General features: G+C 44.3%; 1 protein-coding gene across 1 annotated transcript; it reads left to right on the top strand.

Annotated features, from left to right (window-relative positions):
- Positions 1-87,660: 87,660 nt before the first annotated feature.
- On the top strand, positions 87,661-143,682 carry RANBP3L (RAN binding protein 3 like). The gene is made up of 16 exons (XM_066618185.1): positions 87,661-88,203; positions 112,624-112,682; positions 113,623-113,659; positions 114,975-115,052; positions 116,402-116,476; positions 117,122-117,193; positions 119,198-119,334; positions 121,464-121,546; positions 122,671-122,755; positions 124,424-124,523; positions 125,538-125,671; positions 127,351-127,471; positions 131,177-131,319; positions 131,876-132,062; positions 143,150-143,237; positions 143,604-143,682. The coding sequence occupies exons 1-16, from the start codon at positions 87,957-87,959 to the stop codon at positions 143,680-143,682; spliced, it is 1,725 nt and encodes a 574-aa protein (XP_066474282.1). The 5' UTR covers positions 87,661-87,956.
- The last annotated feature ends 497 nt before the right edge of the window (positions 143,683-144,179 follow it).

Genomic DNA, 144,179 nt, shown 5'->3' with positions numbered 1-144,179 from the left:
ATACCAGCGGTCATTCTTCAAGTTTCAATTTCCTCTCTGTTTTCTCTACAACCTAAATCTCTGAGCAGGGAATGCATTTTGCTGCTTGTTTGCATGCATATAAATTAGTTCCGTGCAGTGGGCAATTTGCCGTTTCACACACACTGCAGCTGCAAAATATGGTCTGACCTGAACTGTTGACTACACAGCGACAATTATGTTTTTGTAATATGTCTATAACCAAACAGAGCTGGAGCCAGTAGTCGTTAGCACATCTCCTGGCAGTCTGCTGGACTTTGCTGCGAGCAGCTCGGAGGACCTGCAGGTTGCGCTCACTGGGACAGGCCTTGTATGCTGCTTGAGCTCTCCTCTTTTCCTCAATGACTGGTGTCAACTCCTCAGAGTGGGCTTCAAACCAGTCTGCCGTCTTGTTGGTCTTCTTGCCGAATATGGACAAGGCGGTGTTGTAAACGGTATTCTTGAAATGTTCCCATCTGTTGGATGCGTTTGCGTCGGCTGGGCCTGGAAGAGATTCCTCAAGTGCTCGTGCAAATTCCTCCACTTTTCTCTGATCCCGGGTCTTGCTCGTATCAATGCGAGGTCTTCCTTCCTTTTTCGTGTGGTACAGTTGCTTTGTTTGCAGTTTCACTCTGCTGCACACCAGCGAGTGGTTGGTGTCGCAGGCAGCACCCTGATAGCTGCGTGTGATCTTGATGCTGGGAAGGCTGGAGCGTCTGGTGAGAATCAGGTCAAGCTGGTGCCAGTGCTTTGATCGTGGGTGTCTCCAAGAGACTCTATGTTGGGGCTTCGTGTTGAAGAACGTGTTGCTGACACAGAGACCGTGATGACAGCAAAACTCTAGCAGGCGTTGGCCATTTTCGTTCATCTTCCCAGTGCCGAACTGACCTAAGCAAGTGGGCCATGAACTGTTATCAGCACCAACTCTAGCATTGAAGTTGCCGAGGATGAACAATGGCTCTTTTATGGGGATCGTCTTGATAGTGGTGGCCAGGTCATCATAAAATTTGTCTTTGGCTTCTGCTGGAGACGACAGAGTCGGTGCATAAGCACTGATGAGAGTGACAGGTCCTGCTGGTGATTGGAGCTGCAGGGACAAAATTCTTTCACTTCCCACAGTAGGTGGGATGATGGATTTCAGCAGGGTATTTCTGACCGCAAAGCCAACACCATGTTCCCTGGTTTCGTTTGGTGGTTTTCCCTGCCAGAAAAATGAGAAATTTCGCTCCTTGACAGATCTGGAATCTGGCAGCCTAGTCTCTTGAAGGGCGACAATGTCCATCTGCAGACTGCTCAGCTCCATGTCGATGACAGCTGTTTTGCGTGCATCGTCTATTGCTTGCAGGTCATCAGAGAAGCCAGGTGTCATTGTCCTTACGTTCCAGGTGCCCAGCTTTAGGGCAGGAGTTTTCTATTTTCTATTGCATGGATACAGATTTTCTATTTTTCTATTTTCTATTCTGTTTTCTATTGCGAGATACAGATAGCAGCTGACACGGGCAACATCAAGGGGATGTATGATGGTATCAAGGACCTAAGATACCCTAGGTCCAACACAGAAGAAAATTGCCCCTCTGAAGTCTGCTGCAGGCGAGGTCATCCAGGATCAGGCGCAGCAGATGGAACGCCGGGTGCAGCACTACTCTGAGCTATATTCCAGAGAAAATGTAGTCACCGAAGAAGTGCTGAACAACATTGAGTGCCTGCCTGTGCTGGAGGAGCTTGACAGTGAACCAACCCTAGAAGAACTTCACGTGGCCCTGGACTCCCTTGCCTTTGGCAAGGCACCTGGAAAAGACAGCATCCCTGCTGAGGTCCTAAAGTGCTGCAAAGAGATCATCGTCACTGAGCTGCATGAAATCCTTTGTCTCTGCTGGAGAGAAGGTGGAGTACCTCAGACATGAGGGATGCAAACATCATCACGCTGTACAAGAACAAAGGCGATAGGGGTGACTGCAACAACTACCGTGGCATCTCTCTCCTTAGCATTGTAGGAAAGTTGTTTGCCCGAGTTGCACTAAAGAGGCTCCAGGTACTTGCAGAGAGCGTTTATCCAGAATCACAGTGCGGATTCCGAGCCAACAGGTACACCACTGATATGGTATTCTCCCTTAGACAACTGCAGGAGAAATGCAGGGAACAACGACAGCCACTCTTTATAGCCTTCATAGATCTCACGAAGGCTTTCGACCTGGTCAGCAGGGATGGCCTCTTCAAGATTCTCCCCAAGATTGGATGTCCACCCAGGCTCCTCAGCATCATCAGATCCTTCCACAAGGACATGAAGGGCACTGTTGTTTTTGATGGCTCCACATCAGACCCCTTTGACATCCGAAGCGGCGTGAAGCAGGGCTGTGTTCTTGCACCAACCTTGTTTGGGATCTTCTTCGCTGTCCTGCTGAAGCAGGCCTTTGGAACTACAACAGAAGGCATCTATCTCCAGACCAGATCAGATGGAAAGCTCTTCAACCTCTCCAGATTGAGAGCAAAGTCCAAAGTCCAGCTGAAATGTCTGCGTGACTTCCTCTTTGCCGACGATGCAGCTATCACTACCCACACTGCCAAAGATCTCCAGCAGCTCATGGATTGTTTTAGCAAGGCCTGCCAAGATTTTGGACTGACAATCAGCCTGAAGAAAACACAGGTCATGGTTCAGGATGTGGACTCACCTCCCTGCATTACAATCTCTGCACATGAACTGGAGGTTGTTGATGACTTTGTGTACCTTGGCTCAACGATCTGTGACACTCTTTCTCTCGATACCGAGCTAAACAAACGCATCGGTAAAGCAGCTACCACATTTTCCAGACTCACAAAGAGAGTCTGGTCCAACAAGAAGCTGACGGAGCATACCAAGATCCAGGTCTACAGAGCTTGAGTCCTGAGTACACTTCTGTACTGCAGCGAGTCATGGACTCTTCACTCACAACAGGAGAGGAAACTGAATGCTTTCCACATGCGCTGCCTCCAATGTATTCTCGGCATCACCTGGCAGGACAAAGTTCCTAACAACACAGTCCTGGAACGTGCTGGAATCCCTAGCATGTATGCACTACTGAAACAGAGATGCCTGCGTTGGCTCGGTCATGTCGTGAGAATGGATGATGGCCGAATCCCAAAGGATCTCCTCTATGGAGAACTCGTGCAAGGAAAGCGCCTTACAGGTAGACCACAGCTGCGATACATCTGCAAGAGGGATCTGAAGGCCTTAGGAGTGGACCTCAACAAGTGGGAATCCCTGGCCTCTGAGCAGTCCGCTTGGAGGCAGGCTGTGCAACATGGCCTTTCCCAGTTTGAAGAGACACTTGGCCAACAGTCTGAGGCAAAGAGGCAAAGAAGGAAGGCCCATAGCCAGGGAGACAGACCAGGGACAGACTGCACTTGCTCCCAGTGTGGAAGGGATTGTCACTCCCGAATCGGCCTTTTCAGGCACACTAGACGCTGTTCCAGAACCACCTTTCAGAGCGCGATACCATAGTCTTTCGAGACTGAAGGTTGCCAACTACTATAACCAAAAGAACACCCTCACTGCTCAAATCAGTGCAGAGTAAATGAACACACCATACAACAAAAGGAGTAGAATTTTTAATAATGTATAATTGTGTTAGTGGGAAGCAGGCGCAGGCAGTGGTCCAAGGGATTAGAATAGGGGTGTTAAATAGGGGTGTTAAACAAGAGGGTCCTTATTTGTATTGGTAGAATGTTAAAGTGCATGATTTGCAGGGCACAATCCATGGGTAGTGCTCTTACCCAATCTTCATTACAGGATAAGTTCCCTTTCATCTTAGTGGGGTTTGCGCAAGTGGGCTTATCAATCAACAGTGATCCTTGGGTCAAATCTCTCTGAATCTTGTTCTGCAACTTTTAATGCTACCCCAGTTCCACTACGTGAGGCAGTGGCCTCCTGGTAGGACTACATCGTTTTACTCCCAGGTTCTGCAGAGGTGACCAGTGCTTGTTTCACACATTCAGATCTGTCATTATCCTTGTGCAGCAGTCTGCAATTACTCTTTTACTGTTTCTTTTTTTTTTTTTTAAAAGGACAGCTTACAATAATCACATATAAAGCCCCATTCCAAACAGTCTTTGAGTTTTGCTTCTTTCTGAACAGTTTTCCCAGCCAATGGCCACATTGCTGGGCCTTCCAAGTTGCTTTGGGACTATACTATTCAGTTTGTATCATAGTGCTCAAGATAAGCACCCCAGAGACGGGGACATTCACTCCCACAGTGGGATAGCGGTACATTATAATAACTCTCCCACAGCACTGCGGTTCTCAGAAATGTTTGCACCATACTGGCACCCTTAATGCAGCACAATGAAAATGGGGGTTTTCAGAATCCCCATGAGCTACTTCCCATGGACAGCCCTATGCTCAAGATGCACAGTGGTGTTCAACACAGCAAGAGAAATTCCATTATAATCTATTTTTTAATAGAATGCCTCAGTTCCTGTTCAGCAAAAGGACAGCTGTGTAAATAGTGCAGTGTTTGTAGGGCACTTTGTATTTATCTGGATTTTCTTTTATGCAGACTGGGTGTCTAATACATGGACACATCTAGACAGATTTAATAATAAACACATTCAACATGTTTGTATGTGTGTGTTTACACACACAGAGAGTATAGAACCAGTTTTACCAGTTGAGGACTTCTACTGATCCACATAACAAAAAAACAAAACAAAAACAACTTACATTTTGTTAGAACAGACCAGATGTCACATCAGTATAACTAAGGCCCCAATCCTATCCCCCACCATTAATGACAATGCAGCTTGGCTGATGGAATATGCGCTGCACGCAATGGTAGGGGGATGATTAGGAGGCCTGCCAGAAAGTAAAAATATTTTCAACTTGCCTGTGTGTAGTCCTCCCCTTGGACCTGCGCCAGCTTTATTAATATGTATGTGTATATGTATAGCTGTTGTAAGTCTGAGGAGAGAAAAGGGGTGGGGCAGGTCAAAAAGGAGAGATAGGATCTTGGTGCATGCTGGATCCTCATGCATGCTGATGCCTGGGATCCAGTGATGTCACTAGGATTCACATCACCCGGTGCGGGAGGCCTGTGCAATGCCCCAGGTGGTGGGCGTGGTTATGTACCATCACATCGCCCCCACTGGTTTTTGGGCTGTACCTTTTGTTAGAACACAGATATTTCAATGTGGTTTGTTTCATTGCATTCTGCATGAAATTATGCATTGATTGATATATAACATGATGGTATTATTCCAAATTCTGATTTTAGTGATTTTGAAAACTTGTAGCAGTTCTCAAACTTTTAGCACTGGGACCCATTTTTTAGAATGACAATCTGTCCAGGACCCATTGGAAGTGATGTCATGGCCAGAAGCGACATCATCAAACAAATTCAAATAATTATAAATAATTAAATTAAATTAAAAGAAATAATTAAATAAGGGGGAGCCAGTCCTATTCTACCAAGTGAATCTACTCTGAAGTAAGTCCCATAGTGGTTAATGGAGCTTACTTTGTAGTCTGTCTGCAATAACAACCCCCCCTCCCCAAAAGAATCTGTAAGATTTCCAGCCCTCCCCAGTGCCCAGTTTAAAGTTCTTCTATTTCAGGCATATCAATACAAAAAGCCACCTGGGTTTTCAAGCGCAAAATAGAAAACTTCCCCTTACCAGTTGAAGCCTCTTTTTGGTCCTTTTTAGGTGGGGGGGAGGTTGCCTTCTGGAGCAGCTCCATCAGATCTGGACCATTCTGGTATCCTCACATTCCTGTTTGCCTGGCCTGACCACCAGCCAAGGCCCATCTGCCTACTTGTGAGTAAATGCGACTGTGAGATTGCTTTGCTTTCAATAGAGCTCAATAGGGCAGTTGAGAGACAGGGGCCTCCTTCTCGGGTGTTTTTGGGGGCTGCATTCATTGGATCATGACCATTCCGGTGTTGTTGGAGTCCTCTCAGCCTGCCCTTTCCGACGGACTAAGACAAGTTAGCCTACTCGCAAGTAAATGCAGCCACGTGGCTTCGTTTCCAGCTCAATAGACTCGCAGCTGGGAGGTAGGCAGGGAACTCCTTCTTGTGTTTTTTGGGGTTGCATTCATTGGATCGGGACCATACAGGGGTCGTTGGATTCCTCTCAGCCTGCTATTTCCAACGGACTATGGCAAGTGTGCCTACTCATGACTAAACGCATGATACGGCTCACTTTCACTTTCCATAGGGATCCATTCATTTTTTCTTTCCGGGTTTTTGGCCACAACTTTTGAACGAAAGGAGCTATTTCAATTCTGTTTTTTGCATTGCACTCCGCTGGCCATTCCGCATCCAAATGGTTGCAAAGTTAGCGCATCTTCCCCCAGGGCGCGTCACCCCCCCTCGCGCATCACCCAGTGCGACCCGCACCCCCCCACACACGCCCCTAGCGACTCCACTGCTGGGATCTATGCCCTCCCAGCTTCAAAACTCCCTCTGCTCTCTCCCTCCGCACCCATGACATGCCCCTGCTGCCAACTTAACAAGAGTGACAGAACCTATGGAAGCTGCTGGTGCATGCGCAACACATCTGCCTATCTGTAGCAGTGGCTTGAAGCATGCAACAGCGGCCAGGCTTTCATGCTCTCAAAACTATGTCAGATCATCATTATCATCAACACTTAGTACTCATACCAAACCTATACACACCAGTATAGGATTAGACTGAACCATCCGTTTCAGATGTTTCTCATATGCTTCATTTTATACCTGTCATCTTGACATGCTGGAAATTCATGCTGAATAGCTGTAGCATCAAATAGAGTTGCTAGGTAGCATAACCAAAGTCACATTTTTGTAGTTGTTACCTAGGATTCAGGTGAAGCAGAAGGGAACAGATTTCAGTGGTGTGAAGATTTACAACAAGATTCAAAGTCCCACTTAAGTTTCAAAGGTTGAGCTGATTGGGTAGTGAGTCTTAGTTATCTATCCAACCAAGTCAGGTTGGCCAGATTGGGTAGTGACTGACAACCCACACCCATCAGAGAACCCACCAGGCCCAGCCAATCCCTGAACCCTCAGAGACATTGGCCACACACAACACACTATTGAATGGTGGGTGGGTGGGGGCATCATGTGAATTCAGTGCAGGGATTTGAAAAAGTGCCCCTAGTGACCTGGAACTGGTTCTGGTTCTGCTTTTGGCTATACATAAAATTAAATTACCTACATGTGCATTTTTAGAGCTTTCACTGCTTTTTATCTGTCATAGTGACTGGAAATTACTCCTGAGGAATACTCATTATTGCTTCTGAGACCTAGTCTGATTTCACATCCTCTGATTGGAAACATAGGGAGGAGTGACTACCCTCTTTAAATGACATCCGTCAGTGGATGCTTGATTTCCACAATACTACAATAACATTGTGATGTGGAAGTCTCCCCGACCACACACACGGAAGATGTTTTCTGTAGTCCTTCAGTAACACTAGAATGGGCAAGATCATTTGGGAGGGGCTGACAACATAATGGTTACTTCCCATGCCAGCATCTCTTCCCAGGTCTGGTGAAATACATGAATGAATTGGGAGACTGATTTGCACGGCAGATTGGATGTTTTGAAAGCAGTCAGAGTGGATAGTCTGCAAAAACATTAAAAAATACTGTTGTGGAGAAAAGGCTAACCACCAGAGTGGAGGGTCAGAAAGAAGGCAGTCACTAGTGGGCAAGCGCCCATTACTTGCTATGTTCAGGTATCTTCCAAGAAGAGTGTGTTTGTTTCAGATTGATCACAGACTTTGCTGCTGCAGGATAGTCTCCAGCCCAGTTCTTTGAGAGAAGGGATAATGACACATTTAGAAGAGCATCCAAACTCCTGCATTGTGGTATGTTCACCCTTCACTAATTTTTACAGAGAAGCAATTATGCTCGGCCACCCCATTGAAGCCAATCTTTCTTTGCACTCATATGACTGTCTTCTCTCTTTCTCTTTGTCTGCAGTCACGGTAGAGAGTCAAGCATCGCTGAAATGAATATTAAATGACTCTGGTAGTTTCAAATGCTTATTGCCCTGCTCTTTTTTGATTTTTGTCACAAAATCAGAACTTTTGAGGTGGAATTTGCCTTCCTTCTGGAGCTGGACTCGTTCTGGTGAAATGCAAGAATTAGTGATGCACAAGAAGTAAACTAGAGACTCCTAAAAGCTGTATAAATTTATAGCCAATCCCTTTCATAACACATAGTTGAAATAGTTCCCCAGTTCATTTCTCACCTCAAGCTTTAGCTCACTAGGTGGTCGTAGGCAAATGACTGATTTTCTCAGGGTGCAATCCTACCTGCACTGGAACAGGCAGGCCGACTGGTTGCACAGGTTTGGTGCAAGCTGGAGTGCAACTTGGAGTAAGGTGATTTCCTTCCTCGTACCCCAAGAAATGTCCCAGGCACCCCAGAACTACTCAGATCTGTGCCTGCAATTTCATGGGTGCAAATCTGAGTGGCCCACTCGGGTCAGGGACAGGTGTTGGGATCTGGCCTGCACTGCCATGGCCAGTGTCACCCCCCTCCGAGGCCTGAACTGCCCCCAGGACCACCCAGAAATGTCCCCTCCCCACCTCTATTCCGCCCTCCTGCTGCCCTCTTCCACCGTTTGTGCTGGTCTGCCCAGGCCGGCACAAACCTACTGCCCCCGGGCATGGGGCCAGCACCGCGAGGCCAGGGCTCTGATGTGCACTGGCCTATCCTAATCCCAAGTCATCACAAATGTGCTTTACAGCACATTCATGATGGCCGGGAGCTGGCATGAGGGACTTGTGCTGGTTTGGGGGAGGGGGTTGGATTGTGGTGTCAGCTTCACAGTCCACTACAAAATGGGAATAATATTGCACTGATGTGCCTTTCAGGGCTTGCAGCAGTATTTTCAAGTGAATGTATTAAAAAATCAGTTGTGCTTGTTGCATATGGATCCAGGAAGCTGGACTAGATGGGCCTATGGCCTGATCCAGTGGGGCTGTTCTTATGTTCTTATATTTAATACCAGTCTGTTCTGTTACCATATAAAGATAGCCTGCTGCTAGCAAGACCTTGTTCAACATAATCCGCAACTGACTTCAGGTCAGTAAAAAAACAGCTACCTGATAAGAATCTAGGAATCCTGAATGTAGGAATTTGGAATTGGAGTCACTGGGTCTGCTCCAACTTTTGTAAGGTCATTCCATGTAAGTGTAAACAGGTTTGTTATATGCTGTGTGACCTCTAGATCAAAAGACAACTGTTTTGCATTTGTGGTCCATGAAGCAAATTGCTTCATAATTTAAAAAATGGATGAATGCAATTTTGTTATATCAAGGGATGTGTATGTCTGTAAAACCTGGCTGTTCTTTCCTTTATTTCTGTTTGCTGAATGCAGTCCTCTGAATAAAGAATCACCTACTCCCATATGAACCAGTCCAATCACAAAGATCTTTGGAGGTTCTTCTGTAGGTCCCCCCACCGCACCCCACTTCAGAGGTTAAGAGGGGCAACAGGACAGAAGGTATTGTCTGTGGTGTAGCCTTGGTTGTGGTTGTTCACCTACAGCCTACTCTGTATATACATGTTTAGTTAACATTTCAACCCAAAGCCCAAGAAGAAATTCTTATGTATGAGAAATGTGTGAATATTAGCTCTATATTAGAATATTAGTTCTACAGCAACAAACAGAAATGAAATGAAATGCAAGGTGGTGTATTGGTGCAGAGGTCTAGCAGTTCCCAATACCATGAAGTAGTAACTATGCTCTTATATTGACTGCCAATGGATGAGTGAGTCACATGATATAATGGGATATAGAATAGGTGTGGGTCAATTGCTTCCATATGAACCTTCCATATGAACATTACCTTCTTGGGCCTTGCCTGGCTTCAGCAGGAAGTAAGTGGCACCTTTTCATGGTGGCTTCTCACTTGTGGAATGCTGCACCCCTTGAGAGCTGGTGGCTCCTTTCTAGCCTTTAGGAAGCTGGTGAAGACATTTTTTTGTTTTCAAAGAGTTTGGAAAAAATAAACAGGGTGGGAGGTGAGATAGAATTTATCATCCATCAGTGGACACTTCTCTCTGATGCAATTGGTAGCTACTGATGCCCCTGCTCTCATATCATGATCCTCATTTAGATTCCCTCCTCCCAGTTGTTATTTACTGATTAAAAACAAGCATGCAAGCCCCAATCACTTCCTTAATGCTACCTGTAGCAGCCCAATCCTAATCTGTGCTGGTGCAGCTGTGCTGATGCTGCACTGCCTACACTCTATCCAGTGCATACTTGAGGTCTCCTTGGGATAAGGCAGGGCTTTTCAAATTGGGGCATTGTGACAGCCCAGCCTGTGAGCCCAGGCCTCTTTCCCCTTAAGGGGCAGGAGTGCGGGGAAGGCAGTGATGTGATCCCCAGGATCGTGTCTCTAAGGGGGCTGCAGGGACTGGCATTTACTTACCAGTCCCTGCAGCAGCCTTCCTGGGGTGCAGGGAGACCGGTGCGAGCGTCTGCAGGGTTCTCCAGGTCTTGAAAAATGAAAGTGCAGCGATTGTGGTCCACTTCCAGTTTTTTGGAAGTGGAGCACGATCTCTGTGCTTTCACTTTTCAAGACACGGGGAGCCCTGCAGATACTTGTGCAGGGCTCCCCGCACCCCAGGAAGGCTGCTGCAGGGACTGGTGAGTGCATCCCAGTCCCTGCAGCCCCCTTAGAGACACGATCCTGGGGATCACATCACTGCCTTCCCCCAGCCCCCGCAAGAACTTACTGTGGTTCAAACTCTCCCTGAGAGATTGAAAACTGCTGGGATAAGGGGATAATTCACCATTACTCTGTAATACTTTAGCCTGCCCAATGGGCCCACTCGGATCTGTGCCATCTAAATTGCTGGTGCAAGTCTGGGCAGCCTCATGTAGGATGTTCAGGCCTGGGAGAGAGGATAGGATGTCTCCTTTGCCCATCCTGCCCCTTCACAGGCCTAACCCACCCCTGTTCTGCCCTCCACTGCCCTGAAACACCCCCTGCCTCTGTTCTACCCTCTCACCACCCTCGCCCTTCACTCTACCACTTGGTAGGGTTCTCATCTCCACTGGTGGCCTTTGGTTGGAATGCAGTGCCGGCAGGTCAGACCTTTATGCCGATGCTGCTGCTCTGTAGTGGTTGCAAATGTACTTTATGGCATGTTTGCAAGATGCGAGGCCAGCAAAGCAGCCACTGCACTGGCATAGCCACAGAAAAGGATTTCACTGTCGGTTTTATTCTAGAATGATCTACTACTTTTTAAGATTGAAAAATTAGATAGAGTGAGATTTTGGAGAAATGTGAATTTGTGGCAATCTTTGAAAAAGCTATTGTTAAAAACCTAAAAGTTATAGATGTGAAACACTGTAATTTCTCTGGGATGCTTCAAGAGCACTGATTGAAAAAAAAACAAAAACCTACAGTTGGGTAGGAAATGTATTTGCTGCTTCTCAAGAAGCAGGGGTAAAAATGGGAAACCATGGATGTTTTCAATGGTGTTCCATGCGGCTCCTGATGTTCCACCAGGCCATCTCCTCAGTCAGTGACATAGCTAGAGAGGGTACAAAGCACTAAGTTTTGCAGGGAACCTCACTGCAGCATGCAAGCGGCCCCACCCCCTCCCCTTCAGAGCCATTCTGGGTGGGCAGGAGCAAAACAGAAGCCTCCCCAAAGGAAGGGGCTGTTTGCAGGATGCAGTGAGGCTCCCTGCAAAACTTAGTGCTTTCTTTGCACACCTTCTAGCTATGCCACTGTCCCCAGTCCAATGCAGGTCTTAGATGGTGGCAGTAGCGTAGCTAAGGGGGTGCAGGGAGTAGCAAATGCACTGGGCTACAGCTCCTGAGAGGGCAACATCAGGGGGCTGGGGGACAATACCAGGGCACTGAGGTGAGGGAGCTTCCCCAGTGGGGCTGCCAACCGCCTCTGCCTTGCTCAGAGGTGCAGCAGTGGGAGGGAAGGAGGGGGAGGTGCAATCCTAGAGTACAATCTGCACTAAGAGCCAATCCTAGGCATGTCTACTCAGAAGTAAGTTCCATTGTGTCCAATGGGGCTTACTCCCAGGAAAGTATGGAGTGGATTGCAGCCTCAGTCAGGCACGACTTCCTCCCACCTGCTCACTCCAATTCCCCCCTCCACCAGCTGCTGCGAGCAAGGCTTCACTCAGAGCCAACCCTAGGCACCTCTACTCAGAAGTAAGTCCCATTATAGTCAATGGGACTTACTTCCAGGTAAGGGCAGATAGGATTGCTGCCTCAGTCAGGCACAGCTTCCTCCCGCCTGCCTGCCCTGAGTTCTCCTTCCCCCTCAGCCTCTGGGAGCGAGCAAGAAGGCTTCTCCACAGCCTCCTCTCCCCGCCCCCCATTGAGGCAGCTGTGGGACTGAGTCTGCCTGCCAAACAAAATGGCCACCTGGCAGGGGGGCATGCCCCGACCTCCCCCACATGGTTGCAGGGCTGGCCTCAATGTAGTCCATTGCCCCCTGTAGTCCAATGTGCCTGGCTGGTGGGGCGTGTGCCAAAGGTGACGGAGAAGTGGCAGCAGCTTGGGGGTGAGTAGGAGGGAGCTGGTGCTGGGGGGAGACAGCAAGCAGCTTGGGGGATGTGGCAGATTTTGTACTTTTCAGTTTTTTAAAAAAGTTAGCATGAAAGCAAAACCCGGGAGTGACGTCACTTCCGGGGCATCATTTTGAACTCTGCACCAGGCAGCAGGATCATTAGCTATGCCACTGGATGGTGGTATGGCTTCACCCATCTAACCTGGTCATTGGTTTTCCTTTAGGAAGGACTTTAAAACTTCCTAATCAATCTGGGACTTTGCCTGGGTCTTTCCTTGCTTTTAGCTTGTTCCTGATTTGACAATGGCCCCATTGATTGTCTTGATCCTATCTGGACCCGCTCAGTTTGAATGTGTGGTGGGATTTCTGTCTCCTGCCTCCCACTAGATGAGTGCCTGTGACTCACCTCTTACTCTGCTGCTCATATTTTACTATCAAAAAACAAGCAAACTGTAAACCGAAACAATTGCCCACAAAAGAAAAACAGGCAAGGGAATTGTAGCTTATGATGTTAATGAAAAGGCTTATACATCAGAAAATGTGATTTATAATAATAACTATGGAGACCTTTTTTTTCAGGCTAGATCAGTGTAGAATGTGAGGCAAGAAATATTTGCTACAGGGCCTGTATTACGTACTATACAGAGCCAGAACCAATGGTTCAAGGGAACCAAATTTATCTAGATGCTACCTGTTCTATTGGCCTTCATAACACCCACTGGTAGTGAACTGGGGGTGAAAAATCAATACTTTTTTCTATTTTGTTAGTGTTGTGATTTCAGTTGCTATTGTTGACTGCCTTGGGCATTTAGCAGAAATGCAAGATATATGAAGAGCCCTTTTGGATCAGGCCAAGACTCCTTCTAGTGCAGCTTCCTGTATCTCACAGTGGCCAACCAGAAAGCTCAGGGAGCACTCAAGAACAAACCTGTATCCTGTTGCCACTTGCATCTGACATTCAGAGATAGACTACCTCTAAAATCCAGAGATGATGATGATGATGATACAGTATTTCTATACTTCCTTTCTCTGTGTCAAATGCTTTCGGAGATTGCATATAGTCATCATGGCTTGTAATCTGTGATGTACTTCTCCTCCTTAAATCTGTCCAATGCCCCTTTAAAAGGCATCTAAGCCAGGTGCCACCTCCATTATCCTCTGGCAAAGAATTCACTGATTGGACAGAGTCAGATTCATGGAAGCCAAAAGGATCTCTCTAAACTGGGGGAATTGGCAGCAAAATGGCTGATGCACTTCAGTGTAAGTAAAGGAATGCACATTGGGACAGGAAATGAAATGTTCAGGTATATGCTAGGACAAGGAAGCCTGCTTATGTGAACTGCCTTGAGTCTGTAAGATTCTCACTCATTGTGACAGTCAGTGAGAAAGGTGTTGTAGAAATATTGTAGTAATAATAGTGGAGAACTTGTATGCAGTCTTGAGCTTCTTGGTGGACTAAAAATGTAATTAGTAATCATCAGTGCAGGTGTCACTTTTCAGAAATTTGGCAGGCAGACTTTTAGAATGCCCTCACTGTGGCGATCAGACATGGTCCCATGTTGTACTACTTTAGATGAAAATAATGCTTTTTAGGAAAGCTTTCAAAGCTGCTTGAGTGATTGGGGGGCCAATTCTATCCAATTTTCTAGCACCAGTGCAGCCACAATGTGGACTCCAGGTTAGGGAACAAATGTTCCCATATTTTTAGGAGGTCTTTGTGACTGCCTTCCCATCACAGGATACAGTGCACACCCCATTGACATGGCTGCACCAACACTGGGTATTGGATAAGATTGAACCCTGGGTGATCATTCATGTTTTGTTGTGATAATTTGTTGAATAATGGTGTTTTATGATTGTTCAAGTAGTGTTTTATTTATCCCAGCATTTATACCCTGCCTTTCTGCATTAGAAAATTGTGAACAAATAATTGTTTCCTTCCTTCTAAGTGTGTTTTACCCTACCTCAATATTACCATAGTTATCTAGGCTGTCTGCAGTTCAGTATCATGACATCAAGCTACTCATAAAGCAGATTCTTGTACAGCCCAAACCTATGCATTATTCAGAAGTCTCACAATAGTCAATGGAATTACTCCCAGGTAAGCATGTATAGCAGCAATTTTCAACAGCTGTGGCACATTGGTACGACATGAAAGATCCGCAGGTGTGCCATGAGAGTTTGGAGCATAGTGGTTGAAAATAGCTGAAAAACTCTTCTGGGTACTGCAATTCTGTTTCTAGGGCAACTTTCTGTAGTAATGAATTGGCTGTTCCTCCACGGGGCATTTCGTTACTACAAACATTTGTGCTAAAAGCACAGAACCTGCAAAAATCTCCCAGAAGTCAGAAGTGACATCACAAGAGGTGAAGACCATAGAGAAGACTATAGGGGTCAGTGTGCCATGAGTTGAAAATTGCTGGTTAGGATTGAGACCTTATTTACACTTGTTTGCTGTGAGAGAATAAGATCTTAGATGTTTCTAAAAACATCTACAACTTTTAAAAATAAATCTCGAGCAGCTGATTTTTTTAAGATGCCATTTTCATATGAAGCAGCAATATGATGAACCACCTTCCTGGTGTGTGGACCTGGAATTCTAAACTTTTCCGCTCCCTGAAAACTTTTTTGCTCACTACATGAAATTCACTACAATGTCAGTACTTTCAGATGCTTATTTCAGATTCTTATTTCACTAAGAATCTATTGATTTCCTTGAGTGTGTGGGGTGTGTGTGTGAGGCATGTGTGGGAGAGTGACTGTGTGTGCGACTATATTAGTTACCATGGTGCACGCTGTTGCCATAGCAACTGTAAACAAATTAGTTATGTGATTGAAGCTTCTGTTTGGCCAGTGAACTGCCCTATGGGCAATTCCTGTCATTAGTGAAGAGTGAAGGAAGTTTTGAGAAAGAAACTTGCTCTCCCATCCAAGAAAGACACATAAAAGGATGCTGAGCCTTTGAGAGGCCTTTTCAGGCAGTCAGGACTGCTGGAATTCAACCAAGTGCAATGGGAGGACCGACTTCTCATGACAATATTTGTTTAAAACAATTCTGACTGTTTAAAGGCACAGTTATTTTTCATTTTGTGTTTTTAAAGTAGTAATTATCCCTTTTTAAAAAAAACAAAACAAAAAGCCTTCATGTGAGAACTGGTTGAAAAGAGACACAAGTCTCAAAGTACCACTACTTTTTGGTCTGTACAACCTCCTGGGTGGGAGGTGATGCTGAAAAATGGGCCAGTCATCATAGCCTTTTTCACGTGTTCATTAACAGAAAGAAGGGTGTGGTGGTAGGGGAATTATACCCAATATCTCCATTCCCAATTTCTGCACTTTCACAGCAAAATGTGAAAAAGACCCTCTGCATGTACCAATATGTCTGCCTAGGCTCTCTGTGTGCAGTTAGACCACCTGCAAAAGGACAGGTCCATGACTGTGTACACAGAGCCAGAAATACACATTTGTAGATGCGTGTGTCCAGTTTAATTTGATGTTTAGGATGGCTAAACTAATCTTGTTGCAGTTTCTAAACAAACAAATAAATAGGATTTATTAAGCAATGCTTAAGTCCGTTCTATTGTGATTTTTAAAATGTTGTGATCTTTGTTGGGTTCACCCTTACCACATAATTGTTTTGATTGAACTCCCTGTTCCCCCTTTTCCCCCCTCATATGCTTCCCTTAAAGCAGGGGTGCTCAAACCCTGGCCCGGGGGCCACTTGCGCCCCTCAAGGCCTCTCTATGTGGCCGTCGGGGAGCTCCTAGCCTCCAATGAGCCTCTGGCCCTCCAGAGATTTGTTGGAGCCCACACTGGCCCGATGCAACTGTTTGGCCTCTCACGTGAGCTGTGGGATGAGGACTTCCTCCACTGCTTGTTGTTTCACGTCTGTGATGCAGTAGCAGCAGGAAAGGCCAGCCTTGCTTTGTGCAAGGCCTTTTATAGGTCTTGAACTACTGCAAGACCTTCATTCATTCATATAAGTTCATCTTTAATATTGTATTGGCAACCTTCAGTCTCGAAAGACTATGGTATCGCGCTCTGAAAGGTGGTTCTGGCACAGCGTCTAGTGTGGCTGAAAAGGCCAATCCGGGAGTGACAATCCCTTCCACACCGGGAGCAAGTGCAGTCTGTCCCTGGTCTGTCTCCCTGGCTATGGGCCTTCCTTCTTTGCCTCTTAGCCTCAGACTGTTGGCAAAGTGTCTCTTCAAACTGGGAAAGGCCATGCTGCACAGCCTGCCTCCAAGCGGGCCGCTCAGAGGCCAGGGTTTCCCACTTGTTGAGGTCCATCCCTAAGGCCTTCAGATCATTTATGTAAATTTATTCAAATTTGAAATGTAAATTAATTCAGCCCCCGACACAGTGTCAGAGAGATGATGTGGCCCTCCTGCCAAAAACTTTGGACACCCTTGCCTTAAAGGAATCTTTGGCATCAGGTTCAGTTGGAAGGAGGCTGCCCTGAGACACTTTGAAAGCAGAAGTACCATTGCAGAGAGACCATGCGGCCAGGCAGTTGGGTTGTTTTGTGCATTCCCTGTCTTTTTGGTCTAGTTTTACCAAGCACAATAGCAAGCCCATCTGATGAGATCAGAGAACAAGTAGGAATGCCCAGGAGGAAGTGGCATCTTTCCTGATTCACTCTATTGCTACCCTGTAGTTACTCTCCAGTGGCAGGACCTTCATGGTGGTACAGCGTATAAATAGCTACCCGACAAACCTTTGTATTTCAGGGTCTGAGCCCTGGCATGGAATGCCATAGGTTCTAACCCTCTGGGGCCTTCAGTTATGGTATAGGCCAGGGGTCTCCAAACCCCGGCCTGGGGGCCAGATGCAGCCCGCAGAGAGCCTTTATCCGGCCCACGGCCAGCCTCTGATTCCCTCAGAGCCTCTGGCCCAGTTGACCAAACACAACTGGAGTTGTGCTTGTGGGGTGGGGGAAAGGGGGTCCATTTAAGAGTGTGCTTTATTTCTTGGGCTGTGTTGGTGCTTGGAGGAATCCTGAACATTTAAACCCATTCATTTATTCATTATTTCATCTAAGATCTATTTAAATTTTATATTTAATTTTTTCCTGTCCCTTGACACTGTGCCAGATATTTGATGCAGCCCTTTGGCCGAAAAGTTTAGAGACCCGTGTTATAGGCAATAAATTAAGATAAACAATTGTAGAAGGTAAGCTTGACTGCAAATATGGTCAATTTCAACACTGAAAATGAAAAATATCAGGATTTTTCATGTTCAGTGTTGAAACTGACCATATTTCAAGTACCGTATTTTTCGCTCCATAAGACGCACTTCCCCCCCCAAAAGTGGGGGGAAAAGTGTGTGCGTCTTATGGAGCAAATACTGGGGGCAAGGTCCGCACCGGGGGCAAGGTCCTCATTTGCACAGGCGCCACAGGGGGAGGGCAGGTGGAGAACAAAGGGGGCAAGGTCTGCACCGGGGGCAAGGTCCTCATTTGCGCAGGTGCCACAGGGGGAGGGCAGGCTTACTTTTCCTCCTCTAAAAACTAGGTGCGTCTTATGGTCAGGTGCGTCTTATGGAGCAAAAAATACGGTAAATAATTGATGCCTTAAGTCTTTGTCAGTGCAATGAAATAAATGGAAGAATGCAACAATTTGGCTTGGTGGTATCTGCATGCACATGGGAAGCATGTACCAACGAGAAAGCAACACACTCTGAAACTTATTGGGAGAGACATACATATTTGAGTCTGCCTAAAAGACAAGATGAGGCATCACCAATGAGCTCATAGCACTAAATAACATGAAAGGTTCTTTCCAACTGTACTAGGGATAAAATAAATGGCATTCCAGAGAAACTATTCTCAGAAATCTATCCAATCTGACAGAGGATTAAAGCCACCATTTCTCCTCCCCTAGCTAATTAACAACAGTGGCCATAGGCTGTTAAGAGTTTCTCCAGTGCGTTTCATCTAATTGAATGGGGCTGGCTGTGCACATTTTCCATTTGCAGCCGTTTCAATGGGGCTTGTACAAGAGATGTTTCTAACAGATTCTACTAAAGGGTGGGGGGTTCCCAAGTCACATTTCTGTTTTAATGACTCAGTGAAACAACAATGAGGTTTGCAATTGGGTGTTTAACCTTTTCATTTAAATTGTATCAGAAAAAATATCTCAGACTGGTTGGTGTGCAAGCAGTAGTAACATAATTTCTGATTGCTTGGATGTTCATAACATGTAGAACAGAACCTGACAGAAGAGGTCCATTTGATGTGGTCAAATCATTATCACTTCAGGTGCTAATATGAGTACTCTGAAACAGTGGAGTAGCTAGAGGGGGTGCAAAGCACTAACTTCTGCAGGGAGCAGTGTGCACAGTGCAGTGTGCAAGCAGCTTCTGCCCCCTTTGGAGCCATTCTGGGCAAGGGGAGCAAAACAGAGGCCAATGGCTCCATTTTGCTCCTCAGTCTGGAATGGCTCTGAAGGGAAGGGGGAGGGGCCGCTTGCACACTGAAGTGAGGCTTCCTGCAGAACTTAGTGCTTTGTGCCCTCCTGTGCCACTGCTCTGAAATATCCATATAACAATTTTTTTTTTTTTTACTGCTCCACTTTTTCATTCATTTCTGTGGGGTCTCAATTCTACTGGCTGAAAGCCTACACTGGTTTCATATAAGGCATCTTGATCTGCCACAAGGGAGATTCATTGTAAATGTATTTCCTAACCACTTCACTGATATTTCTGCCCAGCAGTGGGTGACTGCCAACTAGGATGCAAATATCTAGCGGCTCTGGCGCTTGGGGAAATAAGACAAAACACCTGCAAATATTCATGAGCAAAAATGCATGACTGGAAGCCATGGGCTGCATGCATGTTGTGATCAGTGCTGCTGATTAGCTGTTTGGATGCAGGACAGAGCAGGAAGGAATTCCTCTCTCTGTGATGATTGGCAGTACTGAACACAAACTAACTAATATAGTTCCAGCTTCCAGACTGGGCAAATAAATGTCTTCACAGCCCAGGGCCAATACTTCCACATATCCATTTCAAGTAAATTTAGGCCATGTGGGCGTATTTGAAGGCATCTGTCGTTCCCACTTAGTTGTTCCATCACCTGCTCACATGCAGACTGGCTTCTGCTGATAAAGGTGGCAACACAGAGGAGGCATTCTAGTCCAGTTCTGTGGACATCACTCGCCTTTTGTGTCGCAACTTCCTCCTCCTTTCCCTGTCATCTCTAGTCCAAATCTATGGACTTCACTTCTCCCCCCCCCCACTTTCTCTCATTATACTGTTTTGTGCTGCTGCCGCTGCTAGACACTTTGCAGGCAGGTAAGGGGTAGGTGACAAGAAGGGAGGGGGCAGCATTTCGGTGGCAATACTAAAATGGGACAATGAATCACCCCCTTTCTTGGGTCTTGGGCTGCAATTCTATACAAACATGCATCCAAGTACTGTTGGCTTCCTCTCTCTTTCTCTCTCCTCCCCCCCCCCCATCCTAAGCAGATACATCAAACAATCAAGCTAAAGCTACTCTTTCTGTTGTCTCTCCTTCTTGGAGCAATGCCTGCCCTTTTAAAGCTAAAAACAAGGTGAGGAGAACCTTTGGCAAAGATGGGCTTTGCTGGCAGTCAATCTAGGATGCCATCTCACCTCCCAAAAACATGGATATTGAGATCCACATTTTTGCAACCAAACATTCAAAAACCCATGTGGAAGAATCTGAACTCATGGATTGGGAGGGTGGCAAGTGGCAAAGATACTATGTAGCGTGAAACCCATGGGACAAGGAAACCCAAAGGGAAAATGGAAAGTATTCCATGGAAAATGCCTGTTACCATGTGGATTTCTGCATGTGAGGTTTGCATCTGAGTTGTATAACCAGACTGTGTATTTGCAGCCAATCTGGTAAGTTTCTAGGATGCAAACTGACAAAAGAGACTGCTACTGACATCCTCACTATGAGGGTTTTCTCAGAAAGATTAAGCTATTGCACCATTCATTGATCATTTGATCCCATCCAGGTGAATTTTGATATCTTCGTTCCAGATATTCACATCAGTTTGTATTTACATACAATGCGGTTTCGGCACAGAAAGAAACTGTAGATTTGTGGTTTCTGATACAGTTGGTTTTCAGCCCTAGTTAGCAACAATAGAACTACTGTGTGCAGTTCAATGGCTATGCCAGGACCTTATCACATGACAGTGTCAAATTTCTAAAGGCTGATAACCAAGAAGCTGTGTGTTTGTTCCACAGTACCTGCACAGATCACAGAATGCTTCTCTAGTGTTTTGCCTTGGGTTCCGCAATGTGCATGCCTGCATGCATGTACGTTCTTGCACTTGTGTAGCTCAAAACAGATGGGTAAGCACTAGCTCTGGAGGTTTGAGAGACTGCTTTATTATAGCTGCTTCAGTACTTTATTCAAATCACAGCAAAAGGGACTGGAATTATGGTAAAAGTCAGAATACCATCAAATAAATCAAGTACATATTTTAAGAGATAGCATTGAATTGTGGGCTGGTTTAATTTAGAGGCTAAGAGACCAAACTATGAGTCAAGAGGTCCCCACTCTGAACCTCAGCTTTCTAAATGTAACCCACTAGGTGGTCTTAGGCAAGCCACTCTTTCTCAATCACCCTCCGTAATATGGGAATAATACTATTGATCTACCTTACAGGGCTGTTGTAAGGATTACGAGATAAAGAATGTGAAGTGCTTTGAAAGGTAGAAAGTATTATATAAATGCTTATTACTAGAGATAGGAGAAGACAGTGACAATTAAAAACACATAACACCACTTTGTGCACTTCTCATTTTTTGTAAAAACAAAAAACCCTGAAACGTGAAAAAATAAAGCAATTTTATTTTGTTTATATTATTTAATTGGGGTTGTGTGTGCATCGGTAATGACTGTGGCTACATCTTCTGGCACTATATCACCTACCTAGTACACTTTTAGAGCAGTTATAAATTATAATTAAAATGTAAATTTTGAATAAAAACACATAACACCACTTTCTGTACTTCTAACTTTGGAAAACACCAAAATGTTTTAAAAAATTCTCCCATTATTGTATTACTAACAATAATAAGACATTGGTGGAATCCTAAACATGCATACTTGGAAGTAAGTGCCATATAAATCAATAAAAAAATTATTTTTATTTAAAACATGGTGCATTTCTTTCATACGAAGTGGCTTACATAAGCATAATAAAACATGTTTAAAACTATAATTTTAACAATACAGCTCAGTAGATTTCCAAATAACATTGCTTATGATGAGACTTTGGTGTTGGGAAGGGAGGCTCTCATAATTTCCTAATAAGGAACCGTAGTATCACTGATAAATAGCAAAATGAAACCAAGCAACTAAATTATTTTTAAATAACTGTACTTTTGTACAGCAAAATATGTGTTTGGCATCCCAATTGCTTTCAGACTTTCTTCTAGCTGTTTAAAATACAATTAGCAATAAAATGCTCCATTCTTAAGGCCACCAATGAATTAAAGTTGGAAAACAATTGAGAATTGTGCTTAGTATGCAGATCAGATAAACTCAAACTTAAAAGAAGGGCATTAGGATTCTGGACACCTGGTCTTGCCTAGCTGTGAAAAGAGATCAGGGTTGAATGTTGAAGTCCAGTCGTTCAGTTCTGGTAGCTAATCCTCTTTGTAATGGTCGATTTACATGTTAGAAAAACCTAAAAGACAGGAAGTAGGCCTGGCTTTGAATTTTTGCCTGAAGAGTTTTCCCTTTTAATTTTTTTTTTTTAGAGACCAAGTCACAGTTATAAAAATGAACCTAAGTTATGCTGATTTATTTATGAACGTCAGAGAAAATGGACATGATCCAGCCAAAGTTAAACACATGGAAGTCACACTGATTTCAACAGGAAGTATAACCTTATGTGCTTAACAGCGCAATCCTGAGATGGATTTAGGCTGGCGCAAGTCCCTTGTACCAGCCCAGGAAGGTCGCAAACATGCCATAAGGCATGTTTGCACCTCCTTGTAAGTCAGCAAGGCTGCCGCACAGAGGTGCGCTAGCCTGCAGAGGCTGACACAAGCCTCTGCGCTGATGGAGGCACTGAGTTTTGCGTTGGCTGAGGCCAATGCAAGACTCTGGGGTGGGAGGGGAAGAGGCAGGAGGGAGGCGTTCTGGAGCAGGGGGAGGGTGGGCTGTAGGTGGCCCCAAGGACAGGCATGTGGGAGGCAAGGCTGGAGCCTGGCAGTTATGCTGGATCCCAACCCCTGTTTCCAATGAACTTGGAGCGACTTCAAGCTGCTCTGCTCTCATCTGACTTGTGCCTCCTCAGAAGGTAGTACAAGTCAGAGAAGACCTATAGGGGCCAGGGTGGCTTACCCAGAGGCTTACCAGAGGAAAGTTTCCCCTTACCTCTGGCTGAGCCACTTCAGGCCCCTATCCTGTGCTGGATACAGTGCAATCCTTTTGGCTTGCCTATTCCAGTGCAGGATATGATTGTGCCCTAAATTTCTGTCATTGAAACCAGTGAGATATAAACATCTCTAACCTTGGCTGGATTTGGGAACAATTAATGCAAATGATGTTTTCAGTAACATTAAGAACGTAAGAACAGCCCCACTGGATCATGCCATAGGCCAGTGATGGCTAACCTTTTAGAGATGGAGTGCCCAAACTGCAACCCAAAACCCACTTATTTATCACAAAGTGCCAACACGGCAATTTAACCTGAATATTGAAGTTTTAGTTTAGAAAAAAAACAACTCATACATTAACATCTTTTACCCACTATTACTTGTAACCCTTAATGAACTTTTCCTCTAGAAATTTGTCCAATCCCTTCTTAAAGGCATCTAGGCAAGTTGTCATCACTGCTTCCTGTGGCAAAGAGTTCCACAGACTAATTACATGCTGGGTAAAGAACTACTGTCAGGGAGGGGGTGGCTGCAAGACCTTGCCACTGCTCATTTTCTCAAACAAGAAAATATATTTTTTTAAAAAGCCCCACCCACAGAAGTGGGCTCTAAGGCTGCAATCCCAGCCACTGTAATGGGGCTTACTTCTGAGTAGACATGCATAAGAGCAGGCTCCAAGGTTGCAATCCCAGGCACCCTTTCCTGGGAGTAAGCCTCATCCACTGTAATGGGGTTTACTACTGAGTAGACAAGCACAGGAATAGCTCCAAGGCTGCAATCCCAGGCACTCTTTCCTGGGAGTAAGCCTCATCCACTGTAATGGGACTTACTTCTGAGTAGACACACAGGATGTCTCCTCTGCTGTGGAGGAAAAGCCTCTCCTGGCACTGAGTGGGGAGCTGCTCAGGGAAAGGCGGGCTGCAAAGGCTGGTAATGGCTGAGGAGGAGGGTGGCTCAGGATTGGCTGGTGGTCTGACAGTGAAGGGCCCTGAGCCATTTCAGCTGAAAAAGCCAGGAGCCTGCTGGATGCTGATTGGCTGAGCCTGCTGGAGCATTGGGGAAGGGAAAACAGGGACCTTAAGCTTGCAGAACCTGGCAAAATTGAAAAGGGAAACAAATGCGGGGCAGGTGGGGGTGAAGGGAGAGGAGGGCAGTGAGTTCAGGGGGCAGAGGGAAGAAGCCCGCCCTCCCAACAAACGGGGCTCAGAAAAAGCCTCCGTTTTCTTTAAAGTGACACGCAATTTCAGCGCCCCTCCCCAGGCTGCCTGGCTCAGTGCTGCGTGCCCACAGAGACGGTGCTGCGTGCCCTTTCTGGCACGTGTGCCATAGGTTCGCCACCACTGCCATAGGCCCATCTAGTCCAGCTTCCTGTATCTCACAGCAGCCCACCACATGCCCCAGGGAGCACACCAGATACCAAGAGACCTGCATCCTGGTGCCCTCCCTTGCATCTGACATAGCCCATTTCTAAAATCAGGAGGCTGCACATACACATCATGGCTTCTAACCCATATTGGATTTTTCCTCCAGAAACTTGTCCAATCCCCTTTTAAAGGCATCCAGGCCAGATGCCGTCACCACATCCTGTGGCAAGGAGTTCCACAGACCAACCACATGCTGAGTAAAGATGTATTTTCTTTTGTCTGTTCTAACTCTCCCAACACTTAATGTTAGTGAATGTCCCCTGGTTCTGGTGTTATGTGAGAGTGTAAAGATCATCTCTCTGTCCACTTTATCCTTCCCATGCACAATTTTGTATGTCTCAATCATGTCCCCCCTCAGGCGTCTCCTTTCTAGACTGAAGAGGCCCAAACACCGTAGCCTTTCCTCATAAGGAAGGTGCCCCAGCCCAGTAATCATCTTAGTTGCTCTCTTTTGCACCTTTTCCATTTCCACTATATCCTTTTTGAGATGTGGCGAGCAGAAATGGACAAAATACTCCAGGTGTGGCCTTACCATCGATTTATACAACAGCATTATAATATTAGCTGTTTTGTTCTCAATACCTTTTCTAATGATTCCAAGCATAGAATTGGTCTTCTTTCCTGCTGCTGCACATTGGGTCGACGCTTTCATCAACCTGTCCACCCATTAGCCTATATGCAAAGTTTTGATTTTTTGGCCCAATGTGCATGACTTTACATTTACTTACATTGAAACGCATCTGCCATTTTGCTGTCCATTCTACCAGTTTGGAGAGATCCTTCTGGAGCTCCTCACAATCACTTCTGGTCTTCACCACTCGGAAGAGTTTGGTGTCGTCTGCAAACTTAGCCACCTCACTGCTCACCCCTGTCTCCAGGTTATTTATGAAGAGGTTGAAAAGCACCGGTCCCAGGACAGATCCTTGGGGCACACCGCTTTTCACCTGTCACCACTGTGAACATTCAAGTGGTCCAGTCCTACTGGGTGCTTACAGTGGTGAATCTTCCAAAAGCTGCGTAAGTTTTGTTCTAGTGCAATGGTCCAGAGAAACTGCACACAGCAGTGCTTCCAAGAAGTGATATCAAGACAGAAAGTGATATCATCAAGCAGGAAAAATTTTCACAATCCTAGGCTGAAATCCTATGCACACTTACCCAGGAGTAAGTCCCATTTACTATTATTGTTAAAAGTTTATACATAGTAGCTTGTTAAAAGTACTGGTCTGTAACATTTCTCCAAATGCAGTCAGATACCATGGGAGCATCAAGTCTAATATATTAAAAATAAAATATTGAAATGATTGGGGACCCACCTGAAATTGGCTTGCGATCCACCTAGTGAGTCCCAACCCACAGTTTTAGAAACATTGTTGTAGATGCCTGCAGGAATGTGGTGTGTAAAATGTAATTGCTGATGAGACTTCTGAGATGGTGGGAAAGTAGCTGCTGTATCCTCTTCTATGCTCAAAGGTATATGTAAGTGGATTATTTGGTGGAGGGGCATGGCTTGATTAGGAAAGGTTTGGCATACTTTGCGCTCAGAGGATATGTTACCCTGCGGCCCATCAGATTTGAATGTTGAGAGTTCAGTCACATAACAGGAAGGAACACTGCAAAGCACAGACAAGCATTGCCTTGGGCACTGAAATCCATGATATGGAAGAGGGTACTTTTCTTATTCTAATCAGTGAGCTGCTGCTTTGTCTTTACCGTGGTAGTAGGAGCTAAAGCAGCAAAGATACTTCCTCAGTCAGTGGTTCTCACACTGGAACCTACTTTTTAGAATGAGAATCTTTCAGGACCCACTGGAAGTGGTCATGACCAGAAGTGACATCATCAAGCAGGAACATTTTTAGCAACCCTAGGCTGTAATCCTACCCACACTTACCCAGGAGTAAGTCCCATTGGCTATCATTGTTAAAAGCATATACATAGTAGCCTGTTAAAAGTACAGATGTGTAACATTTCCCCAAATGCAGTCACGTACCATGGTAACATCAAGTCTAGTATATTAAAAATAAAATATTGAAATGAATGGGGAACCACCTGAAATTGGCTCACGACCCACCTAGTGGGTCCCAAACCACAGTTTGATAAACACTGTCCTAAATCATTTGGAAACACTGGAAACCTGAAGTCACACAGGAGGAACCTGTCATGCTACCATTCCACCAGCGACGGAGGCACTGAGGTGCTCCAAGGTATCATTTATAGATAGGATGATCAACATTCATGGTGCTTGGTGCTTCTGGTTACTGACAGAAGACAGACAACAAGGGGGAGGAGGAAGAAAATTGAGTCAGGTTAAACAGGCAAAGCATATGTGATAGTTTATTTACATGTACGTCATTTGCAGCACAGTCCTATCTTGCGCTGGAACAGGCAAGGCAGGAGGCTTGCGTTGTATCCAGTGCAAGATTTGGCTGCAAAGTGGCTCAGCTGAAGGTAAGGGGAAACTCTTCCCCTTACCCCCAGGTAAGGAAACTCTTCCCCTTACCACCTCCTGAGGTGGCGCATGTCTGAGGAGAGTGGAGTGGCTTGAAGCCACTCTGCGCTGCTCAGGTACGGGGGTTAGAACAGCTGAATCCCAGCTCCGACTCCTGCTAGCCGCCCCCTGCCCCTGGCCCGCCCCCCTGCCCTGGAACACTTGCCTCCTCCCTGCCCTCCACAGAGTCTTGCATTGGCCAAAAGGCTCGCTCCCTCTTTCAGCGCAGAGGCTGAACTCTTGAGGAGGTGCAAATGTACTTTATGGGCGAGTCAGAATTATGCCCTTAGGCTGCAATCCTAACCACACTTTCCTGAGAGTAAGCCCCTTTGAACAAAATAGGTCTTACTTCTGAGTGGACCTGGTTAGGATTATGCCCTTAGTTACAGTAGGGAAGAGGATTAAGACACAGTGTCAAACCTTCACAGAAAAGGTGGGTTTTAAGAATAGATTATTTATTAAAAAACATTTTTACCTCACTTGACTCTTTGCAAACAAGGCCTAAAGTGGCTAACAACAAAGTAAAAATACTAAAAGTATACAGTCAATGCAAATATTAACAATTAAGCAATTAAAATGCAGCAAATATTACACCATAAAACATAACAGCAAAAATGCAGTGTGGAGCATTTTGAGCCTCCCCTGAAAGGTCAACAAAGAGATTCAGTTCTTAACTGAGCAGGGAAGGAGTCCCATAACTATGGGGCCACTACTGAGAAGTCCCTACCATTCAGCCACCAACTGAGTCTTGGATGCAGGCAGCACATGTAAGAGGGCCCCAATAATAACATTAGGGTAGGGATCTCTAAACTTTTTGGCCGAAGGGCCTCATCAAATATCTGGCACAGTGTCGAGGGCCGGAAAAAAAATTAAATATAAAATTTAAATAAATGCATTAGAGATGGAACTTAGATGAATGAATAAATGAATGGACTCAAATGTCCCGGACTTCTCCAAGCATGACCACAGCCCAAGAAATAAACACACTTAAATGGACACCCATTCCCTCACCCCACAAGTGCAACTCTGGTTGTGTTTGGTCAACTGGGCCAGAGGCGTTCAGGGGATCAGAGGCTGGCTGCTGGCTGGATACAGTGGGCTGCAGCTGGCCCCCAGGCCGGGGTTTGGAGACCCCTGCATTAGGGGGTGGGCTACCTCATACGGGAGGTAAAGATACCTCAGCACCATCTATGAAAGGCTTTAGAGTTCAAAACTAGAACCCTGAACTGTGCCTGGAAAACAAATCAGCTGCCATCATAGTTGAAGGAGCAGTAGCCTGATGGAGACAAACTGCTCCGCCCCCATGACTACACAGGCCACCACATTCGACACTAATTGCAATTTCTGAACAGAGGTAGTTCTCTTGATGGGGTATTGTTATTGCTATCATATTGCAGAAAGGCAGGGGAGGAAAAGACTAAAAGATGGGAACTTGCTTAAGGCCACCTAGTGAGTGTGTGGTTGAGGTCACACTTGAACCTGTGACCTCCTAGAGTTCAGTTCATTCTTTAAGCCATGACAGCTCTTACAGAACCCCAGAATCATATATATATAATTAAGTCTAAACAATTGCACCCTTCCATGTTGCACACAATGTTTTCCTCATGCTCCATATCCCTTTTTCATTTGGTCCACTCTCTAAAGTTTGGCAAGAGACGAGTGCTTGCTTCCATTGCCATAGTAACCACAGGAATATGTGGTAGCGCATGTGTGCAGCATCTTTTTCAAAGGTACACAGTGCCATGGGAACTGAGTTGTTCACTCCTGCAGAGGTTGCAAATGGTAACAGCGGAATTAAATCCAAATGACCCACTTGAGCAAATGAGAAAAGTTTCACAAAAGCAATGTAAGTTTTGGATTTCTGCATGACTGTGAGATCTTGTGCAGAGACTAGTTCCTTAATAGTGGATTGTTTTAAACTTTAGATATACAAACACTGCGTCCTATAGCCCTGTTTTAACATAGTTCATCCTTGGTGTAATTTTAACAGTATTATAAAACAACAAAAAAAGATTAAACTCCATAAAACCATTTAAACGGACAATGTGGAAAAATGCAGTCGTCTAACTATACTTTCAGCCAATGGAAGCTACATATTCTGGTACCAATGTGCACAGTGTGTCCTGCCTTCTATGGAGACAATCAGCACTTCCCTACACCCATTTTAGACACTTTCCAACATCATGCATGCCACCTGGCTCATCCTCCCAAGATTAGCTCCTCTTCCAACACTGCCAACAGCAGCAGTGGTCAGTTATATAGCAGGCCTTGACATAATGCGCTGGTGAGTACTTACTAAGTAGAACAATTATGAAATTGTGATGCTGTGAACCCACTTCTGATGGATACTGAATTGGCAGATACAGAATCATTAAGCCTATGTGAAAAATGAGTTTAGGTTCCAGGGGACCCTGTTCACCATAGCCTCTATGAATTTTGTGAACCTTTGGGGCTGGGTGACAGCAAGGACTCATCAACGTCTCCAATATCTGATGTTTTTTTCCTCTATGCTGGATATCCCACGAGGCACTGAAGGTTGCCAGAATGGAGAAATGGCAATATCTCCATGCTGGCTATCCCTCGACTCATTGAAGGTTGCTGGCCCAACAACAAGGCTTCAGAAATCAGTAGTAGGGAGGAGGTTACTTCACCCTTTCTCCTCCTCCACGTGTGTCAACAACTTCCCTGGGACATCACCTCTGTTTTGCTCTAGAGGCAGGAATGGCTCCAAAGGGGAGGGGGAGGTGCCGCTTGCATGCCTCAGTGAGGCACCATGTACAACAGTGCTCAGCACCCCCTCTAGCTACACTATTGGTCCGACAGTCTGTGACACCAGGAGTCTCTTACATAAAATCAGCCTCTTTCTTCTTTTACCTCTCGGCTTTGCATAGCACCTCACAGAACAGTGAGAAGCTTTCATACATTATGGACCCCACATGGCTCTGCCACCATGAGGAATTGTTTCCAGCAGCCACCACATGATGGCCATAGCAATTGAATTATTCCTTAATAGGCACCCTTAAGAACTGTGCATTACTACCATGATAAGGCTTGAAATATACAGGTCAGAGATCACTTTGAAAGCTACATACCTAAACTCTGGCCTTAGAAAGGACTATTTACTTAAATGGTTCTGTACTCAACTTCAGAAGTACAGAGTCTTTCTTAGAAGGCTTCTCTCTCCCTCCTACCACCATCCTTTCTTAGATGGGTGTCTTAAATTGCATCATGTTAACTTCTCTCTTAGTGGCTGGTGTCTGGCAAGACCTTTTGAACTATGCAATAGAGAAATGTAAAACTGCAGCATCCCACTCAGCCTGTAAATAAATCTTGCATCTTTTATTTAATCTTGCCAGGTTCCAGTAGATTAGGGAGGGTCCATCCCCGTGGGGCAGCTTGCACTGACACAGAGATGGGCGATTGAAACTATGCAGGGTCATGCTGAGGACAAAAAACAATACCAGCACACTGGGCCTGTGATTCTCATGGATTAAACTTCAAATGAGCCATTCCCTTCAATTATTGTTGAGTGGGAAACGGCTACAGCTTGTTCTTACATCTGAGAACAAGATCACATTTTCTGGGAGGCCAGATCAGTGCCATATATTGTCTCAAGATTATTTTTTTCTTCGCTTACTTAAATAGACAAATAGGAATCATTAGGAAAGAAATGTGTTAAACATGCTTGTCATTCTCTGGGATCTGATTGATGACCTTAACCCTACTCCTTGTCAAAATAAGGAAACAACAAAAAACTAGAAAAGAAAGAACTTGATTTTTTTTTTCTTTTTAGATTCATTCAGTAACTACTTTTGAAGACATTTTCCAGTTAATCACATTAATGAGGAGGGATGGTGGTAAATGAGGTCAGAGACAGGCATAAATTATAAATGGTTATAAGTTATAAATGGAGCTGCAAGAGGTATAACTGAACCCTGGTACCTGCGGTGGTTCTGTTCCAGAATACCCCGTGGATACCAAAATCTGCGGATACCATCATCCCAGTTTAAATGTCCTTTTGAAGATCAAAAAAGCATGCAAAAATAGGGTTTCATACCTTCATGCAGCAACACCATACCATTTCCAAGACTCTCAGGCTAAAAATAGCTCTAAAGACTTTTTCTTCTGGACCTCCCAATGTTGTCCCAGAATGCATCAGTATAGAGCTATAACACATTAAGCCACTAGATGGGCCTGAATGTAATGGTAATCTAATGAAATGCAGTTAGTCCATTACATTACTTTCAGCCCCATCTAAAGGTTGAATGTGGTATAGCTGTATACTGATATATTGTGGGGCAAAATGGGGAGATCCAGAAGAAGGTCTTTAGACCTATTTTTAGCATGAGAGGCTTAGAAATGTAATAGTTTTGCCAAGTAAAGTCACAAAACCTGATTTTTGTGCACTTTTTTTTTTGTATTTTAAGGACATTTAAACTTGTATTCCAGTATTCATGGTGAGACAAATCTGTGGATGTTGGATCCGCGGATGCTGGGGTAGGACCTATATATCAGAGGCATCTTTACCCATTGTTTACCTTGGTCCCAAGTGCTGCCTCTGGACAAAGAAATTTTGCAAACTTCTGAAGCCCTACAAAAACCTGCAAATGTGTTTAACAGAGGCAGCAGGGGGAATGAGCACACATACTCATGTGCCATGCTGGCGGATTGGGGCTGTACTTGCTGGCAGTGCACCTGCTTTGCACGTAGCAGGCCGCAATTTCAGTTCCTGGCGTCTCCAAGAAGGACTGACTCGTCTTGGAAACCTTGGAGAGCTGCTGTCAATCATTGGAGAGAACACCATTCTAGAGGGACTGTGGTCTGACTGGCTGTTTTTATACAGTATATGATGCCTCTCTTTTTTTTTTAACTATTGTTTTCCTCAATCTTGCAAGAAGAAAGAAATAAGAAGTTTCTGAAATGAAAGAACTCTCCAAAGACCAAAACAAAACAAACAAACAAACTCTGCAGGACAGCAACTCTGCTGTCTCAGGAGCTCCAGCTAGAACTACTCCCTTGCTCAAATGTGAAAATGCTGTTGTGGAAATCTTTGATTCCATTTACACTCTCTAATGCTGCTGGATAGGAACAGAAATCACAAAATGTAAAGTGATTAGTGGAAAGGATTAACGGGGATTACACTTTTATGATTATTAACATATGTAATGAGCTTAAAGATTTTAAAAAAGACAGATTAAAGTAAGCAGTAACCTTATTAATAGTTACCTGATAAGCAAGGGGCATGCAATGGACTACATTTTTCTCTGCAATCATGAAGTTTGACCTGCTTTTATTTTTAAAGCAACGCCTGTGATGCTCAATTTAAATGAGACTCAGGACCGAGCTGTGCAGGAGAAGAGAAGGTTTTTAACCTGGAAGATGGTTCCAAGGAGAGTTGTTGTTGTCCTCTTCCCTCACTTGTTGTTTGTCCTGGGAGGGAAGCTTCCATTTAAGTCAATGGGAGCTTCTGTCCTGGAACAAACTGGGGTCTAACCACCAGTTAGAACTGCTGCAAACGATTAAGGATTAAGAACCGCTGTAAAGGTCAAAGGATTAAGGCTGCAATCCTATCCACACTTTCCTGGGAGGAAGCCCCATTAAACTCAATGGAACTTGCTTCTGAGTAGACATGCATACAATTGGGCTGTGAGGCTGCATTTCTATTCATACTTTCACTTATGCCTAATAAAGGTTTTGTTGACTGTTGTTGACTGTATTCATACTTTCCTAGGAGTAAGCCCCACTGAACAAAATGAGATTTACTTTTGAGTAGGTATGCATAGGATTGTGCTGTAAATCCCCCCTTTCTTAAACACCATGGTGCAGAGTCTGATTGCCTCTGTGACTATTTTAAGAAATACACACACACAGAGGTAAACTACATGTTTGGCCCTAAGTCAATGATACCTAGGGATTATTTACATTCTTTTCTACATTCTTCTTCTATGCCTTGGAGAAGGGGATGTAAATAATCCTTACTAAGTACCATGGAAATCAGCAAAAAAGAGGGGGCAGACTTAAGTAGGAGGGCTGGGGGGAACGGACACTGCAGAATGATGTGTTTTTCAAGTGCCTCAATAATGAGGTACTCTTTTTTGCCAAGAAGAGAGCTTTTTGTCTGTAATTTTTTTCCCCAAATTATGATTTAAAAAAACTACAGTGCTTTACTGTATACAGTACATTTCTATTTTGTAGAGAGAGTTTATTCTTGGAAAGCTGAAATGTTAACTTTTTTGTGTGGGAAATACTTTTTTGGGGGGGGATATGGTCTACGAGTATTGTATATACAAAGTAGCAGGAAGGCAGACCCCCAGAGAAGAATTTTTTCGGGGGGGGGGGAGGGTAGAGTCAACACTCAGTGAAGTAGCAGGGAACCTTGGAGGGCTCCCGGGGGGGGGGGGAACTGCTAATAGATGTGTTTTTCAAGTGCCTCAACAATGAGGTACTCTTCGTTGCCAAGAAGGAATGAAGGCTGAGAGCTTGAACGGGGGAGTCTCTTGAAACGGCAATTTCAGATATTTTTTTCCCGTCTGCTCTGTGCTGAATCACATTGTATCCCGGACGCCATCTTCGGAGACGATTTGGACAGCTCAGGACTCCCCCCCCATGGCCTAGATACAACAACGTGACAGCGGAAAAAGCTTTAAATTGTGAGTAACCAGCTCATGAAAAGGCTATAAAAAGAACTGCAATCAAGAGGTTGGAAGGAGGAAAAGATAACTTTAAGATTATTTACATTGGCTGGTAGCCACCCAGAGGGGAAATGAGCGAATCTGGATTTAAAGAAACCCTTGCTGGAGTATTTTTCTCTGTTTTGTAATAAGAGTGACTGCAAGAAAAGGACAGAGATAAGAAGATAAAGATCACCCTGCTGAAATGGTATGCATGGAAAAGAAATAAAAAACTAATTTTCAACAGCTGAAATAACTTTTACTTTCGCTTTCCTAGCAAGAAGGCTCGATTCAGGCCTGGTCATTTAAAGGCATTCCAACTTAATTTGACAGTGTTATTGACCTGGATTACTGATCCACCCCTTTTGGAAGAAGGGATGCAAGATAATAAGATTTGGATGACTCTTTAATTGTTTGACTGATTTGACATTGTTATTGACTGGAAGTGGAATACTGACTTACACTTTTTGGATATAAAAATTGGAAATTAGCCCTACAAGAAGGTGAAACAAGATAATGAGAGTTGGTTTTTTTTAAATTGTTGGACCATTTTATCTCTGTTTTTTACACCCAGAGGTATATTGGCTTGATTTGATATTGATAAGAATGGCATTTAAAAATTTAAAGGATGTTAGTAAAAGCCAGTCCTTATTAATGGATTTGTTGTGGGATTTCAGAAGTGAAATGAAGGAACAGGTCAGAAAATTATCTGAACAAATGAAGCAAGTAAACTCCTCCCTGACAAGCATGCAGGAACAGATTACAAATAACAGACAAGAAAAAAGAATGGATCAAATGTCGGATGAAACTAAAGATGTGGAGATTTTTGAAATGAGACAGGAGATGGAAAAAGCAACCGTCATTATCAGAATTAAGAATTTTAAGAAAGAAAAAAGAGGGAACTTTCAGAAAGCACATTGTTTCAAGAAGAGGAAGAATTTTGGGATTAAATCCAAAAAGAACAGAGAGAAGAAAAAGAAAGAAGAGAGGGGTTAAGAAAATTAAGAGAGTTAAGAAGAAAAAGAAATGGAAGGAGCAGTGGGAGGAGCAAGAAGGAAAACACCAATAAGACCAAGAACAATGGAAGTACTAAGACAGAAAGTGAAAATGGCTGAAGAACAAGTAGAATTTTTTTCCTTTTGTAGATATTAATGGACCGAATTCGTTTTAGAAATGAAGAGTATTCCATTAATTATATTAAATCAAAGTAGATGTAAATGAAAACTTGGAACACAAATATTGTGAAAATTAAAGTGGTATTAAGATAACTAAAAGGGTTATTCTTTAAAAGAGAAATTATATAAAATAATTTAGAGATGGTATTTAATTCCAGAGAAAATAGTAAAAATGTACCCTGCGTCATCAAACAAATGTTGGATAAGTAAAGAATGGAGGGAACTTTTTATTATATGTGGTGGATATACGAAAAAGCAAAGAAATATTGGAAAATGATATATAAACTGTTACAAGAGATATTGAAGTGTGTATTACCATTTAAACTGGAAACTTTCCTTTTGAATGCGACATCAGAAACTAAGAATCAGAAAAGAAATATTTTATTTTAAGTATTAGTTTAGTGGCAAGAAGAGTGTATAAGTAAAAATTTGAAGCCTTTTTATGATTGGATAGATAATTTTAGATAAAAAATATTGATTGTTTAGTTAAATTATTAATCAGTAGATTAACAAATATGATAATTTTTGTATTGATGAATAATTTCATTTTCAGACATTATCATTTTTTTTTTTTTTGGACTAATGTATGTTGTAATCGATGGCCAATACCCTCATGTGTAACCTGTGTAGTCCCAGCCCTAAGTCTAACCAATTTTCCTTACCTGTATCTGTAATAAATAAATAAACTCCGTTAAAAAAAAAAAAAGGAAATCAACATGAAAATGTGGTCCTGATTGGCTCAAATCCCATTACAAATCTAAATGGAATTCAGGCATAATTGGAATGCATAATTGTCCACCATATTTCTAGTACCATTTCAAAATATATTTCCCATTGGTTTGCAACTCCCACAAATGTATATCAAGGACTCCAATGGCCCAATCCTAACGAAAGGAAGGGCTGATGGAATGCATGTTCTGCCTGCACTGGCTGCCACAAAAGCACCGTAAAAGAAGCTGGTATGCTGGCTGGAATGGTCCAAATGAAGCCAGTGGACATAATTTCTGCTGTTTGGTGCAACTTAACTGTAGTGATTGATTACATTGATTTATATTATGTCTGTTTTAACCAGAGTTTCTGCAGATTGGATATTATCATGCTATGCGTTACATATTTTTAATTTGCTGCTGTGTCGTTTCACTGATGCAGTTGTTAAACAAGTCCTGAATCTTGTGTATTTAATTTTGATCAATGGGGACCTAACCTAATATTCTTTAAAAAAGAAGATTCTCAGGGATTTCAGTGTTATGTGATATGGTCCTAAAATTCTAGGAAGTGAACTTATGAGCACCAAGTGTTTGCCATGCAGAATGACTAATCTACTGAGAGATGGAAGGACTCTGGGCAGTAAATTCTGCTGAGTGGTAATGAGACAATCTTTGTGTCTACTTGCTAATGATGAGAGCCATTCACAATAAACCTCCCCTCCAGCCCCATTCCAATCTCTCTGTCTGTCTGTCTGTCTGTCTGTCTCTCTCTCTCTCTCTCTCTCTCTCTCAGAGAGAGAGAGAGAGAGAGAGAGAGAGAGAGAGAGAGAGCCCACATTTCCCATTGTTAAGGAATGCAAGTACTTGAATGAGTTTGTTGTTGTTGTTGTGTACCAAACTTGCTACATAGCAAATAATCGTCATTCAAGTCCTTGCATTCCTTACCAGCAGAAAATGTAGGCCAGTGTAGCCATCAGTGCCCTGATAGCCATCAGTGACTTAGACTACCCGTACTTAAGAATACAGGTTGTCCCTCGTTATTCCCTCAGTGACTTAGAGTGCCCGTACTTAAGAGTATAGGTCTTAAGTATCCTTGTACTTAAGTATCCTTGTACTCAAGTACTTAAGAGTACAGGTCTTAAGTATCCTTGTACAAGGTATCCTTGTTCCGGAACCCCAGTGGATAAAAACATACGTGGATAAAAAAACAGTGGAAAAATTGATTTAAATACCCACTGCTCCAAATGGAATAATGGTGTGCCTCAACATTTGCAGGGGGTTGATTCTGGGACTCCCTGTTGATACCATAAAATGTATTACATAAAAGCAGTTTAAAAACATTAAAAAGTGCATCCCTTTACAATTGTGGTTTATAACAGCTTTTCTTACTGTCATAGAGAGGCAGTCAGCAATTAGAACCCCCGCTTTTGCCTGGCTAAGCTGAAGAATTGCATGATCACTTGCTTGACTGTCTCTCTACAACAGTTTTTTAAACTGTGATTTTAAAGGGATGCATTTTTCCCCTTCTCCAGGGTTCAGTACATTCCTCCTAATTTGCAATGGCCATTCATGCTCAGTCAAATCCATGTATAAAAAAATCCATGCATACCAAGATTGAACCGTATATGCTGCTTACATGATCTGCAGTTATTTAAGACCACCTCAGACACCATCAGTTGGGTACATTGGGCAGCTTCTCTTATTTAGCGCACCCATCCCTCCTTTTGAATGGATATGTACTTCTGTTTTCTTGAATACAAGCATGCAAAATAAAGTACTCTCTGAGATGCCCAGGAAAACCACATCAGTCCCCTGCACAAGGCAGCAACCCCCACTCTCCTGAAAACTCTCCACTTTGATTCAATAGTGTTCGAATCTTCTCATCCCTAAGACATTTCAGGAAGCCCTTTGAATACTAGAGAGAAAAAGGCACATGAGTACATAAGATAAGCCCTGCTGGTTCCAGCCAAAGGCCCAACTAGCCCAAGCCCACAAGCAGGAGCAAAAGGCATGCCTCTCCTGCTGTTGTTCCCCTGCAACTGGTAACTCAGAGTCATATTGCTGCTGAAACTGGAGGTAGTGCATAGCCATCATGACCAGTAGCCATGAATAAAATCACCTTACATGAATTTGTCCAATTCCCCCTTTAAAGCCATTCAAACTACTGGTCATCTCTGCATCTTCCAGCAACAAATTCCACAAACTAAATATGTGCTCTGTGAAGAGCACTGTACCTGCTTTTGTCCTAAATCTCCCATAAGTCAGTTTCAACGAATGACCCTTGGTTCTGGTATTGTGTGTGAGAGAAAATCATCTCTCATTCCACACTCTTAAGTGGCAGTAGCTCTCTAAGGTCTGAGGCAGAGCAAAGTCTTTCCCAGTCCTGATTTTAAGATCCTTTCAACTGGAGAGACCAGGAACCAAGTCTTGGACTTTTTGCCTACAATATATGTGATTCACCACTCAGCTTCGGTCTCTGCTAGTGATATTTGCTTCCACTGGGCATCCTTCCACCCTTCTGCTGCAACATCTAGAAAGGGGTATCACATGGTAGGAAGAGTTTCTTTGCCAGGGGTGAATATTTATGGGGGCCTCCATCACAGGCGTGGAAACTTCCTATTCCATTGAGAAGGTTCACATGTAAGCTGGGGTAGACAATATAGCATGGGAGTGGTAAGTCACTGAAAGGAAGCAGCTTCTATATGTATAACGCAAGTGCTGAATATGAAAGCTGCTACAAAATTGCATTGGACTCGCTGAACCTTGCTTGGCTTTCCTTAAAAATCTCTCAGATGTTTTGCCTGAGGAGGAACGTTCACGTTTACCTCAGTTGTTATGTTTAGAGAAATCCATTGGAAAAAACCACAAATGTGCATGTTTGGAACAGCTCTGCACATGGTGCTCTGGCAGATTCACTGGAGGATTCACTGTTCTTGTGTGTGTGGTTGGTCTATGGAACTCCTTGCCACAGAATGTGGTGATGGCACTGGGCCTAGATGCCTTTAAAAGGGGATTGGACCAATTTCTGGAGGAAGAATCCATTACGGGTTACAAGCCATGATATGTATGTGCAACCTCCTGATTTTAGAAATGGGTTATGTCAGAATGCCAGGTGCAAGGGAGGGCACCGGGATGCAGGTCTCTTGTTATCTGGTGTGCTCCTGGGGCATCTGGTGGGCTGCTGTGAGATACAGGAAGCTGGACTAGATGGGCCTATGGCCTGATCCAGTGGGGCTGTTCTTATGAGGGTGAACCAAAAGTCAGTGCAGTGGTGGTAGAGCAACCTCAACTACTGCTGCTTTTCAATTCACAGACCCAGGCAGAATGTGTCCTGGGGCAGAGGCAGCCAGTAGCATAGCCAGAGGGGCAGCAGAGCAGTAAGTACTGCAGGAACTGCAAAGCACTATGCAAGTGCCGGATTGGAGACATTCTGGGAAGCGACAGTAATGCACTGGTGGCCAAATGAGTGCCTGCGTGTTGCTGTCATTGCATGGAATGGCTCCAATGGCAAATGGGAGGGGCCGCTTACACATTGCATTGCAGTGCTTGCAGAACTTACTGTCTGCCCCCCTCTGGCTATGCTACTAAAGGCAGCTTCTCAACCTGAAAGACTAAGCACAACAGTGTAACAGGAACCTTTCTTGGTAGCATTCTAAACTCAGCCACGGATTTTTTTGATTTGGTAGGGACCAGATAATCCTGAAGAGCCAATCCTAAGCCCCTGGGCTCCCACATTTTCTTCCCTACTTCAGCTTGACCAAGTTCTTGCTGAGGGAAGCTATCCTTCAGTGCCTGAATGACACCAATCAACCATCCCTTGTTTCCCCACCCCATCTGCCGCAGATACAAGCTGTCTCTCCAATTGTCAGTGGCATAGCAAGAGGGGGTGAAAAATACTAAGGGCACAAGCCTAACCAGGTCTACTCAGAAGTAATTCCTATTTTGTTCAATGGGGCTAACTCTCAGGACAGTGTGGTTAGGATTGCAGCCTAAGTTTTGCAGGGAGCCTCAGTACAGAGTGCAAGGGGCCCCTTCCCCTTCCCCTTCAGAGCCATTCTGGGAAGGGGGAGCAAAATAGAGGCATATGCCCCTTGCATGCTGAGGCCCCTTGCACTCTGCAGTGAGGCTCCCTGTAAAATGTAGTGCTTTGACCCCCTCTTGCTATGCCACGGCCAGCTGTAGAACCTGGACCTTGCCAACACTCAGGTGCCAGTGCCTGACAGCCTCCCATGTTCTCTAGTCAGTCCTTCAATTTTGCCCTGTTCATGTCTCACCTGAAATAGCAAACTCAAACTTGCAGTGATTGGCATCAGCTCCTCGACACCAGCTTTGTGTGTTTGGCAAAACTGTCCTGAAGAATACATACTAGACAACACAGCTGAGATAATGACCCTAATCCATCATAGGAAAAGGAATTAGAGTCATTCTTTTGCTATTGACTTTGCAGAAACAAATCCAATATCTTCAGAGCCCTGTGCCAATGTTGGCTAACTGGGGAGTTGTTTTTAGCATGCTTTTTTTTTATAAACATGATAACTGCTTTTTTATCTGAATTTTCCAGGGTCAATTAACAGAGTTGTAAATTAGGATAGGCACTTCCTGACTTGGGTATGGGCATCCATAGTTCTGCCATTTGATCTGCATTTGCCCTCATCTTCTGTGCACAGGGATGCTAGTTTGTGTGCATGGATGTTGTACAAGGAGTACTGTTTTGTCAATATCAGAATGTGTATTTTGCCTCTGATCTGCAGGCAGAGTAAAAGCCCAAACTTCCTAACTCCCTACATGGCAATACAGTGGCAATCGCAACCTCCACTGTATCCCGCAGGGGATTTTTGGCTGCTGGAGGTCTCATTTGTCCTCTTGCCCTAGGATAAGCTACAACAGCTGCTATGGGTCACTTCAGATATAACCCAGCTCTAGTTTTGCTGTCCCCAGTTTTGCAAGAATCTGTGAACATGACCAAAAAATTTCACAGAAGAAAAATACACTTCACTTCCTTTATTAGGTGAGCACAAGGACTGTCAGAGGAGCCAGAATTATAAATACAATGTGGTAATTTTTGTGTTGCCTCTCAATCTGGAAATAATTTTTTTCATTCAGTGCAATGGCAAACTATCAGGGCAAACTGTTTTACAGCCCATAAGCGCCACCTTCAGGTAAAACATCATCCTTAACAAATAAAAGTTTAAATAGTGATATGCAATGGATAGAGTGAAAAGAAGAGACCCAGGTTTAAGTGCCTACTCATTTCTAAAGCTGACATCAGGAAGGTCATTTTCTACCACACCCAGGAAAAACTCATGCAGTTTCCCTGCCATAGGACTGTGCACTTTTAAACATTAGAATAGTTCTGTGGGATGAACTGATGGATAAATTGACATCCTTCAGTCTCGCAAGACTATGGTATTGCGCTCTGAAAAGTGGTTCTGGAACAGCTTCTAGTGTGGCTGAAAAGCCCAATTCGGGAGTAACAATCCCTTCCACACTGGGAGCAAATGTAGTCTGTCCCTGGTGTGTCTAGCTGGCTACAGGCCTTCCTTCTTTGCCTCTTTGAGTCTGTTGGCCAAGTGTCTCTTCAAACTGGAAGAGGCCATGCTGCACAGCCTGGCTCCAAGCTAGACGCTCAGAGGCCAGGGTTTCCCATCTGTTGAGGTCCATTCCCAAGGCCTTCAGATCCCTTTTGCAGATATCCTTGTATCGCAGCTGTGGTCTACCTGTAGGGCGCTTTCCTTGGACGAGTTCTCCATAGAGGAGATCCTTTGGGATCTGGCCATCGCCCATTCTCATGACATGACCAAGCCAACGCAGGCATCTTTGTTTCACCAGTGCAAACATGCTATGGATTCCAGCTCATTCCAGGACTTTGTTGTTTGGAACTTTGTCCTGTCAGGTGACACCAAGGATGCGTTGGAGGCAGCGCATGTGGAAAGCGTTCAGTTTCCTCTCCTGTTGTGAGTGAAGAGTCCATGACTCGCTGCAGTACAGAAGTGTACTCAAGATGCAAGCTCTGTAGACCTAGATCTTGGTATGTTCCGTCAGCTTCTTGTTGGACCAGACTCTCTTTGTGAGTCTGGAAAACGTGGTAGCTGCTTTACTGATGCATTTATTTAGCTCAGTATCGAGAGAAAGTGTGTCGGAGATCGTTGAGCCAAGGTACACAAAGTCATGGACAACCTCCAGTTCATGCACAGAGATTGTAATGTAGGGAGGTGAGTCCACATCCTGAACCATGACCTGTGTTTTCTTCAGGCTGATTGTCAGTCCAAAGTCTTGGCAGGCCTTGCTAAAACGATCCATGAGCTGCTGGAGATCTTTGGCAGAGTGGGCGGTGACAGCTGCATTGTCGGCAAAGAGGCAGTCACACAGACATTTCAGCTGGACTTTGCTCTTAGTCTGGAGAGGTTAAAGAGCTTTCCGTCTGATCTGGTCTGGAGATAGATGCCTTCTGTTGCAGTTCCAAAGGCCTGCTTCAGCAAGACAGCGAAGAAAATCCCAAACAAGGTTGGTGCAAGAACACAGCCCTGCTTCACTCCGCTTTGGATGTCAAAGGGGTCTGATGTGGAGCCATCAAAGACAACAGTGCCCTTCATGTCCTTGTGGAAAGACCTGATGATGCTGAGGAGACATCCAATCTTGGGGAGAATCTTGAAGAGGCCGTCCCTGCTGACCAGGTTGAAAGCCTTCGTGAGATGTATGAAGGCTATAAAGAGTGGCTGTTGTTCCCTGCATTTCTCCTGCAGCTGTCTAAGAGAGAATACCATATCAGTGGTGGACCTGTTGGCTTGGAATCCGCACTGCGATTCTGGATAGACACTCTCTGCAAGTACCTGGAGCCTCTTTAGTGCAACTCTTTAGTGAAAACAGCTTTCCTACAATGCTAAGGAGAGAGATGCCGCGGTAGTTATTGCAGCTGCCCCTGTCGCCTTTGTTCTTGTACAGCATGACGATGTTTGCATCCCTCATGTCCTGAGGTACTCCACCTTCTCTCCAGCAGAGACAGAGGATTTCATGCAGCTCAGTGACGATGATCTCTTTGCAGCACTTTAGGACCTCAGCAGGGATGCTGTCTTTTCCAGGTGCCTTGCCAAAGGCAAGGGAGTCCAGGGCCACGTGAAGTTCTTCTAGGGATGGTTCACTGTCAAGCTCCTCCAACACAGGCAGGCACTCATTTTTGTTCAGTGCTTCTTCGGTAACTACATTTTCTCTGGAATATAGCTCAGAGTAGTGTTGCACCCAGCGTTCCATCTGCTGCGCCTGGTCCTGGATGACCTCGCCTGCGGCAGACTTCAGAGGGGCAATTTTCTTCTTTGTTGGACCTAGGGCCTGCTTGATACCGTCATACATCTCCTTGATGTTGCCCGTGTCAGCTGCTATCTATCTGGGAGCAGAGTTGGAGCCAGTAGTCATTAGCACATCTCCTGGCAGTTTGCTGAACTTTGCTGCGAGCAGCTCGGAGGACCTGCAGGTTGCGCTCACTGGGACAAGCTTTGTATGCTGCTAGAGCTCTCCTCTTTTCCTCAATGACTGGTGTTAACCAGTCTGCTGTCTTGTTGGTCTTCTTGCCGAATATGGACAAGGCGGTGTTGTAAACAGCATTCTTGTAATGTTCCCATCTGTTGGATGCATTTGCATTGGCCAGGCCTGGAAGAGATTCCTTAAGTGCTTGTGCAAATTTCTCCACTTTTCCCTGATCCCGGGTCTTGCTGTTGTCAATGCAAGGTCTGCCTTCCTTTTTCGTGTGATACATTAGCTTTGCTCGCAGTTTCACTCTGCTGCATACCAGGGAGTGGTCAGTGTTGCAGGCAGCAACCTGATAACTACGTGTGATCTTGATGCTGGGAAGGCTGGAGCGTCTGGTGAGAATCAGGTCAAGCTGGTGCCAGTGCTTTGATCGTGGGTGTCTCCAAGAGACTCTATGTTGGGGCTTTGTGTTGAAAAATATGTTCCTGACACAGAGACCGTGATGACAGCAAAACTCTAGCAGGCTTTGGCCATTTTCGTTCACCTTCCCAGTGCCGAACTGACCTAAGCAAGTGGACCATGAACTGTGATCAACGCCAACTCTAGCATTGAAGTTGCCGAGGATGAACAATGGCTCTTTCTTGGAGACTTTCTTGATAGTGGTGGCCAGGTCATTGTAGAATTTGTCTTTGGCTTCTGCTGGAGACAACAGAGTCGGTGCATATGCACTGATGAGAGTGACAAGTCCCGCTGATGATTGGAGCTGCAGGGACAGAATTCTTTCACTTCCTGCAGTAGGTCGGATGATGGATTTCAGCAGGGTATTTCTGATCGCAAAGCCAACGCCATGTTCCCTGGTCTCGTTTGGTGGTTTTCCCTGCTAGAAAAATGAGAAATTTCTCTGCTTGACAAATCCTGAATCCGGCAGCCTCGTCTCTTGAAGGGCGATGATGTCCATGTAGTCTGCTCAGTTCTATGTTGATGATAGCTGTTTTGCGTGCTTTGTCTATTTCTTGCAGGTCATCAGAAAAGCCAGGTGTCATTGTCCTTATGTTCCAGGTGCCCAGCTGTAGGGCAGGAGTTTTCTGTTTTCTGTTGACTGGTGCAGAGTTGTCAATCCACTTGTTGGTTTTCACCCTAAACCCCATGCACCCTATGAGGTTAACGGACCGTGGTGAGGCAGCACCTTACTGACTGGGGACTGCCCAGCTTAAGGTGAGCGGTTGCTGCCCAATGAGATGCAGTGATCTCTCCCACCATCGGAAGCAGCCCCTGGCGTCATGCTCTATGCCAATCGAGCGAAGACTTATAACCGGTAAACTGCTGCTTCCCGTGTTGTTCCGATGCCGTATGGCGAAGTTGGAGTGTCCTCTCCAGTGCGCAAAGCCTGGTAAAGAAGGTCTGGAGGACAGGCTGTTACCCATGCAGCAAATCCCCCCCTCCACATCGCTGGAATGGTCCAATGGAAAGGCAGATGCCAATACGGTTGGTTCCAGCAGCGTCGCAGGAGTTGCCAGAACGTGACTGTGTTCAGCCATGAACTGCCTCAGGGACTCCGGCTCCTGATTTTGCCTCAAGGTTGACTCCTGAAGCCTTTCCCATAACTGGATGTAGCCACAAGGCAGTGGAGGTTTGGGATCAGAGTTTTCCTTCTCTCAGATGAGCTGCCTTCCCAGGCTGACAAGTCCCATCTACCCAGCGGCCGTTTAGTCGCCTCTTACGACAAGTACAGCCAAACCGAGGGCCTGTTCTTATCCCCAGCCCCCAGGGGACAACTGATGGATAAGTGACTCCTCATCAGTGGCATAGCTAGAGGGGGTGCACAGCAATAAGTTTTGCAGGGAGCCTCAGCACAGCATGCAAGCATCCCCTCCCCCTCCTCTTCAGAGCCATTTTGAGTGGTGGAAGCAAAACAGAGGTGCATGCAGGGAGGCAGATACCTATGTTTTGCTCCCACTGCCTGGAATGGCTTTGAAGTGGGGAGGGGCCACTTGCATGTCACGCTGAGGCTCCCTGCAAAACTTAGTGCTTTGCACCCCCTATAGCTACATCATTGCTCCTGTTGACACTGCTCTAGTGCATAAAGGGCACTTGCAAGTGTGCCATAGAACACAGGTCTTGAACAGGTGACTCAGGACAAAAGTTGGTTGCAATCCCATCACAGGTAGGCTTTGGCAATGCTGCTGCCGCCGTTTTGTTCTGAAGCTCAGTTTACACAGAAGCCAAGGCTAGGGTTCCTAGAACAGGCAAAGCCTGCAACACACTATGGTTTTGGAGGGGTTGCTTTGCCAAGCCCCGTGATCACCGGTCTTCTAAGCCTCCCACCCACCTGCTTGCTCTACCATGCTATGATACTCCCTCTGCTCTCTGCCTAGCCTCACCTCCTCTTCCTCTACCTTTCAAAACTGAGTTCATGCTGTTGCTGTGCCACACCCTGTCTCTCCTGTCTTCCCAATTAGCCTGGAAAGAAAGAAGAAGCAGAAAAACATAGCAGTGTTACACACTGATTGACCACCCCCTGGCAGGGAGAGGAGGAGGAGGAAGACTGTGGCCATGTGGACACTCACTTGGCCTCTAGGCTCTTGAAGGTGGATCCCATGTTGCAGGTCCAGGTTCAAGGTGGGTACTCAACTCAGTTGAAGACCACTGACTCCCCTAGAACATTTCCTGGAAATGCAAAGGGGACAATGGCAGATGCACACAGATGTTCTGTGACGGGCATACTGATCTGGCAAAGGGTCCTTGAAGGACAAAAGTTGGAAAAAAAAACAACTGCCTTTGGAGATGCTTGTATCAAATAACTAAAGCTGCAGTAATTTTGTGACCCTGGTGCCTGGCTCTGAAGGTTTAGAAAACAGAGGGGGCCAGGAGCACCCTGCTATTCCATGTGCTCAGCGAGGCTGTCCTTGTTTTATGGTTTTCTGATTTCATTTCTACACACTTGGGTGGAATTGCTGGCTTGTTTTCTTGAGAGAAAAGGGGATATTCTCATGTAGGATTGCTACTTTATACTTGTATACTGCATGAGTTTTACTCAGGTATAATTACAAATAGGGGCACCAGAGTAGAGTTTGTCTGTTTTTCCCTATATTGACATACACTGTAAACTGTATTCCTTAATAGTTGCATAGTTTTCCTCTTTCTGTTTTCTCACCCCTTCTACTTTCTTAGACTGTTTGCCCCAAAGACTTGTGCAGACTGTGTTTCTGTAAGAGGAAATTTGGAGGTAATGTCCTAAATGGTGACCTGCAGAGACCCTACGTCATTTGTACCGATACCAAGGCAAGACCAAGGCAAGAGGACTGATTCAAGCGCTGAGGTGTTAAATTCAAGTACTGTACAGCTGCATTTGATACTGCTGTTTATGAATGTTTGACGGAGATGGTGTAATCTAAAAAGTGTCTGAAATTACCGATATAATCTGCACTTGGATCACTGGTAAAACTCTTGCCTCTGACTCTGCATTGCCAGTATTACAGTGTAATCCTAAATTCAGCTTGAGCCAGTGCAACTGTCCTCATGCTGGCTCAGAGTGTTGCAATCATGCCATAAAGCCCATTTATGGCTACTCAAGACCTAGCAGTGCTGGCCCAATGGCCTGTGCCAGCCTATCTGTACCACATCTTGGAGCAGTGCCAGCCACGAAGCACTGGGCAGTGCAAGAGCTGGGAGAAGGTATGGGAAGGCGTTCTGGAGATGGGGAGTGTCTTGGGTGGAGGAGGGTGGAATAGGGGCGGATTGGCCCCAGGAGAAGGCAAGGCCAGCAGAGCAGGCCTCCACCACATCCTAACCCCCCCCCCCCAACCCTAATGCCACTTTGGTGGCAGCCTGTGCTGGTGGAACACACTTTCCACTGGTACAGACCTTGAATGGAATTGGGTCAAAAGTCATTCACCTTGGGGATGGGACCAGGGCTCAGTGGTACTGCCTATGCTCTATATGCAGAAGGTCCTCTCAGATTCAATCTCCAGCATCTCCAGGAAGGGCTGGAAAATACCCTACTGAAACACTGGAAAACTACTGCAAGTCAGCGTAGACAAGTAGATGGACCAGTGGGCTTACTTAGCAGAAAGCAGCTTCCTGTGGTCACAAAGAATGATCAGCTCTGCTAAGCAGGGATCCTGTCTTTCATTAGCATGTTTTCTGTGAAGTGTCTAAAATGGTTTGGGGGACTATGAAATAATAAGGAGTTATTATTACTTCTAAAATGCTGCATCCCACAGGGGAACATTTTTGAACTGTGAACAAGCAGAATGGACTTGGCAGTACAATAGAGGCTTTAAATATTTGAGCAAAGAGCTACACAACAGGGAGTAGTTTTTCAAAGGCACGGGCTATTAAAGAAACAGGGATTCTGCTTCTAGATTGGACCAACAGAGAACATTATTTTTATGAGAAAGGTTTCGCTTAACCATTTGTGCTTGCAAGGAGCAGATGTCTTAAATTAGCAGGGCACTGCTTGTGCAGTAATTGTTTTTGCAGGTGCCAGTAAAGCAGCAAGGAGTCAGGGCTGAACCGAGAAAAAGGGAAGATCTTCCCTTCTTTGTCATCATGTACAACAAACGATCGGTTCCAATTTAAGTTTAAATTAGTGCCATGGAACTCAGGGCCGAAGTAGACAGGAAGTAAATTATGTTACTTATTTTACTTAATATGTCGTTTCTGTTTTTGTATTTTTTTAAAAATGTAGTTCTGGGAAGGGGAGCAATGCAGACTGGGACCATGGCACAGCAAAGGGTGGGTTAACCCAGCAGTTCCCAAACTGATTGGGGTCACAGCCTTTTTCTTTTGTGGTAACCTCTTCTTCCCAGCTCTCCCAAGCTCCACTATCTTAGATCGCGTGAGATCTTGTACAATCCAAGATGGCAGCACATGGGAGAGCTGGGAAGAAGAGGCCCCCCAGGGACATCTGCTACACTTAATTCCAGATGCAAGGAAGGGCACTAGGATGCAGGTCTCTTGTTGTCTTGTGTGCTCCCTGAGACATTTGGTGGGCCACTGTGAGATACAGGAAGCTGGACTTGATGGGCCTATGGCTTGATTCAGTGGGGCTGTTCTTATGTTCTTACACCCCTGTGTGAGTTTGCTGTGGCACCCTCAGATGGCATGGTGCATAGTTTGGGAACCATAGTTTACCCCTTTTCTTCATGGCATTTTTCTGATGAAAATCTCCCCTTTGCCCGAAACTGCTATTTGCTTCAAGAGAGAAACTACTGTTTTTGTCTATATATTTTGTCTTTCAGGACAAATAGTAGCTGAGCAATGGGGAGGCATTTTTATTGGTTCTAGTGAGTTACAGTGAGTATCCTGGATAGCACATTAGGGTTGGAGGGATGCCTACAGTGAAGTTGAAGACCTTCTGCTTCCTGTACCATACAAAGCTGTTTCAGGAGGAAGAAAAGAGGGGGTGGAAAAGAGGTTTTTAAAAGTGTGCTTTTTACCTTCTCCTCTCCTGAAACTATATGCACCAGGCAGGTGCTTTTTACTAACAGAGTATATACTGCAAGATCTTGTTACAGTTTCAGTTTGTCATCCCCTCCAAAAGAGTGCTTGAGTGATGAGTGCCTATCAGTCAGGAAGCAGAAAACAGCCATTTAAAAATAAGATAGTGGGTTCAACATAGTAGGACGGCTCCCTAGGTACACAGAAATATATAAGTTTGAAAATTAAAAGAAAAATAATTATTTGTTTAGACTCCAGAACACAGCCTCCTGGACTTCCAAGACTTTTGGAATGTTGAAGCCATAGAGATAAGAAATACTAGAGAATTGTCTTGAAAAGGAACTTCTGAGTTCACAGTGAATATTAAAGACAGGAACTAAATTTGAACACCTGAAGTCCTGCTCCGCTGCAACTTTTTTTCTCCACTGGTAGTGGGGATGGGCGGGGGAGGCATGCCAGTGGTCTATCACAGCTATGCTAAAATTCTGCATTTCTCTATTGTATTTATGGGAAATTATCATTTCCACCCTGGGGAAGACAAAAAGGGGTCTCTGAGAACTGGCAGTTGGACACTTTGAGCCTGCTTGAGGGCTGCTGATCTGTGCAAAGTTTAGAGTGTTATTTTGGGGGGAAAAAACAAAGAAAAATAGAATGGGAGAGAGGAAATGGGCCTGCTCGAGACTTTAACAGCTTATAGCAGTGTTTCTCAAACTGTGGGTTGGGACCCACTAGGTGGGTCGTGAGCCAATTTCAGGTGAGTCCCCATTCATTTCAATGTGTTCTATTTTTAATATATTAGACTTGATGCTGTCATGGCATGTGACTGTACTGGGGAAATGATGCAGATCTGTATTTTTAACAGGCTACTATGCACTGTATAGGCTTTTAACAATGATAGTCAATGGGGCTTACTCCTGGGTAAGTGTGAATAGGATTGCAGTCATTTGGATGTTTGGGAACTTGATTTTGTTGTATGGGGAGTTAAATTTCTTCCTGTTTGATGATGTCCGGCCATAACATCCTTGCAAGTAAATGACATCACTTCTGGTGGGTTCCAACAGATTGTCAGTCTAAAACATGGATCCTGGTGCTAAAGGTTTGCGAACCATTGGCTTATAGTATCCTGCAGGTGAGAATTATTGGAGGTGTCATGAGGTTAAAAAATGTCCTCAACATATTATACTGCCCACCCCTCAATTAGCAATGAGGTTCTTAGGTTCAAGGCTAGCAGCCTGCCCTCGTTGTGAGTATTGTATTACTATAGGCACAGTCCTAACCCCTTATGTCAGTGCTTTCCAGCACTGACATAAGGGCAACGAAGCTCCAAGGTAAGGGAACAAACATTCCCTTACTTTGAGGAGGCCTCCGTGAGTGACACCAAACTTCAGGATGCAGTATATGCCCCATTGGTACAGCTATGCCAGTGCTGGAAAGCACTGACATAAGGGGTTAGGATTGCACCCTGAATAACACAATGGGAGAAAGTTAGCATCTGGGGATTCACTATGAAATTTTTCTGCAAGTCATCATGTGTATTTATGTACGTTCTAAGAACTAAGTACATACACATTAATTTTATACACGTTAATTTCATAATCCCTACATCACTTCAGGGGCAGGCCACTAATCTCAGAATATAGCTGTTGTTTTAATTTTAGCCCTTTTCAGTACTATAATTAACACATTGTGGATTAACAATTAACACAGTGTGGATTCCGAGCCAACAGGTCCACCACTGATATGGTATTCTCCCTTAGACAACTGCAGGAGAAATGCAGGGAACAACGACAGCCACTCTTTATAGCCTTCATAGATCTCACGAAGGCTTTCGACCTGGTCAGCAGGGATGGCCTCTTCAAGATTCTCCCCAAGATTGGATGTCCACCCAGGCTCCTCAGCATCATCAGATCCTTCCACAAGGACATGAAGGGCACTGTTGTCTTTGATGGCTCCACATCTCACCCCTTTGACATCCGAAGCGGCGTGAAGCAGGGCTGTGTTCTTGCACCAACCTTGTTTGGGATCTTCTTCGCTGTCCTGCTGAAGCAGGCCTTTGGAACTACAACAGAAGGCATCTATCTCCGGACCAGATCAGACGGAAAGCTCTTTAACCTCTCCAGACTGAGAGCAAAGTCCAAAGTCCAGCTGAAATGTCTGCGTGACTTCCTCTTTGCCGACGATGCAGCTATCACTACCCACTCTGCCAAAGATCTCCAGCAGCTCATGGATCGTTTTAGCAAGGCCTGCCAAGATTTTGGACTGACAATCAGCCTGAAGAAAACACAGGTCATGGTTCAGGATGTGGACTTACCTCCCTGCATTACAATCTCTGCGCATGAACTGGAGGTTGTCCATGACTTTGTGTACCTTGGCTCAACGATCTCCGACACTCTTTCTCTCGATACCGAGCTAAACAAACGCATCGGTAAAGCAGCTACCACGTTTTCCAGACTCACAAAGAGAGTCTGGTCCAACAAGAAGCTGACGGAACATACCAAGATCCAGGTCTACAGAGCTTGCGTCCTGAGTACACTTCTGTACTGCAGTGAGTCATGGACTCTTCACTCACAACAGGAGAGGAAACTGAATGCTTTCCACATGCGCTGCCTCCGACGTATTCTCGGCATCACCTGGCAGGACAAAGTTTCAAGCAACACAGTCCTGGAACGTGCTGGAATCCCTAGCATGTATGCACTACTGAAACAGAGACGCCTGCGTTGGCTCGGTCATGTCGTGAGAATGGATGATGGCCGGATCCCAAAGGATCTCCTCTATGGAGAACTTGTGCAAGGAAAGCGCCCTACAGGTAGACCACAGCTGCGATACAAGGACATCTGCAAGAGGGATCTGAAGGCCTTAGGAGTGGACCTCAACAAGTGGGAAACCCTGGCCTCTGAGCGGTCCGCTTGGAGGCAGGCTGTGCAACATGGCCTTTCCCAGTTTGAAGAGACACTTGGCCAACAGTCTGAGGCTAAGAGGCAAAGAAGGAAGGCCCATAGCCAGGGAGACAGGCCAGGGACAGACTGCACTTGCTCCCGGTGTGGAAGGGATTGTCACTCCCGAATTGGCCTTTTCAGCCACACTAGACGCTGTTCCAGAACCACCTTTCAGAGCGCAATACCATAGTCTTTCGAGACTGAAGGTTGCCAACTACTACAACTACTAATTAACACATTCTACTCTGACCTTCTAACTTCTTCTATTACCTGTTTGCATGGATACATTTTCCAATATATCCTGGAGTGATGGGGGTAAAGTGTACTAGACTTTCTATAAGAAGATGCAGATTTCAGTCACTGAAATGAGTCACGTGCTTTTCCTAATCAAAGCTATCTTTTCCCATGGTAGCAATGATTTGGTACAAAATCTTGACTCGAGTCACACAATAGCCAGAAGGTGTCAGCCTTTCCTTTCTAAGCATATCAATGAATGCACTTTTTCAAAGTGCCTTAGAACCAATTCATCCAAGAAGTTGTCAACACAGTTGTGGGCTCAGTCATGCAATTTAAATGAAAGTAAAAGTACTACCAGCTAAAACACATGGTCCATGATCCAGGAAATCTCTAGCACGTTCACAAAACATTGTATGCATGCATAAAGATTTCTTGCCATCCTTCCATTTCTGCAGCCAAACTACATGCTATTATCAATGCTTCTGGAAATTTGCAGTACATTTCAGTGTCCCTGGAATCAGGGGCATAGAAAGTGAGTAGGGCTTCCAACTTTTGAAATACAATGTTTTGGTACTGGGGCACAACCTGAAATCCAGAGCATGTCTATGGCTGGAGCCGAGGTTTAGTAGGTTCTGGGGTGTGGAACACTGAAGCTAGTGGTTTTTGGCAGGTTTCCAGCTCAGTTTTCTGAAACACGTGACCTAGTGTGTCATGTGTAGCCAATCAGCACTCTGTATAGCAATTTCTGCTTCAAACCAGTAGAACTTGTTCCCTTTGAGCCTAACGCTTGAGGCAGGATGGTATGTGTGATGTCAACATGGTGAGTGTGCTTTCAGGAAAGCAGTAGCTTCTGTTTTGATGTATGTCTAGACCAGGGGTGTCCAAAGTTTTTGGCAGGAGGGCCACATCGTCTCTCTCACACTGTGTCGGGGGCCAGGTAAAAAAAAGAATTAATTTACATTTAAAATTTGAATAAATTTACATAAGTTTACATAAATGAATATATTAAAGATGAACTTATATGAATGAGTGAAGGTCTTGCAGTAGCTCAAGGCCCATAAAAGGCCTTGCAAAAAGCAAGGCTGGCCTTTCCTTTGCTGCCACTGCTGCCTCACAGATTTGAAACAGCAAGCAGTGGAGGGAGCCCTCATCCCACAGCTCACGCGAGAGGTCAAACAGTCACTCTCATGCTGAGAGCAGATGCATCGGGCCAGTGCAGGCTCCAACAAATCTCCAGAGGGCTAGAGGCTCTTTGGAGACTGGGGGCTCCCTGAGGGCCGCATTGAGATGCCTTGTGGGCCGCAAGTGGCCCCAGGACCGGGGTTTGGGCACCCCTGGTCTAGACTCTCTGTTATCTTTGCCATAGGTGGAACTGATTATTTGATCATCCCTACTAACCACTTAGATTATTAAAAGTTCACAGGTGTTGATATATAGACTGATGGGCACACACTTTCTACCTGGTTGCATGGCATTGCATTTGAATGTTATATACCTGGTATGTCAGTGCTTAACTGTGAATTTGGCTTTCTAAAGAGATGGAATAATCATCAGCACCTTATATGCTTATTTTGTGCAGCATTTGGGAATTCAAGAGGCAATTTTATCTTCCATTTTTCATGCTCCATGTACATCAGGAGCTTCCTGTTAATGTTCTTGGAGTCATTAGATGCAATGTTCTTGCACCCTCTAGAGTGCAAGCTTCCGGCCTGCCAGTCTGTCTGTAAGCTTCATGCTTGTAAGCAAACTGTAAAAGCAAGACATGTTCATCCTTGGCACTACCATTAGGAGTAAAAATAAAATTAATGGGTGCGAGGGTGCAGGGGCCCCCTAGATCAGCAGATAAGTGAAACCACAAATACTGGATCCACAGATACGAGGGGGGGGCACTTGTACCAGTTTTCAACAATAAATATTCATTAGAGTAATTAATCTATAAGCAAGGATAAAACAAAACCAATGGTGGACAAGTAGTGACTCACTAACCATAACTAATAGTAACCTTGGGGAAGGCCATATAAACTTTTCATTAAAACTGAAGATCTAATTATAAACTAAAAGGAATAGATGTGTCTTGAGACCCCACAAGAATACCATCAAAGAGGAGCAATTTGCAAGACCTTGGGAAGGGAATTCCAAAAACTGTGTGCCACCACCAAGAAAGCCTTTCCTCAAGACCACCCTCAACTCTGAGGGGTGTGGCACCCACAAGAGAGCTCTCTCTGATGACCTAAGGAGGCAGGTTAAATTGTGTGGAAGAAGCTGATCTTTGGGTTAGCTTGGTCCTAAGTCATAAACAGCTTTAAAGGTAAGTACCAGCACTTGAACTGGGCCTGGAAATGAATTAGTAGTCAGTGCAACTCTCAGAGCAATGGTCTGACAGAGTTGAACCGCTGAGCTTCGGTGACCAAGCAAGCCACAGCATTCTGCATTAACTACAGTTTCCAAACCATCTTCAAGGGTAGCCCCACACAGAGTGTGTTGCAGTAATCCAACCGTGAAGTCACTTGGTCCAACTCAGGTTGTTCTAGTGCTCAAAGGTGCATATTTGTAAAATAAAGCAAATATTACCATAAGCCCCAGTGATTTCTCCTTTAAAAGAAGCCCAAACCCAGGTTGTGTTTCAGCTCCTGGAATGTCTCACTGCTGAGAGAAGTAGGGCACAAGCACATAAGCAGAACTCTCTGACCCAATGAAAACCCAGGAAAGCAGAAAACAAGAAGTAATCAGAAGCAAGTGAGTGAAAAATAATGGGACACAGCATTCCAGGGTGCTTTTGAAGAGACCACACACACACATGCATATGTACCTTGTCTGACTGGAGTTTGTTTCATTACCAAGAAAGCACAGGGTGGAAATTTCCACTGCAAGTCAAAGCCCATCCCCAGCCTTTAACCCTAAATATTCTGAGCTTTTGCAACTCTTTATCAAGTGGTTGAAAAGCACAAGCTTCACTTTAATAAAGATAATGATTCACAATCTGTTTGTTAATCTAATTTTCACAGTTTACTAATAACCTCTCTCTCTCTCTCTCTCTCTCTCTCACTTTTCAAAAAAAGAATTGTTGAAGCGTACCACTTATCCGTAATGATCTGGAACAATTTAATTACTTTCACAACTCCATTGTTTTCCATGAAATATTACTTTATACTTTTCAAATACTTTTCAAATACTGATCTTATGCATAAGTTGGTGGTGATGTCTGTAGCAAAGTATACTAGAAAAGATTTATTATGCACACTTGCAATTATATGATTAGAGCATCATTATGTTATTACTGTTACAACACTCAGTACAGGTTGTTACATGTAGGCTGTAAGATCCAATGAGAAGCTATAGACTAATGAAATTATGCCCTTCATTATGATGGGAAGTGTATGTATAGAGGTAGGGCAGCCATTTTCAACCACTGTGCCTTGGCACACTGGTACGCCATGAATGGGCCCCAGGTGTGCCATGGGGATTTGGGAGAAGTAGGGCTGTCAGTTATTAGTAGGGCTATTGGGGGATGTGAGCCCCCCATTGACAGCACAGTGTGCCTTGTCAATTGTCAAAAAACTGATGGTGTGCCTTGACCATTTTAGTGCCTTGCCAGTGTGCCATGAGACGAAAAAGGTTGAAAATCACTGATGTACATATACTGTATATAGTTCACAATGCAAAAATCACTGTGGAGAAATATCTGGATATAAGGCTGAATATAAACATTATGTGGCTAGTTGAAGCTACATCTCGCTTCCCTGATAGGGTCGCAGCTGGGAAATCAGATGAAACTAGTCACTACATCCAGGATCAGTGTTTGATCCAAGATCACCCTAAAGCTGCATACTTCCAGCTTCATGAAGACCGCAGTCCCTTTGAGCAGTGGTTGTAGACTTCCATCCATAGAATTTCCAACTAACAGCACCTCTGTGGATTAAGGTGTCAGCTTCTTTGCTCTCATATAGGTCAGAACTGCATAACTGTTTAGGCCGGCTTATACCACGTCCCTGGGATTAGCAGATGGAAATAAGAAGCAGAAGTGGGTGCCATCAGCATATTGATGTCACGGAAACCCAAACCTCTAGATCAGGGGTGTCAAACATAAGGCCTGGGGACCGGATGCAGTCCGTTGAAATTTTTTATCCAGCCCTCAGGCTCTCAGCTGCTGAGCAGTGCTGAGGTGCTACTGCTGAAAGGGCCACATAAAATTGGACTCTCCCATAACCTGAAATATAATCAAGATTTGTGTATTTATCTTCTGTCATTTGCAGCTAATGAGTTCCTAAGTGAGAAAAAGTGTTTATTTTTGGTTATGGTTATTTTGGTTATGACATCACTTCCTGCCTAATGACAACTTCCGGCCCTCAGCAGGCATCATGAATGCTATTTGGCCCTCTATTTGAAATGAGTTTGACACCCCTACTCTAGATAAACTTTCCCAGTGCTATTATGCAAATACTAACAGGGTGTGCTGCTTCTGACTTTGCAGTTCAGGGATCCTGGCAGGCACGATAAGACCACCAGCTATACCTCTGGATCTGCACAAGCACTGGCGTCACTAGGGGGTGTGGGGGATGCGGGCCACACCGGGTGATGCACCCTGGGGGTGACGCACCCTGGGGGGGTGACACGCTAACATCACGGCATTAGGAGCTACTGTGTCATGCCATAACCGTTGGATGTGGAATGGCCGGAGGAACGTAATGCAAAAAACAGAATTGAAATAGCTCCTTTCCTTCAAAAGTTATGGCCAAAAAACCAGAAGGAAAAAATGCATGGAGCCTGATGGAAAATGAAAGTGAGCCATATCGCACGTAGGCATACGTGCCATAGCCCGTTGGAAAGGGCAGGCTGAGAGGAATCCAACGACACCAGAATGGTCCCGATCCAATGAATGCAGCCAATAAAAAACACCCGAGAAGTTCCCCCCTCCCAGCTGCCAGACTGAGCCCGAAACAAAGCCACGTGGCTGCGTTTACTCGTGAGTAGGTGAACTTGCCTTAGTTGAGGCAGGCTGAGAGGCAGGCTGAGAGGACACCAAAGAGGTCAGAATAGTCCTGATCCAATGAATGCAGCCCCCAAAAACATGGAGAAGGAGGTCCCCCCTCCCAGCTGCAAGTCTATGGAGCTCTATGGAAAGTGAAGCAGCCTCATGTCGTGTTTACTCACGAGTAGGCAGGTGAGCTTTGGCTGGTGGTCAGGCCAGGCAAAGGGGAATGTGAGGACACCAGAATGGTCCCGATCTGATGGAGCTGCTCCCGAAGGCAGCCTCCTCCCCCCACTAAAAGGACAAAAAAAGAGGCTAGAATGGTAAGGGGAAGTTTTCTATTTTGCACTTGCAAAGCCAGGTGGGTCTTTATACGGATATGCCTGAAATAGAAGAACTTTAAACTGGGCACTGGGGGGGCTGAAGAGCTCACTGATTCTTTTTGGGGGGTTGTTACTGTAGGCAGACTACAGAGTAAGCGCCATTGAGCACTAAGGGACTTACTTCAGAGTAGACATGCATAGGCTTGGGCTCACAGGCTGCAATCCTACCCACACTTTCCTGAGAGTAAGCCCCATTGACCACTATGGAACTTACTTCAGAGTAGACATGCATATTATTGGGCTCACAAGCTGCAATCCTACCCACACTTTCCTGAGAGTAAGCCCCATTGACCACAATAGGACTTACTTCAGATTCACTTGGTGGAACAGGACTGGTTCCCCCTTATTTAATTATTTCTTTTATTTCTTCAACCTCTCCAGGTTGAGAGCAAAATCCAAAGTCCAGCTGAAATGTCTGCGTGACTTCCTCTTTGCCGACGATGCAGCTGTCACTACCCACTCTGCCAAAGATCTCCAGCAGCTCATGGATCGTTTTAGCAAAGCCTGCCAAGATTTTGGACTGACAATCAGCCTGAAGAAAACACAGGTCATGGTTCAGGATGTGGACTCACCTCCCTGCATTACAATCTCTGAGCATGAACTGGAGGTTGTCCATGACTTTGTGTACCTTGGCTCAACGATCTCCGACACTCTTTCTCTCGATACCGAGCTAAACAAGCGCATTGGTAAAGCAGCTACCACGTTTTCCAGACTCACAAAGAGAGTCTGGTCCAACAAGAAGCTGACGGAACATACCAAGATCCAGGTCTACAGAGCTTGCGTCCTGAGTACACTTCTGTACTGCAGCAAGTCATGGACTCTTCGCTCACAACAGGAGAGGAAACTGAGCGCTTTCCACATGCGCTGCCTCCGACGCATTCTCGGCATCACCTGGCAGGACAAAGTTCCAAACAACACAGTCCTGGAACGTGCTGGAATCCCTAGCATGTATTCACTGCTGAAACAGAGACGCCTGCGTTGGCTTGGTCATGTCGTGAGAATGGATGATAGCCGGATCCCAAAGGATCTCCTCTATGGAGAACTCGTGCAAGGAAAGCGCCCTACAGGTAGACCACAGCTGCGATACAAGGACATCTGCAAGAGGGATCTGAAGGCCTTAGGGATGGACCTCAACAAGTGGGAAACCCTGGCCTCTGAGCGGCCCGCTTGGAGGCAGGCTGTGCAGCATGGCCTTTCCCAGTTTGAAGAGACACTTTGCCAACAGTCTGAGGCAAAGAGGCAAAGAAGGAAGGCCCATAGCCAGGGAGACAGACCAGGGACAGACTGCACTTGCTCCCGGTGTGGAAGGGATTGTCACTCCCGGATTGGCCTTTTCAGCCACACTAGACGCTGTGTCAGAACCACCTTTCAGAGCGCGATACCATAGTCTTTCGAGACTGAAGGTTGCCAATACAATAATTATTTATTTTAGTTTGCTTGATGATGTCACTTCTGGCCATGACATCACTTCCAATGGGTCCTGGACAGATTGTCATTCTAAAAAGTGGGTCCCAGTGCTAAAAGTTTGAGAACTGCTGCAATAAGGTGTTAGTAAGTTGACAGGGTGTGTGTGTGTGTGTGACTCTACAAGTTTTCAAAATCACTAAAATCAGAGTTTGGAGGAATAATACCATCATGTTATATATCAATCAATGAGTAATTTCATGCAGAATGCAATGAAACAAACCACATTGAAATATCTGTGTTCTAACAAAAGGTACAGCCAAAAAACCGGTGGGAGCGAGGCGATGGTACATCACCACGCCCACCTGGGGCGTTGCCCCGCCCACAACATGGAGTGACGCACAGGCCTCCTGCACCGGGTGACGTGATTCCTAGTGACACCACTGTGCTCTTCTAAACATACTAAGAGTTCAATCCCTACGCTTGTTGTACTGGCTCAGGCCTCCTGTGCCTACCTAGGAGTGTCACAAATGTGCCGTAAAGAACATTCTTGCCTCCCTAACAGGAGCCTGGACTGGTGCAGAGGTCCTTGCTGGCTTACTGACACTGGATCCTCACCTGAACAGAGTAAATTCATGCCAGCCAAGGCCAGCTGGCGCAGGGGCTGGGAGAGGGTGGCGGGAGGGGAGAAGGTATTTTGGGTGAAGAAAGTGTGGTCCAGGAGGTGGATTGGGCTTGGGAGAGGATTAGATCAGCAGCAGTAGTGCAGGCCAAATCTTAACCCCTGACCCTGGTCCAATTAGTCTTAGGCTGCAATCCTAACCACACTTTCCTGAGAGTAAGCCCCACTGAACAAAATAGGACTTACTTCTGAGTAGATCTGGTTAGGATTGTGGCCTTACAGTGGTTGCTTGGATTTATGCTAGCAAAATTGCTGATGCAGATCTGCGTAGCCCCATAGGGCTGGCTGGAATGCTGGTCTGGGTAAGGAGGAAAATATCCCCTTACCCCAAGTTGTCCTCCAGCCGGCACCTACCATGCGCTGCATACAGTGCAGGCCACTCAACCTGGCTGTTCCAGCACAAATTAGGATTGGGCTTTAAGCTTCTATATTCAGGGAGTTCCCTACATGGGAGAGCTTCAAGGGGAGGAGAGGAGATAGATGAAAGAACTGAAAGAGAAATGGGCAGGAGAAGCCATGGCTATGTTGCTTCCCACATTAGCAGACAGTGAGTCTCTAGGTTACAACCTGATAGTTCTATTAAGATGCAAAGAAGACACCACCAGTTAACAGCGGCCTCCAAACTGGAAACCGCTGAGTCCCAAAAAGCCCTCCCTGTCCCGAGTGGCGCTTATCATTCTGCTGCGGTGCTGCATTTCTTTCAAGCTGATCTGGGTACAAGGATGCAGAACGGTAAGTGCCGCTCATGGGGTGCGAAGGACTTTCCCAACCCTGGATCCAGCCCACGGACTGAGGTTTGGAGAGCCCAGGCATAGAAGAAGCAAGGAAGTTCAGCTTCCCTCACTCTACTTGCATTTCAAGTTGAACCTGCTGAAATTTGTATATCTACCCTACTATTATAGTATATTTATTTAGTATATCCTTATTCTCCCTTCAAGCTCATGGCGGTGTACATAGATCTTCCCTGCCATTCGACTTTCGCCAAAACACTGTTGTTAAGTCACTCTGAGTATATTATATGAATAGGGCTCTCTCTCTCTCTCTCTCTCTCTCTCTCTCTCTCTCTCTCTCTCTCTCTCTCATTCCTTACTGTTTGAATAACATTCAAGGGATTAAAAAAAACTTAAGCAAAGCTTTATACAAACCACTTTTTTCAAACGATAATATTTCAGCAACAGGCTAAGTTAGGATGATTTAATCCAACCAGTCATTTCTACAATCTAATTTCAAAAGAGGTCTTATAAGGACACCACTAAATAAAGCTTTCAGCCCATGCCTGGCTGTCATTTCACGTTCATATCTAAGCATTGTATTTGATGATGACTAATAGGGGCCTGACCCTGAAAACACTCTGGCCACCATCCAGCAGTGTTAGATATGCTTAAACCCAGTTGATCTCTTTGAGTTTAGGCTGATGAGATGTTTGAGAAAAGTACAGTTTAAAAAAAATGTACAAAAAAAGCTCCAGATGTATATTCAAAAATGTATGAAACTTCTATTGCTAAAAGTAGGGTTGTGGTGCTTATTTATAGACCCTATCAGGTTACATTTTGGCAGATTGCTCTAGATGTAAAAAAATAAAACCGTTCTCATTGCTTCTGTATTTGACTGAGCAATTGCTTGTCCGATTATTCAGAACACGTCTGGAAAAACCTTCTATATGTTGAAATCGAGCCAAAATATGTGTTCAGAGAGAAGCAAATGGCCAGTTGTAACTTTTTTTGCCAGCAGCATCCTTAGTCAAGCAAATCAAGCGCCACCATTATCAACTGTAGAATCAGATACCTTGAGATTCTGCTGCCCTTTGAAAAATTTCCCTGAGCTATGACACTGTAGTGGAAAATCCCCAACTCTTAGGCGGTTCGAGAGGAGAAGTAATAATTTACCTGTTGTTGCTGCATAAGCGTGTGTGCGCACTTGCGCATGTGTGTATGTGTGTGGAAGAAATACTGGCTTTCTAGGTGTACAAACCTCTTGTACAAGAATATGGGAGAGTCAGGAAAGTTTACAGAAAGTTCAGAATACCTCTCTCACATACTCTTTTAGCTGGTTTCTCCTATAGTAGCTGTTTGCCATGGAAAAAGCTGGGGCTGTGTCACCCATGGGCCCTTGTGAGGCATATGCACATTGGAGCACATGCAGGGACTGACCTGCCCCTGCTTTTGCCCCCACATGAGTTGCAGCAGCCTTGAATGGTCTCTTACAAAAAATGTAGAGTCGTCCGGTTAATTTTTATTTTCCTGTATGCAACTTGCATGTAGTTGCAACAACTACATTCATTGTGCAATGCTATGTTCTGATAACAGGCCGTTCTAGATTTCTGCAGCTTGCTTCTCGGATCTCTGTTATGTCAAGGGTCTATGAAAACAAGCCTAGCTGTCTGATAGGGTGGGAGGAATTTCCCATGCAAAACTACCTACATCAAAGAGAGAAAGTGGCAACTACATTTTTGTCACATTTCTGCCTTGTCATTTTTGCTCCTGATAGTGTTGCCATGCTGATGTGGAACAGTCTTCTGACTTTCTCAGCTTTCTCCTAAAATTTCATGTTTGTGATGACAAGCAAACTAAGGGCCCAATCCTATCCAGTTTTCCAGTGCCGGTGCAGCTGTGTCAATGGGGCATGCATTGCATCTTGTGGTGGGGAGGCAATCATAGAGGCCTCCTTAAGGTATGGAAACTTTTGTTCCCTTACCTTGGGGGCTGCATTGCGGCTGCACTGGTGCTAGAAGATTGGATAGGACTGGGCCCTAAATTGCCAATCTGTGGGCAAATGTAAGGCAAGAGGTGGCGGTCTGGGGCACAAGTAAATGTACTGACGAGTAAAGTATAAAATCAGTTTGCTGTTTTAAAAACTATGTTGATGTACCTTTTCAGAAATACAAGCCTGCTGCACCATGGCCTCCTCTATTGCAGCTCATTGTATATGATTGTGTTATGATGTGTCCTTATAGTGTTTTGTGGATAGGTGTTCCGGTATATCAATTTAAGTGACTAGTTTAAAGGGGAGGAGGTTTATTATTATGTTGGGCTAATTAGTGCAATAGAAACATTAGTACACCTCAAATGTCTTTTCTGGGACAGCAACACCAGTGGAGATGGCCTGGAGTCTGGACTATAGCTGTTATTCCCAGGACGTTCTGGAATCCACCTCAGGATAACCAACTGATTCAGATCTTACTGGTTCCAGAGATGGAGAAACATAGAGTACCTCTTAATGATGCAAACAGACTTTAAAGACTGCATGCTGGAAGCCACGGAATTATACAGAGCTGTTTTTCAAGAGTTGGTACTGAGTCAAAAATCTCCCTGTAGAGATTGCATATCTATATTGATGTTTTCTCCTACACAAACATGATGTTCTTCAAAATGAAGGAAGGGAGTGGAAGTTACGGTAGATAGTAGCCTTTATCCAATTGATCCCAGCACCTGGACCAGTGAACTGGAACACTTTTTTAATGTAATGTCTTCCCCATTCACTGTAATGCCAAGCATTCACACACACACATCCTGTTGTACACACAAAGCTTTTATGTGAATGCAAAGCTTCCTCTTGTGTGAGAGTTCCATGTGCGCCCTGTAGTTCCCATGAACTCTGCTACAAATGGCTAGACTTTGTTTAAATGATTCAAGTTACAAAGAGCTTCCAGAGGTAATGCAGCCAATGAAAAAGTTGTCTATTCTTCCTTTATGGCTATAACAGTCAGACTTTGTGCATATGTATGTCATGCTCATACCATTCAGAATGGTAGACTCATGCCATCTCTGTTCTTGTTCTACATTTCTTTATTATGAAGCAGTGATCATAGAGGGGAAGATGTTGACAAACAATTTGGGCCTCAATCCTATCCCCCATCAGCAGCAAAAGGCACATGCTGCCTCTAGTGGTGGAAGAGCAACCTGAGGGCAAGCAGGAGGTAAGTACAAAACATTTATACTTACCTCTGTGTAAGTCCTATGCCTCTTTAGACATGTCTCTTTAGACCTACGCCACCTCTTTTGGTGGCATATGTGCAAGGGGAGAAAAGTTGTGGGGAGGTTCAAAATGGAGGATCTGGCGTGCGCCTCAGCTACTGGATCTACCTCCTCCCCACCCAGTTACACCCCCATCCCCACCCAGTTACACTCCCAGTCTCTTCCACTGTTGTAGACTCCTTCTGACCTCCTTCTGAGTGATTTATGAGGCCCACCAGTACTCTATAGCATGTCAGGAAAATCAGTTATCTTAGATCCAAACCAATTATGCAGAACTCCACTTGGTAATGAGCATTTTCCATGGAAGAAAAGCACACGAGGAAGTATGCTTCCCATGGAATATCCAATGATCTCTTTGCCACTCATTATCCTCCCAATCCATGAGTTCAGATTTTTCCACGTGGGTTTTCAGACGTGTGTTTATAGAATCCATGAGGATCTTGATATCCTTGGGTTTAGTAGGTGAGGCTGCACCCTGGACCATCTTCCTGGGAAGAGCATCTTCTCCACAGCCCCTACTCTTAGTGGTCCTAGTTTTAAAAAGCAACCACCTCTGCCCCTTGCAAGAGAAAGGCAGGAAAGTGTACCTCATTTGAATTGCCAATCTGAGGACTTTGACCTTTGCCATTGATCACCTTCTACTTAGATGGAGATGAAGTGATATTTCCATGGCTGAAGCTAGGGGAGCTGCTCCTTTCAGCAGCAGTATACTTCCTCACCTTCCTCACTTTCCAAGGACCATGGACTGAGGAGGAGATGAGGATCAAGATTTGGCAGGAGGACATGATCAGGTAAACAGATGTTCACAAGCTGAAGAATCTTGGAAAACGAGAGGTGGTTTTCAGCTCTGTTAAACATGTTTACAGAAAGTGTGAATAGTTTCAGTTCATCCCTAGAAGGAGAATAAACATTAAAAGCACATGGAGATTGCATCTCTTTCGCTATCTCTACACACACTTGGAAACTACAACTGTCTGCAGCTTCCCATTGACAGTACAGTACTATGTTGCCCTGTGCAAGTGTTAAGAACATAAGAACAGCCCTGCTGGATCAGGTCATAGGCCCATCAAGTCCAGCTTCCTGTATCTCACAGTGGCCCACCAAATGCCTCAGTGAGCACACAAGACATGTTCATCTCCATGGAGAGATGAATGCATGTGGGCTTCACAGGAACATACCACATTACAGTGGTGGGCCTGGAGGGGGGCAGGGGGGCAAATGCCCCGAGCACTGCATCTGCACGGCACTCCAGACCACCTGGAAAGCCTTCTGAGGCTTCTAATGCTATCTTAAGCAGTACTTCTGGTTTCCTGGAAGTACTGTTTAAGACTGTGGAGAAGCCTCAGAACACTTCACCAGTTGGTCCCATGGTGAGGCTCCGTGGTGATGGGTATGTGGGGGGGGGGGGTTGGCAGTGTGGGGTAGGGGAACTGCATCACAGACTTTGACTGGGGTTGCGTAGTGGGGCAGTTCCATTACTGCTACATTAGACCAAGTCCCGCACTCTCAAAATTCAATGCTCTCCTTGTGATCAGCATTTCTCACTGCAGGCAAACATTAATCATGCCTCACAAGCACTGGGAGCAAGGGTGGAGCTAGTGTAGCACATTCTTGTGAAGTCCACATGCATTCATTTCCCCAAGGAGACAAATGCAGAAACAGGGCTATTGTACATATGTCTACCACAACCAAATATAAGTTGTACTCCTCCTTAACTGTCATGGTTTCTCCCTGAGAATCATCGCTATTGTTTGCTTAACTTGCAGATATGGATCACCCCAAACTCCAGTTTCGAAGATTTCTTGGAAAGAGGAAATGACTGTTAAACCAGTTTCTGTAGTATAGATGCACTGATATACACACAGTGGAGTAGTTGTGTTTCCAGTTCTCACACACGATAATCTGAGCACAATTTCCACAGGTTTTGCAACATTTTATTTTATTTATCATATTTTTACCTTTTCCTTTGTTCAAAGGGCTTGTGTAATGGAAGATCAGAAGATCATCAGGTGGATGATGTGGTGTTGACAGTGATTCCATGTTTTGACAGCTGTTTGACAGCTCTGAGAAGGGCAGGGCTGGCTCCACAGCTGTAATCAATCAAGGCCAACGGAGATCTGGTTGGACACGTGAGCTTCATTTGACCTTGATGGGACTTTGAATGGACATGGACTGAAGAGATGGCTCAGCTGAGCCTAATTTGGACTTAATGGGACATACAAGGATAAAAGACAGCTTCAGAAGGAGCAAAGCTACCTGACCCAGAGGGAACCTGACCCAGACCTATGGGAGAAGGGGACTGCCAGGACTCTGCTGGAGAGGAGAGACTCTGCTGCAGAAGACTGAATTGGGAAGACTGGACTGTGCTTTGGAGATTAGACTGGATTGGACTTGGACTGGAGGTTTCAGACCTTTACCCACTGAGTTAAGTGGAGTTTTGGGGAGGGAAAGCCTCTGGACAAGAGGACTTACAGGGAGTGAATGTGTTCGTAGCAATAAATTCTTGTTAATTGCTCAACTGATAAGGAGTTCTGTTCATTTCTTTGCACACCACAGCTGTTGTTCTTGGAAAAGGAGAATGTTAATTAGCCAAAAAGTGGGCATTAGAAGGGAGTTGGAATATTTGGATGGGACAAATTGGCATAGTTGGCAGGATAGGGAACATTGAGATAGGACAGCTTGTTGTTTTCATCCCCAATTTTATCCTCACAATGCTGTGAGGTAGTTATTCTGAGTAATAGTGAACAGGTCCAAGGTCACCTAGTGAGGCTTCATGGCCGAGAGGGAATTTGAATTTGGGTCTGCATGGTCCTACGCAGCTCTCTGGAGCACTGTTTCTCAAACTGGGGGCTGGGACCCACTAGTTGGCTCATGAGCCATTTTCAGGTGGGTCCCCATTCATTTCAGTATTTTATTTTTAATATATTTGACTTGATGCTACCCTGGTATGTGACTGCATTTGGGGAAATGTTACACATCTGTACTTTTAACAGGCTACTATGTATATGCTTTTAACAATGATAGTAAATGGGACTTATTCCTAGGTAAGTGTGGGTAGGATTGCAGCCTAGGATTGTTTAAAAATTTTCCTGTGTGATGATGTTCCTTCTGGTCATGACATCACTTCTGGTGGGTCCTGACAGATTCTCATTCTAAAAAGTGGGTCCCAGTTATAAAAGTTTGAGAACCACTGCTCTGGAGTGTTCACTTCATCACATGGAAATGCTTTCTGCGTAGGATATTAATAAGAGTTGAAGTGACTCTTAGGAAAGAGGTCAGAGTTTAATGTAAATGAAGCCACTTCTCTGTCTTCACAGTGATATTTAGACCCTTCGCAAGATGGGAAAGGAATTCAGACTATGTTGAGTGTTCATTCACGCCCTAGGAAGTTTGCTCTGAGTTTCAGGCTTATTTGAAACACACTATTTTTCTTTTAAAAAGCTAAAACAAAAGGAGAAGACTCAGTAAATAAGCACATCTCCATGCAGGATACAAATGATGCAACATAGGGGAACATCAAAAGAAATGGTTCTGTTTACCGAGCAGTGGGGATGGAGTCAGTTCCTAGACTTGTGTAAACATTTGCAGTGATGCAAGGTAAGAAAACGATAGGGGTCATGAAAAGAAGACCTGAGCAAAAATAAAATGGACTGATTCAGCAAGCAAACAGGCATGTTCTTCCTGTGCACAGCATAGCAATATTGCGGCACTATGTCTGCCGCAGCTTCATACTGTCATACAAATGACTCTGAGTGCCAAACTAGACAGGCTGTGTACATTCTGTGACTGGATCTCCCAATGTTTTTTTCCTTTCCAAAAAGTAGTCATGGGGAAACTGAATTGGACTGGGGTCATCATGTGTGTGTGTGTGTTTTTTTTTTTTGGGGGGGGGGGGAATCTGGCTTTTGCCCCTGTGCCCATTCCCTGATTTAAATCATGCCCCAAAGCTGGTATTAGCCACAGAAGGGAAACTGTATGGATATAATTGTTCCCTCTGTGGCTAAATGCAGCTTGAGGGATGCAATTTAGATTGGGGCTGTGGCCTGGGGCACAGTCTATTCACAAGACTCCTTGAGATGGTTGCCTCAGGCCTGTGATCGGTGGGGGGGATCACCTATGTCCCCCCTATCCACCCACCCACCTCCACTACTTTTCCTTTTCCTCCCACTTCTGTTTCACCCCCTCTCTTTCATGCAATTCAGGAAGTGGGAGAAGCAATGCTTGATAAAATGATGATGATCAGATAAAATGATGCATCAGATAAAATGATGATGATCAACAGATCAGATTGGCATGGTGCTTCAGGTTCCAGGAGGTCTTGGGCTGGCCCTGCATAGGTCAAGAGCTTAGCTTCCCACTTGCACCATGGGACAAATCTAAATCTCCCCACAGCTGCTTTTTTGGGAAGAAAAGATAGTAGACTCATCCAATTTGGCCCTGTTTCTTTTTTTGACGATTTTGACATTTCCAGCTTAATCACAAACAAATGGATAACTACTCTGGTCACTGTTATGATTATTAATTACACAACCATTGAGGGAAACAATCCAGTAATGACTAGCTTCATGGATATACAAACCAAAGAAAGAAAAGAGAAAACAAGACAAAAGGACTGATTTCCATAGCTCCATTCCTTCTCGCAAACTTTACATTCCTGGGTATTTGGAAGCATACAGTCCTGTGCAAAATTTCATTAATGCGGCTAGGTAGCCCTCAAGATAAAGCAGGGAGGAGAAGAGAGAAAACCTGTGCTGTTATGATTAAGCTCACTTGTTCTTGCTTTATGAAAACTTTGGATACTTTCTCAAAAGCCCAGCAAAGGCTTTTGTACTTCCAGAGGAGGCACATGGGGGGGAGGGGGAGGGAAAGTCCATCTATTAGGACATCCTTCATAGATTTGTTCCTCAAGTCAGCAAGCAACAGGATCTGGATACTTATGGAAATTTCCATCACAGAATCTATATACTGTAATGATCTGTAAATGGAAAATTCCAGTTGGTCCGCTGCATGGTTCTCAGGGAGGGTCTTTTCCTTTTGACTGAGAGAACTTCTCAGCAACCCTGGTAATTTTGTTGCAAACAAACTGCCCAGAACACAGGGCAGTATTTCTCTCCTTGGCTTCACTCTCTTCTTGATTTATTTCCATTTTATGTTCTTGTAGGTAGATGACTGCATGGGAGATAGAAATGCAGCTTGAGGAATTTTTTTTTTTTTAAAGGTAAGGAAGAGCGCAAATTGATTTAGCACAACTGCAGCCTGAACTTATATGCATTTTTACTTGGAAGTAAGTTCCACTGAGTCCCATGGACTTGACTCACTTAGGGTGCAATCCTAACCCCTTATGTCAGTGCTTTCCAGCACTGGCATAGTGGGGCCAATGGCGCATGTGCTGCATCCTGCAGTTGGGTGTCACTCACAGAGGCCTCCTCAAAGTAAGGGAATATTTGTTCTCTTACCTTGGAGCTGCATTGCCCTTATGTCAGTGCCAGAAATCATTGACGTAAGGGGTTAGGCTTACACCCTTAGGTATGCACAGGAATGCTATATGATGCAGTCCTATACATGTTTACTTAGAAGTACCACTATTTTCAATGGGGTTTTCTCCTCACAAGTAAGTATAGTACTGCAGCTTTAGGGCGCAATCCTAACCAACTTTCCAGCACTGAATTAGCCACAATGCAGCCCCCAAGGTAAGGTAACAAACATGCCCTTAGCTTGAGTTGGCCCCCTTGACCATGTTGGGGCCCCTCCCAGATGCCCTGACCCCCAACTTACCCTGGAGCAGGCACCCCATGCCCAGGGTGGGGAGGCTTCCCTGCCCTTGAGGGGGGTAAAGAAGATTGGCTCACCCCAACCAGACAGAGGGGGCTGGCAGGGGAAACAAGGCAGTAACAGGAAAGGCCTTTTCTGCCCCACCTGGAGGAAGGGGAGGGGCCAAAAGGGGGCTTGCTTGCTCCATAAAACAGGGAAGCCAGGGATGAGAAGCAGGCAGTGTGAAGCAGAGAGCTGTGAGGTGACGGGTCCTGTTCCCAAGCCAGGTGTGGCAGCTCTGCTGAGGAGGAGGAGAAGAAGAAGGGTGCTGGAACCCCTCCCCACTCCAGCCAATCTGAGGCCTCCCTGGGGGTAGAACAAGCCTGCTCCAGGCCCCTCCAGGGGTGGGCCCCTACCTCCCCACTGCAGGATGCAGTGCACGCTACATTGGCACAGCTATGTCAGTGCTGGAATGTTGGTTAGGATTGCGCCCTTAATGCCTTATGGCCCAGTCCTGTGGACCTGCTGTGCCACTGGAACTCATGTTTCTGCAGCGCAGCGTACTTTATGAAAGTCACAAAATGTAACCTGCTATTCTGTGCAGCTGGGGCACCACTGCAAGTGGTAAGTGGCTGCAGCAACATGCTGGTGGCCTCCGGAAGATCCTTGCACCAGTAAGTCAGCATGGGGGTTGGGCAGAGCAGGGTGGGAATGGGAAGGAATGGGCTATGAGAGGGAAGAGGAGTGGTGTATCTTAAGTCTAGAAAGGGGGCAGTATCAGTGGCAGCAGCATTGTTCATATCCTATCCCTCTTTCCAGCCTTCTTGGGTCCACTTGGACTTGCACCAGCAGAACTACTGACAGAGGTCCAAGTAGACACATCATGTCAGCAGAGGCTTTCCCCCTGGCAAGGGAACAAATATTCCCTTACCTAGAGGAGGCTTATGGGACTGGAATGGAACTCCCATAGTAGTTCCATTTTCTGGAGGAAAAATCCATTATGGGGTACAAGCCATGATGTGTATGCGCAACCTCCTGATTTTAGGAATGGGTTAAGTCAGAATGCCAGATGTAGGGGAGAGCACCAGGATGACGTCTCTTGTTATCTGGTGTGCTCCCTGGGGCATTTGGTGGGCCGCTGTGAGATACAGGAAGCTGGACTAGATGGGCCTATGGCCTGATCCAGTGGGGCTGTTCTTATGTTCTTATGTTCTTATGTTCCATGGTAGCACTGGTGGGGGCAATGCAGTAGTGGGGGCAAAGATAGGTTTGGGCTGTTAATCTCAGGCCTGGCTCAGGATATTTTGCAATTCCAAGTGGCTGCATTGCAAAAATTAAGCATTGTGACTCAGAATGGCAGTGCCACAGAACATGCTGGGCTGCTGTTCTCAGATCATGCATTGTTTCACGGGCACCCCTAAAAATGTTTGTACCCAAAATACTAATATTGGTTTGCTTAGACTGTTTGGTTGGCTTTGATTATTACAGCCAGATTAATCCTATCTGAGAGTTGTCTGTTGTGCACAGCCATTTATGACAGCTGAGCAGAGTTCCACTGTTGTAAGATGGCTGCCAACGGAGCACGCAGTGCTCCACCAGTGGCCATTTTGGGAGCGCTGCTGCAAGAGGTAGCATCACTTCCTGGATGGCAGATCTTCCCTGACCATCTTAAGACAGTGGTAGAAGCGGGGAGGGGGCAAAACAGGGTGGAGAGGGGGTGAAATGGGGTGGGAGGAATGGCGGTAAGGAGGCGGTAGGGAGGCTGTACACACCGGATCCTATTCATTTTGCAGCCTACCCCACCCCCTTTTTCTCTTACGGCTTGCACCAACTAGCAGGGGTGTCAAACTTGTTTCATCCAGCAGACCAAATAGCATTCTTGACTCCTGCTGAAGGCTGGAGATGATGTCATTAAACAGGTCATAACCAGAAATAAGCACTTTTTTCTCACTTAGTAACTCATTAGCTGCTAATGACAGAAGAGAAAAATATGCAAATCTTAATCATATTTCAAAATATGGGCGAGACCAGGGCCACCCTTTTAGCAGTGCCACCTCAGCACTACTCAGCAGCTGAGAGCTCAAGAGCCAGATGAAAAGCTTCCCCCAGGCCTTATGTCTGACACACCTGATTTAAAGAACTGGAATGGGTCTGACATTTTGTGGAGCAGGTGGCTTACAGAGGGGTAAGAGGGCCTGCCCCCAACCTACTGGACACACCACGCTTCTTTTTGGTGTGACTGCATCCAGGGGAGGGGGATAGGGTTTGGCCATAAGTGCTTAAGAACAAGAATCGCTGGATCAGACAGAAGGTATTTTAATACTTTTTTCCTCTCACACAACACCAGAACCAGGGGACATCTGCTAAAATTGAGTGTTGGGCGATTTAGGACACAAAAAAATATTTCTTTACTCAGTGTGTAGTTTGTGGAACTCATTGCCACAGGATGTGGTAATGGCATCTGGCTTAGATGCCTTTAAAAAGAGATTGGACAAATTTCTGGAGGATTTTAGAAGTGGGCTACCTCAGAATGCCAGGTGCAAGGGAAAGTACCAAGATGCAGGTCTTTTGTTTCATGTGCTCCCTGAGGCATTTGGTTGGCCACTGTGAGACACAGGAAGCTAAACTAGATGGGCCTATGGCCTGATCCAGTGGGGCTTATGTTCTTAATCCAACTGGTTTCAACTATAGCCAGCCAGGTACCTCAAGCAAAGCTTGAAGGAAATAGCCTTCCCTTGCTCTATATATTCCCTCCTTCCAACAGGTATTTAGCTATCATGATTAGTATCTATTGATAGACAAATTCATGGAGGATGGTTCTATCTCTTTTTAACTAACTCGTATATGGAGTTTTAACACCCTTTTAAAAGTAAGTGTGGTGGTCAGTTATCAGAATCTCCCTTGTTTGTTGGTTTTTACTTTAAAGAAGCCATGTGGGGCTGCTAGTTTAGGAAATGGTGCTGAGGAGGAGAGCATTTAATTTTTTCCTCCCATATTTTCTCCCAATCTAAATGTATCCTCCCCATTCTGTACAAGAGCAAAAAAAAAAAAAAAGGTAGATAAATATTTGTACAAATTAGGGGACAATCCTAACCAGGTCCACTCAGAAGTAAGTCCTATTTTGTTAAATGGGGCTTACTCTCAGGAAAGTGTGGTTAGGATTGCATCCTTAGTAACACTTGGGTTACAGCTTTGAAGTAAAAACCAACGAACGGTTTTTGTTTTGTAGGTTTTTACCAAAAAAGGTAGAAAATATTGCTCATAGATATTCTGCATCATGTCTGCTTGGGTTCCTCTAAGCCAGTGAACCTCATAACCTACTGTGACATTTGAGCTTGTCATAGATTCAAGGCATGCTAAGAGTTAAAAACCTGCTGTAGCAGCCTCCTCTGGTATATTTCCATTGTTTGGTTGAAGCTTCAGAAAAGCCCTGTTTATACTATTCTAAATCCTTAATTGGGCGCATCTTCTAAGCATTGCTAGTGTTACCAGGCAAGGTTCCCAGACAAGACCGGGCACCTGGAAATGACCACATACTTTTGAGTTCTCAAAGTTCAGTCTTCTTCATGCTTATCTCATCTTAGAAGGCACTGGGCATTGTTTCAAGATCCAAGACCTGCGGTTGAGGGGCCCAGTTTCTTTGATGGCTACTTATCTAACATGTTTTTTCTCTCTTACTAATCAATGGAGGTATAAATATATTAAGTGAGCATCAGTGCTGACAGTCCTGAGGGTTCTAAACACCTACTGTGGCCATCAAGAGTCACTTGTTAAATATGGTGCTCCTGGTAGCTGGACTTCCCACTATCAGACAGCATGGGCGTAGACTTCTTGGAGACACGCTGTGCACACTGCCCATTAGAGTTTGTCCACTGTTCTCTTGGTACTGTCGATGGCGAAAGTGGAGTACGCCATCCATAGTATTCTGCTTGCTTAGAAATCTTCCTTGCATCTTAATTAGACCTAATTAGAAATCCTGTTTTCTCCATCACGCCATCCATTGATGTGTTGCTTACCTCCATATCAAAAAAGAACCATTGCTTCTGGCAATACGCTCTACTTGCTTGAAAGTGTCTTTGGTCATTTACCTGGCAGAATTGACTAACAGAGACATAATAGCAGAATTTGGTGGCAAAATTTATCATTTACCAGTTTTGTTGAAGGTCAAACAATACCTCAGTGGGAGATAGTATACCTTTCCCTTCAGCACCTTTTCCAGCTACTGTATTTGCAATAGTACTGCAGTTCAGAGAAAAGGCACTGTGGGTGCAATCTAGACTTGCCCTTGGGCCGGTGCAAGTCCCTCCACAAGAGTCGGCTAGGCCAGCACACACCGGCGCGCTGCCCACGGAGGCTGAATTCAGCCTCCGCACCGACATAAGGAGTGAGCCTTGCGTCGGCCAAGCTTGGCTGATGCAAGGCTCTGGGGAGAGCAGAGAAGAGGCGGGAGTGTCAAGCTCAGGTTGCTACCCCCCAAAGCCTGTTGCCTTGTGCAATTGCTACCCACTGCACCCCCTTAGCTATGCCACTGGGTGGCAGCCATTATTTTCCCCCAAAAGAATCATCATGTGGTGTCCTTCGAAGGGACTTCTATGGTAAAATGATAACCACCAGCCACCCAGAGAAGCAATGCTGCTTTTGTTTTGGGAGTTCTACAGCTACACAAAACTGGCAGCAGGAGCAAAAGAAATGAACTAGGCAGTAGTTTTGGTGTAACTCTCAGCTCTTCCTTCACATCCTCCTCCTCACATTTTAGGTGGAAAATTTTCCTGGGAGAACTTTTGGTTCAGGCTTAGTTAGCACTCTATGTGTTTGCTATAAGGCACAGAAGTAAAATTTTATGAACAGAGGGTTCTTTTCTCCATGTGCTCAGGAACCTTTCTTTGGTCTGATGAGGTCTAGTGTCTTGAGGAATCTATGGCTGCCAACGGCTGTTTCCCACTCATTTCTTCTGTACCAGTCAACAGGTAAATACATTTTAAAGAAAGGACTATTAAATTATGAATCCTTTCTTTTGAAAGGAAGTGAACCTGGGAAGAATCCCTGGGACCTAGAAAGGTAGACCTACAGGTTCAGTTTCTAACTATTAGGGATGGGGCTGCGACTTAGATGACTTGAACTTGAGCTGGGAAAACACGCATTTTTTGTGACTTCTACGGACTCGAGTTACACATGTTATTTGAACCTGGAACAGACCTGTGACTCATGGTTTTTCTCAAAAACAAGTCTGGACGTGTTGACTCCAGTTTTGGAACCTGTGTCTATTGGCCTGCCAGCCAAGTCCACTGTGCTTCTCTGTGTGTTTGCATACTTTTTCGCCACTTCCGCAGTGATCAGAAAGACCTTCTGGGCGATCTGGAAGCCACAGTCAAAGTAATGTGAGCAACTGACTTGGTGAGAGGAGTTTAGGTTGGCTCCAGGAGGTTGGGGGAGAGTTAGAGGAGGAAGGCTGCACGAGGCCTGGAAGGCTGGGGAACCTGGACACACAGCTTGACTTGTTTTTCAAAAAGTCTCTGACTCAAGTCAAAATGAGACACAAGAAGGCTCTGAACGAGTTGCCACGTCCATCTGTTATGACTCGAGCATGAGCCAAGTAAAGGGAGACAGGGACTCAACTCAAGACTCAGCACTGTGGCTCCAGCACATCCCTGCTAATTGTGTTTTTATCAAATGTGGCAATGATAAGTGAAACAAGGACTTGTTTCATGCACATTGTTTGAGTTTGACCCAGGCTCTTACGAAATAGATGAATTGTACCATCTAGTGCAGGTCTACATAAGCCCCACCGAGTTCAATGTGACTTACTCCTACAGAACTATGTGCAGGATTGATGCCGAAAGCAGCTACTTCTCCACCAAACATTGCCTCAGCTTTCTGACCCTGGTGTGCTGTGGACAATCCCCACTGATTTCAGCAGATATCCTTAAGGTCCCCCCAAGAACCTTCAGTGTGACCTCCAGTGTGACCGAGGGTGCGCCCTCCAATCCCTGCAGCAGCAGTCCCTGGCTGCGGGGAACCGGGCACGAGCGCCTGCAGGGATCCTCGGGTCAGGGAAAGTGAGAGTGGGGCGCTCTCACTTTCCCTGACCCGGGGAGCCCTGCAGGCGCTCGCGCCCGGCTCCCTGCAGCCAGGGACGGCTGCTGCAGGGACTGAAGGGTACACCCCAGTCCTTGCAGCCCGGTCAGAAGGGGAAGTGGGGTGATTGCACACCGCTTCCGGTTTAGTGGAGTGGGGCGCGATCGCTCTTCTGTCACCTCCCCTGACCAGGGGAGCCCTGCCAAAGGTCGCGCAGGGCTCCCTGCACCCCTGGAGGGGGGCTGCAGGGGGCTTGGGCAAGTGCACCAAGCCCCCTCCCTGCCTCCTGGCTGCCCCCACCCCTTAAGGGGAAAGGGACCAGGACCCTCAGGCTGGGGCGTCACAATGCCCCAGTTTGAATACCACCAGTGGTGCCACTAGGGTTCGCGTCACCTGGTGCAGGATGCCAGTGCGTCAGCCCCATGCTGTGGGCGGGGCCCCAGATGGTGGGCGTGGTGATGTACCATCATTCCGCCACCACTGGTTTTTTGGATGTACCTTTTGATAGAACACATTCTGCATGAAATTATGCATTGATTGATATATATATAACATGCTGGTATTATTCCTCCAAACTGTGATTTTAGTGATTTTGGTCACTAGTGTGTCACCACCCCCAGGGTGTCAACTTACTAATACCTTATTGCAGCAGTTCTCAAACTTTTAGCACTGGGACCCACTTTTTAGAATGACAATCTGTCCAAGACCCACCAGAAGTGATGTCATGGTGGAAGTGACATCAGGCAAATTAAAATAAATATAAATAAATAAGGTAAAACAAATAATTAAATAAGCAGAAGCCAGCCCTAGTCCACCAAAAGAATTTCCTCTATAGCCTGCCTGCAATAACACCTTCCCCTACAAAATCAGTAAGGTTTTCAGCCCTACCCAGTGCCCAGTTCAATTTAAGAACTTCTGTTTAAACCAGATCACTGTCAGGATCCACCTGGCTTTGCAAGTCTCAAAAAGGTTCACCTTATCAGCTGAAGCCTCTGTTTTGATCCTTTTTAGTGTGTGTGGGGGTGGGGGGGAGGCTGCCTTCAGGCATTTGTTGAGCTCCAGTTCCATCAGATCAGGACCATTCTGGTGGCTTCACATTCCCCTTTGCCTGGCCTGACCACAAGCCACGGCATGTTTGCTTACACATGAGTAAATGTGACTGTGAAGCTTAGTTTCTCTTTCCATAGGGCTCAATACATTCATCTGCTTGGAGGGAGGTACTTCCTTCTCAGGTGTTTTTGGGGGCTGCAGTCATTGGATCAGGACCATTCTGGTATCGTTGGATTCCTCTCAGCCTGCCCTTTCTGATGGACTAAGGCAAGTTCAGCTACTTGCAAGTAAACACGTGATACGGCTCACTTTCACTTTCCATAGGGCTTCATGCATTTTTTGTTCTCCAGTGTTTTGGACATAACTTTTGATAGAAAGGAGATGTTTCACTCAGGTTTTTTGCAATGCATTCTGCTCGAAATTCTGCATTCAACGGTATATAATATGATGGGGTTACTCCTAACCACCGCAATTTTAGCATGTCACTCCCCCCAGTGCACGTCACCCATCCTGTGTGCGTCACCCGGTGCAGCCTGCAACCCCCGCACCCCCCTAGCGACACCACTGAATACCACTGCCATAATGGATTTTTCCTCCAGAAATTTGTCCAATCCCCTTTTAAAGGCATCTAGGCCAGATGCCATCACCACATGCTGTGGCAAGGAGTTCCACAGACAAACCACACGCTGAGTAAAGAAATATTTTCTTTTGTCTGTCCTAACTCTCCCAACACTCAATTTTAGTGGATGTCCCCTGGTTCTGGTGTTATGTGAGAGTGTAAAGAGCATCCATCCATCTCCCTATCCACTCTGTCCATCCCCTGCATAATTTTGTATGTCTCAATCATGTCCCCCCTCAGGCGTGTCTTTTCTAGGCTGAAGAGGCCCAAACGCTGTAGCCTTTCCTCATAAGGAAGGTGCCCCAGCTCCCTAATCATCTTAGTCGCTCTCTTTTGCACCTTTTCCATTTCCACTATGTCTTTTTTGAGATGCGGTGACCAGAACTGAACACAATACTCCAGGTGTGGCCTTACTATCGATTTGTACAACGGCATTATAATATTAGCCGTTTTGTTCTCAATACCTTTCCTAATGACCCCAAGCATAGAATTGGCCTTCTTCACTACTGCCGCCCATTGGGTCAACACTTTCATCGACCTGTCCACCACCACCCCAAGATCCCTCTCCTGATCTGTCACAGACAGCTCAGAACCTGTCAGTAGACCTGTCAGGCTGGTATGGGCTTATCCTGGGGAAAGGAAATAAATGTTCCCATAGGTCCAGGAGGCCTTGGGAGGCCACAGGATACAACACGTACCATGTTGGTTCTACTGCATTGCAGCACAGGGAATTAGTTAAGATTGGGCTGTTAGTGATGGTGCAATGGGAAAAATAGTATCAATAGTGTGTGGGTAGAAAGGAGGCTTTTACTCTGTCCTCTTTCCCCCTACCTGCAGCATGCTCTAGCATTTCAGGAGAAGAGCAGCAGTCATGGTCAGACAAATCTACCAATTTTTTATTGCATTGCAAGCTAGCAAAAATGTTCAATAGCAACTTCACAAAATAAATATTGAACTGAGTTTTAATGTCTCTTATGTTGATTCATTGTTAACATGTCTCTTATGTCTCTAATGTCTCTTATGTTAACATTACATAAGAAAAAAACAACTGCCTTTCTATAAAATCATCAACATAATTTTTATTGTTTCAATAAAATGTCAATTATATCAAACAATACTATCCTATTCTAGATAAGCTACAGAAAATTGTTTCCATGCATCAGCATGGATACCATGTGTGTGTAATGGATTTGAATTATTCATCCCATATTACCAAATAAGAATTATAGATTTTACAATCTGGCAGATGTACAACACCACTGGTGTAAAACATTAAAGGCTTTTTCTTTCTAATTAATGGTAGACATGGGGGACTGTTTTGATCTAGTTTAATTGCATTTGCAATAATTCCTGAGTTACTTTATGGAGTTAACTGGGGTCTACAAGTTTTCATAATCATAAAACATTGATAATGTTGTAGCTCAGAGCTATAACATAATCAATGTTATATGATTATGGAAGTGTTCAGGCTAAGAGTTGATCTGCACTGATGCAGGAACAGCATGTTCCACAGCATAAAAGATGACCTCATATGTTTTAGAATCTGTGCATGACCTCAAAATCCTTGCATAGCCTCTGTGCACTGCAGAATCCTATTATGAAAAGGGAGAGATATGGAAATTAGCCAGCTCTGCCAAGGCCCATGCTCAACTCAAATAAAACATTCTGAAAAGCCATTATATCTTCAAGCATTTAATTGGAGGCATCAATCTTCAGCTTTATTTTCATTGCAAAGGACACACACTTTCCTTTGCAAGCCAGGGATGAACTGTACTTTACATTGATCCATGCATGCTTGTTTTTCTAAAGGAAGTAACATTCACATGAGGTCAGCCCAAGATCAGGTGTGGTGTGAGCAGAGGGGGCTTTAACCCTGTCCTGCTGCAGTCATGAACAGGATCTTCCCTTTCTATCTCTGGGAGAAAAACTTCGATCGTCACCAAAGTGCTACAGAATGCCTATCATCATCATCATCATCAAACTGGATTGTGGGATGGGCTCACAGTATGTGATACTGGCATATTAGAGAATTTCACCAGTAGAATGAGAAATTGATCTACATGGATTTAACTTAAGCTCTTCCAGTCAACTGCCTCTCCACTATCAAAACACAGAATTTGAAAATTTGCAAACTGAGAATTTGAAAGATTGGGGGGAGGGACTGGGACAGGCAGGGGTGTGTGTCGAGTCTGGTAAAAGGGCAGTAATGGTAGCAGCTCCGCCAATATCCTATCCCCCTTTCCAGCCTCAGACCCCCGACCTGGGTCCACTTGGACTTGTGCCAAAGTAGCTGGTACAGATCCAAATAGACCCATTGGTGCAGCATAGGCTTGCTCCAGGGCAAGGGAACAAATGTTCCTTTACCTTGAGGAGGCCTCTGGGACCCAAAACTCCCCTGTGAATTCAGCACATGCCCCATTGGTGTTGCTGCATTGGTGCTGGGGGAGTTAGGTAAGACTGGGCTGTTAGTCGAACTGTACCCAGTCAATCTGGGTATTTTGATATGAAATTTGACACCTTTTAAGTCTTTTTGTTGTTTGTTTTGTGTTGGGTAATAAAGAAATATTGATCTCCTTGAGTGAAAAACTGGGCAACTATTCGCTCAGGATTTTCTCTTAGAAACTTGCTTCTGCCTGTTGGTTAAAATGAACTTTTGTCACAGAGAATGACATGTATGTTTTGATAGTGAAGAGGCAGTTGACTGGAAGAACTCAAGTTAAATCCATGTAGACAGGGCCTATGAGAGGAATTTTAGCAGGGGGTATAAAGTTTCTTCTGGGCCCCTTCCCAAAGAGGAAGGGGGCAATGGGGGCAGGCAGAACGGGGAAGCAAAATAGTGCAGGAGAGTGCTGACAGCCACAGTAGTCTTTGGAGCTCAGGTCTACTAGGCTTCTTGATGCAGAGCCCAGGTCTACTCAACCACGTGGCATTGGCAGCTAGATAAAGTAATATGGAAAATTAAACACACTCCGGGGGCAGAGTTAACACTCAGTGACGTAGCAGAGAACCTTGGAGGGCTCTGGGGGGAACTGCTAATTAGATGTGTTTTCCAAGGACCTCAACAATGAGGTAACTCTTCATTGCCAAGAAGAAGGAACGAAGGCTGAGAGCTTGAACGGGGCAGTCTCTTGAGACGGCGGTTTCAGAGATATTTTCCCCAATTGCTCTGTGCTGAATCACATCGTATCCCGGACACCATCTTCGGAGACGATTCGGACAGCTGAGGACTCCCCCCCCCCCCGGCCTAGATAAAACATGAAAGCGAACAAAGCCTTTAACTGTAAGTAACCAGTTCATTAAAAGGCTATAAAAAGAATTGCAATCAACAGGTTGGAAGGAGGGAAAGACAACTTAAGATTATTTACATTGGCTTGCAGCCACCCTGAGGGGAAAAAGAGCGAATGTGGATTTAAAGAAGCCCCTGCTGGAGCAGTTTTTTCTTTTTCTTTTTTGTAACAAGGATGATTGGAAGAAAAGTAAATAAAGGAAGATAAAGGATCACCCTGTTGGAATAGTATGCATGGAAAAGAAATTAACAACTAATCTTTAAATGATGGAATAACTTTCACTTTCGTTTTTGCTGCAAAAGGCTTGACTCAGGCCTGAACAACTAAAGGTATATTAACTTAATTTGACAGTGTTATTAACTTGAATTGGATTACTGACCCACCCCTTTTGGATATAAAAACTTAAAGATTATCTTTGACAAGAAGGGATGCAAGATACTAAGAACTGAATGACTCTTTTTAACTGTGGGAATGTTTGGACACTGATATTGATTTGAAGTGGTTTATTGACTTATTCTTTTTAGATATAAAATTTGGGAATTAACCTTACAAGAAGGTGAAGCAAGATAATGAGACTTGGTTGATTCTTTAATTGTTGGACCATTTCGTTTTTCTTTTTTATAGCCAGAGTTATATTGGCTTGATTTGATATTGATAAGAATGACATCAAAAAATTTAAAGGATGTTAATGAAAGCCAGACCTCATTAATGGATATGTTTAAAGAATTCAGAAGTGAAATGAAGCAAGAGGTTGGAAAATTATCTGAACAAATGAGGCAAATAAACTCCTCCCTGACAAACAGACAAACAAAGAAAAGTATGGAGGAGATGGAAAAAAGAATGGACCAAATGTTAGATGAAACTAAAGAATTGGAGATTTTTGTAATGAGACAGGAGATGGAAAAAGCAGCATTTATTATTAGAATTTTCAGGAAGAAAAAAGAGGGAACTCTCAGAGAAAGAGAGCACGTCCTTTCAAGAAGAAGAATCTTTGGCTTAAATTCAAAAAGAATATAATGGAGAAAAAGAAAGAAGAAAAGAGGGATCAAGAAATATAAGAGAGTTAAGAGGAAGAAGGAGTGGAAGGAGCAAGAAGGAAAATATCAACAAGACAGAGAACAAGGAAAATACTAAGACAGGAAGTGAAAATGGCTGAATAACAAGTGGAAACTTTTTTGTAGATATTAATGGATTGAATTCTCCTCAGAAATGAGGAGTATTCCATTAATTATGTCAAATCAAAGCAGATGTAAATGAAAACAAATTTGGAACACAAATATTAAGATAATTAAAGTGGTATTAAGATAATTAAAGCAGTATCTTCTAAAGAGAATTTATATAAATTGTTTTATAGATGATATTTAATTCCAGAGGAAGTACTAAAAATGTACCCTGGGTCATCAAATAACTGTTAGATATGCAAAGAGATTGAGGGAATTCTTTATTATATGTGGTGGATATGTAGAAAGTAAAGAAATATTTGAAAATGATTTATATTATTACAGGAGATATTGAATTGTGTAGTACCATTCAAACCAGAAATATTCCTCTTAAATGTGATATCAGAAATTGAAGACCAATATAAGAAACATTTTATTGTACATATCAGTATTATTGTTGGCAACCTTCAGTCTCGAAAGACTATGGTATCACACTCTGAAAGGTGGTTCTGGAATGTAAATGAAAAGCAGATGTAAATGAAAACAAATTTGGAACACAAATATTAAGATAATTAAAGTGGTATTAAGATAATTAAAGCAGTATCTTCTAAAGAGAATTTATATAAATTGTTTTATAGATGATATTTAATTCCAGAGGAAGTACTAAAAATGTACCCTGGGTCATCAAATAACTGTTAGATATGCAAAGAGATTGAGGGAATTCTTTATTATATGTGGTGGATATGTAGAAAGTAAAGAAATATTTGAAAATGATTTATATTATTACAGGAGATATTGAATTGTGTAGTACCATTCAAACCAGAAATATTCCTCTTAAATGTGATATCAGAAATTGAAGACCAATATAAGAAACATTTTATTGTACATATCAGTATTATTGTTGGCAACCTTCAGTCTCGAAAGACTATGGTATCACACTCTGAAAGGTGGTTCTGGAACAGCGTCTAGTGTGGCTGAAAAGGCCAATTCGGGAGTGACAATCCCTTCCACACTGGGAGCAAGTGCAGTCTGTCCCTGGTCTGTCTCCCTGGCTATGGGCCTTCCTTCTTTGCCTCTTAGCCTCAGACTGTTGGCCAAGTGTCTCTTCAAACTGGGAAAGGCCATGCTGCACAGCCTGCCACCAACTGGGCCGCTCAGAGGCCAGGGTTTCCCACTTGTTGAGGTCCACTCCTAAAGCCTTCAGATCCCTCTTGCAGATGTCCTTGTATCGCAGCTGTGGTCTACCTGTAGGGCGCTTTCCTTGCACGAGTTCTCCATAGAGGAGATCCTTTGGGATCCGGCCATCATCCATTCTCACGACATGACCGAGCCAACGCAGGCGTCTCTGTTTCAGCAGTGCATACATGCTAGGGATTCCAGCACATTCCAGGACTGTGTTGTTTGGAACTTTGTCCTGCCAGGTGATGCCGAGAATGCATCAGAGGCAGTGCACGTGGAAAGCATTCAGTTTCCTCTCCTGTTGTGAGCGAAGAGTCCATGACTTGCTGAAGTACTCAGGATGCAAGCTCTGTAGACCTGGATCTTGGTATGTTCCGTCAGCTTCTTGTTGGACCAGACTCTCTTTGTGAGTCTGGAAAACGTGGTAGCTGCTTTACCGATGCGTTTGTTTAGCTCGGTATCGAGAGAAAGAGTGTCGGAGATCGTTGAGCCAAGGTACACAAAGTCATGGACAACCTCCAGTTCATGTGCAGAGATTGTAATGCAGGGAGGTGAGTCCACATCCTGAACCATGGCCTGTGTTTTCTTAAGGCTGATTGTCAGTCCAAAATCTTGGCAGGCCTTGCTAAAACAATCCATGAGCTGCTGGAGATCTTTGGCAGAGTGGGTAGTGACAGCTGCATCGTCAGCAAAGAGCAAGTCACGCAGACATTTCAGCTGGACTTTGGACTTTGCTCTCAGTCTGAAGAGCTTTCTGTCTGAACTGGTCCGGAGATAGATGCCTTCTGTTGCAGTTCCAAAGTCATGCTTCAGCAGGACAGTGAAGAAAATCCCAAACAAGGTTGGCGCAAGAACACAGCCCTGCTTTACTCTGCTTCGGATGTCAAAGGGGTCTGATGTGGAGCCATCAAAGACAACAGTGCCCTTCATGTCCTCGTGGAAAGACCTGATGATGCTGAGGAGCCTGGGTGGACATCCAATCTTGGGGAGAATCTTGAAGAGGCCATCCCTGCTGACCAGGTCGAAAGCCTTCGTGAGATCTATGAAGGCTATAAACAGTCCAGTTTATAGCCTTATTTATGAAGGCTATAAACAAAGACAGTCCAGTGGCTGTCGTTGTTCCCTGCATTTCTCCTGCAGTTGTCTAAGGGAGAATACCATATCAGTGGTGGACCTGTTGGCTCGGAATCCGCACTGCGATTCTGGATAGACGCTCTCTGCAAGTACCTGGAGCCTCTTTAGTGCAACTCGGGCAAACAGCTTTCCTACAAGGCTAAGGAAAGAGATGCCACGGTAGTTGTTGCAGTCACCCCTGTCGCCTTTGTTCTTGTACAGCGTGATGATGTTTGCATCCCTCATGTCTTGAGGTACTCCACCTTCTCTCCAGCAGAGACAGAGGATTTCATGCAGCTCAGTGACGATGATCTCTTTGCAGCACTTTAGGACTTCAGCAGGGATGCTGTCTTTTCCAGGTGCCTTGCCAAAGGCAAGGAGTCCAGGGCCATGTGAAGTTCTTCTAGGGTTGGTTCACTGTCAAGCTCCTCCAGCACAGGCAGGCACTCAATGTTGTTCAGCACTTCTTCGGTGACTACATTTTCTCTGGAATATAGCTCAGAGTAGTGCTGCACCCAGTGTTCCATCTGCTGCGCCCGATCCTGGATGACCTCGCCTGTGGCAGACTTCAGAGGGGCAATTTTCTTCTGCGTTGGACCTAGGGCCTGCTTGATACCATCATACATCCCCTTGATGTTGCCCGTGTCAGCTGCTATCTGTATCTGGGAGCAGAGCTGGAGCCAGTAGTCATTACAGTAGTCCAGTCGAGCTGGAGTAGTAGTAGCTCTTCAACCTCTCCAGACTGGTAGTCCAGTCGAGTTGGAGTAGTAGTAGCTCTTCAACCTCTCCAGACTGAGAGCAAAGTCCAAAGTCCAGCTGAAATGTGTGCGTGACTTCCTCTTTGCCGACGATGCAGCTGTCACTACCCACTCTGCCAAAGATCTCCAGCAGCTCATGGATTGTTTTAGCAAGGCCTGCCAAGATTTTGGACTGACAATCAACCTTGAGAAAACACAGGTCATGGTTCAGGATGTGGACTCACCTCCCTGCATTACAATCTCTGCACATGAACTGGAGGTTGTCCATGACTTTGTGTACCTTAGCTCAATGATCTCTGACACTCTTTCTCTCGATACTGAGCTAAACAAATGCATCGGTACAGCAGCTACCACGTTTTCCAGACTCACAAAGAGAGTCTGGTCCAACAAGAAGCTGACAGAACATACCAAGATCCAGGTCTACAGAGCTTGAGTCCTGAGTACACTTCTGTACTGCAGCGAGTCATGGACTCTTCACTCACAACAGGAGAGGAAACTGAACACTTTCCACATGTGCTGCCTCTGACGCATCCTCGGCATCACCTGGCAGGACAAAGTTCCAAACAAAACAGTCCTGGAACGAGCTGGAATCCCTAGCATGTTTGCACTGCTGAAACAAAGACACCTGCGTTGGCTCAGTCATGTCGTGAGAATGGATGATGGCCGGATCCCAAAGGATCTCCTCGATGGGGAACTCGTGCAGGGAAAGAGCCCTACAGGTAGACCACAGCTGCGATACATCTGCAAGAGGGATCTGAAGGCCTTAGGACTGGACCTCAACAGGTGGGAAACCCTGGCCTCTGAGCGGCCCACTTTGAGGCAGGCTGTGCAGCATGGCCTCTTCCAGTTTGAAGAGACACTTGGCCAACAGACTGAGGCTAAGAGGCAAAGAAGGAAGGCCCATAGCCAGGGAGACAGACCAGGGACAGACTGCACTTGCTCCCAGTGTGGAAGGGATTGTCACTACTGAATTGGCTTTTTCAGCCATACTAGGTGCTGTTCCAGAACCACCATTCAGAATGCGATACCATAGTCTTTCAAGACTGAAGGTTGCCAACTAAAAAAAAATATAATTTAGTCTGTGGAATTTGTGGCCATGAGATGTAGTGATGGCCACTTGCTTGGATGGTTTTAAAGGAGGATTATACAGATTTATGGAGGACAGGTCCATCAATGTCTGCTAGTAATGATAGATATGCAAGACCTCTAGATGCTGCAGCAGCATGCCTCTCAATTACCATTGCAAGGGAGCAATCATGGGAGAGAAGGATGCCTTCCTCTCCTGCCTGTGGGTCTTCCAGAGGCAGCTGGTGGGGCACTGTGGGAAACTAAATGGGCCTTTGGCTTGATCCAGGAGGGCTCTTCTTATGTGGTTAAAATGAAGATTTACATTTTAACAAAAGGACAGAAGCCGCAGCCTACAAATTATATTTTTATGAGTCTTGATATAGAGCTCTGCACTGCTTCCATAATGACTAGTAATAGTAACTGTGACACTTTCACCATAAAGACCCAACGTATCAGTTGCTTGGTTGTCTTTGAACCTAGAGATTTGTGTTATTTTGCAACCACTCTTGAGTAATCTCAGTAACAAGAGTACTCCGTATTCATATGCAAGTAAATATCACTGGAACAGATTTAGAGGCAATGAATAAGGTGTTGAAGATCAGATGCTCTTTCATTTGGCTGGCACCTTACCCGGCCATTTAGAAGCATGTAAGGCAGTTGCACCCTGAGTAACATACGTTTCATTTGCTCCTAGGAATATAAGTTCAAACTGGTCATGATCAACTCTCACTTCTACATTCTGACTCCTTCCTATTAGTTGTTTTGATCTTTTCAGCTTCCTATCAGCTTATTGTAGCCATATCCTTAAGGCCTTCTACTGCAGTGGGAAGTCCCCCTGGAATGAGTAGGATTTGGGGTGGAGTGCTATAATAACCAGACCTGATCACATGTGTAGGGAACTCAGATGGATTAGAGTGCCTAACAGCCCTATCCTACTTAACGTCCCACATGGCAATGCAGCAGCATGAACATGGCACCAACTGAATCCTGTAGAGAGGTTTTGGCATCTGGAGGTCTCCTTGGAGTTACCTCCTTCTCCAGTGCGAGTGCTGAGGATCACGGCAACAGCACTGGAAAAGGTTGCCGCCACTGAGATTGTTTCCTCAAGTATTCTCCTTCCAGGAAATACTTGGAGAAAGGGTCCCACCTCGACTGGTCTGCTGCTGCTGGTTCTAACCTGGTGAACTGGCAGGGAGGTTGCTGAGGATAAAGAATTTCTCTTCCTACCCCCCACTGATTTAGAACCAGTGATGGCGGCAATGAGGAGAAGTGCTTGTGTGGGACGCATGTGAGCTAAATGGCCAGCTGGCTGAAAAGAAGTTGGCAGGCAGAATTGTGGAAGTGTGTGTGTGGGGGGGGGGGGGGTCTGATGTGGAGCCATCGAAGACAACAGTGCCCTTCATGTCCTTGTTGAAAGATCTGATGATGCTGAGGAGCCTGGGTGGACATCTGATCTTGGGGAGAATCTTGAAGAGGCGGAACTCGTGCAAGGAAAGCGCCCTACAGGTAGACCACAGCTGTGATACGAGGACATCTGCAAGAGGGATCTGAAGGCTTTAGGAATGGACCTCAACAGGTGGGAAACCCTGGCCTCTGAGCGGCCCGCTTGGAGGCAGGCTGTGCAGCATGGCCTCTTCCAGTTTGAAGAGACACTTGGCCAATAGTCTGAGGCAAAGAAGGAAGGCCCATAGCCAGGGAGACAGGCCAGGGACAGACTGCACTTGCTCCCAGTGTGGAAGGGATTGTCACTCCCGAATTGGCCTTTTCAGCCACACTAGACGCTGTGCCAGAACCACCTTTCAGAGTGCAATACCAGAGTCTTTCGGGACTGAAGGTTGCCAACAACAACAGTGGGGGGGGGGGGGGCAGCGGCTGGACTGCCATGTGAAGTTTAAGATTCTAATACATTTTAGATGCTGCTTGTAATCCTGTTTTCATTCTTGCTATGTTGGTTTATTCTGTATTTTAATTCTTTACACACACACATTCCTTGTAAACCATCCTGGGAGCACAGTGGAAATGTAGTATATTAGCCCCCCCCCCCGAGTGAGTGTGTGTGTGTGTGTGTGTGTGTGTGTGTGAGAGAGAGAGAGAGAGAGAGAGAGAGAGAATTCTGGGAAAGCAGGGGTTAAACCATTCTCATATCATTTTCCAATGAAAAATTGCCTCTCCTAAGTTTCTATTTGTCCTGCTAGGGAAAACTTTTATGTACCAGTAGGCTTTCCCTGATGGAGCAAATATCAGCATTGGATGTTCTATTAGAAAAGTGACTCAGGAGAAAGGAGGAAAAACCTTTTTTCAGCACTGTGATCCTGATATCCCCACCCCCCCCACACACACACACACTCCTGGCACAGCTGCTTTATCCAAAAATGTACAGAGACAGGAGAGCTGATCTTGGATCTCCATCATCTCATCCCGTCTGGTTCTCGCACACGTCCTCCGCAGACTTAAGAGCCTTGGAACAGCATTTTTTTTTAACTTACTTTATTATCTTTGTTTAACTTCTGTGTTTTCAACTTTTCAGTTTTAACATGGTAAAAAATAACATTTCTCTGCAGCTGAGAGAACAGGAAAACTAACCTCTCACAGCTTCCACTTTCCTATTGTAAGTAATACTATGCAAAGAAAATCCTACATCTTGCATTGGCCCACGCTCTTTATGTTAATCTTGGTGACTTTACATATCCCCTCCCAAAGCTCTGCCCCTCTTAAGTACACCAGCCTGAGCTGTCAGAAACAGTAAGTAGTGTTTGCTGGGCAAATGTCTTGCTCTCCTTCCAGCTGCAATGCTTTTTCCTTCCCTTGGTCCTTGAAAGTGGTTTGTTTTTAAACCTAGGAATTGTGTGTGTAGCTGGAAAGCTGCTTTTGACATCTGAAGAAAGCTACAGCAGGACTAAATACCAAGAAGAATAAAGCAGCAATTGAGCAGCTGTTTGGGAAGCGCTAAAGGCCACCACAGCATATTTAAAGTATCTGCAGGACAGAAAACACAACTCAATCGACAGCATTCTATATACTGTATGTACGCATTTTAAAATTTTGATTGTGGACTTAGATTATGAGGACCCAGCAAATTCCTCCTAGTACAGTAAATACCTTATGTTCAGGGATCACAGCTTCATGTGCAGGCAGTGGCTGTCATCTGACCATCAGGTCTGAGCATCAGATGAAGAACAGACCTCATTTCACTAAAAGACAAGAGTCCAGAGACACGTGGGCCATGAACCCAGCAGCCAACACCAGAGCGAATGTGTATTTGTTCCACAGCTCAGGTAACAACAAATACAAGGATGGATTCTGTGCAGGTAGGTGTCTCTCTGTGTGTCTGTGTCTATGTGTGAGTGAGAAAGTACATTATGTGCATTATAATTGATGTACGATGATTTCTCTGCAGTCCAAACTTTGTGTGCTTTCACAGCTTTGGAAAGTTTCCGATAAAATCATATTTAAAAACAAACTAACTTCACTACCATTGGTCAAATCCAGCAAGAAAATAAGTCTATCAATGATATAATGGGTGTTATTCATATTTCACTGTAGCTAATGGTAAAACTCTCATTGGTTTGCATAGATTAAGCTAGCACAGAACGGGAGAAACTGATACTAAATGTTCAACACATTTACAGCATAAGGCTATGCATGTCACTCTGCTAACTGGGCAAAGAGGGCACTTTTCCACGTGATGCACCTCTTATATTTAGCAGGGTGAGAACAACTGCCCCTATTCACCCCAGCACAATGTCTCTTCTAGTAGCTGTTTATTGGTTTTGCTTCTGCATCTTATAAGATTATGAGCCCTTTTGGGTCAGGGAGCCATTTGGTTATTTGATTTTCTCTGTAAACTACTTTTTGAACTTTTTTTTGTTTAAAATTGGCATATAAATATTCGTAATAATAATACTATACTCAGAAATAAGCTCAACTGAGTTCAATGGGGCTTACCCCTAAGTAAGTGTCCATAGGATTACCACCTAAGTGTAAGCACACTTATCTGAACACAGTGAGGTTTACTTCCAAATAAACATGGTTTGCATTGCCTCTCCTGTTTTGGTTTCTGAAAGGAGTCTCAAGCTTGTTTTATTAATACGTTATTCTTATCCTGTAATCTGATTAGTTTGAATAACATTTTGTTTCTAATGCATCCACATATTCAAGAGCATACTGAGATGATACAGGATTCTGCGGGGTTTGTCCTTAAGTGCTCTATCACTTACACACACACACACACACACACACACATTTCCCCAGAGAAAATGGGTGGGAGAATAGGCAGATTCCAGATTTTGTTAGAAGATAACTCAGATTCTAATGAGTACAGGATTTCAGCTTTCTTTCTGCCCACTCTACATTATGAATTATCTAGATTAAATATATTAACAAACACAATTCTTATTAATTTACTCTTGTCTGCATACCAAGAGCATGATCCAGTCAAAGTTAAGCAACTTCAAGCTCCATATATTTTAAAAGGAAAGATTTAAGAGCATGTTTAAGGCTGCAGTGGTATACACACATACTGGAGAGTAGTTCCCATTGAACTCAGTGGAACTTCCTTCTGAGTAGACATGCAGAGGCTTGGGCTGTTACTCTTCCACTGAAATCAGTGAGATTAAAAATTCTTAACTCAGGCTGGATCAGGCAGTATATACTTTATAATTCTTAACTCATCCAACAGAACCGCCCTTTCTTTGAGTCAAGTTTCTTTGAGTTAGGTTCAGAATTTGTTTATTTTTTTGTTTTTAAGGTGTTAATTTTCCTTCTACCAGAAGGGAAACCAGAGGTGCATATTAAGTTAAAATGAAAAACTATGGATTATATCCTAAGGAAGTTAGGATCCCTAAATGGCACTGAAATTAAAGGGGTTAAAATTAATCACAACTAACTTCTCTCACACATTTTAATGGTACTTTAATGGTCTTGACTAACTTACTTAAGATACCATCCTAGATAATAAAAGAGAACAGTTTTTCAAAATTCCTATTAGAACAGTGGCTGTTTAAAAATGCAGAAGGCAACAACAAATAGCTATGTATCAGTCAGTTTATAATAGGTGCTAGAAAAGGGTTTCACTCCTCACTTACTACTTTCCCAGAATTCACCTGTTCTGGCCTTGATTCCTTCCAGCACGTTCCAGGACTGTGTTGTTTGGAACTTTGTCCTGCCAGGTGATGCCGAGAATGCATCGGAGGCAGCGCATGTGGAAAGCGTTCAGTTTCCTCTCCTGTTGTGAGCAAAGAGTCCATGACTCGCTGCAGTACAGAAGTGTACTCAGGACGCAAGCTCTGTAGACCTGGATCTTGGTATGTTCCGTCAGCTTCTTGTTGGACCAGACTTGTTGGCCGGATCCCAAAGGATCTCCTCTATGGAGAACTCGTGCAAGGAAAGCGCCCTACAGGTAGACCACAGCTGCGATACAAGGACATCTGCAAGAGGGATCTGAAGGCCTTAGGAGTGGACCTCAACAAGTGGGAAACACTGGCCTCTGAGCGGCTCGCTTGGAGGCAGGCTGTGCAGCATGGCCTTTCCCAGTTTGAAGAGACACTTGGCCAACAGTCTGAGGCTAAGAGGCAAAGAAGGAAGGCCCATAGCCAGGGAGACAGACCAGGGACAGACTGCACTTGCTCTCAGTGTGGAAGGGATTGTCACTCCCGAATTGGCCTTTTCAGCCACACTAGACGCTGTTCCAGAACCACCTTTCAGAGCGCAATACCATAGTCTTTCGAGACTGAAGGTTGCCAACAACTTTGGCCTTGATTGTGATCTAGCTCACAATATGCAGAGCTCTATGTGTATAGCAGTTTCCACATTCACTTCCTTTGCTGGCAACAGCTCAGGACACTTGGTCTGACATGTATGTGGAGATGTCCCTGGCACTGATGAAAATTTGTTATGCCTTTGCACTTCTAGGGCCCAACGTCTATTCATTTACTAATCAAATTGCAACCCTGCTTTCCATTCTACATTCAAGGCGACTGACAATAAACAGAAAATAATATAAAGGTTAACATACATAAAAGCACAATGAAATAATAAACAAGTAAAAAGAAATAGAGGAAATAATATACCCAGGCAAAAAAAAAAAAAAATCAAAGGGCAGGCTTGACAAGCACCTTACCTTTGGCAGCAGAAAATGAAGAGACAGGACAAGGACATGGGTCTCAGGGAGAGGGAGGTTCATATTCTGAGTGCCGACACAGTGAAGAAGGCCCTTTACCACTCATGTCTCAGCAGATAGTGGAGCATGCAGAAGGGCCTCTCTGGTTGATTGTAGTTGACTGACAGGATCATATTGTGGAGATAATCCGTAATATATCCTGGTCCTAAATTGTTTAAAGGTTTAAGGGTGATTAAATTGAATTTTAAAGCTTATTATCTTTATCGCCTTTAAATTTATTGGCTATAAATTTTTTAAAATCACTTTTAAATTTAAATGTAAAATGTTTACCTTTTTATCACCTTTAAATTTAAAGGTGATAACCAGCACCTTATATTACACCTGTTCTTTACACTCTCACATAACACCAGAACCAGGGGACATCCACTAAAATTGAGTGTTGGGAGAGTTAGAACAGACAAAAGAAAATATTTCTTTACTCAGCGTGTGGTTGGTCTGTGGAACTCCTTGCCACAGGATGTGGTGCTGGCATCTAGCCTGGACGCCTTTAAAAGGGGATTGGACAAGTTTCTGGAGGAAAAATCCATTACAGGGTACAAGCCATGATGTGTATGCGCAACCTCCTGATTTTAGAAATGGGCTATGTCAGAATGCCAGATGCAAGGGAGGGCACCAGGATGAGGTCTCTTGTTATCTGGTGTGCTCCCTGGGGCATTTGGTGGGCCTCTGTGAGATACGGGAAGCTGGACTAGATGGGCCTATGGCCTGATCCAGTGGGGCTGTTCTTATGTTAATGATACAATCTGGGAGCCAGTGAAGACGGAACAGAGTGATATCCTTTCTAAAGCTGGCTCCAGGTTACAGCGTACTGCACCACAGTTTTCAAACATCGTGTAAGAGCAATCCCACAAAGAGGGTTACAGTTGTCCAGACTTGAAGTAACATAAGGAAATGCATCACCAGCATAGATACATCAGCTTTGGATGGAAGAACTTGACTTTAGAAGTGTCTGGTTTTCCTTGCCCTTCTTTCTTCTCCTATTTGTGTAATCTGCCAACTCTGGTTGCAAATAATGTTCAGCTATAACCAATAGAGGTTTTTTTTTGTTTCCAAGAGGTTTATGAAAGGATGCGTAAAACTTGCAGGAAGAGTTTTGTTTTTCAGTTTTGCTTTACCTAGTGGATAGGGATTTGTGACAGGTAGAAATGGTTGCTCACTTGGCCAACAAAAATGGTTCCAGCATACAAATCAGACAAAGATAGATTTTTAACACTCAGTGCATATTGGGTTTGCACAGAAAATTGGTCTGCTACTCTTTGCCAGTTCCATTCATGTTGCCATTCCTACAGAATTGTCAGGTGTTCTTTTCAGTTAATGGTCTGCAATATTTTGAACCCATGTGCTTGTTTGTGTTTGCACTGCACAATGAGTTTTGTAGTCCTAAGGATCCAGAAACAGGTTTTTTCCCCAACTCATGTGTGTTTCATTTGTAAGAATGAAGATGGTTTAGAGCGGTGTTTCTCACTAGGTGGGTCACAAGCTGATTTCAGGTGGGTCCCCATTTCAATATTTTATTTTTAAAACATTAGACTTGATACTACCCTGGTATGTGACTGCATTTGGGGAAATGTTACACACCTGTACTTGTAACAAGCCACTATGTGTGTTCTTTTAACAATGATAGTAAATGGGACTTATTCCTGGGTAAGTGTGGGTAGGATTTCAGCTTAGGATTGTTAAAAATTTTCCTGCTTGATTATACCCCTTCCGGTCATGACATCACTTCCAGTGGGTCCTGACAGATTCTCATTCTAAAAAGTGGGTCCCGGTGCTAAACGTTTGAGAACCACTGCCCTAGAATTATTATCATTCTTAATTCACCTAAATTCTGGAAAGGGGGAGGGGCTAACAGTGGCTGTGGCAGCTGTGAGTTTGTCCCTGACCCATTCCATTTTTGTATGTGCCTTGATCAGATGAAGTGGAAGAGAACCAGTCTACTCATCCCTTTGCTAATTCCTAAGCAATGCAAAATGGGCGAGAACAGGCTACTCGCCTTCTCAACCTTTTGTGTTGTTTGATGATGCTTGGAGTCTTTTCATTTATTCATTTGCAGTGTTTATATCCTGCTTTTCTTATCCCTAAGGAATGACTCAAACTGACTATGGCACCTCATCATGGGAAATATGCCTATGATAAGCAAAGCAAAGTTAAATATAAAGGCTGAGTTGTCCTCTGGGTTTCAGACAAACATTCCATGCTTCATGCTTGGCATGATCTCAATGGTCTAGTAGCGGTGGTTTCTACTTGCAGAGTGCCTTTGATTAAATTATTGAATTCTGATGCTGCATTTAAAAATAATTCTGATTTTAACTTTTTGAATGGAAGGCAATGCTTCCTCCACTCCCCCCCCCCAAAGCTTACAGTCTGAACTTTAGTAAACTATGTTAACTCCCAGAGACTTACAGTGCTTTTCATTAAAAGTTACAATGTAAAAACAGTATTAGTTCTCAGCCAAGTGTGAACACATTGTGGATTACATCAGGTAATTTAAAATAACTTTAATAAGGGACTTCGTGACTTCAGCTTTTAGCATCAAATCAAAACAGAAGGTTATGCTTACAAAGTAACATCTTCCAAGCATCATAATTTCTATAGACTAGCATTACCAACTTGCAGAAATTGTACTTCCTTCTAGAACAAAACCAGTGTCGTGTAGTGGTTAGAGCAACCATTTTTAACCAGTGTGCCATGGCACATTGATGTGCTGTGAATGATCCACAGGTGTTTGGGGGAGGGTCATATATTAGTAGGGCCAATGGGGGCAAGTGGCCTCCTTGGGACAAAGTGCCAAGGTAAGACAGAATGAGTTAAGCATCTGTGCAAGTTTAGCATGAGGCCAAGGAAGCCAGGGCCCCAACTACTGCTCTTCTCTTCCCTTGAGAAGAGGGGCAGCAAACCAGTGTAAGCCTTCTTAGCAATCCCAAGACAAAAACACAAAACTATGCAGTCAGCATGCAGCCAGCAGTAGGGTGGGGGCTATTCAGTGTTTTGCAATGACTGTCACATGTATGACTACATACCTTTGGGGCATAAGTCATGGGTGTGTCCTTGGTGCAAGGTCTGCTCCCTTGAAGCCTTGGTTGCCAACCTGGAGAAGCAGAGGCAGGCAGAGAGGACCATGTTGAGACTTCCAGGGACATACAGGCTTCGTCCCACCCTCAGACGGCAGCTCCCCATCTTCCGGGGTAGGAAATCTCAGCGTTGGAGGATGTCATTCTGGAGAAGAGGAAAACAATCCCCTGGGGGGACCATTTCTTCAGGGGATGGGCTCGTATCCAGTTGCAACGTATCCTTGGTGGGAGGGGGGTCATGACCTTCTTGTAGTGAGTGATTCAATTATCATGAACACAGAGAGGAAGAACATAGGAACATAGGATTATCAGGAACATAGAGAGTCTGTGACGTGTGAGGACCACATGGTGACTTGCCTTCCTGGTGCAAAGGCTGCGGACATCACATTTAGAAAGGCTGGTAGAGAGTACTGGGGAGGAGGTAACGGTTGTGGTGCATGTCAGCACCAGTGACATAGGGAAATGTAACCAGAAGGTCCTAGAGGCCAAATTTAGGTTGCTAGGTAGGAAGTTCAAAGCCAGGACCCCAAAGGTAGAGTACTTGGGAGTGCTACCTATTCCATGCGCAGGGACAGTTAGGCAGGAGGAGCTTAGGGTTTCAATGCAGTGGATGAGATGGTGGTGTCAGGAGACTTGTTAGACACAGGGGAATGTTTTGGGACAAGCCGGGCCTGTACAAGAGGGACAGACTTCGCTTGAACCTAAACCAGACTGCTGACACATAACACAAAAAAGTAGGCAGAGCAGTTTTTAAACTGACCTCTGGGGGAAAGCCAACAGCATCATTGAAACTGTTTCTTTTGTTTGCAGACTGCCTATACAGGTGGGACACTGATTTGATTCATCACTGATAGGGAGGTCCACCTTTAAATGCCTTGTAACAAGGAAAAAAGCACCAAAATCTAATTTCCTACCTCCGCACTGTTAAATATAATTTCATTCCATTAGACTCCATCATTTACCACATCTAGTAGCTGAATGTAGTTTAGTGTCAATACCAGAGATTTTCAATCTTTTTCATCTCACAGCACACTGACAAGGCACTAAAGTTGTCAAAGCACACTATCAGTTTTTTGACAATTGACAAGGTACACCCACTGACAGCAGGGATTGCATACTAACAAATGACCATCCCCCCAAAACTCTCATGGCACACTTGCAGACCATCTGTGGAACACCAGTGTGCCAGGGCACAGTGGTTGATAATGGTTGGTCTATACCAGGAGTGCTCAATAGGTGGATCGCGATCTACCGGTAGATCACGAGGCAAAATGAGTAGATCGTGGAGTGCCGACCCCCCCCTTCGGGTGCCTCTGGGAGGAAATGCCAGGAGTAAGGCCCATTGTACTCAATGGGGCTTACTCCCAGGTAAGTGTGGCTAGGATTGCAGCCTCACAGCCTAATCCTAGGCATGTCTACTCAGGAGTAAGTCCTGTTATACTCAGTGGGGCTCAAGGTACACCAACATACATTGTACACATAAATGTTATATGTTATGATGGCGCGAACATTGTAAAAAAAACTCTGGTAGATCTCCTGGCCTTGCTGGGTTTCAAAGTAGCTCTTGAGCCAAAAAAGTGTGAGCACCCCTGGTCTATACCAATGCATTCTTGCACAACAATAGAGGAACATTTTAATCCACTGGGGGTTCCAGAACAGAACACCAGTGTATAATGAGGCATGACTTGTACTGTACTTGAATTTGCACAACTAAAATGTGTGTAAGAAGCAGGCCAACTGTATTTAAGAATTGATATAATAGGTAACCTGATACAGTATTTTTGCAACAGAAGAACATATAGCAGTATTGTTATACTGTAAGTATAGGACTTGGGAAGTAAGTAAGTAGGACTTGGGAAAATAAATCAAAGCACTACTCTAAGCCTAAAGCTGTAACCCTAAACACACTTTCATGTTTGCCCCATTGAAATCAATGGAACTTACTTTTGAGTAAGCAAGTATAGGATTGTGCTATTAAGCTGTGATTAAGTACATATACTCAAGATAGGCTGTATTGAAATCAGTGTAATTTACTTCCAAGTAAATGTATTTATGGGTAAAAACAGACACAGCATTTTTTACAGCAGTGAATTTGCGGGGTGGAAGCACCTTCACTCATTAAAAACAGTTTTCCTCTCCAAGGTCAAGTGAAAACACCAGCTCTGCATGTTTACAGTACATTCAGCCATAGATGGTCTTCACTGGCTAGTGCCTGTACCCAGCGGTGAGTCCAGCTTTCAGAGGGCCTTGGGGCAAAAAATCCTGCTTGACTGCTTGCCAATGGTGTGCTCCCCCCATGCTTTGGAAAGCACATAGCAGCTACCCCCTCATGGTGCCCAGGAAGTGAACAATGGAGGAGTGACAATTCTGCTGCCACTGGTATAGTTATGGGTCACAGTGTAAAGGAGAAATCATTGGGCCCTGGCAATGGCAGCACAACCCAGAATGCTTCCCAATGTCATCTTGGGTCATGATGCCCAAGATGCCTCTGAACAATTAAAAAAAAAGAGGAAAAAGCATCCACTTGCCATGTTCCTTACATCGTTTCTTCAACTACAGTAGTGCAAGATTTCTGGTGATTTAAAGGGACTGCATGAATGAAGGACCTCCTTTCACTTGTATGGACCCTGAAAATCAAACTGGAAGACCTGCACTTCTCTGTTTGAAGAAACTGTGAAAGATAAGGAACATGCTGCTCACTTCTAGCAGGTAGAAAGTGGATCAGTGCAGGTTGCATCCCTAGTGGGCTAGAGGGAGGAAGGGGTTTCCACAAGCAAGAGGTGAACGGTATTCCAAATATGCGACCATTTTGTGCCCCCCCCCCCACACACAATCTGCCCCTGGACTCTAGGCCCCTGTCTGGCTTACCAGATGATGGAGGAGATCAGAGTTAGCAAGATTTCAAAAATGGTACTTGGGGAAGAAGATGGACCACTGCTGCCACTGCACCCCACTGCTGGTCTGTGGACGTCACTGCCTGGGCAAGGTTAAGAGCCCTTGATTGGGGTGGGATCCTGGTACATGCCTCACTAGGTCCTACTGGTGGTATCTTTCCCTCCCAGCCCTGAAGAAATTGTATAATGGTTCTAAAATTATTTTAAAATATTTGTGTTTTTTTTTTAATTAAAAATGAGCAACCAATGAAAATTACAAGTACGTAACATGGTTGTTTGTTTTTTGTTAAAAAAAAAGGCAGGCAGCCTGCATGAAGCTTGAACGAGGGTAAAGACTGATGGCCAAATCAGTGTGTGTTTTGTCATGACCCACATCTGGCATTGTAAAGCTGGTTAGGAAGCCAAGCTCATCAGACCCCAGGCTTCAGTTCCAAATATGCTGGTCTCTGGGCATGACTGGGGTCCGTGGCGTAGCTAATGAATGCGTAGGCTGGTGCAGACGTCAAAATGATGTTGCAGAAGTGATGTCACAACCGGAAGTGATATCACACCTGCACCCCCTTAGCTACACCACTGACTGGGGTGGGGGTAAGGCAAGGACTGCAAAGCGAGAGCAAAATTTGGTTGGTTAGGGAAATGACTTGGGGAAATTTGGTTGGTCAAAGGCAAAACCAGGATGGAACCTGATAGGTTGGTGAGGAGCCAGAATAGAATCTAGAATTTACTGGCTTTCAGACCTGCTCTGGTTACCTCACAAAAAAGCAATTTTGCTGAACTGGACAGTAAAACACTGACTGACTGTTGGCAGTCCTGTTGGGCTGCTGGCAATGGGAATCGGGGAGTGTTCAGGACGAATTGAGGACAAACAGAGAGGTTAGTGAAGTACTTCATGCCTACTGGTCAGAGCTACCTTAGGAATGTTGGTTCCTCAGACCAAATATTAAACCAGGGTTTCCTTTGCCTCTGCCCCCAAACTTAGGATTCCTAGGCCTTATTGCTTTTTACTCATTCTTTCTGGGAGTCAATTGAGCCCTCTATTACATTGCTTGCATTATGGGTGAAGGAAGATAGAGGGCCCTTAATTAAATCCACTAGCTGCCTGCAGTTTTGGCCAAATGTGACAACCTCCTCCTCCCAGGGAGGCAGCTGAATGTCCAAGGGGTTGGTGTAGAGTAGACCATTTGCCTTTTTGCAGCAAGAGTTGGGGAGAACTGGAGACTGTCAATTCCATGTATTAAGGTCCAACATCAAAGAGGGAAGGGGTCTTATATGGAACACTGGGTCCCCTGGGTCTCTAGTTTGCATCACCCATATGGAAACCCCAGGATTCAGGTCCTGCCCAGAAGTTACATCACTCCCAGGAGGCCTGTTCCCCTCCATGCTAGGCTGATGCCTACTGTCCTATCCCAGGAAGTAGGTGGCAGGGGTAGCTGATAGTTCAGCATACATCATGGCTTCCTAGGATCCCAGAATCTGTGAGGGGAGGGGGGAGGGTCCTCCCAGTAAGGAGAATGGAGCCAACCTTGGATGTGACCCTGAGGCAATTGGTATGTTGGACATTGAGCTGCCTCCCTGGGGTGGGTAGGGATGTATGTTGCTCATCAGGGTACTTGATTAGACCCAGTGATGTCAGCATCTCTGACACAGGCTTGGAATTTGCTTTGGAAAAACTGAGTTATTTTTCTGAGTAGGGGGTGCAGTTTGTCTTTTTTTCCAATACCAATTCCAAGACCAAGTGGACAAAAATTGCCCATTGTTAACTGCAATCCTTCACACCCCTGCTTGATGTACAATATTGTATCTGGTAGTGTTTGATGGTGGCAACTTGAGGACTCACAATGCAATAGCAGAGGTACATGAATTATGGTAAGTAGATTGATACAAGATAGACAAGAATCAATTGTACAAGGAGGCAATTTTCACCAGAATCATCTGAGAGGGTGAAAGTGAGGAGGGTGCGGAGTACCAACCCATAGCACCATCTTCTATATCAGGGGTCTCCAAACCCCGGCCCAGGGGCCAGATGTGGCCCGCAGCAAGCTTCTGTCTGGCCTGCGGCCAGCCTCTTGTCCCCTGAAAGCCTCCGTCCCACTCAACTGAACATGACCAGAGCTGTGCTCTGATTGCATCTGGAAGGTGTTCTGAAGGCCAGAGAGGCTGAGTGAATGAGCTCACTCATTCATTTATTCATTCATCTAAGTTCCATCTCTAATTTATTTATTTAAATTTTATATTTAAATTTTCTTCCGACCCTCAGCACTGCACCAGATATTTCATGCAGCCCTCTGGCCAAAAAATTTGGAGACCCCTGTTCAATATGATGCCCAACATTGAAAAAATACTGCTGCACTGCCCCCTTAAAAAGTACAGTATTGTAACCAGCTATTAAAACAGTAAGGCAGGTTGCTTGACAGGCTCTTGGGGCAGGGGGTTCCACAGTGATGCTGCTAGGTGAAGGGAGAAGGTTGGCAGTGCACTCCAGTACAGTCAAAGCAGCACAGATGCATGATCATGTCCAAAAAAATGTGTTTGCTCCAAAGCCACCAAAGCTTTTGCTATTGGGAGAAAGGGACAGGCAATGTAGAGCCCTGCTCTGCAGTCATGATTTATGAAGTTGGCAGGCAGTTTCATGGCCTAGTCTTCTCTTGGCAATAAGAGGTGGATTATTCCAATCCTGGCATCCAGAGGCAGCCCACTTGGCAGGCTTCTGCATTGACTTTTCCGGCAATCCCCTGTACTCAGAGTGGCTGAGCTGCTCCAGGCTGGAGCAACCCGGTCTTATCCAGTTACTGCTAATCAGGCCTGTCAGAGCATGTGTCCCACTGCTTGCTGCTCAGGAGGAGGAGGAGGAGGGGCTGCTGTACCCTACTCCACCCCTGCCTCTTCCACGGTGTGCCCTCAGAGGCTGTAAGGAGGAAGCTTAATAAGGAATGTCCTTTGAGAAAGTGTGTGTGTTTTGTGAGAGAGCTACTGTGCCTGATTGTGTGCCCCTCTGCTGCTGTTATTGGAGGACTGCAGTCCTCACTTCCCCTCTTCTATTCCCTTTTGCAAGCTGAGAGCACCAGTTCTGTCCCCAGTGGGCTAGCACAATTGGTTTCATAACCAACCAAATGGCACTGTATTTTATCCTTCAGCGCTATCCATTAAGTATAGGTAGATTTTCTTCACTGCCATTTCCTTCCGTCTTTTCCGTTCTGAAGCAACGTTTCCAAACTTGTATTAAGCTTATTGGGACGTACTAAAACTGCAAAAGAGGCACAAAAACCGATTGCTGCAGACTTCACCGCTGTCACCAGCCACTTTGGTCATCTGCTCACACTTCTCACAGAAGTGTCTCTCAGACCAAGATGAGCAAGGGCCCAGGGTGCTGAAACTGGCCACAACTCCCAGTCGAGACAGCACACACTGGCAAATTGAGCTTTGCCTTTGGGTAATGCATGAAGTGGCTCTATGTACTTGAGACACACAGTCTCAATGGATCAGAATAGGACATCCAGGTGGTTTGGGTACCTTTTTGGAAAGAAGCATGGGGAGGCCCGCTTGGTGGTAGAGCACATGAATTGCAGGGGAAAGATCCCCATGTGTCTATTTAAAGGTTCTCAGATTGCAGGGCTGGAAAGACATTCCCCTAAAATTGAAAAGCTGCTGTAGGCAGTACTGGGATAGATGACCAGCAGTCTTCCTTTATAATGCAACTTCTTGTATCTGTCCTAAACAGAAAGATGTTATGTGTTCTTATTTGTCCAGAACAGAATAAGTGTATTACTGTGTATAATATCTTGTGATATCCCAGTCACTTATTTTTTTCTGACAGTTAGACATCCAACCAGTCAGAAACATTTCCTCCCAGTTCAGTGCTTAAGCTATTACAATGGTTTTTCGCCCTAATTCTGGCATAAAATGTTTGTATCTCTTGCCGACTTCCTATGGTTTCCCAGCTTCAGTAAACAGTAGCTCACGGGTAGCTGAACAACACTAAGTTTGGTATTTTGGTTCTCACACCCTTTCCTTTTCTCATTTTATTTTTATTGGTGCAGTAAGTTTTGCAGTGAAACGTTAACAGAACTTTAACAGTTGCAGCTTTATAATTTTTTTATACGACCGATCAAAGGAAGCTTCAACATACTGAGTCAGAACATTCTGGGACAGCCCAATGGGATTTACTGTACTGCTGCAGTGAACACCCCCCCTCCAAAAAACCCCCAGAAAGAATAATGCAAACACTTGCCTCGCTCCTTCACACACTATCCTTTTCAACAAAACAGAAAGTACGGGCCATGCTAGGAGCACCACATTTCCTGTGTCATGTAAAGGGACCACAAGAAAGGAGCAGGGTGAGGAGGTAGGAAAGCAGATGAATTTCTCCCCTCCCAATCAGTCACCAAAATTGGAAGAAGGCCAGGCTGAAGGAGAAAATGGCCACAGGAGCATTGCCCACTGATTCAGCTCCGCAAATGCTCATACCTCCTACGTTGCCATGCAGTTCATGGCTTGCTCAGTGCCTTTTGGCATCTGAAGGCACCTGCTTGAATGCAAAAGGGAAGCAGAAGTTTAAAGGGACCATGTAAAGAAAGAGCAAGTTGAGTGGTTAGGGAAGCAGATTGAGGTGGCTCTGTCCACTGTGGGCTGCTGGAGGGAGGCAGCAGCAGCAGACACAGAGTTGAAGAGGCACTCCTGAGTCTGCCGCTCCTCTACCCCCTGCTGCTTGGCCTGAGTTGCATCATTCCTATCAAGGGGGGGGCAGGCCTAAGATCATTGGCCCATTTAGGTCCATGTAGACTAGCAGTAACTCCCCAGGGTTTCAGGTCAGAATTTTGTCTGTCGTATCTGAAGACACCAGGGACTGAACCTGATATCTTCTGCATGCAAAGCATGCATTCCTCCACTGACCTACAATCCTTCCCTATCGCTGGGTCTACTTTATAATATTAGCTATACTAAAAATAACTAGGAGGAAAGTGTTGGGATAAATGCCATTTCAAGAGTTGCAACTTCATCATTAAAAATCCCTGAAAAGAGTATAAAAGATGCCCCTGGTTAAAATGAAAAGGGAATCCTGAACGGATCATCTAAAGGCTGTAGGGACCGCCATGTTACTTTTAAAGGAATATGTTACTTTAAATGCATTTTTAAGAGGTGTTGTTAAGACTGAAAACTTCTTTTACCAAAAGCAGTTGTAGGAGGCCTGAATTGGACGAGCAACATGAGGGAGGGTTAACTCATTCCCCTGAACTATTTTCCTGCCAAAAACCGCCTCCCCCCGCCCCCGCCCAAAATATTTGATCGTGCAATAGTTATTTGGGAAAGTAGATGCTTCAGGGGAAAATAGCATCTTTGAAGGAGGGTGGTTTTGGCAGCACAATGGCACAGTACCCCTCACTTCATGTTGTGGTCCTAATTAAGATTCTCCCTTCCCTCCCCACAACTATTGTTTGATAAAGAAAAGAAGTCACCAGTCTTAAGCATGCTTCTTGACTTAATAATGTATTTCAGGTAACATGTGCTTTGGTCCTGAAGTAGAACAAGGTGAGAGAATAAGGGTGTTCTAATAAGTTGGCTTCTACTGCCCTCTGCTGAGTTTGAACAGCATCAGAACAGCTGAATGGTCCTCACAAGCTGTTTGTGACTCTGTACAAAGATTTGCTTTTAGCTCTGGCAGTGCTGGTGGGTTGTGGTTTGCATACAGGAACATGAATCCTCTCTCTTCTCATCACTGAAAGCATTAAATAACTTATACTGCAAAGGTTTGGAAGATTTGAACTTTTTCAGTTCGATCCTCACAATTTTGCTGTGAAGCATTGAAAACTTGCTGCAGATGAAGTTTATGGATTGAAGAATCTCAATAGAGTCAATAAAGTCTACCAAGGCCAGGCAGTTTGTGTACCCACACGTGTGTGTGTGTGTGTGTGTGTGTGTGTGAGAGAGAGAGAGAGAGAGAGAGAGAGTGAGTGACTGCAGGGGGGTGTAATGAGGAATGTGATCCTAAGGCTCTCTCATCACAGAGAGCCAGGGTGGTGTGGTGGTTTGGGAGGAGGACTTAGTCCTGGAAGATCCAGGTTTGAACCCCCCCCCCCATGAAGCTTCCTGGGTGACCTTGGGCAAGTTACTTTCTCTCAGTCTTACCTACTTCACAGGGTTGTTGTGAGGACAAAAGGAGGGGAGCAGCTGTGTACACTGCCCTGAGCTCTTTGGAGAAAGGGTGGTATAAAAATAAAAATAAATCACTGGAAGTAGGGGTGTAATCAAAGGACTTTCAGAAGGCATTTGACACGGTCCCTCACCAAAGGCTGCTGAGAAAGCTCCACAGTCAGGGAATTAGAGGGCAGGTCCTCTCCTGGATTAGGAACTGGTTGAGATCCAGGAAGCAGAGCGTGGGTGTCAATGACCGGTTTTCACAATGGAGAGAGGTGAAAGCAGTGTGCCCCAAGGATCTGTCCTGGGACAGGTGCTTTTCAACCATAAATGACCTGGAGGCAGGGCTAAGCAGCGACATGGCCAAGTTTGCAGAAGACACCAAACTTTTCCGAGTGGTGAAGACCAGAAAAGATTGTGAAGAGCTCCAGAAGGATCTCTCCAAACTGGGAGACTGGGCAGCAAAATGGCAGATGTAAGTGTAAAGTCATGCACATTGGGGCAAAGAATCAAAACTTTACATATAGGCTAAGGGGTTCTGAGCTGTCTGTGACAGATCAGGAGAGAAATCTTGGGTTCCTTGTGGACAGCTCAATGAAAGTGTTGACCCAATGTGCGGCGGCAGTAAAGAGGGCTAATTCCATGCTTGGGATCATTAGGAAAGGCATTGAGAATAAGACAGCTAATATTGTAATGCCATTGTACAAATCAATGGTAAGGCCATACCTGGAGTATTGTGTCCAGTTCTGATTGCCACATCTCAAAAAGGATATAGTGGAGATGGAAAAGGTGCAAAAGAGAGCAACCAAAATTATTACTGGGCTGGGGCACCTTTCCTATGAGGAAAGGCTACAGAGTTTGGGCCTGTTCAGTCTAGAAACGAGGTGCCTGAGGGGAGACAGGATTGAGACATACAAAATCATGCATGGGATGGACAGAGTAGACAGAGAGACGCTCTTTTCCCTCTCACAAAACACCAGAACCAGGGGACATCCACGAAAGTTGAGTGTTGGGAGAGTTAGAACAGACAAAAGAAAATATTTTTTATGCAGCGTGTTGTTAGTCTGTGGAACTCTTTGCCACAAGAAGTAGTTATGGCATCTTGCCTGGATGCCTTTAAGAGGGGATTGGACAAATTTCTGGAGGAGAAGTTCATTACGGGTTACAAGTCATAGTAGGTATGGGCAAGCTCTTGCTTTTAGAGGCAGGCTGCCTCTGATTGCCAGATCCAGGGGAGGGCACCAGGCCACAGCTTGTGTCTGTTTTCTTGTGAGCTCCCTGGGGCATTTGGTGGGCCACTGTGAGATACAGGAAGCTGGACTAGATGGGCCCTTGGCCTGATCCAGCAGGGCTATTCTTATGTTCTTATGACAGTGAGGGAGCAAAGCTTCAGGATTTTTCCTACAGCAGGTGGGGGGACATCATCAACAGAAATCTTTGCTGTGCTGCCTTTGGAACTTTTGTTAAAGAATGTTAACAGTAATCCAGCGAGGAGCACCTCATTATGACAGGGCAGCTACCATGTCAGAATAATAACAATTAGCCGAAATACTTTAGCTGTAATATGATATCCTTAGATATGATATCCTTAAATATAACAATCCCTATTCAAGCCAGCATTGCATCTTTCCTGGTGGCTGCTTGCTGCTGCTTCTTTCACATTTTATGCCCATTGTATTTTTTGTTAAATTTCAAGGGAACTATGTATGTATGTATGATGAAACAATTGTATTTCATTGTGGGGGGTTTTCAGTCTTTAGCTAGAGAGCAACATAGGACGCAATCCAAAGTGTGCCTTATGCCAGCCCAAGTCCCTTGGGCCGGCATAAGAGGGTCGCAAACGTGCCGTAAAAAACATTTGCACCTCCTCACATTTGCCGTAAAAAACATTTGCGCCTCCTCACGGGGAAGCCAGGCTGGCACTCCGAGAAGCGCCGGCCTGCGGAGGCTGGCATAAGGCTCTGCCGCAGCTTCCCCACAGCCGCTTGTGTCAGTGCGCTCGCACTGGCACAAGCAGCAAAGGTAGGCATGGGGGGCAGGGAGGAGGAGGGAAGGAGGCATTTCTGGGAGGGGGAGGGTGGGCATTGGGCACCCCCAGGGTGGGCACGCAAAGAGCCGGAGCCAGGGTCCTCCTTCAAGCCGCTCTGCTATCCTCGAACTTGCGCTACCTTCAGAGATGGCGCAGGTCCTAGGAGACCCATTGGATCCAGCAGCCCTTACCCACAGGTAAGGGGAAGAGTTTCCTCTTGCCTCTGGCTGAGCCGCTGTTGCCCACATACCTGCCTTGGATGCAGAGCAGGCCTCCTGGCAGTGATATCACTAGGGTTCATGTCACCCCGTGCGGGATGCCAGCGCGTCACCCCCCATGCAGTGGGTAGAGTAACACCCCAGGTGGTGGGCGTGGTGATGTACCATTACTCCACCCCCACTCATTTTTTGGCTGTACCTTTTGATAGAACAAAGATAGAACACATTCTTCATGAAATTACGCATTGATTGATATATAACATTATGGTATTATTCTTCCAAATTGTGATTTTAGTGATTTTGGTCACTAGTGGTGTCACACACACACACACACACACACACCCAGGTGTCAACTTACTAACACTTTATTGCAGCAGTTCTCAAACTTTTAGCACAGGGACCCACTTTTTAGAATGATAATCTGCCAAAGATCCACCAGAAGTGATGCCATGGTGGAAGTGACATCATCAGGCAAATTAAAATGAATAAGTATAAATAATTAAAGTAAAACAAATAATTAAATAAGCAGAAGCCAGCCCTGTTCCACCAAGTGAATTTCCTCTGTAGCCTGCCTGCAATAACACCCCCCCTCCAAAACCAGTAACGTTTTCAGCCCTACCCAGTGCCCAGTTCAATTTAAGAACTTCTGTTTAAACCAGATCACTGTCAGGAGCCAACTGGCTTTGCAAGTCTCAAAAAAGTTCACCTTATCAGCTGAAGCCTCTGTTTTGATCCTTTTTAGTGGGGGGGGGGGGGGAAGGCTGCCTTCTGGAGCATTTGTTGAGCTCCAGTTCCATCAGACCAGGACCATTCTGGTGGCTTCACATTCCCCTTTGCCTGGCCTGACCACCAGTCAAGGTATGTTTACTTACTCACAAATAAACGTGACCGTGAGGCTTAGTTTCGCTTTCCATAGGGCTCAATACATTCATCTGCTTGGAGGGAGGGACTTACTTCTCAGGTGTTTTTGGGGGCTGCAGCCATTGGATCAGGACCATTCTGGTGTTGTTGGATTCCTCTCAGCCTGTCCTTTCTAACGGATTAAGGAAAGTTCACCTACTCGCGAGTCACCACGCGATACAGTTCACTTTCACTTTCCATAGGGCTCCATGCATTTTTTGTTCTCCAGTTTTTTGTCCATAACGTTTGATATAAAAGAGATATTTCGCTCTGAATTTTTGCATTGCATTCCGCTCAAAATTCCACATCCAACGGTATATAATATGATTGAGTTACTCCTAACCACCCCAATTTTAGCGTGTCACCCCCCTGTGTGCCTCACCCCCCATGCACGTCACCCAGTGAGGCCTGCACCCCCCGCACCTCCCTAGCGACACCACTGCCTCCCGGCTTGCCAGCTCCAGCGCAGGTTTGGATTGCTCCCTTAGAAATGCTTCATGTCACAAGGGAGCCCACCAATTAGAAAGCTGGGGAGGCAGGACCAGAAAAGATCACCTGGCCTGAAGAGACTCTCTCTTGTGCTCTTTTCCTGTGTGCTTCTGACTGAGCAGGACAGGGAGAGCCTACTTTCTGAGGATCAGAGTGAAAGGCTGCTGGGGAGGATCCCTAGGTATATAGAAAGGGACCAAATAATAGTCAGAGACTGTTAAGTTATGTTTATGTCAGTCTATACTCCCCCTCCAGATAGTAGGAGCTCTTGGTTCCCTCAGCTCAGGCTAGACCGTGCCGTGATCCAGGTTCTCACCCTAGAGTTCAGCAGGACCTGCACATGTGAGGCTTTATTGCAGTGGATGCTTATAGGTGAGCAACCAAGCCTGATTATATATTTTTTTTCTCATCGGTTAGCCCAACCGTTAAAACCTCCCTGATTAAAACTTCTGCCATGTTCTAGGCTCAGTGGATTTGTCAGCCTCCCCACTCTGCAGGCACTACTGTCAACCCTGAAAACTATTATTGGGGAGCGGTTTTGCCCAAGGAACCCATCTGGGAACCAGATCTCTTGGGCTGGTAGTAGCAGACTAGATCTACCATAAGCTTATGCTCTTATGGTAGATCTAGTCTGCTACTACCAGCCCAAGAGAGCCCCGCTGGATCAGGCCAAGGGCCCATCTAGTTCAGCTTCCTGTATCTCACAGTGGCCCACCAAATGCCCAAGGGAGCACACAACAGACACAACCTGTGTTCTGGTGCCCTCCCCTGCATCTGGCAATCAGAGGCAGTTTGCCTCTGAAACCAAGAGCTTACACATACAGTGTGTTTCATTGCACTCTGCATTAAATTATCTTTCCAATGACATATTACATGATGGTATTATTCTTACATACCAAGATTTTCACAATTTTGGTCACTAGTATCAAGCTCAGCTTGTTGCCCCCCTATAGCTTGATGCCTGGTGCAACTGCAATTCCCTGCACCCCCTTAGCTATGCACCGCACATACCTGCTATGACTTGTAACCCATAATGATCTTTTCCTCCAGAAATACCAAGTTTTTCCCCACTGAGCTGCATGTCTAAACAAAGTGGAAGAGTGGGGAATGGGAAGGGAGTGAGTGCCTGGCACTAGGCGCTTCTGTATGTATGTATGTATGTATGTATGTATGTATGTATGTATGTATGTATGTAAACCACTTTGTGAACATTATTGTGTATAACTTTTTATTGATGACTGCTCTGTATTTTATCCTACTCTGTATTTTATCTTGTTTTTGTTTTTATTTTTAATGTGTATTTGTATTCATTCTGCATTTTAATGTTTTTATTGTTAGCCCTTGGGTGCCCTTCGGGGAGAAACACAGAATACAAATCAAATGAATGAATGAATGAATGAATGAATATTATGTAAATATTCTTAACAACATTGTCATCAGAGGTGGGCCTCACATTTTCACAGTGACTTGGCTGCTTCACATTTCAAGGCCATTTGTGTTATTTGTCAACAATACCTGTACCTTTGGGAGCCAGGATTTCTCCTGATTTTTTTAACCATGCATTTTTAGATATATGCATACGCTCTGAAAGTTGCAGGAGAGACTTGGTCATCCTTAGGAGGAAATGCAGAAACTTGTCTTTTGATGCAACATGTGAAACAGCCCTAAAAGTCTGACCCTACCCTAAAAGCCCGTCCTGACCTGAGCAGCCCTAAAAGTCTGGCCCTATCCACATCCTATTCATGTTGCAGCCGAGTCTCCTGCAGTATATTTGAAAGCAGAATGCCAATCAGTGCTCAAATTATGGGAGTAGGGAGGCCCTGAATAAAATCCACAAGCCCATGCCTTTACTCTCCCCAATTTCGCTGTAACACAGCCCTCCTGAATCCTTTCTTAAAGAGGGTTGACCAAAGACTTCTTGATGCCTGAGGTGGTATACCAAATGATGCTCTCCTTTACCTGATGATGTGTCTGCCTCTGCTCCTTCTACTCTCCACTCACTCAGCACATCCCTCTACATTTCCTCTTCTCTGTTCTCCTCTTTCTTTTCTAATCTCCTTTTCTAGTGGAAGGAGAAAAAAGAAAAGCAGTAGAGGCAAGTAGGACAAGATGGGTGCCCCCCCCCCACTAATCTGCTGCCTGAGATGACCACTTCAGTTGGCCTCATGAATGGGCTGGCCTTGGGCAAGAAGAACAGATACTGAGCCCAGTACTTTGGACATGCAGCTCAGTGGGAAAACAAACTCACTAGATTGAACACTGATTTTTCTTGTCACTGGATAATCACAATTTATTTAAAAAACAATTTTGTGTAATAATCACACATAAATAATAAAACTTTATTTTTATCCCGCCCTTCTCCCTAACGGGACCCAGGGCGGCTAACAACATATTAAAAAAACAGATTTTAAAAACATTAATACATAGCAGATAAAAACATTTTAAAACACATTACAGAGGCCATAAAAACAGTAGTCAGATTAAAAGACAGAATAAAAGAGCAAGTCACCGAGGAATCAAGCCTGTAAAAAACTAAAAGATGTATAAAAATGTTAAGAAGGCCAGAAATCAGAAGGCTTGTATAAACAACAGTGTTTTCAGGCCTTGCCGAAAACTCTCAAGAGAGGGAGCCATTCTCAAGTCAAGGGGAAGGGAGTTCCATAATGTTGGTGCCACTACCGAGAAGGCCCTATTTCTTGCAGCCGCCCCCCGGACCTCCTTGGGTGGCGGCACTTGCAAAAAGGCCTTCTCTGATAACCTGAGATGGCGAGCCGGATTGTACGGGAGTAGGCGGTCTCTAAGATATCCTGGCCCAGGGCAGTATAGGGCTTTAAAGGTCAAAAACCAGCACCTTGAATTGGGCCCGGAAACGAATGGGCAGCCAATGTAGCCCCCAGAGAAGCGGACTGACAGAGTCAAACCGCCTGGCTCCGGTGACCACACGGGCCGCCGCATTCTGTACTAATTGTAGTTTCCGAACCGTCTTCAGGGGCAGCCCCACATAGAGCGCGTTACATCTGAAAATATTTAATTGCCTGAGTGCCCAATCCTATGCATGTGTACTCAGAAGCATGTCTATTCGTCAGTGGGGCTTACTCCCAGGGAAGTGAGGATAGGATTGTAGCCTAAGATTTATAATTGTCATTTTTCAAATGATTTTTGTAATGATCATTTTTCAGAGAGAGAGAGAGAGAGAGAGATTAAATGTAAATATTTATTATACATATTTGAAAACATCCTCAATGGTCATTCTACATTTAGCAACTGGCTATGCTATTCAGAGTGTCTCAATGTACTGTGAATGGATATGCTACCTAAACCAAGATCAATAAGCCACTATATGATGATTCTTAATTGTATGTGTGGTGAATCAATATTTTAGTATGTTTCTCTTGAGAGATGGTAATGCAAACCAAAGAAGTCTTGTGGGATCATTCTACATATTATCCCTTTGTGGACTTGATTCAACTCTAGCTCCATTTTTAAACATGTGGTTAAGATATCAATAACTACTTTTTTCAGACAGAATTCTGCCTCTGTGCAATTTACTGGGTTACAATCTTTAATAACTCAGGAGAAGCAATCATTATTCCTTCTCTTGAAACAGAGTTATGTACACAAACAGCAGTTGAAAGCAGGCTGCCGGGGCCATAATTGGCTTACTGCTGTGTTTTAACTATGCGAGTGCTTCCATTAAGATTTTCGGGAAGGATGCATAAAAGGTTTGTTGTTGACTTGTAAATAAAAGCAAAGGGGTTACACTAATGACAGGGAAAATGAAATGGAGAATCAGAGTTTCGATCAGATGCAATCAGAGTTTAAGAAATAATCCCCAATGTATTAATATTTATTAAATACATAATTTATATTACAGGTGAGGCCTTGGTATCACCTGAGTCTCAGAATGCCTTATATGGCATAAAAATGTCACTTCTGGTCAGTGGTTTCGCTTAGGAAACCATAAGTAGCATTTTTCAGCCAGAAACAACCATTCTGAAGCTCGCAGTGGGTGGATGCGCGCTGCCTATGCAGGCTTCAAAAAGCCCTCCAGTGGCGACCAGAGCAGAGCTCCGGTCACTTCCAGAAGACTCACAGCCCAATCCTATGCTTAGTCATGAGTCATGGGATTGGATTGTGGATAAAGTGTGGATAGGATTGGGCTGTCAAGTGGGACCAACACTGGTTAAATGTGGGTCCAAGGGAGGCCCCACATTTATTTATTTATTTATTTGGTTCTTTTAGTTCTGCCTTTGGACTTAAAAACCCTCAAAGCAATTTGTGATATAAAATCACAAAAAAAAAAAAACCAACACAAATAAATTTTTATATCTATAAACGGATTAACAACGATATCACCAAAAAATTACTCTAGCATCAAAACTTTAATAGCAATTGTATGCCGATCTTGCGGTCTTTAAATAAAAGTCAGTTTATCAAGAGTAGAAAAAGTTCATTAAATTAAAAGTAGAGAACAAAATAGATTAAAAACCTAGGAGGCAGCAAATATATTCCAGTATTTTTTATTTATGAAATAAATGTTCATGTGATCAGTTGAAAATAAATATACAAGTTGTACACCACTACCAGGGCTGATCCAGGATCTCTTGGTTCCTGAGAGGGTGTGGCAAATGGTACTCACACTTACCTGGTGCTACGGCAGCCTTTGCTCTCCCCAATCCCTGAATTAGAATAGGAAGAAAGGAACAGAGTGAGTAAAAGAATGTGGAGGAGAGGAGAGAGGTAGGCTAGAACAGCAGATGGTCTTGCCCACCATTCTCCTTTCCTCCAAACGTTCTCTTCAGTTCTATCCCTCTCTTTTTCAATCCAGAGAGTGGAGAAGGAGGAGGTATAGCAGTGGAAGCAGATGTCCCCCACCTACCAATCTGCTGCCTTAGGCAACCACCTCGCTTAGGGCTGGCCTCATAGATGGGCCAACCTAACAACTACAAAATAATTATGGGGCAAATGAAATGGAAATACCCTCTAGTGCAGCCATTTTCAACCACTGTGCCATGGTACATTGGTGTGCCACGAGAGGTCCATAGGTGTGCCACAGGAATTTGGGGGGGAGGTCATTTATTAGTAGTGCCAATGGGAGGTGGGAGCCCCCCACTGGCAGCATGGTGTGCCTTGTCCATTGTCAAAAACCTAATGGTGTGCCTTGATAATTTTAGTGCCTTGTCAGTGTGCTGTGAGATGAAAAAGGTTGAAAATCGCTGCTCTAGTGCTTTAAATAAGTCTTTTTTAAAGATTTTATTTATTTATTTATTTAAGCAATTTGTATCCCACCTTTGCCGAATTGCATTCATTGTGTCTAACAATACTAAAAAAATATAACAAGTACAAAAATATTCAAATACTAAAAAACTACAACAATAAAACTAACAGATTTAGCACAATGTGTACTTCAAGCACACTGATCACACTTGCTTCTTTTTATAAGCTATATTATTTCTTACGGCAAAACCAGGCTCTGTTTTTACATTTGGTCATGGTATATAGAGAAAAAGCAAGCATGGTAGACAAAAGTGTGATTATGCTGTATGGTTACAGATTGTTCCTATTCTTTGTTGCCGTACACGCTTGTGCACCTCGTATAGATGCACCCTTGAGAATGAATGAAAGGGTGAGGTTTGCTGATTTGGAGTGGACCTGGTTTCAAAGAGCAAACAATGACTTTCTCAGGATACAGAATGATAGAGAAAACCCAGAAGAATCCATATGTACTGAAAGGTCTTGGGGGGAGGGGTAAGATGAAACCTGATTGCGTTCATACAAAATTCTATTCTATTCTAATTCTATTTCTTCTTCCTTCAGACAAATCAGTGATTGCAGAGCCCATATTTGTTTTCAAGAAGAAGGAACGACCTGGCAAGGTATTAACTAAAGTCTCCCTTTTATTTTCAAGGATTAGGAGTGGAAGGGAAGGTGTTGCTTTCTGTGATTTAAAGAATGAAGATGGTTTGATCAAAATTGCAAAAAGTGAGCAACACTCTAGAGCAGGGCCTGGCAACCTATGGCCCAGATCTGGCCTGCTACCCAAGGTAATCCAAGCTCAGCTTGGAAGGCAAAGCCTCTTTCCCAATTTGCTGTGTGCCAGACAGGGAATGACAGAGCTGCTGCTGTCCAGCACAGGGACTCTGCAAACCTGAGCTGGTGGCTCTGCTGTTCCTTGTCCTGCAAACAGCAAATTGGTTGGTAGGCTTTCCCTCCCAAGCCAAACTCCATGCTGCTGCTTGGAACTCAGCAACCCGGAAGTTGGCAATTACATGATGACACTGACAAATGTACGGCTCCTAAACCAGCAAAGGTTCCTGTCCTCTGCTGTAGAGCCTCAAAAACAGAGCCTACAGAGTCTTGTAGCACCAAAAACTATTTTTAAAAATAATAAAATAGTTTACCTATTTTATTAGTAACTATTTTAAAATAGTTACTAAAATAGTAACTATTTTAAATAATTAAAATAGTTTAATAAAATAGTTTACAGTTTAATAGTTTATCATTATTAAAAATAATAAAATAAATCTAGTTTACCGGCAGTTGGTAACAGCTCCTCCTCCCTTCCAGAGGCTTCAAAATGACACTGGAGCCTCTGTAAGGCACTCCTATATGTAGATGGGATGCCAGGCTCAGCAGCAGCATGAATCTCTTGGCCAGTTTGCACCATCCAACCAGTGGGGTGGGGGGTTAGAGGGTTATTCTGGTGTGGCTGCCCCTGACACTGCCTGTTCATTTTCTAAAAGTTGGAATATCTCTTTCAATGGTTGACATTTCTGGCACCTCTCAATATAAGTCTTAACACTTTTTTTTGTTCAGAGACCTGCAGAGGACCCTGGACACAAGACTGAAAATGGTAATACAGTAATTTGTTTCCTTAAGACATCTGATGCAAACTTGTTACATCAGCTGCAGTGTCATTTTACCAATTGTCTGAAGATTCATGACAAACCCTAGGCCCCTTCTCCTGTGCCTGTCTTGGACACCCCTCTGGTACAAGAATACCCATTTCCAAATAACTCATAGATTAAACACATGGTTAATGTGTGTGGTTCATTGTATATAGAACTACTGGGTCTAGGAAGCCTGCCCGTGTAAACGGCCTTGAGCAATATCCAAAGAGTACTCTGGGGAGGAGGAAAGCCAGTAATTAATTGATTGATTGATTAATTAATTAATTAATTAGAATTGTTCTAATGATGAATAAACAATTGCCTGTTTTAATTAAATCAGTTGTATTTTTGTTTGCCTTCTTTGCTTTGTACCTCCATTACTGATTCACAAGGAAGTACGACCTTCTTTCCTGTATACAAGTTTGCTGGGATGATGAGGCCTGACAAAGATATCAAGGAAAGAGGCAGGAAGCTCAGGCAGCAGTCTGCTCCTGCACTATGTCACAATTTAGCTGCTCCTCTTAGTGTATACTCCTCCCCAGTGGAAAATTCTTTTAATGTTCTGAGTTAAGCCCAGGAGTGACCAGCCAGAGGCTTTACATCTAGTCCTGGTGCCCCCAGGCTACAGTAATCCTTATCTGTTCCAGTTACACCAGTGGAAGGGGTTGGTGCAGGAGGAAGCAAGGTCAGGAAAAACTCTCCTTTCTTAGGGAGATCCCTTGATCCCACCTACGCTCAGACAATTGTAAGACAGTCAGGTAACCTTTGTGTCCTTGAGTTGGATTGATTTAGGTCAGTGGTTCCCAAATTTGTGGGTCATGACCCACCAGGGGAATTGGAAGAGGGCATTCCCCCTTAAGAAAATGAGTGCTCTGATGGCACTGCTGCAATCATGGCAGTGCCAGGAGCTAGGGGTTTTTTTTAACTTACCTGGGGGTTGTGCTGGTTTCCGGCAGGGGTCTTCCTGCTTCTGCAAATATCTCCAATCACTGATCAGATCTATTTGCAGCAGTGGGAAGACCTGCAGAGGGGCTGCAAATGCTCTGCACCATGTTAGAGGCCAATGTGACCACCCCAGGTAAGTTTAAAAGCCCCTTCCTCCCAGCAGTGCCATTGTCACTGTGGTGCTGTCACTGGCCTCCTGCCCCCACCAAGACTTACAGGGTTCCCAACTCCCTTGTAGGAGTTTGGGAACTGCTGATTTAGGTTGTTTTAATATAATATACTGTTGATAGGAATTCTATACCTGCTGATGTACTATGATTTTTGCCCCTTTAGTTTTCATTGGTTTTTCCAGAAAACGTGCAAGATCTTCATCCTTTCCTTCTCAAATATCTGACTCCCAGTCCTATAGAGGTAAGACTGCTTTTACTCTTTTTCCAGTTTCAGTGCTGTATTGTCATTGAGAATCAGCTTCATGCAGTCTGGTTTGGAACTACATTTTATTGGAATTAAACACTGAACTACTTGCTTTATTTGATTTCTAACAGCCCAATCCTAACCAACTTTTCAGCACTGAAGCGGCCATGCCAATGGGGTGGGCATTGCATTCTGTGGGGCCTGGGGCAGTGATGGAGACCTCCATTGTTCCCTTACCTCAGGGCTACATTATGGCTGCATCGGCACTGGAAAGTTGGTTAGGATTGGACTGAAAGAGACCTAAGCATAATCCATAGTGGATATTGGTCTCTCTATGGTGGAAATTGTAAGAATAATAAATAACTTGGTACCTAAAATCTGGCATACTTTGCTGTCAAAGAAACATATTGATATATCTATATTTGCATTCTCATCGTCTCACTTGGGCCATCTCTGTTGCCTAAAACTAAAGGAGGGAGGGATTAAAGCTCACCAGGTTGGTCCCTGGTTCCCTTGGTTTTGTACTTGCCAGGGAGCTCCGTTACCAGCTAAGCTTCCTTCTCAGTAGCGTCCCCCCCATATAATGCCCAGGACCCATGCAAGGAGTCCCTCAAGTTCTTGGCTATGTGACAGGGACAAAATAGCAACAATGACACTGTGGCAGCGCTGTTCGTCCAAATGCCTTCTACACCTTTCCAGGGCATCTTAGCCACACCCAACTTCCCAGATGACTCACCAAGGACCAGGGGAGAGCCTTGAGTCTGAGTCTGCCAACTTCTCCCCTAGGAATCCCCAACACTGATACAATTACATTTGCTAAAACCAGGGGTATCCAAAGTTTTTGGCAGGAGGGCCACATCGTCTCTCTGACACTGTGTCGGGGGCCAGGGCAAAAAAGAATTAATTTACATTTAAAATTTGAATAAATTTACATAAGTTTACATAAATGAATATATTAAAGATGAACTTATATGAATGAGGGTCATGAAATAGCACAAGGCTTATAAAAGGCCTTCCACAAAGCAAGGCTGGCCTTTCCTTTGCTGCCGCTACTGCATCACAGACGTGAAACAACAAGCAGTGGAGGGAGCTCTCATATCACAGCGCACGCAAGAGGTCAAACAGTCGCCCTCACGCTGAGAGCAGTTGCATCGGGCCAGTGTGGGCTCCAACAAATCTCTGGAGGGCCAGAGGCTCATTGGAGACTGGGGGCTCCCTGAGGGCCGCATTGAGAGGCCTCGAGGGCCGCAAGTGGCCCCAGGGCCGGGGTTTGGGCACCCCTGGCTAAAACTATAACTTGTAAAGTATTTTTGTAGAAAATTATAACTTGCTTCTTGGATTTCCAGAAACTGTTCTCACCCAAAAACGAGCAAGATCGTCATCCCTTACTGTCCTTCCAAGATTTCCACCATCCCAGACAGGTAAATGAAGAATAAGGTGAACAAGAAAGTAATCATAGGGACCAAAAAGGTGGTCGTCATAGCTCTCAAGGCTCTTTTGACTGATTGGTGATTTTATGGTGATAATAAAAAAAAACACACACAACACCACTTTCTGCATTTCTCATTTTTGTTAAAAAGAAAAAAACACCCCCAAATCTGCAAAAAAATAAAAACACATAACACAGAGAATGAGCATTGAAATACTACATTGTTTCTGAAGAAGACACTGAATTTCCAAATGACTATTAGAAAGTATTAAATCCAGGGTGACTGGTGACTTTCACTTTGTTTTTAGGGACTGTCAATAATGGGTCTAGCTAAACAAATATAACCCCCAAGAAAAAGCATGAGGAGAAATAGCATTTCAGTGGCCATTCTCTGTTTTAGTATGTCCCCCGCAGAATCAAATTTTTGAAAGCATCACATTTCTTTTACCTCTGCCCCATATTCCATCTAGTTGCTTGGCAAATAATTTCCAGATGGAATATGAGGCAGAGAAAAAATTGTTAACCCCCATTTTCTCTATGCACCCCAGTTGTAAGCTGGATCAGTTGCTTTCTGTGAAAACAGAAATATGGGCAGAACACTTTTCCTAATTACTATGAACAAACATTTGTTTTGTAGTTAAAAAGAATAATATATTCATGACAGCAACGCTACTACAAAAGAGCATGGACTTGAAAACCACAGAAAAAGGTGAGTTTAACCTTTCTCTATAACTAAAATCACAATGTGATAAGACCCTCCCCACCCTCTCCCATATGAAGCCTGGAAGTGAACAGATAAAGCAGGTAACTTGAGTTAGTGAAATTCAGATAATGAATTTCAATATTTTATTTTGAAATGTTGAAATTTTTTTTTTAACTCTAGTGTACAGCAGTAAAACAAAATTTAGTTTTAAAAAAATCTAGAAAGACCTGAAGATTATCTAGAAAGACCTGTGGATAATTATCGGCCAGTCTCGAACTTCCCGTTTCTGGGCAAAATGATCGAGCGGGTGGTGGTGTCTCAGCTCCAGAGGATCTTGGATGAAGCGGATTATCTGGATCCCTTTCAATCTGGCTTCAGCCCTGGCTTTGGGATGGAGACTGCCTTAGTCACCTTGGTGGATGACCTACGCCGGGCTGGATGGAGGGAATGCATCCTTGCTAGTCCTTTTGGACCTCTCAGCAGCTTTTGACACCATTGACCATGGTGTCCTTCTGGGACGGTTGGCCAAGGTGGGGATCGGGGGCACTGTTTTGCAGTGGTTCTGGTCCTTCTTGGCCAACAGATCCCAGATGGTGGTACTGGGGGACTCCTGTTCGGCACCCTGGCCCTTTTGGTGTGGGGTGCTGCAGGGTTCTATATTGTCCCCCATGTTGTTTAACCTCTACCTGAAACTGCTGGGAGAGTTCATCCGGGGATTTGGAGTTGGGTGCCATCAGTATGCTGATGACACCCAGCTCTATCTCTCCTTTCCTCCTGACTCCAGGGTGGCTGTCTCTGTCCTGGAGTGTTGCCTGGAGGCAGTTGGAATCTGGATGAGGGCAAACAAGTTGAAATTAAATCCAGACAAGACAGAGGTCTTCCTGGTGCAGAAATCCACGATGCAGGTGCTGGACTATCGCCCTGCTCTGAATGGGGTTGCACTCCCTCTGAAAGAACAGATTCGCAGCTTGGGGGTTCTCCTGGACTCGCAGCTCCTCCTGGATGTCCAGGTGTTGGCTGCAGCCAGAAGTGCCTTTGCCCAGCTTCAGCTGGTGTGCCAGCTGCGGCTGTACCTGTCTTGGGTGGATCTGGCCACAGTGGTCCATGCCATAGTGACATCAAGATTAGATTATTATAACACTTTCTACATGGGGCTGCCCCTGAAGACGGTCCGGAAGCTACAGCTCATGCTGAATGCAGCAGCTCGGGTAGTTGCTGGGGGTCGGTGGTTTGACTTTGTCACGCTGCTACTCTGGCAACTGCTCTGGCTGCCCTTTTGTTTCCGGGATGAATTAAAGGTGCTGGTTATGACCTTTAAAGCCCTAAACGGCTTGGGACCAGCGTATTTGAGAGACCACCTTCTTCCGTATAGCTTGGTCCGTTCTCTAAGGTCATCAAAAGGAGCCCTATTGGTTGTGCCGTCATTCAGAGTGGTGAAGGGAATGGCGGCCAGAAACAGGGCCTTTTCGGTGGTGGCACCTGCACTATGGAACTTTTAATCTGCTGCTATGTATTTTATCTTGTTTTAATTGCTTTTAAGTGTTTTGTATTTTTAATGTTTATTTGTATCCTTGTTTGTTTGTATTTTAACTTGATTGTTAGCCACTTTGGGTGCCCTTCGGGGAGAAAGGCGGAATACAAATCTAATAAATAAATAAATAAATAAATAAATAAATAAATAAATAAATAAATAAGATTACTTACTTTGCTGCACCATTCCCAGTATGGAAACAAGAGATCCAGTTGCCATTTGTATCAAGAAGAGTCCATTTGTTCCATGAAACTAGAATTGCTTTAACATTTCTGCCCAACATTGCATATACACAACAAATGTGTACACCTGTGGGCCGGTCAAAAATGAGTTAAGGCTGCAACTTACCTGAGAGTACCAATGAACCTACTTCTGAGTATACATGTATAGGATTGTGCTGTAGAAATACATGTAAGAAAAAGGTGTGTTACAGATGGTAGCTGTAAAAATTAAAATCCTTCTTGCTCTCTGTTTTCAAGGTCCATCATCAGAATATGTACAAAAGGAAGTTTTAAGACCTGCCATCTTACAGCCACCACAAACTCCTCTATGTAGACAAGTAAAGAAGGCAGGTGTTGAAAATGTTCTGGAGGATAAATATGAAGCAAAAACCGAGGTAATATAAAGTGTAAATATGGCATACATGTTGCTTGCTTCATAGGTGACTAATAATATATTATGGAATGGGATTTTATCTCCCAGATGTTACAAGTAGTGCATCATTAGTTTCTTTGATATCTAGGGTGATGCAAATTTTGGTTTTTTGGTGATGCAAAGTATGGATTTTTCTTAGCATGTACAGGTCCAACCTTGTTATACACAGATTTGACTCAACACAAATGGTCACTGCAAATGAGAAGGAATGTGGTGATCCCTGGAGAAGAGGAAAAAATGCATCCCTTTAAAATCAGTTTTAAAAACTGCTTTTCTTTTTGTAGAGTCATGCAGGCTATCATTCCAGTTTTCAACTGAGCCAGACAAAGGCAAGGGATCCTTTGCATTTCTAATTGCTGACTGCCTCTCTACAAAAGTAAGAAAAGCTGTTTTTAAACCATAATTGTAAAGGGACACACTTTTTTATTTTTTTTAACTGCTTTTTTTTTAGTACATTTTATAGTATCCTCAGAGAGTCCCAGAATCAAACCCCTGCGGCTGTTGAGGCAAGACCTTATTCCGTTAGGAGCAATGGAGGGGCAAGAAACCTGAAGTGGGTCTTTAAACTATTTTTCTACTGTTTTTTATCCACTAATTTTTTTAAACCTCTAGGAGTTCCTGAGCAGAACCCTATTGCAGTGCTTCTCACACATTTAGCACAGGGACCCACTTTTTAGAATGAGAATCTGTCAGGACCCACCGGAAGTGGTGTCATGGCCGGAAGTGACATCCTCAAGCAGGAAAATTTTTAACAATCCAAGGCTGCAATCCTACCCACACTTAGCCAGGAATAAGTCCCATTTACTATCACTGTTAAAAGAATATACATAGTAGCTTCTTAAAAGTACAGGTCTGTAACATTTGCCCAAATGCAGTCACATACCATGGTAGCATCAAGTCTAATATATTAAAAATAAAACATTGAAATGAGTGGGGACCCACCTGAAATTGGCTCATGACCCACCTAGTGGGTCCCAACCCACAGTTTGAGAAACTGCCCTAGTGGATAATGAGGGATGACCTGCAGATGCAGTGATGGAGAAAGCTTCTTCTGATAAATTTCTGCCTCCCATGCCATTATTGTACACCACTTTGAGTTCTGGGAAAAGCAGTATATAACTCTTTTAAACAAACTAAATGAATGGGACAGGAACCCTGTGGGGTGGGGAAGAAGGATGCAATCCTAACTATTGTACAGTGGGTGCTTTAAAATGATTCATCAGCTTTCTTCTGAGGCAGCACTTAGATGATCTTCCCTTGCAGTAGAGGACTGGTCTACATGAACTTTTGGTTGGTTTCAAAGCTATAATTCTTGGTGTGCATAGATGAAGTTGGCATATTTGATCATATGTTCATATATCCATTTGCAAGTCTAGTAGCATTCTTAGTGAAAGAAATCCTGAAAGATGAGATGATGAAAAGTCTATCTGCAGCATGGCATGCTAAAATGTTACAACTTTTTAGGCCTGACAAACAGAAATTCACCTGCTCCTGACAGAGAGAAGTTCAGCATGTGAACTTTTTCATGTCAGTGTTTTGCATGCTGGGAAAAGTTTCAGCTGGTGCATTTGTACATGCCAAACTTCTGTTAAAGGTACCAAACCCTTTAAAGCCTATAAAGGGTTTTAAACAGCAGCACCTTGTATGTTGCCCAGCAGCAAACTGGCCGTCAGTGCTGCCGAAGAAGCAGTGGCCTGGCAGAAGCAAATCAACAATAGCTCCCATGACTACACAGGTTACTGTGTTTTGCGCTAACTGCATTTTCTGGACAGCCTTTATGGGCAGCCCCACATAGACCATGTTACAGTAATCAAGTCATGATGTCACCAGTGCATAGACTGCTGTGGTCAGGTCTGAATGGATGGATGTGGCCGTGTTATGGATGCAGCTGGCATACTAGTCTAACCTGGACAAATACATTTGTTGTTACTCTAGCTCCCCCCTTTTTTGTAGCCCTCTGTTTAATACCTTTCAGAGAAACCCAGCTGGGGAATGCAACCTAAATTTTTTAGCAGTGCTGTGTTTTTTTTTACGGAGCAAGAACAGCAAATTCATGTCATTTATTGAATTTCTGCATTACATTCTTTTTAGGTATCTGAAGACCCACATTCCTTGACAGTTAGTTCAGAAAAACTACCTTTCTTTCTTTCCTCTTTGGACTCTAAAGCTGTAAGGTAAATTAACTTGATTCTATTTGCTTTTTCTGTGAAAAAAAGTGTTCAGTTCACCCAGTATTTTATTATTTCATGAACATTAGCGCTGCCAGGCTACAGCCTGGAAGCGTGAGTGTGTGTATATACTATTTCAGGTTGGAAGCCAAGATGGGGCAAACACTCTTCAGAAAGTTGACCAAATTTCCACTGAAGAACAGAGACCTACTCTTGGACTATAACAAATGAAAACTTTAGATATGTAGATGTCAAACATATTTGCTGTGGTTACTTTTTTTTTTTTTTTACTTCATAGTAACTAGAAATACAGGCACACCTGAGGAATAAGTTCTGTGATCTGAAATACAGTGTGGGTTTGGGGACAACTGTACATATCTGAAAGTACCCCTAGTCTTTTTAAGAATCACAATGGAGGAAGCAGCCATGGTTCCTCCTACTCAAGGTCTGTGCTGGAGCAAACAGAACTGTAGTTTTGCCTTGCAGCAGGTAGAAGAGGAACAAGTGCAGTAGGGCTAGAGCTGTAACCTGGCACCTCAGGCTTCTCCACTAAATAGGGTAGGACTGTACCTCATTGATAGAGCCCCTGCTTCATATGCAGCAGGCCTCAGATTCAGTCCCTAGGTAGGACTGGGTCATCTACTGCTAATTAGTATGTAGAGTTGACTGTACTGAGCTAGATAGGCCAAATGTGTGACTTAGCATAAGTCCACTCATATGTTCAAATATGTCTCTGAGTAAAATTCAATGATTTCAATAGAACTTATTCAAAGAGCTTACAGTTGGAGAGCCTGCACTCAGTGCGCAAGGGAATGGCAACAGGATGCTGGTATCTTGTTGTCTTGCATGTTCTCTGAGGCATCTGGTGGGCTATTGTGAGATTTAGGAAGCTGGATTAGGTGAGTCTTTGGCCTGATCCAGTGGAGATCAAGCACTTCAACTGTTTTCTTGCAGAAATCAAAAATTCAGTCTGTAAAGATGGTCTTACCTGCCTCTTTGGGAGAATTGCACTTTGAATTTCTGCTTGTCGAAAAGCTGTTTTAAGCTACAGGAAAAAAAGAGTTCTAATGCACACCTGCATTTTAAATAGCATGAATAGCGTGATGTGTGGTTTTCTGTTTCTGTTGCAGCAAGCAGCTACCTGAAGGTAGACCTTTCTCCATCAGCAGACATTCTGACTTTGTGTTTGGAGAAAATATAGTAGAAAGAGTCTTAGTAAGTGTCAATGATTTCCATCTCATTCTGGAACAATAAACTAACAGAAGTATCTCTGTTGAATTTCCACCCACATCTCCTTAGCACTATTCATTGTGCAAATTCTTGAAATACTTATGTTCATTTTAACTCTCCTGAGTTCAAATGCTATTTAACTACTTTCTCTTAGTAGAAGAGAAACTAAAAGACAATTTTTAACAATTTCTACAATATATAATGTGAAATTTGGAATATATTTAGTGGCCAGAATGATAAATGAAAATTCCTTGCTGATTATGAAATTTTCTGGTCCTGGATTATAAGAACTCCAGCTTTTATGAATATTCAAACATTTGGTATATTAATTAACATACAGGTGGAGCCTATTTATCCACATTAGTTCCATTCCGTGACCCAGTGCTATTAACAAAAAATGTGTTGTGCTAAATTCCATAGAGTTATGCAAACATGCTGCAGCCTGACACTTCCAGATAGAAGGAAACTAAGGCAGCTGTTATCAATCCCCTCCCCTCCTTCCCCTTTCACAGGTTTTAAGAGTCCAGTCCTATGCATTTCTACTCAGAAGTAAGCCCCATTATATCAATGGGGCTTCCTCCCAGGAAAGTGTGGAGAGGATTGTAGCCTTAATCTCATGCTTTGCTTGCTGGGAAGGCTTGCTTGTGTGGGTGATTGCCTGCACCATGGCGAGGGGGGAAATTCAGCAGACAGTCCCTGGGTTTTTTAAAGCAATCCCCTATTGCTGCACGTGTTCTGGTTACAGAGGTTTTCTGCCCCCCCCCTTTCCCTCTTCAGCTTCAGCTGCCTCAGGGGCTCCAATAGTGTTACTGTTCCTTCGAAAGGGCAACATCTTCCATGGCTCCAGGGCTATTTCCCTGCCTGGGCAAGGCAGAGCCTTTTTGCAGTGTTTTGGGCTGCCTGGAAATGGAGCAGAGACCATCGCAGGGCAAAGGTGTGTGTGACTTTCAGTTCCCCCACCCCATTTTAATCTATAAATCTGAAGCTAAAAAATCCATGGATAAATAGGCTGCACCTGTATTCTATTAAAACTAGGCTGTTCACATACCAATTTTACTGAGTCTTCATCCCACAAAGGGTGGCATTAGGAGTTCACTAGATTAGGCACTGGCTGAGGGCCACAGTTTTGAATCTTCAATGTTGATGGCAGTGGTAGCACCTACTGCACCACCAGGTGCAGGGGGTACCTTGGAGGGGCCCAGTGCAGGGTATTGCCCTACAGCTCCCAGCAATCTAGCATCAGCACCGAATCCCACTGTGTACAGTGGACCATTGGTATCGGGGAACCCCCCCACCCCCGCAAATTCTGTGGATAGTGAAATCCATGCCAGCAAACTGGAACAAAAGCCTCCAAGGGAGCTTCTGAGGCACAGAGAGGCCATGTGCAACCTCCCCACACCTTAGGAAAGCCTCCTGGACACAACTGAAAGACACTTGTGGTTGTGTCTGGGAGGTATTTGATGCCCTCCAGTCATGGGTTTGGTATCCATGGATGTTCAAATTCATCAATGCTGATCCTGCAGTTAAGGAGGGCCCACTGTATATCCTATGCAATTAATTGTATTAATGGCTGTATTTCACTATTTCTCATGCTTCTAGTTCAACATCACTTTCATGAGCTCTTCAATGTAATATCTTTCTGCACTTTTCCAGAGGGCTGAGAAAATATCTGAGGTGTATTCTGAAAGCAAGCCAAACAGTGTAAAAGAATCCACATTCACAGGGGATTTTCATTCCAGTTCTTCACTGGCAGGTAATCGTTGTTTCTTAGCAACAAATAGCATAAACTTTACTACTCTGCTTTTTTCAGGATATTGTATGCGAGATTATTGCATTCTGGTAAAAGAAAATGTCCTGTTGAGTTCAAAGGCACTGGAAAGCCATGAGGTTGCGCATCTGTGCCTGTTGTTGAAAACAAATCTTCCTTGTCCTGAGTCAGACCAGTAGTCCATCTTGCACAGTATTGTCCGTTCTCACTGGCAGAGAGGCCTTTTGCAACCCTGCTACCGATCCTCTTAATTTTTTTAACTGGAGGTGCTGGGGTTGAACTTGGGACTGTATGTTTGCAAAGAATCTGCTCTCAGAGTTGTCTGTTGGCAACCTTCAGTCTCGAAAGACTATGATATCATGCTCTGAATGATGGTTCTGGAACAGCATCTAGTGTGGCTGAAAAGGCCAATTCGGGAGTGACAATCCCTTCCACACTGGGAGCAAGTGCAGTCTGTCCCTGGTCTGTCTCCCTGGCTATGGGCCTTCCTTCTTTGCCTTTTTGCCTCAGTCTGTTGGCCAAGTGTCTCTTCAAACTGGGAAAGGCCATGCTGCACAGCCTGCCTCCAAGCGGGCCGCTCAGAGGCCAGGGTTTCCCACCTGTTGAGGTCCACTCCTAAGGCCTTCAGACCTCTCTTGCAGATGTCCTTGTATCGCAGCTGTGGTCTACCTGTAGGGCGCTTTCCTTGCACCCTTCCTAGGGTGAGCTGCCTTCCTAGGCTGACGAGTCCCATCTACCCGGTATTGCAGAGGGAGAGCAATACTTCCGTTTGCCTCTTCCCTGCTTGCCTTTTGCAATCTCTCTCAGAGCTATGACCCCACAAACAAAACAAACAAACAAAAAACCATTGATGTGCCTAATTATGTCTTAATAAAAGCAAACTAGTTTTCAGCCAAATGTAGCCTGGAGAGGAACAGATGGTACTCAAAGCATTTTTTATTTTGCAAGACTGTCCTGCTGTAAAGAGGATTTCGCATTATTGTCCCTCTTCTTGTACAGCACCGGTTTTTGCCAAGAATACAACACTTGTTGAATCAGCTGCTGCTTACACCTCTCACAAACCAACAGAGAGATGTTTATTAGGTAAAGTTGAAGTTACCACAGGGGAAGAAGCAGAACACAATGTATTGCAGGTATGCCTTTTCCAAAGATTTCTTGGTTAACATTTCTACTTTATTTAGAAAATAGACTAGGTTCTGGTTCAACACAGGGGCCTTAAGATTTTGACTAACTTTTCCCATTGACGTCATGGGACTTAAGCACTACTATTCTCTAACTTGGGGCTATTAATGGGTAGTAAAACATAACCTTTTCTCTTGGTGTTCAGTTCCCAATTCTTAATTCTTTTGTTAATTCATTTTTGCCCGGCCAACAGGTACATATTTGGTCCCTGTTGCGTATATGTAACATTGGGCAGAAATAGCTTAAACAGCCAGTATGTAAGTGTGTCCCACCTGTTATGTTCCTTGAATATAACTACATACTGCACACATGAACCATGTGTGTGAGGATGCAGGCTTGGCTGCGGAATGTCTAAATGTGCTGAAGCCTGCTCCCTGTTGTGTACGGACCCAAGCTAGATTGGGGTAGTAATTTGTGTATTCTGGAGGGATTGCATGTTTGAATAAAATACTAGATTTTAGTGTAAAGCCACTCCAGAGAAATGAAGACTTGTGCATCCTAGGAGATCTTTGCAAGTTTGGCTACATCCCTGTTCTTCTAGTGAGCCTCTGAGGCAAAAAAATCCCTATCATTTGCCTAGTGGGTAAACCAAAAAGGGGGGGTAAGGGAATCTATAGAATGGAAATTGAACCTTTTAGGCCTTTGGGGTTCCACCACCTCTGTGCCTGCAAAGCCATTCTGAGCTGGCCCAGGAGTTGCCTCCCTACACAGCCAAGTCTTGTCCTCTTTAGGTCAAGGTTCATTGCTCAGCTCCTGGCAGGGGGATAGCAGAGGGCAAGGCAGTTCACTAGGGCTCCAGGGTCTGTGCAAGGAAGGAATTGGCTTGGGGCATAGCCCCACAAGTTCAGGTCTGCTGGCCCTCCCATGCAATATGGAACTCCCCGTGTGCTTGCTTCCTTTTCTGCTCGGGTTGCCTATACTTCCTTTTCTCTTCTTCCTCTCTCTCTCTCTCTCCCTCCTACATCCTTCTGGTCATTTCACCCAATTCAGCCTCCTTCAGCTTCTCCTGTTTCTCATTTCTTCCTATCTTTCCTTCACTCCCTTTCCCTTCCCCAGCTCTACCTCTCCATGTCCTCTTCCCATCCCTCCATTAATTCTTCTTCGTACCTTTTCTCACTCATCTTGTCTCCACTTTTGCATCTGGTCTTTTCATCCCTCCTTCACCTGCCCCCTCCCACCTTGGAACCAGCTCCTTTTAAGGGCTGGTACCAATTGCCTGGTCCTCTCAGCAGCTGATTGCCATCTGCTGCAGGGCTCACAGCTTCTACCCAGCCAAGGGTGCCTGCCTGTTAATTATGCCATTGCTGAACAACACCACACAAGAATGACTCCTAGGGGCCCTCTCTGGTCACTCTATGGGGTTTGGGGGCAACTGGGGCTGCAGTATATCACAGAGTGCAATTCTAACCAACTTTCCAATCCTAAGGTAAGGGCAATGCAGCTCCAAGGTAAGGGAACAAACATTCCCTTACCTTGAGAAGGCCTTCATGCCTGCCACCAATTGCAGGATGTAGCACATTCCCCATTGGCACAGCTGTATCAGTGCAAGAAAGTTGGTTAGGATTTGGACCACAGTTTTTAAAGTCCATTTACACTGATTGACAATGTCCATTAAATTTTCCCACCTTAGATCCACTGCTGCCTTTTTTTGTTTAATAAAGCATCACTGTCCTGGATTGAAAGAGGGAATGGCTCTCTGAGACTTAACGATACCTCCAGCAGTCAATGTGGAATGCTGCAGTCAAGACTGGGTAAGAGTAAAGTTATCTAACACAGACTATCTCTACAGTCAATTATTAAATTATGGCCAATATATATTCACTATAGCATGTTGTCAAAAATTTTTAAAATTAAAAGGCAGGTCCAGCAGAGAACAATGTGTGCATTTTTCAGCATTCTGGAATCGAAAATCTTATGTGCACCTAACTTGGAGCTACACTGAGGCCAAAAAAACATTAATGTGCCCTTCAGAATCTTTGGCTAAGGCTTAGTCCACATAGGCAGGAGAAAGTGTCCTGTGCTGGTAGAATGGACTGTACCACTTCCAGCCGGGAATACCATCTCCACATGAAAATCTTACTGCGGGGGTGGGGGGGTGGGGGAAGATATTTTAGCTCAATTAACTCCCCATCATACTGGTATTCCCTTCTACTTGCAGGAAATTCTTTATGTGGGAAAATGTTCAAAAATTGTGACCTCTCCCACAGTAGCCCAAATGGTACAGTACATTCTACCACCTCATTATTTACTCATCAACTGCAGTATTTTTTTTAATATAACATGCTTCATGCTCTAAAGAGGTTTACTTGCAGACATACTGAAACTTCAGTTTATAGTACATTATTGTTTAGTCAGAACACCCATAGGGGCATTCAAAACATTTATTACTAATAGTATTTATATGGTCCCATCACTGTGTGCATGGCACTTTACACAGAGTGAAAAGAAAGTTTGAGAGGCTAACAACCAGTCCTAACCTATGCTGCAACAGGCAGGCCAACTGGCTTGCACTATATCCAGTGCTGGATTGGAGGTGGCTATGGCACAACTTAGGGCAAGGGGATATTTTTCCCCTTATCCAGAGCACTTTTCCAGCCATCACAATGGGGCTACTTGGATCTGCACCAGCTAAATAACTGGATTGCTTGGGAGGAGGGTTAGAATCCAGCCTAAGTGCCAGAGGCCACCCCCTGGGCCTGGCCCACCCCACTGGTCCGTCACCTGCTCTCCCCCACCCTGGAACATACATGAAACACTGTCCCCCCCTCCCCAAACTCCCATGCCAGTGGCCCACCTCTGGCATAAACTTATCTTTGTTGGGGATTGCTCCGAAGCAGGAAGGCTGGCATATACCCTTGCGCTGGCCTCTCCAATTCCCGCGGTGGCATGAATGTGCTTTATGGCACATTCATGACACATGGAAGCCGGTGCAAGAGATTTGCACCGACTTAAGCACAATTTAGGATTGCACTCTTACAATCTTATTGACATAACAGGCACAACAAAGAAAGAGATGGGGACGGAGCCTGCAGAAAATGGGTGCAATTGTTTCAATAAAACATATTTAGGTTTACGGCCCAATCCTATCCCCTAGTTACACTATGGAAACAAGCTTTCCGGCGGTGTAACATGCTTTCTGGCTGTCGCAAACATGACATTCCAGAGAGCATGGTCTAGCTGCTACCAGAAGTGGTGAGCAGCCGGGCCCATGCAGCAACAGACCAAGGACACCAGCTGCCACAAGTAAGATTTCATAGGGGCTTGGAAAGATACACACTGGTGTTGCCGCATTGCCACACATAGGTGACACTGAGCTTTAAGTTACATTAGTGAAAGAGCACTAGCATCTGGGTGACGTTCTGAAGAAGTGGGAGAGCTATTTGCACATGTTGTATAAGTGTTCTCTTGTCTCATACTGCATTTTATTTTGCTACAATGTTCAGTTTGAAAGGAGTGTTTATTATTTCAATTTATTGCCTGTCTTTCACTCCCCTTATTCCCAAGGTACCTAACATATAATGCAGCTAAGCATATAATCAAAATCAGTAAACATAATAAAAACAATATAAACATCAAATATTAGAGAGACTAAGGGGAAGATAAAAACAAATATATTACAGCTGAAGCAGCTATTGGCCATTAATCCACCCATCCCAATTGCCTAATGAAATAAATGGTTCTTCAGTACCTTCCTAAAGCAGGGGGAGAGAGAGGGCCTCCTGCAGCAGGGAGTTCCACATTTACTTTCAAAGTTTATAAGCTGTTTACTAGCCTGAGGGCCATTAGAGCAACATATAGTCATACTAAAAATAAAAACCAACCAGCGTTATAGGAAATATCATAAAAAGGAGCAGCAACACAACATGACAAAAATGCCAAAATGCATAATGTAGTCAGTAAATGGGCTGTAGCCACTAACAGCAGGGAACACTTTAAATGGCACTAAAGGACCACCTTAAGAGGAAGATTTCTATTAGCCTTCAGTCAAAAGGTAAGGGGATTGGGAGGTCTCCAAAGGAAGGGAGTTTCAAAGTCTGAACACTATGACAAGAAATTCCTGTCTTGCTTGTTTGTCAACTGTGGTTTAGGAGGAGGTAGGTCATGGAACAGTTTCTCCCTGATATATATCAGTGGATGGGCAGGATCACATAATAGCAGGATGTTCTTTAGGTACACTGGACTGTACCATTTAAGCTTTAAAGTGAGAGCCAGTACCTTGGATTGGGCTCATAAACACACCCGGCCAGTGTAGATAAAAAAGCAAGACTCACGTGCTATGTCTGAATATTGATAGACACTTTGGCTTACCTACAGTAATAAGGGCAAAAACAGGCTGAACCAACATGTAGATCAACATGTAACTAACCAAATTCTATTAAACATAAACAAAATGTATATAAAAATATATATATATACTAAGAGTGCAATCCTAACTCCTTATGTCAGTGCTTTCCAGCACTGGCATAGTGGTTCCAATGGGGCGTGCACTGCATCCTGTAGTTGGGTGTCACTCACGGAGGCCTCCTCAAAGTAAGGGAATGTTTGTTCCCTTACCTTGGAGTTGCATTGCCCTTATGTCAGTGCTGGAAAGCACTGACATAAGGGCTTAGGATTGCACCCTAAATATACTTAGAAAGGTAACTATGGCTGCAATCCTAACCACACTTTCCTGAGAGTAAGTCCCATTGAACAAAATAGGACTTACATCTGAGTAGACCTGGTTAGGATTGTGCCCTTTAAGTCATCTCTAACAAAAATGTGGATATAAATCAGACAGTGAGATTAAAAGTTGTAAATGACTTTAAAGTCTCAATTTAAATATAAGGGTATAGAACAAATTGTCTCCTGTGTACATACACTGTATCAGTTGCTATATCTATATAGCACTGAGTTCATTATAAATTTATTTGCAGCATTATGGGAAACATTATATGCAAACTACTGAAAATAAACTTAGAATGAACTCAGTGCTGTATATAAAAATATTTAACCAAATGGTTGTCTTCAGTGGCTAAAATACTAAAGATAATAATCAATGTATTTTGTCCAGGATGCAACAGAGATTCAAACTTGCATATATTCTCATAGGTCCTCCTTGGGTGGTGAAGAAAGAAGAGATTTTAGAAAAGAAACATCAAACTTGTCATTGCTTTAAAAGCCAAGTTAAGGGCAAGTAATGGGAGTAACACAAGGCCCAATCCCATCCAACATTCCAGCACTGATGCAGCTGTGCCAACAGGGTGTGCACTGCATCCTTGGGGGGGGGGGGGAAGAGGTGGTCAGTAGTGGAGGCTTTCTCAAGGTAAGGGAATGTTTTGTTACCTCAGGGCTGTATTGGTGCTGGAAAGTTGGATAGGATTGGGCCCTGAGTTTATTTCGCATTAAGAAATGCATTAAGAAAAGAGATTTCAATTTTCCTGAGTTCTTTTTTAATATTCAGTTTCTCCTGCTTATAGTAATGCGAAATCGAGGAAGCATGAGGCTCATTCTTAACACCAGGCTTTGGGCTCAGATGGTCATAGAAAGAGCAAATCGGAAGAGTCTGTGCATTACAGCAACAGACCTGGAGGACTGTTCTGTCAAGGTGTTTCTAATACAGGTAAGAAGAAAGAGAAGATTTAGAACTGAGCCAGAGACCAATAAGTATTAGACTCACCAATCTATCCATTATCATGTAATTATTGATCTATTTGTAATCTGAGAACACGTCAAAAATTAACTTAAAATTGTGATTTAGCACTAGGACTGCAATTTTTTGTCCTTAGGGAAGCTCAGTGCTTTTAACAGCTATATGGCAAGTATAAATTCAACAGATGTAACATGGAGATGCAGTGATGGGGAACACCACACACACACACACACACACACACACACACGCCATCATTCTGTCTGGCATGCAGTTGTTAAAGGCACAAACAATGCATTCCAGCAGAACTATGACAAATGTGACTCTTCCCGTCAGTGCATCTCCATAGGATGAGGGCAGCATGATGGCTACGGAAAAGTATCAGTTTGGAAGGATCATTCATAAGATTCTCTCAGCCTGGGGTGCCATTCTTTTCAGTCATTCTGAAATTTCTTTAGTTTGCTCAACTATTCATTGATGAGCAGCAAAGCAATATCTAAAGGGTTCCTGCATTTTATGTGTTGCACAGGCAAGCTCCAAAGACACTGGTTCTTTGTATGCAGCAATTCACCACCGTCTTATTGCATTGAGAAACTTCACTGAGCAAGAATGTGCCACAAGCCAGATGGAGCCAGAGACAGATGCTCAACCACCCAGTTGTGACAGTGATGATGAAGAGAATGAAAAAATGGCTCATGTGAGCAATCGCAGATCAGGTAATCAGAGCTCGCTCAAACCACCTGGTGTTCTTTGCATGACAGTTCTGCAAATCCTGAATTTGCTGCATTCAGGAGCTATCTGCACATGAGGATGGCTTTGCTGCAAAAGTTGCACAGCCTTGCTGCTGCTATTTACCGCCTTATTTTGTAAACCTGGCTAGGTGCCTACATTTTCAGAAAAGAGAGAATCATGCAGTCTCTAAATAACTTTTTTATAAAACATAAAATGAAAGGTAAGGATTTCTCCAGCTCCAGGCCTTTATTGTTCTGTCGATTTGCTCTGTCCTGCATGTCACTGTTCTCACATTCAGGTTGAATTTATAGAAGTTCAATAATTTTTGTTAGAAAGGAGATATTTCACTCTGGTTTTTTTCATTGCATTCTGCTAGAAATTCCACATCCAATGGTATCTAACATGATGTTATTATTCCTAATCACCAAGATTTTAGTGCGTCACCCCCCTTGTGCGTCACCCCCTTGCGCGTCCCACACCACCTGCACCTCCCTAGCAATGCTATTGCCTGCCTGAAGTCTTATGTCGCTCTCCAGTCTTGGCTTCTTCTTCAATTTTCTTGGATCAACCATTTGAGAGCAACTTTGATTCTTCAGCTCTGTGTCTGGTTCTCCCTCACATGGGTTACCACAAGGAAAACAAGTGGTTTATGAAAATTATTTTGCCAAAGCAGATCACACTAGCTGGATGGTTACCACTGGACTCTCTTCCTAGCTCTCGGATTCAGACTAGGTGTCATTATGTGTGGCTGCCATCATGTACGGCTGTCTCATGTCTCCTGTTCCTCATTTGCTCATAATGTTTGATAATACAAAAGTTGTCAGACAGCAATGTGTGAATTTTTCCATCATCCCTCCACTTTGACTGCCACATGTGAGGAAGGGAAATTCAGAACATGGTGGTGTCATGTCTCATGTTTTGTATTGATGGCTATTACTGGGGAAAGACAGAGAGGGAAAGATCTGAAGTTTTTGTTTATGTGGCAGCTCCTTGTCAACCTTAATATTGGCCTTCACAGTGATGATGATACTTTTTTTGCTTTTTTTTTGTTCCTATGGTTCTTAAACATTTAAGTTCATGTGAGCTACATGTTTATGCTTGAGCTGTGATCCTAAATTACCTTCAAATGAGGCAAAATGAGGCATTAACAAGCACAAAAGGTGTCTTGTAGCGGAGAAACACTTTTATATAGCATATGGTTTTGGTGGTAGGGTAGTGAAGAACCAGGACTAGGTACCGTATTAGGAACTTTTCTTCAAGAGGAGACTAGCTTTTGAAAGGCTAAAATGCAATGTTTATAATCTCACTAATAAGGGGAATGTCTTATTTGGTTACTGTTTCTTTTGGTTTAACACAATGTTACAAATTCACCATTTCACTCTGAGCACAGATAACTTTTCCATTGCCATGTTTTAGAAAGCCAGGAAATCTACCAAGTGGTCTGGCTGCCAGCTGATTGCTAGTTCGTTTAGTTCACACTATACTTTCTAGTGGACATCTTCCATCGAAATTTAAAAAAGCTAAAGTAATATCAGTTCTGAAACCCGGTAAACCGCAAGACAGAGTAGACAGTTATCGCCCAATTGCCCTTCTGAGCTCAAGCTACAAACTTTTGGAGAAATTAATCATAAACAGAATTGGCCCTATAATAGATGAACACCTGCCTGTAGAGCAAGTTGGCTTTCGACAAAATCGTAGCTGTGTTGACCAGGTGCTGAGCTTAACAAGCTACATTGAGGCTGGCTTTCAACAAGGTTTAAAAACCACAGTTGTATTTATTGACCTAACTGCAGCATATGACACCGTGTGGAGGGAGGGACTGCTGTAAAAACTGTGTCACATCATCCCCTGTAAAAAACTGTTTCAATTAGTCAACAATATGCTAAGTGACAGATCTTTCCAGATCATAATGGGGGACAATGCAAGCAAGGTAAGAAGGCTAAACAACGGCCTCCCACAAGGCTCTGTAATGGCACCCATGCTATTTAGCCTGTACATCTCAGACTTGCCAGTAACAAGGGGACGTAAATTTGAATATGCTAACGACCTGGCTCTAGCAGTGCAGGGAAAAGACATGGAGGTGTTGGATGGCCTCCTCTCAGAAGACCTTAAGGTCCTGGGAAAATATTTTGCTGACTGGAGGTTAATACCCAGTATCAGCAAAACAGTGACTACATGCTTCCACCTTAATAATAAACTAGCTAATACAGCCCTGAAGGTCTATCTAAATAACAATCTACTCCCTTACAATCCCCATCCAAAATATCTTGGAGTAACTTTGGGCCGGACTCTCTCTTATAAGCCACACCTTGAGAACACGGCCGCAAAAATCAATACCAGGAACAACATACTCCAGAAATTAACAGGAACAAGATGGGGAGCTTCAGCCACTACTCTCAGAACATCAGCATTAGGATTGAACTACTCCGCAGCAGAATAGTGTGCTCCAATATGGCTTAACAGCTGTCATGTTAGCAAGATTGATGCCAGATTAAATGAAACCATGAGGATCATAAGCAGCTGTATGAGACCCATTCCTATCTGTTGGCTCCCTGTTTTGAGCCACCTAGCACCACCAGCCCTATGGAGACAAGAGTGAAAGAATACAGAAAAATCACCAACAACCCACTTTTACCAGTGCATGCCGATCTTCCTCATGTATCAATTGATAGGCTCAAATCCAGGAAACCTTCTCTGGCACTCACACAACATCTGCACAACAATTTTAACATCAATGCCCAATGGAAAGCTCAATGGGTAGTTGAACGCCCAGAAATGCGTAGATATATAGATGATCCTATACTTAAGGTGCCAAGTTTCGACTTACCTCATCAGCACTGGAAAACTTTGAATAGGATCCGTACCCTACATGGTGTTTGTCAGGACTCAATGTTTAAATGGGGGCTAGTATCTACCCCTCAGTGTGATTGTGGGTTCTCCCACCAAAGCATGTACCACATCGTGTCTGGCTGCAAACTGAGGGCGTATACTGGCCCATGGTCTGACTTTTTCAAAGAAGGTAACTCTGTCCTTGAATGGCTGCATGAACTGGACATTGACATTTGATCTAGTCTAACTGATGTACAAGTCCATGTATTATATGCCATACACTAAATAAATAAAAACAGATAACTTGGGCTTAAGACACGGGTTGACAACCTGCAGCCCACAGGCTTCATCTGGCCCTTGCAGAACATGGCTTGGGAGGTAAGCCCACTATATCACTTCTGGGAGCTCAGCAACCCATATATTCTGTGATGTTGTGATCACTGGCCCCTTTGCTGAGAAGGTTGCAAACCTTTATCTTAAGAGGACACAGCTTGACTGTAATGAATCAGAGAAAGTTAACAATTCAAAGTGTGTATTCCTTAGCTTTTACTTTGACTTGTTACACCAAGGCCCAAATCATAACCAACTTTTCAGCACTGGCATAGCTGTGCCAATGGGATGTTCGCTGCATCTTGCAGTTGAGTGGCACTCACAGAGGCATCCTCAAAGGAAGGGAACATTTATTCCCTTACCTTGGAGCTGCATTTCCCTTATGTCAGTGCTGGAAAGTGGGTCAGGACTGCACCCTGAGATTATCAGTATTCCTTAAGCATTATAACTTCCCTGGGAATATTGATCTGGCAAAACCTCAGTCTGCCCTACATACTACTATCCCCTTAATAGACTGTTATAGGATATGATTTTCTTTACTTAAATTACTCCTACACTAGCCTGCACTTATATGCAGGGACAAACCAGCCTGACAACAGCGAGTCTGACTCTGGTTTTCATGGAGCTCTCCCACTCTTCACGCCATTCCTCCTTAATGCTAACCACCAACTATCTCAGATTCAGTTTTCACACCAATTCTTACTGCACCTAATGTGTAGATTTTGCATGGTGTGGAATGTCCAATAAACAAACATGGGGGAAAGATTAAGAACTGTTTATTCCAGGCCTGAGGAGAAGGGTGGCAGAGGGCAAAATCCCCAGACCCTGGGCTTCCACGGAGTCTGGCCATGACAAAACAAGCTAAACAGTAGAAAACAAATGTATTACAAAAAAAATTTGCATTCCTCAATCTCAACCTATCCAGGACTGTGCTTCCATTACAGCTTTAATCCACGCTCAATGCACTTCTGTTTTCCTAAATGCATTTAGGAAAGAAGGGGTCCAATCAGCCATCTTGCTCTGAGGCCGATGCCAGCTCTCAGTGGCCCTGAATGTGTATCTCTGTGGGTCACTCTTAAGCCCTGTGCATTTCATCCCTGGGTGCAAGGCAATTGAATTAAACATTCTGGACAGGCGGGATATTGCTCTGTCTGTCATGAAAGGTCTCAGCTCAAGGCCAACTGTGCATTCTTATTGTGGTGTGGGAGCAGTTTCCATTCAGTCTGATGCTGTATCATGCCAGTAAGAAAAAGTACCCAGGTTTGGTGAACGATGTAGTTTATGGTGCATGTGTGGGAAGGAAACACCGTATTGGCCCAAACTCTTTACAGATGTTATTAGCAGTTGCATGGAAGTAGAAAGGGTAGAACACGTGCTTTGCATGTGGAGAGTCCCACGTTCTATCTGTGACATCTCCAGTTGAAAGGATCCTAAGTAGCAGGACTAGGAAAGACCTCTGCCTAAGAGGTCTGGAGAACTGCTTCCTATCAGCTGATAGGATAAGACAGCTTCAAACAACCACATAGTAGTGGTTTCCATGCTGCGGCAATAATGTATGAATGGGGGCAGTGTAAAAAGCAGAGAACTGGAGGAAGAAACTGGAAGAGAATGGGGAAAGTACAGGACTATGCAGTTCCTGCACAACCTCTGCACACTATGTGCTGTTTTTTGAACAAGAAAAAGAAGCCTAAGGGACCTGAGATATATTTACTATGTCTGTGTCCTATGGACACTTTCTTGGGAGTAAGCCCTACTGAATGCAGCGAAGATCTGCTCCAAAATAAATATGCATAGGATTGTAGGGTAACATTGCTCATGTAAGACAAGCACAAAACAACATGTGCCAAGTAGGTTGGAGAATGGAGCACTAGTTTCAAATTGTAAAAATGCCGTGAGCTCACACATTCCAGCACCCCATCTCAAATAACATCTGCTTCAATCAGCATTCATACAGAACATTTAGCAAAAACAATAATTCTGACAACTCAGAATTCTGACAACATACAGAACATTTAGCAAAAACAATAATTCTGACAACTCCATGTGACTTTCCAGAGGAAGATCATAAAAAGCTACAAAACTGTTGTGTAAGCAACTGTTTACACAGTTGAAGGTAGCATCCAATCTGAGTAAGAGTGCCAGTTTGCAAGTTAAGCAATCGTGTTGACTAGCGAAGGACTCTGACACAAATTTGGTAAAAACAGCTAAAGGTCAGGGAGCAATGATAACTGAGCTCACAGTCCATGGAGAACATCCATGCTGTGAGACAAATTCCATTCATTATGATGGACCTCTCAGTGACGTATGTGCACTGACTTATTTGGTGCACTAGTAAGAGTGGAGTGATATACTATGGTATGCATTCTGATTCACTTTCAAGTTATGAGAGAAAAAACAAGGATGTTTCAAAACAAGCAAAATATTTAATGCTATGCTAGGGTAGCCAACATTTTATGAACAGAGGTTCTGTGACAATCCGAAATAATCTGATTAAACTTTCCCCATCTTCATGTACCAAGAAAAGTATCCTCAGTTAATTCTGCCCATTATTCATTTGTTAAGATTTAGACCTCCTATCTAGAAAAGGAGTTGGTAACTAGAAAAGAAGTTGGTAACCCAATGCTACCCTTGCATTTTTACACAGATTTAGGATGCAATCCTATCCTGCACTGGAACAGGCAAGCCAGGAGGCTTGCGCTGTATCCAGGCAGGATAGTGGCCATAAGCAGCTCAGTCAGAGGTAAGGGGAAACATTTCCCCTTCTCTCCGGGTAAGGGCTGCTGGTCCCAATGGATCTCCTTGGACTTGCACCACCTCTTGAGGTGGCACAAGTCTCAGGAGAGCAGAGTGGCTTGAAGCTGCTCCATTCTCCCTTTGAACAGAGGTTGGATCCAGCGTAAGTGCTGGATCCCAGCCCCGCCTCCTGCTCCCCACCCAGCCCTGGAGCCGCCCACCGCCGTCCCTCCCCCAGCCAAGGAATACCTCCCCCTGCCTCCCCCAGCCTACCTTTCTTCATTGCGTTGGCCCAGCTGGGCTGACACAACTTGCAAGAAGGAAGCCAGTGCGGAGACTTGTGGTGGCCTATGCAGGCCGGCACTTCTTTGAGCGCAGGCATGGCTTCCTCCTGAGGAGGGGCAAGGGACTTGCGCCAGCCCAAATATATCTGGATTGCACCCTGGTCTGGATGCACCTGGTCTGGATTGCACCCTTAGTGTCAGGGCAAATCTACATAACTCCGATTTAATTCATGATGTATGCCTTTATTAATTTGGGAAAATCATGCTTAACATGCACATTGGGAAAAATTGATGAGATTGAGCCATTCTCTTCAGCTCTGAGTGGCAGCAAAAGCAACAAAGAGCTTTGCTGCACCTTAAAGATAACCAGAGGTATTGTGGCATAAACTTTTGTGAATTATAGCCCATGTCAGTGTTTCTCAAACTGTGGGTCAGGACCCACTAGGTGAGTCGCGAGCCAATTTCAGGTGGGTCCCCGTTCATTTCAATATTTTATTTTTAATCTGTTGGATGATGCTCCCGTGGTATGTGACTGCATTTGGGGAAATGTTACAGACCTGTACTTTTAACAAGCTACTATGTATATTCTTTTAACAATGTTAGTCAATGGGACTTACTCCTGGGTAAGTGTGGGTAGGATTGCAGCCTAGGATTGTTAAAATGTTCCTGCTTGATGATGTCACTTCTGGTCATGACATCACGTCTGGTGGGTCCTGACAGATTCTCATCCTAAAAAGTGGGTCCCAGTGCTAAATGTATGAGAACCATTGGCCCATGTCATTGGATTATAGCCCATGTCATGTATGTTTCCCTTGGAAGACTCACATATATGAGTACAGAAGAAACAACCTGTAAACAGTGGAACCCAAAATCCACAAAATGCAAGAGGTACAATCTGCAACATCAATATAAAGCTCACACGTACACAATATGAACACAGTGACCATCCACAGCTGCTGTGGTAACATTTTCCTAGCTTTGCTGTACTAATTCAACATCTGTAGTAGGGGACAAAGTCATAGTCATGATGGCATCCTAAACAAATAGAATCGTAGTCATTGGAGTCTTTCTTTGGCATTCTTTTGTTTAAGAATTGTGATTTTCAGTTCAGCTACAGTTCCATTCAGTTCCATCTGGAAAATGGAGATGTTTTCCACTGGTTCCTGAATTCTTCCATTTTTGATGACAGATTTGGGTTTATTCTTTTGCAACCTATGTAGGAAGACTGTTGATAGATGATGGCATACATAACGTTGAAGGATAAGCAGGTGAGGTCTGTGGATCTTGCCTGGAAAGGGGGATAAAATATGGAATGCACCAGCACTGCCAATCCCAAGCCCAATCTGCTCCCTCCCTTCCCTCCCCCACCCCATTACACCCCTCTGCCCCTCCCCCTCCCCTCTGCTGCCCAATATGGACCTTGCCGGGTCTGGTGAATGTTGTCCCACTGGCTCTTGTGGGAAAGTACAGGCCTTCCTGCCAATGCAACTATCCTCTGTGTTGTCAGAACATGCTTACCGGCTGTTTGTGATGGTGCACACCAGCAGAGCAGCTGCTCCACCGGCATAAGGGGATTATAGGATTGTGCTGTATCTCTGCTGCAGCCTGCATCAGAATTATCACTAATATTCCTATAACTCTAATATTAACAGTTGCTTTCATTTACAAGTTTCAAAGTGCAAAGTACAAAAATCCATCCAACAGCAGTGCAGTAGCCCTGTGACTGAGTGCCTAACTCTATGCACAACATGTGAATGCATGTATCTGAATCTTACCAGCTTCTCTTTGTGACCAGGAAAAAAAAGTCATTAGGTTTAATTATGTGAATTCAGACACCGTATGTCTTGCAGAATGCTAATGTTCATTCTGTGAATTAACCAGTGGCTTTGCATTCTCTTTCAGAGCATTCTCAGTGGATCCGCAGACAGCCTGTGGTCTGTTCATGACAATTGACTACCTCTGATCCAAGCTCAAAGAATAGAAAACCTTGTTGAAATACTTTGCGTGTTCTCATGGCATCAGCAATGAGATTATATACATTTTTGCTACGACTATGGGACAAAGATTAATTTTTCAAGGTTGACTAGTATTTAAGAATACATGAAAGATGCACTTTAAGGGTCCCAGACATAATTCCTTCACTCGAAAAAGAATTTGAAAACAGCCCTTTCAGAAAACTTTTTTTTAAAGTGCCAGGTTTTGGAATGAATTGGCTTTAAGGAAAATTTTGAAGGAAAGGAAAATCTTAGTCCATTCATTCATCATATTGATGGAACTCATTTATATATGAATTACTGCACATAATTTCTACATAGATTTATCCACACAATTGCTGTCCATAAAAATCTACCTAATAGCCACTTTGGTCATGGTTGTTATAAATGTTTTGTTAATGTAAAAGCCTAATCTTCAGCAACTGATATTTCCACACAAATTCTTTGTGCACTGTAGCTTTTTTTAGGTCACCATCTCATCCAACAACAATCTAGATGTAGAAACAGATGATTGCAGGTCAGTAAACTATACAGATTCACAAAACCCTGCTTTGTACACGTCTCTGTGGGAAACACTGCATTTTGCAACCCACAAATACACGCAGCATGCCTTGTCCCATAGAGGTCCCCCATTGCTTTTGCCCTGGGCATCCATCAATGGGGATAGCAGTCTATTTTGACTGGGGCCAAATATCTAGATATTCAGTACATTGAAATGTTATTTAAATATTATTTTCCTCTGTAAAATAAACTGTGTTATTGTATAGTAATATGCTACTAGTCTGATTCTGCTTTAATGCAGACTAAAGTGAGCACTGGGTTATGTCTCAGGCTTTCAAGTCAGCAGGTAACAAGCCAGTAATAACAGCAAATGTGTTTTGTTAGTCTTTTTGCCTGCATTAAATATGTAATTATGTAGACAGTTATATATTTTTAATGTGCAAAGGGGTGCACCAAAAATCTTTCTGAAAACTTTGCTTTACGCATGTGAGCTATCCTACTGCCAAAGGTAATAGTTTTATTATTAACTACATGCAAACTTAAAAGCTAATATCTTGTTTGCTAAGAATATAACTCTCAGTCAAGCACACACAAAAGTCCAAAGAGTACAGTGTGTCCAAAGCTACCAACTGATACTAATAATTCCATGAGCAACTATATTTTAGAAGAAAAAAGTGTGGGGCTTAGGATAATAGTCTCTAATGGGACCTATCATTTACTAATGTGGTCTGCCTGCCATGTGTTGCCTATTTTTTAAAATCTGGAATTATTTGTTCCAACTGTTACTAAGAAAATTTCTCATGAGTAAAGTGCTTTTCTTAAGATCATTCATCCTAACAACTCTCCACCTGGGATAGGGGCATGTTTGTGGCATTTTTCATATAAAGAATTGAGGCTGATCCACAACCCTTTTACCTCTTGACAGTCAGTCCCATAAAAATCAGTTGTGCCTTTTGGGGAGAAAGTGGGCTGTGGCTGGAGTCTGGGTTTGTTTGAGACTCAAACTGGATTTGTTCGAGTTCCTGGACAAGACCTCATCTCAGCAAGAGTGTGTTGTTTCTGTGCCATATTTGTTGTCCTTACTCCATCCTCTTTGTTGGTCTCCCTTGTCCAAGACAGGCAATTTCTCTTGGACTCTTGTACATAATGGACATGCCTGTATTTGCCTTGGAGGTGTTGTGCCTCTTCCTCTGCTGCTGTTAAGAGATATTGGAGAAGGCTGATGGTAGGCTGTGCTGCATCCACGAGCATTCTGAAAGCCTTCTGAGGCCTCTGGAGTACTATTAAACAGTATTTCCTGTTTCTGGAAAACCAGAAGTACTGTTTAACAATGCTCTGGAAGCCTCAGAAGCCTTTGGGAGCACCCATAGATGTCACGTGATGCTCCTTATGGCTGGTAAGTTTCCTCTCGGAGAGGCTCCTCTTGGGGGGGCAGTATGTTGCAATCCTGTGCTGCAGGGTGGCACAGGGGCCAGGTCCACTAATGAGTTGGAGGGAGGTGGCAGTGGCAGACTCAGGATGAAATGCACTCTGAATCCACCACCTCCTCAGACCCCTCACAATCTGCTGCTGATGCAAAGCACATCGGTTGGCTCCATTGATGGACTCCAACTTCTGCCCTACCTTACCAGGTATTGGCAGAATTTGTGAATCTAAAAAAAATAGACTGGTTCAAGTTTATCAAGTCATTCTATAAACATGCTGGGTTGGAACCATGCTCATTTCACTAGACCAGTGGCTCTCAAACTTTTTAACACCAGGACCCACTTTTTAGAATGACAATCTGTCAGAACCCACTAGAAGTGATGTCATTTACCTGAATGTGATGTCATGGCCAGAAGTGACATCATTTAGGCTTCAAGCCTAAGCTGCAATCAGCCAAAGGTTCCAATACACAACACACTTGTGCTGTTATTTTGCATAGCTCTGAATCAAATATTCCAGATCAGAAGTCAAAGCAGAACAAACTTGGATCCTTCTCCAACCAAACAACCCTTTCCCTTTTCCATCATCCCATCTTCCCACCTAATCAGGGCTAAGCACCCGTGCCTCTATCCCACGGCGAGCCTGCCCTGCCCAGCAGCTCTGTACCTTGTATTTTCAACTGTCTTTTCAATGGCGGCGAAGCTAGGTGTTACACGACCCACCTGAAATTGGCTTGTGACCCATAGTTTGAGAAATGCTGCGCCAGACTATTGGAACAATTCATCTCACTTTTGATATATAATTGCTAAAGTATTAATAATCCACCTGCAACAGCTTAGAACAGCAATCTCAAAACTGGAGACCACTATGTCCAGAAAAAGCCCTTCCTGTCCCAACCATTCTGCTGCGTTGCTGCTTATTTTCCTAACCGATTGCTGCATAGGCATGCTCTGGGCAGTCTTGTCTATTGTTCAGCATCCCAGCAGGATGTCCCAGACACGACTGCCCAGAGCATCCATGTGTGGCAATTGGCTGGGAAAATGAGTGACAATGAGGTGGAAAGGTAAGCACCACTCACAGGGGGAGGGCTTTTCCCAAATCCCAGATCTGGCCAGGGTTTGGAGAGCCCTGGCTTAGAGAGATTTATAAAGTGTCTGAAAAGTGCTTTCACACTGAGTCACAGTGTCTGCATCAAATTAAACCTTCAAAGAGACACACATTACATAATGTGTAAGAAAAATTATGAGGACAGTTTCCAAACAGCAATAACAAGGACCATCAAGTTCTAGGTGTTTTTAGACACAAGCATAGTTTTGTGCTTAGCCAAAAAGTAACACCTGCAGGAAGAATGGTTGGTTAAAGATGAACCTTGGCAAGATGGAAGTGCTGCTGTTAAGCTTCTACTCATGTTCTATGATAAACTGTTAAGGCAGTCCACAGCTTTGGAATCAGTGTACATGGCCATGGAAGTTGAAATAGCAACAGCAAAGACTGTCACTATAACTTGACCAGATTATATTGTAGAGTTCCTTCCTTGAATTTATCCACTATATTTGGCAGGTGACTTCCAGACCTATTTTTGAACAATCCCTATAAAAGTGGAAAACCATATGCCACGTAATAAGCTTCAACTGCTTACAAAGCATAGCAGCCAACCTATTTAGCAAAAGGTCATAGTAAGAATGTTGTCCCATAGAGTCTCTTTGCACTGTTCACCTCACCTTGTCCTCCCAGTCCAATTCAGGGTGTGTAACTCAGCAGTTAAAGGCATTTCTGCTTAAAAGCAAAAGGGACCAAATGTGTACACCTGGAGGCTGGGCAAAAATGGGTTAAGGCCTGCAATAGATCAAGAATCTGGACATGTTGCACATTTCCTCTCCTTTAATGTATGATACACTAACCCACAGACACATTTTATTTATGCAAATAATAAAATGGGTAACAAATATTGGGAAGGTGCATAATGATGAGATATGTCTCTTTATAAGAACCAGAGTATGGCACT

Source organism: Tiliqua scincoides, chromosome 2, assembly GCF_035046505.1.
Source record: "Tiliqua scincoides isolate rTilSci1 chromosome 2, rTilSci1.hap2, whole genome shotgun sequence".
NCBI lineage: Eukaryota > Metazoa > Chordata > Lepidosauria > Squamata > Scincidae > Tiliqua > Tiliqua scincoides.
The sequence above is the reverse complement of the archived record's forward strand: the minus strand, read 5'-3'. Positions and strand labels throughout refer to the sequence as shown.

What these genes read in the sequence shown, in the direction of transcription:
- RANBP3L (XM_066618185.1), top strand. Translation starts at nt 87,957, where the DNA reads ATGAGGACCCAGCAAATTCCTCCTAGTACAGTAAATACCTTATGTTCA. An exon ending in TTCCAGTTCTTCACTGGCAG is followed by an intron (nt 124,524 to 125,537) that starts GTAATCGTTGTT and finishes CTTCTTGTACAG; the next exon opens with CACCGGTTTTTGCCAAGAAT. An exon ending in TCAAGGTGTTTCTAATACAG is followed by an intron (nt 131,320 to 131,875) that starts GTAAGAAGAAAG and finishes TGTGTTGCACAG; the next exon opens with GCAAGCTCCAAAGACACTGG.